Below are 121,896 nucleotides of genomic sequence, written 5' to 3' on the forward strand. Positions count from 1 at the left end.
CCAGCAAAGAAATTGAGTCAGTAAGGAAAAAAACTCCCAACAAACAAAACCAGATGGCACAGGGGAATTCTACCACCATTTAAAGAAGATTTAAACCTATTATTTTCAAACTATTCCAAAAAAATGGAAATGGAAGGAAACTTCCAAACTCATTCTATGAGCTCAGCATTACTGTGATTCCAAAACCAGATATACACCCCAAGAAAAAAGAGAACTACAGGCCAATACCCCTATTAACATAGATGCAGAAATCCTCAACAAAATATTTGCATATCAAATCCAACAATACATTAAAAAAATCATTCACCACACTAAAGTGGGATTTATTCTTGGGTTGCAAGAGTAGTTCAATATTTACGAATCAATCAACATGACATTACATTTATAAAAGAAAGGATAAGAACCATTGGATCATTGCAACAGATTCAGAAAAAGCATTAGATAAAGTATAACATGCATTCATGATAAAAACCCTCAACAAAGTAGGTTAAGAGGGAACACACCACAACATAATAAAGACCATAAATGAAAAACCCACAGCTAATATTATCCTTAATGGGGAAAAAAATAGAGCTTTCCTCCCTCCTATGGTCAGGAACAAGAGAGGGATGTCCACTCTCACCATTTTTATTCAACACTACTAGAAATCCTAGTCTCAGCATTCACATAACAAAAAGAAATGAAAGTCATCCAAATTAGTAAGGAAGAAGTCAAATTTTACTCTTTGCATATGACGTTATGCTCCATTTAGAAAACCCAAAATACTCCACCAAACCACTACTAGAACTAATACACAAATTCAATAAAATTGTAAGATACAAAAATCAACATACAGAAATCTGTCGCATTTCTATACACCAATCATGAAGCAGCAGAAAAATAATTTAAGGAATCAATCCCATTTACAACTGTACCAAAAATAATAAAATACCTAGGAATAAACCTAACCAAAGAAGTAAAAGACCTGTACTTTGAAAATTGTAAAACACTGATGAAAGAAATTGAAGATGAAGGACAGAAATGGAAAGACAATCCATGCTCATGGATTGGAAGAACAGATATTGTTAAAATGTCTATATTACCCAAAGCAATCTACACATTTAATGCAATCTTTATCAAAATACCAACAGCATTTTTCACAGAGCTAGAAGAAACCGTCCTAAAATTTGTATGGAATGAGAAAAATCCCTGAGTAGCCAAAGCAATCTTGATAAAGAAAAGCAAAACTGGGGGCACCTGGGTGGCTCAGTGGGTTAAAGCCTCTGCCTTCGGCTCAGGTCATGATCTCAAGGTCCTGGGATCGAGCCCCACATCGGGCTCTCTGCTCAGTGGAGAGCCTGCTTCCTCCTCTCTCTCTCTCTCTCTCTGCCGACCTCTGCCTACATGTGATCTCTGTCCTTCAAATAAATAAATAAAATCTTTATAAAAAAAAAAAGAAAAGAAAAGAAAAGCAAAACTGGAGGCATCACAGTTCTAGACTTCAAGTTTTATTGCAAAGCTATAGTGATCAAAAGAGTATAGTACTGGCACAAAAAATAGACACATAGATCAATAGAACAGAATAGAAAAACCAGAAATCAACCCACAACTATATGGTCAACTAATCTTTGACAAAGCAGGAAAGAACACCCAAAGGGGAAAAGATAGTCTTTTCAACATATGGTGTTGGGAAAACTGGACAGCTACATGCAAAAGAATGAAACTGGAACATTTTCCTATACTATACACAAAAATAAACTCAGAATGGATTAAACACCTAAATGTGAGACCTGAAACCAGAAAAATCCTAGAGGAAAACCTCTTTGACATTGGCCATAGCAACTTTTTTCTAGATATGTCTCTTGAGGCAAGGGAAACAAAAGCAAAAAAAAAAAAAAAAAAAAAAAAAAAAAAAAAAGAAAGAACGTATTGGGACTACATCAAAATAAATGGCTTTTGCACAGCAAAGGAAATAATCAATAAAACTAAAAGCCAGCCCACAGAATGGGAGAAGACATTTGCAAATGTTGTATCTGATAAAGTGCTTGTATCCAAAATATATAAAGAACATTTACAACTCGACACCCAAAAACCAAATAATCTAATTAAGAAATGTGAAGAAGATATGAATAAACATTTTTTCAAAGAAGAAATCCAGATGGCCAACAGACACATGAAAAGATGCTCAACATCACTCATCATCAGGAAAATACAAATCAAAACTACAATGAGATAGCGTCTCACACCCATCAGAATAACTAAATTAATAACACAGGAAACAGCAGGTGTTAGTGAGGATGCAGAGGAAGGGGAACCCTCTTGCAGTGCTGGTGGTAAGATAAACTGGCACAGCCACTCTGGAAAAAAAAAAAAACCAGTATGGACGGTCCTCACAAAGTTAAAAATAGAACCACCATATGATCCAGTAATCGCAATACTGTGTATTTACCCAAAAAATACAAAAACACTAATCTAAAGTGACACATGTACCCATGTTTATTACAGCATTATTTACAATAGACAAATTATGGAAGCAACCCAAGTGTCCATTGATTGATGAAAGGATAAAGAACGTGTGAGATACACACACACACTGGAATATTATTCAGTCAGAAAAAGAATGAAATCTTGCCATTTGCAATGACATGGATGGAGCTAGAAAGAATAATGTTAGATGAAATAAGTCATTCTGGGGCACCTGGGTGGCTCAGTTGGTTATGTGGCTGCCTTTGGCTCAGCTCATGATCCCAGGGTCCTGGGATCGAGCTCTGCATGGGGTTCCCTGTTTCCTGGAGAGCCTACTTCTCTCTCTCCCTCTGCCCGCCTCTCTGCCTACTTGTGCTCTTGATCTCTCTATCAAATAAATACAATCTTAAAAAAAAGAAATAACTCATTCAAAGAAAGACAAATATCATATGATTTCATTCATATGTGGAATTTAAGAAATGAAATGACTAAAGGAAAAAAGAGAGAGAGAGGCAAACCAAAAAACAGACTTTTATCCTTAGACAGCAAATAAAAGGCTATCGGGGGGGGGGGCTGAAATAGGTAAAGGGAATTAAAATTAAATTAATTAAAAAATTAAATTAAAATTAAAATTACCATGATGAGCAATGAGTAAAAAATTTTTAAAAGCAAAGAAAACTTAGAAAAAAACTTTGCAAAGAAAATAAGGAAAAATAAAACACATCGTAATAAATGAGATTATAGATTACAGGTTTCTCATCCACATTTAAATAAAATGTAGCCTAGACTGACATGACTTGCACTGTTTCCAAGGCATCACGATTTCCTATGCCTTTCCCTTGCCTCAAGAAGTATTAAAAACATCACCTAAAAGCCACTCTTTTTAGTTCTTTAACAGTATAGTTACTCCTCTCCAACTTTTGGTCCATTTTTTTTGCTCCAAGTGAAAGGGATGATATGGGAGCTTTGGCAAAGGAACACAGACTGTTAATTTGCTAAGTATTTGCTAAGGGATTTCTCTAGCCAGAAAAAAAAGGACATTAGAATTGGATACTTTATAGATTAACATAACAGAATCACAAATAGAAGGCCAGCATCTTACTCAGCATGGTTTTTCCTGTCCCTTCTGAAGGGTACTGGAGTCATTTATTGCAGTGATCAAAGTTTTTTTTCTTTCCTAAAATAAAATTATAGGAAATTTCTCCTAACTGTATTTTAAGAGGTTGGGTGGTAGAACGTTTTTTTCCTAAATTCAGAGCACAGACAAAGGTAAGGAAAGAGGATTTCTGTTATACTGGAAGATCTTTTAAAACAAGCCCATTCAGTCATAGTCCATTAGAGTCTCTAGGAAGCCTCACATTTCAGCTCAGGCCCTCATTCAATGTGACAGTGCTGAGATACCCCTGGAAATATTTCTTTGCTTTGTTAAAAAAAAAAAAAAGCCTACAAGCTTATGTGGAAGGTGCTAGTATAGCCTGGCACAAGTCTAAGGGTTTGTTGTTTGTTTGTTTGTTTATTGTTTCTTTTTTAAAAATTTTTTATTTCTATTCCGCGTAACAGTATTCATTGTTTTTGCACCACACCCAGTGCTCCATGCAATCCGTGCCCTTTGTTTGTTTTTTAAGAACCACACGTTGTGTGCTGTCTTTCTGGTGGGAGTTTTCCAAAGTTACTGGAGTGTCCAGTACCAAATTGTCCCTAGGTAGGCATTTTAGTATGTTAACGGAAGTATTGAAAGAATTTTACATCAGGAGATCCACAAAGTCTTGGCCAGGAAAATAGACAACATTTGTGTTCTGATAAGACATTCATTGGAATGACTCCCCAGATACATAATGGAGCATGACTGGGGTCCACAGAGTTTGCACTCACTTTCTATGGTTGTTGAAATTTTACTTTCTGATTATATGGATTTTAGAGGGCCACAATATAAACCCCCTCTTTCTTTTCCAGAGTTTGGAACTAATTGAAAGGTAGAGAAGTCATGCACATGGAGATCAAAACAACAGTTTTATTACTGATAAAACTAATATTGGAGAATGTGGGTTCCCTAACATCGATTGAATCAAAGAATCAGTCAGACTTACCCATTCATTTACAGGCACTACTATACAACCACAGGTATCCTTATGTGAAAGCCCGTCCCTGTAACACTTAAGGAAGAAGCAGACACAAATGTATGTGGGTAGTTGGCAGCCAAAGGAACAGAAGGAGGAGGAGGCTCAGTTGCACATGCTCATTTATGCTCCCAAATTCATCAGTCGGGAAAGTCATCAGAATAAGTAGGTGAGGTAACAGACAGGAGCCAGGAGAGAGCAGGGTAATTCTTTCCACATGGAAACCAGAGGAGAGTGGAAAAGTTGGTCTCTATTACCCAGAACATCTTTTTCACCTGTGACATTAAACATTCTAAAAGTCTATATCTATAGGTAGGGTAATTAGATATTTCCAAACTTTGCATCAGTATTTTTTATTAATGAGTATTTATTTTTAATTTGATGTTACTGGTAACACAATGGTATCTTTGCAAATGACTAATTTGTTGAGGTTCTTATTGTGAACATGCTATGAGAGATGAAACTATATATTTCTTTGATTCAATTAATATCTATAATCACTGATCTGAATTGGCTAAAATACTTCTAGAAATGGACAGGATTAAAAATAAAGCACGGGGGTAGGGAAAGGGTGGTTGGGTTATGGACATTGGAGAGGGTATGTGCTATGGTGAGTGCTGTGAAGTGTGTAAGACTGAGAATTCACAGACCTCTACCCCTGGGGCTATTAATACATTATATGTTAATAAAAATGTAAACAAACAAACAAACAAACAAAAAAGCATAGGAAGAACACAAAAGGTGTCCATGATGTCTTTAGGAGCAATGAATAACATAAGTGGTAAGTATCCATTTCTATGGAAGCTTCATATTCAAATACACCCTTAGAACCACAGAATCTATAAAAGATCTTAGGCATCATTTGCCCCAACTCATTTGATACTAAGGTCCATAGAGGGGAAGCAATTTGCCAAAAATCAAAACAGCAAATATGAGCACAGGGAAGGAAGTGGGATTAAAAATCAGGTATTCTGATTCTCATTACAAGATATATCACCAAGATTTATCCTTTGAGCACCACTCATAAATGCTGATTCACATGGGGAAAATGCTTGGCCTATATGCCAACATGTGATTTTTAAAAAGATCAGAATTACTTAGTTACCATTTTACCCCAATCTTCTCTGTCAAATATAATCATTTTTACACTAGACATATTACAATTTTGGAAAGACAGATTTTAAGCCTAATATAGGTGATGAAACAGAAGAAAGTATGTAGTTCACCCAATAGGCTCAAGTCTCCTGACCAGATGAATCATATTCATACTGAGAAGAGTTATGGTTGAATTCTTTTTGGTAATCTTTGAAGACTTGAATAGAGAACCCTCCATATGTTTTCCATAGTGGAAACTACAATATGATCTAGCAATACCGCTTTAGGTATATATCCAAGAGAACTGAAATCAGGATTTCAAAAATGTATCTGCACTTGCATCTTCAATGCAGCATTACTCACAAAAGCCCAGACATGTAAACAACCTAAATGTCCATTGACAGATGAATGAAAGAAGAAAATGTGCTAAATATGTACATTTGAATATTATTCAGCCTTATATAGATGGAAATCCTGCCACATGTGACAACATGGATGAACCCTGGAGGCATTATACTAAGTGAAATAAGCCAAATACAGAAGGATAAATACTACATGATTCCACATATATGAGGTATCTAAAATAGTCAAACTCATAGAAACAGAGAGTAGAACGGTGGTTTCCAGGGGCTGGAGGAAGGGGAAATGGGGAGCTGTTGTTCAACAGGTATAAAGTTTCAGTTATGCAAGATAAGTAAGTTTTAGAGATCTGTTGTACAACATAGTGCCTATAGTTAGAAACACTATATTGTATGTTTAAAATTTTGTTAAGAGGGAAGATTTCATGTTAAATGCTCTTACCACAATTTTTAAATGGGTGAAATATCTGAGTAGACAACTCACCAAAGATATACAGATAGCAAATAAGCATATGAAAAGATGCTCAACATCATAAGTCATTAGTAATTGCATATGAGAATTACAAAGAGATACTGCCACACACCTATAAGGATGATGAAAATCCAATAAGGGTGGTCCATTTAGCCAATAGAATGTTATTCAGCTCTCAAAAGAAATGAGCTATCAAGCGATGAAAAGACATGGAGGAAACTTCAAAGCATATTACTAAATAAAAGAAAGGCAATCTGAAAAGGCTACATACTCTATGATTCTAACTATATGACATTCTGGAAAAGGCAAAACTATGGAGACAGTAAAAAAGATCAGTGGTAGCCAGGGGTAAGACAGAAAGGCAGAGCACAGAGGATTTTTGGTTCAGTGAAACTTCTATATGATGTTAAAATGGTAGATAGATGTCATTATACATTTTCTAAACCCATAGAATGCACAGAACCAAGAGTGAGTATTAATGTGCATTGTGGACTTCTGATGATAACAATATGTCAGTGTAGGTTCATCAACTGTAACAAATGTACCACTTTAGTGTGGGATGTTATTGGGGGAAATCTGTGCATGTATGGAACAGATATTTTATGGAAATTCTCTGTACTTTCTGCTCATCTATGCTGAACATAAAACTCAAAAATATAAGGTCTATGAAATAGAGGCTGAATAACACAGTCCTTAGATTCAAAAGAATACAGGGAAATTTCAAAACTTATAAAATGTGAGCTCAATGTTAAGTTTAGTCAGGGCTTTAGAATGGATTACTAAAAAAGAATTATTGATGAGAAGAAAAAGAAAAGTGCTGATCTCCAAGAACTAACATGTGTGACCAACAGTTTTGACAGAATATTCTAATTTCCTACTGAAAACTCCATGCTAATTTTTCATAGAACAAAAGGCCCAAATTAAGTTACTATGAAAACTCTATTTTGGTATATGGTACAGCTAGAAATATCTGTTGTACTGAGGCAAGCAGTTTTCTTTTCCCCTAAGCATCATATTTTGCATATTGTATACCCTTGGCACAATGTTACATTAAGAAGCTCAATTAACAGAAAACAATATATAACAACATTGTCAGTAGCTGGCATATGTAGCTGGCCAGACACATCTCTCCCACATTGCTTAATTCATAGTCTTTTGGATGTCCTTTGTCTCACTTATAATGACCAAAGTTGTAGAAAATATTCCTGTTTAGGAACCACCATCTTTGTTTCTCCTAATACCTAAAATCTTGCCCCTCCCACTCTGGTGGGCCTCAACTGACTACTTTACTTCTTACTTTTGGAGTTACTATCATTTCTTTAAGCTATGTGGTCACTCTCAATTACTCTGACTTCTCCATTCCCATTGCATGATCCCCCCCAAAGTTCCTTTTCTCTTTCCATGCAGAGACATATTTCTGGTTTCCCTTGGAGCCCTTCTCAAACAAGCCAGGAACACATCCCCAAATTCTTCCTGTGTACTCATGGCAAATGACAGCTAATATTCAAACTTATAATTTCACACATATTCATAGACATGCTGCACTTCCTTCTTAAGGTTTACTATGTTAGTTGATAAGGTGAATGCTATATATATACTATAACTAGATTGAACACCCCAGGCATTTCACAAAGTTGCACTTGAGATGTTTATTAAAAAAAATGGGAAGGTGACAATACAGTTAAATAGGCTCACAACTAATTCAACAATTACACCAAAACAGTTCTGTTTACTGGATTAATCATAAGCTCCATGAGGAAAGGAAATGCAGGTATTTTGTTTATCACAGAAAAGGTGCTCAAGAAATATTAAATGAGGATATATAAAGTATCAAATACAGGAGACTGGTAGTCCTTGACCCGTTCAATATTTTTGCCAATAAATTGGATAGAGATAAAGAAAGATGAAACAGACCTAGTATTTTAAAAACTGAGATGTGGGGGCGCCTGGGTGGCTCAGTGGGTTAAAGCCTCTGCCTTCAGCTCAGGTCATGATCCCAGGGTCCTGGGATTGAGCCCCGCATCGGGCTCTCTGCTCAGCAGGGAGCCTGCTTCCTCCTCTCTCTCTCTGCCTACTTGTGATCTCTGTCAAATAAATAAATAAAATCTTAAAAAAAAACTGAGATGTGATAATTGGAAAAATCCTTCAAATACACAAGATAGAACAGACTTGGCTTAAGAGCTTCATATGTGAAAATAAAAAGCTTCATATGTGAAAAAAAGATGTAGAAGACTTAGTTGACAGTAAGCCTATGAATCAACAATGTATAATTACTAAAAATAAAAGGTAGTAAAATCTCAGTCTCCACTAGTAAAAGTACAGTATACAGAGGAAGGGTGGTGTAAAACTTCTACTTAGTTTTACTTCTTACTTAGTTTTACTTCTATTACTTTGCTCAGACCAAATCCAATCTGAAGGAATGTGTTCTGTTGTGAGAGGCAATTTTTAGTTTGATAACAAGAACTATATAACCATTAGATTTAGCCCACAATGGAACCAATTGCCTTCCTTGATATACAGTGAGTTTCCCAACACTGGACATAGTCAAAGAGAGAATGGAGATCTGCTTGGAAAGATTTTGTATAGAAAATTCATCTTCAGCCTAAGAGGATATTAGGAAAAAAAGAAATCTCAAAATTTTCCAATTGGTGTGTTGTTTTCAGCACAAATGTTTCTCCACAAATGTACTATAGGTATGCAATATATTATTGATTCCTTCAACCCTTGTGGTGAACAGACAGGTCTTTAGGTAACTGGAATCTCCAGGCCAGTTGCCTATGGCTGCAAGCAACCTTACCTGTTTGTCTCAGTAAGATATACAAATATTATTTTCTATTTGTACCATGATGTGAAAAAGATTTGGATCCAAACTGAACTCTGGTTTCCTTTCAAAATTTAGTTATCAAAAGTGATAACTAAATTGTACAATTTAGTGTTAGAGTTGTCATGTGAAATTAGTCCAGGTTTCTTTTTAAATTACAGTACCCATAATAGAGAGCAAAACATCAATAGAATCTTGAAGCAAAATAAGATAGCTACTATGAAATTTGACTTAGAGAAAGATGGTAAAGAAGACAAATGGCATAGGCTATAGTTCTAACAGTCTGGCATAGGGAGGAGAAATCTCATTCTTTATGCATTAATTACAGAATTGACCAGAGGTGAATATAACCGCCCTGTATTTAAGTGTATCCTGAATTGGTGCCTATCTCTGAAGGGTTAATCTTTCTAAGTCTATGACCTTGAGAAAAAGAATATAGCTACATTTTGACCAGTAAAAGACTAAATAGAAAACTCCAAGAAGGAACTGCTCAAGTAAGGCGGATCTGGGTGAGATGCAATAGGAAGAGGGCTTGGAAAGCTGGGGGAGAGTTTGAAGGCATTGGAGATTTGAGAGCCAGTAGTCAGGGAGGTTGGAAGGGCACCAAAGAAACATTGGCTGATTTCACACTTTGGCAGCTTTTCTGACAAACTTCCACACTTTGGCAGCATTTCTGACAAACTGGCCAGAAACATCTCCCACTGCATTGTTCCCTTTTGAGAATACCAGGCAGGATTTACTAAAACCAACAAATGTTTTTCACAGAAGCTATATCAACATCTTTTCAAACCTACTTCATATTTAGTGAACAAAGAAGAAAACAATGTTATATACATGTAGTAGTTTGAAAGCATACCATGCTCTTAGTCATGTATTGTGCCTATGACATGAGGTCATTGAAGGTAGAAACTATCTTGAGCTTTTCTATTTGCATTCTGGTGCCCAACAGACCACAGCATGATGAATAGAGGACAGATTAAAATGATAACTTAAATAAATAGATTATAGATAGATAGATGATAGATGATTGATAGATAATAGAAATAGATAATGGATAGATAGATGATAGATAATAGATGATAGAAAATGGAAGGAGGGAAGGAAGGAAGGAAGGAAGGAAGGCAGGCAGACAGACCATGGATATCTACTCAAAACCAATGTTTGAAATAGTTGGGTAATTGTTACGACTTGGAATGACACTCATAAGAAGACAGAATGATTTGTCCTAGCCCTTGGCACACCCTTCCTGCTTCCTCACTAAGCCCAAATACCAATCCTCAAAATATTCCCATCCCCCAGATATTAGGAGACGCAATAACCTTCCTGCAGAAGAAAACTGGCTCTTTGTCTCAGGGATCAGAATGACTCAGGAGATAGAGTGATTAACAAAAAAATGTTATCAGGCTAAAAGATTACTATTTAAATTGTGAGTATCTTAGAAGAAAAATGATTTAAAATAGATAACTGTCTTTCTCCTCTCAGGCCATCATTCCCCTATGTCTCCTACTTCTACATTCCCAAGCCCTCAGCTTCCTCATCACCTCTAAAATAAAGTATCATACCCCAGAAGATTGTGTTAGCACCTTCCAAAACCTCAAAAAGTGGGAGTACAGTGGTTCAGCAGGACATAGATAGAGGTAAATGACACAGAGTATGCCAAGTGTGTTATATAAAAGGAAAAGGCTGTCATGAGCTTACATCTGAGGACAAGGAAAAATCATAGACTAGTAACTGGTGTGGCTTTCCTCAGGGAACTCTGTTTGAGGATGATCAGTGAATCCAGCTACTAAAAGGCTTTAAAAGGCCAGTATGGTAGTATAGATAGGATATTGAAATACAAAGTTTCTAGGTCTGGTTGTGTCTTGTGTGACTTTGAACAAGTTCTTTTGCCAATCTAAGCCCAATTTTTTAAAAAGATTTATTTGGGGGGTGGGTGCAGATGGACAGGGAGAGAGAAACCCAAGCAGACTCTGCACTGAGCAGGGAGCCTGATGTGGGGCTAGATTTCAGGACCTGAGATCAGACCTGAGCCAAAACCAAGAGTTGGACGCTTAACCAACTATGCCACACAGGGCCCCTGGGTCTAATTTTTAATATAAAAAATATATATACTTCGCTTAACTCACAGGTTATTGTAAGGTCAGATAAGATAGTTCCTATAAAAGAATTTTTGAACTCTGAAGCAAAATACAAACAAAGGGAATTTGCTACTCTAACCTCTTCATTTTACAGAAGAGAAATCTGAAGCTAAGAGATATTATGGTACTTGCTCAAAACTACAGATAGTAGCACAGCCAAAATAGAACTCATTCTCCTGACCAAGTCAAGTGCTTTCTCCTCTACACCATTCTTACCATTGCCCACCTGTGCTCTCTGTCGCTCTCTTTATTTCTCTCTCTTAAATAAATAATTAAAAAAATTTTTAAAGATTAAAGAAAATTTTTTGTAATCATAAACATGTCTAGCCATTAGTTGAAACAGTACTGTGGTCTGTGTTGTGATTAGCAGATAATGTATCAGCATAGGGATTATAAAAATGCTTATGACTCATCTTTTTAGAAGCTGTGATATTTTCAGTTTAAGGTCAGTTTCTTAGAAATACAGGTAATAATGTGGGAGATTAATTTGACTTAAACATATTGTATACCTTAAACACTTTAATGCTTAGAATGTGGAAGGTGAGAGATCCAGGATAAATTTTAAAAGGCTTTATAGAGGGGCGCCTGGGTGGCTCAGTGGGTTAAAGCCTCTGCCTTTGGCTTGGGTCATGATCTCAGGATCCTGGGATCGAGCCCCGCATCGGACTCTCTGCTTAGTGGGGAGCCTGCTTCCCTCCTCTCTCTGCCTGCCTCTCTGCCTACTTGTGATTTCTCTCTGTCAAATAAATAAATAAATTCTTTTTAAAAAATAAATAAATAAAATAAAAGGCTTTATAGAAAATGAATGAGGAATGCCACAGTATAAATGGATAGCATGATGTGAAGGAACAGGACTAGAAGGATAGAGGAAGAATGAGAAAAGAGGGCAAGAGAGATAATCTTAAAGGTATAAAAGCCATTGATGATTATTTAGAGGCATATTAGAAATTATTCAGTGGGTACTTAAAGCCCAAAAATAATCCCTTTATTACTTGTCTAATCTAGGTTGTTTATCTCCTAAAGCAAATCATTGGAATGAAGCCATTATTGCATTAGGGTTACTAATAGCTCACTGTCTATGATGGCCTAATTTTTAAGACACTTAAGGAACATAAGTACCCCTGGGCCCTTGGACCTTTGTAACATAGACAATCCTAAATCATGAAATAGGGAAGAGGGCAGAAATAGAATATCCTAGAGCTGATAGTTATGGCTTAGAACATAGTGACTGGAGGGGCCTAAGCAAAGGAACAATATGGGGCCCATGGAGAGGTAGTTATTCTGGAAGCCCCAGGAAAGTGTTGTTTCATGATTTAAAAAAGAGGCTCAAAACAAATGAGTGAAGAGAGATTTAATATAAGAATTTCCTCAGAACCTTAAGATATAACATGCATAAAATGCATAAAGAACAATAACCTGGTCTTTTCTGATTCTATATTCCATTTGTCCCTTCCCAGGAGGTAACCCCTATTCTGACTTTCTGTTATCATAGATAACAGATATTGATATAAATGGAATAACATAAACTCTTCTGTGTCCAGTCTTTTTGTCCAGCAAACTGCTTAGAGTAACACTTTCTAGCTTCATCCATGTTGTTGCAAATGGCAAGATTTCATTCATTTTTATGGCTGAGTAATATTCTTTTTTCTTTGCTGCATGCCAGAAGTTTTGGACCATTGTGTTTTCATTTTCATTTGTTTCCATGTACTTTTTGTTTCTTTTTTTTAATTTCATGGCTGACCCATTCACTGTTTAGTAGCTTGTTATTTAACCTCCATGTATCTGTTGTCTTTCCAGATTTTTTTTATTATAGTTGACTTCTAGTTTCATAGTGTTGTGGTCAGAAAAGATGCTTAGTATGATTTTGATCTTCTTGATTTTGTTGAGGTTTGTCTAGTGGGATAATATGTGATTTATTATGGGGACTGTTCTGTGTGCACTTGAAAAGAATGTGTATCCTGTGGTTTTAGGGCAAAATGTTCTCAATATATCTGTTTAATCCATCTGGTCCAGTGTGTCACTCAAAGCTATTGTTCCCGTGATGATTTTCTGTTTAGATGACCTGTCCATTGATATAAGTGAAGTACTAATGTCCCTACTATTATTGTATTATTACCTGTTAGTTCCTTTATTATTATAAGGTATCCTACTTAGTTTCCTGTCATCATCTTTGTTTTAAATTCTACTTTGTCTGATGTAAGTATACCTACCATGGCTTTCTTTTGACACCCATTTGCATGACATATGTTTCTCCATCCTCTCACTTTCTATCTGCAGGTGTCTTTAGTTCTAAAATGGGTCTCTGGTAGGAAGCATATAGATAGGCCTTATTTTTTGTCCATTCTGTTACCTTATGTCTTCTGATTGGAGCATTTAGTCTAGTTACATTCAAATTAATTATTGATAGATATGTTTTTATTGTCATTTTATTATTTATTTTGTGGTTATTCCTATTCTTAGCTTTGTTATTTGTTTTTCTTAGCTTTTCTGCATACAGCAGTCCATATGAAGTTCACTGTAGTTATAGTTTGAATCTAGTCTTTTCTTCTCTCATCTCTATGTTTTAGGTATATGTTATTATTTATATCCTTTTTTGTGTGAATTCCTTGGCTGATTTTTTACAGAAATATTCATTTTTAATGTGTTTGTGTTTCCTACCACCATACTGTCCATTTGGTCTCTCCTTTCCCTTGTTGTTTTTCTGTTTGGATGATCTCTCCATTGATGTAATTGGGGTTCTAAAGTCTCCTACTATTTTGGATAGTACATAGATACTACTTTCTGTCTTTTTTTTTTTTTTTTTTTGAGAGAGAGAGATAGAGAGTTGGGGAGGAGAAGAGGGAGAGGGAGAGAGAATCTTAGGCAGGCTCCATACCCAATGTGGAGCACAAAATGAAGGCTCAATCTTACAACACTAAGATCATGACCTGAACTGAAATCAAGAGTTGGACATTTAACCAACTAAGACACTCAGGCACACCATACTTTGGCTTTCTTTGACATCCATTTGCATAGTGTTTCTCCATCCCCTCATTTTCAATCCCCAGGTGTCTGTAGGTCTAAAATGAGTCTTTTGTAGGCAGTATATAAATAGATCTTGTTTTTTATGCATTCTGACACCCTATGTCTTTTGATTGGAATATTTAGTCCATTTACAAGCAAAGTAATTATTTTTTTAAAGATTTTATTTATTTGACAGAGACTCAGTGAGAGAGGGAACACAAGCAGGGAGAGTGGGAGAGGAAGAAGCAGACTCCCCACTGAGCAGGGAGCCTGATGCAGGGCTTCATCCCAGGACCCTGGGATCATGACCTGAGCTGAAGGCAGACACTTAACAACTGAGCCACCCAGGTGCTCTACAATCAAAGTAATTATTGATAGATATGTATTTATTGTCATTTTGGTTTTTTAATCATTTTTAGAGAATTTCTCTGATCCTTTCTTGTTTTTATCATTTTGGGTCTCTCCTTCCCACTCAAAGGATCCCCTTTAATATTTTTTTACAGAGCTAGTTTAGTGATCATGATCTCCTTTAGCTTTTGTCTGTCTGGGAAAGTATCTCTCCTTCTATTCTGAATGATAGTCTTGCTGGATAGTTTCCTGGGTGCAGATTTTTCCCATTCAGCACGTTGAACATATCACGCCACTCTCTCTTGGCTTGCCAAGTTTCTGTTGAGAAATCTCTAGCTCGCCTTATGGCTTTTCCTTTGTAAGTTAAGGACTTCTTTTTTCTTGTTGCTTTTAATACTTTCTCTTTATCACTATATTTTGCAAATTTAATTACAATATGTCATGGTGTTGCCCTGCTTTTGATGGGAGTTCCCTGTGTCTTCTGGATTTGGACATCCATTTCCTTCCCCGGATTAGGAATGTTTTCAGTTATTATTTCCTCAAATAAGCCTTCTGCTCCTTTTTTTTCTCTTCTTCTTCTGGGACTCCTATAACACAAATGTTATTATGTTTGATAGAGTCACTGAGTTCCCTAAGTCTATTCTCATGTTCCATAATTCTTCCTATCTTTTGTTCAACTTCATTATTTTACATTATTTTGTCCTAAGTATCATGAGTTCGTTCCTCTGCTTCTTCCAGCCTGCTATTCATTGCATCAAACCTATTTCTAATCTCATTTATTTCATTTTTCATCTCTCATTGATTTTTTTAATTATTTATCTCTATGATAAGGGTCTCACTGATACCTTCTATTCTTTTCTCAAGCCCAGTGAGCATCCTTATAATTGTTGCTTTAAATTCTCCATTAGGTCATGTTTCCTATATTTGTCTCACTTACATCTCTGGTAGTGGCCTTATCTTTATCTTTTACTTGGGATAAATTCCTCCATCTTGGCATTTTTGTCTAAGTCTCTGCCTTCTTCTCTGTGTTAGAAAAGGCAGTTATGTCTCCTGCTTTTGAAAGTAATGGCGTTATGAAGAAGAGGTCGTGTACTGACCAGGCCCTGGAGCTCCAGGGATTGTCTCTGGTGTGTGTAGTATGTGCTCTGCTGTTGTGTTTTGGCTGTTCTATCCTTCAAGCCAGTCATGTACAAAGGCTCTCCTGGCCTGCAGTGGGCAGTATTTAGTCCCCCAGCCTGAATGTAGTGAATTTTAACTATGTCTGCTCTGGAGTTGGGAGATGTGGTGTGGGCAGTGGTTTGAGCTGGTCTTTTGGAGGAGGGGTCTGCCATGCTGGGACTTAAACAAGCTTGACTGAGAAGGGCAGTCCTGCCAGAGTGCAGGGGCATGGGGCTTGGTCTATGCAACTTAGGAGCCTGTGTCAGTGCTGCACTAGTTCTTGCCTGTGTTTATACTTTGTGTTTATACTGAGGGGCAGGGGGGACATGGCACCAGCCACCTCCTTTGTTTCCAGAGAGGTGCCCTGAGAGTTTCCCAGGAAGAGCAAATAATCTCCTTGTGCATCCCAGGTGTTTTTCAGATCATGTTTCTGTGCTGTCTGGCCCCAGGTTGTTTGCCAACATTCTCTCCAGGAGTAGAGCAATGCCCTCTAGGCTCTATCCCATCCAAGCCCTCTGACCTTTAAAACTCCAATTTTAAGCTCACTGGTTACAAGAACTCATGAAATTCAGCCCCTTTCGTTTTCTAAGCCAGTGTCTTTGGGGAAATGTTCTCCGTGTGTGTTCCCCTCTGTGCTTCTCTCTCTCTCTCACCTTTCTCCCCAACTATAGTTCCCTCCTCTCTAAAGGACCTGTGATCCATTTCTTCCCTAAACCAAATCTCCACACTTCCTACCTTCTTCGATGTGGCCTCTCTCCTCCCTTTAGTTGTGGAGTTGGTTCTGTGAGTCTTCAGGTTGATTTGTGGAGTATTTAGGATGATTAATAATTATCTATTTGTGTTCATAGGAGAAGAGAAACCCAGGGTTCTCCTACTCTGCCACCATCTTTCCAAATCCTCTCTACTTTTACATTTATTAGGAAATCATTTTTTTAATTGAAGTATAATTGACATACAATATCCTATTAGTTTCAAGTGTATATCATAGTGATGTAAATGTTCACATGTTATGAAATAACCCCCACAGTAAGTCCAGTTACTCTGTCACCACACAAAGTTATTATATTATTATTGACTATATTCTTTATGTTGTACATTATACATCCCCATGACTTATTTATTTTATAATTGGAAGCTGTACCCCTTAATCCATTTCACCTATTTTGCCCACCTCAATGCCTCCCCACTGTAATAACCAAAAATTTTTTCCCTATACCTTTGAGTTCTGCCTCTTTCTTGTTTTGTTTGTACATCTGTTTTGCTTTTTAGGTTTCACAAATAAGTGAGATCATAGGATAATTGTCTTCCTCACTTATCTCACTTACCATAATATCCTCTAGGTCAATCCATGTAGTCACACATGGTGAAATTTCATTCTTTTTGTGGCTGAGTAATATTGCATTGTCTATGTGGTGTGTGTGTACCCAATATTCTTTGTACATTCATTTATCAATGGATACATGTTGCCTCCATATATTGGTTATTGTAAATAATGCTGCAATGAACATAGATATGCAATACCTCTTCAGTTTGGAGTTTTCATTTTCTTTGGATAAATAACCAGAAGTAGAACTTCCCTGATGATTACTGGTGTTAAGCATCTTCATGTACCTGTTGGTCATCTGTATATCTTCTTTTGAAAAATGTCTCTTCAAGTCCTCTGCTTATTTTTTAATTAGGTTATTTGCTTTTTAATTAAGTTATATAAATTTCTTATATATTTTGAATATTAATCTCTTATCAGATGTATGATTTGCAAATATCTTTTCCCTTTCAGTAGGTTGCTTCCTCCTTTCATTGATCATTTCTTTCTTTCTGCAAAGCCTTTTTAGCTTGATGTAACCCATTTGTTTATTTTAGTTTTTATTGCCTTTGCCTGAGAAGACTGGTCCAAAAAAATACTGCTAAGGCCAATGTCAAAGAGCTTACTATCTATGGTCCCAGGAAGTTTTATGGTTTCAGGTCTTACATTCAAGTCTTTAATCCATTTTGAATTTATGTTTCTGTACGGTGTAAGATAGTGGTTCAGTTTCATCATTTTGCATGTAGCTGTTCAGTTTTCCCAACACCATTTATTAAGAAGACTATCTTTTCCCATTGTATATTTCTATCTCTTTTGTCCCAGATCAATTGAACATACATGCATGGGTTTTCTTTCTGGGCTCTCTATTTTATTCCATTAATCTTTATGTCTGTTTTTGTACCAGTACATACTCTTTCTATACTGTATCATACTGATTACTATAGCTTTGTCATATAGTTTGAAATTAATGTGATAGTTCCAGCTTTGTTCTTTCTCCAGACTGCTTTGACTCTGCAAAACAAGGAAATCAGTTAAGTGTTTGCCTTCAGCTCAGGTCATGATCCTGGGGTCCTGGAATAGAGCCCCACATCAGGCTCCCTGCCCAGCAGGGAGCTTACTTCTCCCTCTGCCTGTTGCTCCCCCTGCTTGTGCTCTTGCTATCTCTCTCTCTCTCTGAAAAATAAATAAATAAAATCTTTTAAAAAAAAAAATAAAGGAATCTTGCCATTTGTGAGAACATGGATGGACCTTGAGGGCATTGTGCTCAGTGAAATAAGTCAGACCAAGAAAGACAAATATCATATGATCTCACTTATATGTGGCATGTAAAAAAAAAGGAGCTCAAAGATACAGAGAACAAACTGGTGATTGCCAGAGGAAGGCTGTGGAGCTAGGTGAAATGGGTAAAGGGAATCGAAATGTACAATTTTCCAGTTATAAAATAAATTAGTCATGGGGATGTAATGTACCATATGGTGACTAGAGTTAATAATGTTATATTGCATATTTGAAAGTTGCTAAGATAGTAAATCTTAAAATCCCTCATCACAACAAAACATAATTTTGTAACTATGTATGGGCAATAGAGGTTAGCTAAACTTATCGTAGTGATCATTTTACTATATATACAAATATGGAATCATTATGTTGTACACTTGAAATGTAATGCAGTGTTGTATCAATTACACTTCAATAAAAAGTAAATCGTTTTGTAAAAGAAAGAATGAATAAAAAAGTTTTGTTTTTCTTAAAAAGACTTTATTATTTATTTGACAGAGAGAGAGAGAGAGAGAGAGCTAGCACAAGCAGGGGGAATGGTAGAGGGAGAGGGAGAAGCAGGCTGGGATCATGACCCAAGCCGAATCCCACATCAGGCTCCCTGCTTAGTGGGGAGCCTGCTTCTCCCCCTGCCTCTGCTTGCCTCTCTCTGTCTCTCATGACTAAATAAATAAAATCTTTTTTAAAAATAGGACATCAAAAACATCCCACAGTGCAAAAGAGTGAACTTGGACCCTAATATCACCTCATATACAAAAATTAATTCAAAATGGATAAAAGATTTAAATGTAAGTGCTTAAACTATAAAACTTTTAGAAGAAAACGTAAGTCTAAATTGCCACAACTTTGGTTATTAAGGCAATAACTTCTTAGATATGACACCAAAAGCACAAGCAACAAAAGGAAAAAACAGATAAAGTGTACATCATGAAAATTAAAATCTTTTGCACTTCAAAGGACACCATTAAAACTATGAAAAGACTATGCACAGAATGAAAGAGTATTTTGCAAATCATATATCTACTAAGGCCTTGTATCCACAATATATAAAGCATTCTTACAACTCAATAAAATAACAAATAACCAGATTTAAAAATGGACAAAAGATTTAGCAGAAATTTCCCCATAGAAAATATGCAAATGGCCAATATGCATGTAAAACACCTCAATGTCCATTCCTAGGCCTTAGGAAACTGCAAATCCAAAACATAATATAATAGCACATCACTCCCACTAGGACAGTAACAACTAAAAAAGAGAAGAAAATGACAAGTGTTGACAAAATGTGGAGAGATTGGGAGCCTCATAAATTGCTAGGGAAAATGTAAAAAGATGCAGGTGTTGTGGAAAGCAGTCTCACAGTTCTTCACATGGTTAAACAGTATTACCACAAGACCCAGAAATTCCACTATTAGAGAAAAGATAACACATCTCCACACAAAAACTTGTACCCACATGTTCATAGCACCATTATTCACAAAAGCCATAAAGTAGAAACAACCTAAATGTCCATCAACTGGAAAATGGATAAACAAAATGTGGCATATTCTTACAGTAGAACATTATTCAATCAGATAAAGAAATAAAGTATCGATACATGCTACCGCATGAATCAACCTTGAAAATATTAAGCTAAATCAAAGAATCTAGCCACAAATGACCACACATTGTATCATTTGATTTACATAAAATGATCAGAATAAGCAAATCTTTAGATACAGAAAATGAATTGGTTGCCAGTAGCAGGTTTGGGGGTTTGGAGATTATGCCTAAAGAATGCAGTTTCTTTTGGGGTAACAAAAGTGTTCTAAATGTTATTGTGATGATGGATGCATGCACAACTCTGACTATACTGAAAGTCATTGGACTATATACTTTAAATGTGTGAATTGTATGGTACATGAATTATATCTCAATAAATCTGTTTAGAAAACATGCTCACAAATAATCAAAATTGAAACTCTGAGCAACTACAGATAAACAATCCTCCAATACCAATAGACACATGAAAAGATGCTCAACATCACTCATCATCAGGGAAATATAAATCAAAACTTTGATGAGATATACCCTCACAGCTGTCAGAATGGTTAAAATCAACAACACATGAAACAAGTGTTGGAGAGGATGCAGAGAAAGGGGAACCATCCTACACTGTTGGTGGGAATGCAAGCTGGTGCAGCCACTCTGGAAAACAGTATGGAGATTCTTCAAAAAGTTAAAAAAAGAGCTACCCTATGACCCGGCAATTGCACTACTAGATATTTACGCATAGAACAAAAAATAGAGATTCAAAGGAATATATGCACTCCAATGTTTATAGCAACATTATCAACAATAGCTAAATTATAGAAAGTGTGCAAACATCCATCCTCTGATGAATCGATAAAGAAGTGGTAAAAATATACCATGGAATATTATGCAGCCATCAAAAATGAAATCTTGCCATTTGCAATGACATGGATGGAGCTAGAGGGTATTACACTGAGTGAAATAAGTCAGTCAGAGAAAGACAATTATAATGTGGTCTCACTGATGTGAGGAATTGGAGAAACAAGACAGAGGATCATGGGAGACTAGAGGGAAAAGTGAAACAAGGCAAAACCAGAGAGGGAGACAAACCATAAAAGACTTTTAATCTCAGGAAACAACCTGAGGGCTGCTGGAGTGGGGGTGGGGTGGGAGGGATGGGGCAGCTGGGGGATGGACACTGGGGAAGGTATGTGCTATGTGGAGTGTTGTGAATTGTGTAAGACTGATGAATCACAGACTTGTACCCGTTAAACAAACACATTATATGTTAATGAAAAAATAAAAAAAATAAAAATTTGATTGATCAAGGCAAAAAAAAAAAGTTATCTTGGGGCCCCTGGGTGGCACAGTTGGTGAAGTGTCCAACTCTTGGTTCCGGCTCAGGTAATGATCTCAGGATGATGAGATCAAGCCCTGTGACAGCCTCTAAGCTCAGCGAGGAGTCTGCTAAAGTTTCTCTCTCCCTCTTCCTCTGCCCTTCCCTGTGCTTGCTCTCTCTCTCTCTCTCTCTCTCTCTTTCCCTCTCTAAAATAAATAAATAAATCTTAAAAGAAAAAAGTAATCTTGTGGGGCTATGTAGAAGGAAGCTGAGGCCTGGCTTATATAATTTCTTCCTTAGGAAACCTCTGGATTAATTTCATATAGGCATACCTCATTTAATTGCATTTTGCACATATTACATTGTTGGTTTTTTTTTTAAATAAACCAAAGGTAAAAATAAATAAATAAATAAACCGAAGGTTTGTGGCAAAAAAAAAAAAAATACTGCCAATACAAAATATTGGAAAGGTTGCATACAAAATTGATATCTCATACATTGCTGGTGAGAATGTAAAATGTTTTAGCCACTCTGGAAAATACTTTGGTGATTTCTTAATATATTAAACATATAACTACTGTATAATCCAGCAATTATACTCCTAGGCATTTAGCCCAGAATTATTAAAACTTGTGTTTACCCAGAAAACTGTATATGAATGAACTTTATTCACAGTAGAAAAATCCTAGAGGGTTGTTTCAGCATCTGCCTTCGGCTCCGGTCATGATCCCAGGGTCCTGGGATGGAGCCCTGCATTGGGCTCCCTGCTCAGCCAGAAGCCTTCTTCTCCCTCTCCCACTCCGCCTGCTTTTGTTCCCTCTCTCGCTCTCTCTCTCTCTCTCTCTGTCAAATAAATAAATAAGATATTTTAAAAAAAGAAAAATATTGGAAACAGCCTGAATGTTCTTTGATGTGTTAATGGTTGAACAAACCAAAAATAATAATAATAATAATAAATGACCACATATGTGTAGGTGTACTACTTGATTCTAACCTGTTCCATTCACTTATTTGTTTCTTACTCCAGCATCACAGTTTTGATAAGTGTAGCTTTACAGTGTCTTGAAACCAAGAAGTCTAAGTTCTATGCCGTCTTCCCTATTTTTAAAGATTTGCTATAAACCCCAAGACATGTATTTACCCTTCCAACATATGCACAGTTTTGTCTTCCTTAATGACTGTTTCCACAGATTTCAGCTGCTTAGCTACTCCAAACTCTGATCTGTGCCTCCTGAGCTTAGTGAGACTGCCAAGCTCATCTCTATGTTGGGGTCAGAAAATTGACAACAGGCGAGGAATGGGGTGATTCTGGGGGCTTACATTGTGAGTTTCTCTTCTACTGTAGATCACAGTTGTGTGCTGACTATTGTTCAATACCTGTAAACAGTCTCCTTGCATATTTTATGAGATTTCATGATTTTTGTAATAGCACTGGTGCAAGTCTAGTGACATTAACAATATAGATTTATTTAACTTTTTTTTCTCACTTAAATCATGGAGATTCAGCTTCTGTTGCACACAACTAAGAGCCCTGACTAGTGCAAGCTCTTGCTTTATGTCAGGCTCATGATAGGAGCTTAGTTAGCATTTATTATATGACTTAATCTTCATTTACAGAACTCCTTCCTGTAGAAACCAAAGCAATGGGGAAGAGGCATTTCTCTCTAACAGTGGTAAGAATGATTAGCAGGTTTCAGTGAGAAAAGTAGTCTATATGGATGAAGCATGTATAAATGCACGAGAGAGTGAACATGACAAGAAATAAAGTTGAAATCTTTGGCATTGTCAAGGGAATAGTTCTGAGACCTTCATAAATTCTCCTAATGCAATAAAACCACTACACCTTTGAATTTCCTCCATAAATGAAGTAAAATATAATTGTTTATAGAGTACACAATCCTATAGGATTGTCTTAAATGCTTTTCCCATGACGATTAACATCGATACCACTAAGATAACAACCTTCCCAGCTTAACCTAGTGTATCCCAGTTTGAGCAAAGTCTCACATCCTAGGGAATCTCTCAGTCTCAGGCAAAATTGGATGGCTGGTCACCTTTTATTATAACGTGGCATCACTCACTTAGCTACAATTAATTGGCCTTGGATGGGCACCAGACAAACGTCAGTGATGAATCGCTCTCCCATATTTATGGATATGGGACCATAGTGTCTATGGCAGGTGCCTTTCAGATTTTCTTTCAAGAGAAAACCTGCGGGGCGTCTGGGTGGTTCAGTGGGTTAAGCCTCTGCCTTTGGCTGGGGTCATGATCTCGAGGTTCTGGGATGGAGCCCCACGTCTGCTCAGCGGGGATCCTGCTTCCCTCTCACTCTCTGACTGCCTCTCTGCCTACTTGTGATCTCTGTCTGTCAAATAAAGATATAAAAACTCTAAAAAAGAAAAACCTGCTGTGAGTAGTGAAGTCAGACAATAGCCTCCAGGTATGGCACTTTAGGGATATTTTTGTATCATTTGATGCAAGGCCATTCCCATCCTAGGCATTTACAGGCGATTTCTGAGAACAAAGGGGATACTAGGACCATTTAGGCCTAATGTGGGAGTCTTATAATTAGCGATTTTTGCTCTAGGTTCCCGGTTGGGCTGGCTGGGACTTCCGTAGAGTTGCACTGCAAGCTGAGGCACTTCCTACCCATTTCTCCTACATGTCTTCTCCTTTAACAAGCATCATACCTGTCATGTGGTCTGAATTCTATCCCCACCTACTCCTGCTCTTCCTCTTTATCTTTGTAATCATTACCCACAATAGATCTCTGGACTTGTAACTCCATCTTGGTATCTGCTTTTCAGAGGACCCAATGTGGCATAGTGTCTCTCTCCAGTGGCTGAAGCTGTAAGATGAAAATTTAGGAAGATGTCAATAACCATACTTCCTATTGTATGGATATGAGAAACAAAGGAGATTGTGGGGGGTGGGGGAGGAGAGAGAAAGAAAGGGAGAGAGAGAGAGAGGGAGAAAGAGCAAAAGCAAGCACAAATGTACAGATGTATAGGGAGAATACTGATAAAATAATGATAGAGCCATAATGGCATTTGAATACTTGGTTTTGGGCATTCTTGAGGGTTATCTGTACCTTGCCCTTTCCAAATTTTGATTGCTCCACTCCTTAAATTTTGTGAGACACACAATTATCTTTCCACAAACTTCTCTCTTTCACTTAAATTAGTTTCAGGTAGGTTTTTGTCCCTTTCAACTACCGAAATACCTCTTCACTGCAAAAATTAGCGTACAGGCTACTGAGTTAGTGCTGAGTCATATTTCTGTTTAGTCAGAAATGTTCATACCATGTTCATAGCCTCAGATGCAAAATAACATGCTTTTCAGTTTTTACCAAATTTTTGTCCTTTAGTAGATGCAGAGAATTTTGCATGGCCTAGATAATTTTTGAGTTTTAGCCTATATTTATTTCTGTATGGAATCTATAGAATTGTTGTGATAGACCAAAGCCTCAGCCAAATTCAATATTGCACCATGCCTGGAATATTTATTTTCTGATTAAAAGTCACTTTTAGTTATATAATGAAGGTTACTTTTAATACGAATCTTTTGTCATTTCTTAAGATACTGATAAAACCAAGATATAGATGTTGGCCAAAGATGACAGCTCCCACACATCAGTCTTATATAATAGTCCATACAGGAATGGTGTTAATTTGGTCTAGGGCAGGGTTGGCAACTTACAGTCTGCAGGCCAAATTCTACCTCTTCTTGCCTGTTTTTGTAAGTAAAGAGTAATGGAGTACACTCCCACTCATAATTACAGTGCTGTCTGTGGCCGCTTTTGCTCAATGAACACAGAATCAAGTAGTGACAGGCAGAGACTATATGCCTAAAATATTTACTATCTAACCCTTTACAGAAAAAAATTGCCAACCCTTGGACTCAAGTGGTATCAGCTCAAGTGGAGACAAATATGTGAGCAGATTATATTTTTGGAAGTAGAGCAGGAACAAGCTTGGTATATTCGAGGATCATAAGGCCTATGTGGCTAAAATATAAAAGGACCCAGATACTACCCAGTCTTTCTTTTTTTAGCACATTAGTGCCTATTGATTTTTATTCAGACATTAATTCACTCATTCAACAAATGTTTTTCAAGTTCCCACTCTGCGCTAGACAGTGTTAGCTACTTCACACACACAAGCACATACGAACTGTAATAAGGGGAATCAACAAGTAGACAGTTTAACACAGAATAATAAGTGCCTGATGCCATGTGGAGGAAATTAACTTTTGTTTTACCACCCATTCAATATTTATCTGCTATTTCCTGGTACCTTCCTCCAGCTGCACCTGAACCACATCTTGTCTGGTCGGTCATGCTTCACTTCCTTCAGTCACTAAAATGCATCATCATGGTGTTTATCATTGTAATCACAGCCGCCAGTATTTGTTGAGCATTTACAGACATGGCTAAGTACTTTTTTTTCAAAGATTTTATTTATTTATTCGACAGAGAGAGAGCACAAGTAGGCAGAGAGGCAGGCAGAGAGAGAGGAGGAAGCAGGCTCCCCGCTGAGCAGAGAGCCCAATTCGGGGCTCGTTCCCAGGACCCTGGGACCATGACCCAAGCCCAAGGCAGAGGCTTTAACCCACTGAGCCACCCACTCTGGCTAGGTACATTATACACATCTTTCTCAATGAGATTTACCCTTACCAGTATATTTAAAATTCCTACTACCTCCAGCATGCCCTTTTTCTGCTGGATTTTTTTAATGGCTCCTATCATCTTATAATGTTTAATATATACTTTATACTAGCTACTTTGTACACATTGTCTCACTTAACCATCACAACCTATAATATAGATACTATCATTATGTCCATTTGTGAAATCAGAAATTAAGGGTCAGAGAGGTAAAGTCCTTTGCCCAGAGTCTCCTGTGTGTCTCACAAAGTCGCATTGAAGACATTTCTCTTCTTCCTCATCTACTCTGGCTGCTGATCCCCCCATGTTACACTCATCACTGCTTGATGGTATCACCTACCAAAGGCACCACTATTGCTGCCAATACCAACAGAAGTCTTCCGTCTAGGGCATTACAGTTTGACTCCAGGGTGTTCTTTCTTGAAGCTCTTAGTGTTGTTTCTCATAGATACCAAATGTCTGCGAACAATGAACGTATTTTGTGAAAAACTTCTTTGTAGTTTTTGGTTGTGCTTCCATTATAGTTTGTGTCAGGTTTGGAGCGAGATTACCTAGGTTTGAATCTCTGAAACTTAACTGCTCTGGGATCCTGGTAAAATTGCTCAACTTATCTGTGCCCCAGTTTCCTTATCCTTAAAGGAAGGATAATAATATCAGGTACCTTGAGTGTTTGATATAAAGCCCTTATGCCAGCATTTGGCCTATAAGGTAGGTTTAATAAATGTTAGTTACTATTACTGAAGCAACTGGCTTCTTTTTCCAACCCTTCACAAGTTTTATCTATTAATCTCTTGCCTCTTTCTGGATACTTTCTATCTGTTGATTTCACTTTATCTTTATTGATCTTATTCACTCTAATTGCTACTGTCATGGTCCTTCCTATTACAGGACTGTTGGTCATGCCTTTTGATTATGGTCCTTGTGTGTGGAATGTCCCTTTTCCTGTTTGCGTGGCCAATTCCTATCAGTTCTTTAAGTTCCCTAAGGGCGTTGACTCTGTCTCCTTTTTGTTTACCATTTTATACTCGGAGTTGAATCCAGCACCTGGCGTCCATAGGCACCAGCCTGAGTCTAGAATCTCACCCGCTTTTTAGGCTCTGTGCTAGGGTCTTGGAAAAGAAATTTGAAAAATGCTTTTTTTTTTTTTTTTCTGGTCTCAAGAGACCACTTGTTCATTGAAGGACACAGGCATGCAAAGGGAGAAGTCATAACCCCGAATGATAATTGCTACACCGGAGGCCAGTACTAGATCCACTGGGCATATTGAACCCATGGAAAAGAACAGAAACTAATTCTGGAAAATAGAGAATAGCAGGTAGTATCTAAATAAGGAGTAGCCGTTTCGCGAAAGAACAAGTAGAGGTAGAGCGTCTGACAGAAAGCATTCCAAGGCAAAAGTATGAAGGCATTTGCTTCTTTTGTTGATCCTGACTTCCACACACGGTTTCCTTTATCATCACCGTCTGACATTACACTAATTACTTTTCATCTCTAATAACTGCAATAGTACGGTTTCCCATTTTTCAATGTCTGTGCAGTGTATTCGTTTGTTATTGCTCTAGATCTTTTCCCCTCTGCCTTGGATTTCCATCGTACATACTGTTTCATTGTGGTTTTGTATTATGTGTCGTTCTTGAATTTGTACGAGCATTAGGATGTGCATTCTAATGACTCGTTCCCTGTTAGCGTGTACGGGTTTAAGCACGGTATGTGGACCCTGGATCGAAGGACCTGGAACGAATTGGTGGCAGTCCAGCCCTGAGCAGTATGTGACTTAAGTTCAAGAAAGTGGTGCAAAGAAGTGGAAGAATTATTGTTCCAGAAAACCTCAATAAGCAACCTCGTGAGGGGGAGCCTCGGGAGGGGCACTGAACAGGCAAACAAGGAGAGCCGGGTGTCACACGCAGTGTGTTTTTGTGGGTCCGTCCATTTTCCTCTCTGCGCCCCCGGCTCCACAGCTGGTAAACAAAGGCGACTGGAGCACCCAACCGCGACCCTCCCGAATCTAGCTCCCAGCGCGCCCCCGCAGAGGCCGCGGTCCCACGCGCACGCGGCGCCCCCGGCACTCGGCCGGAAGGAGCGGGGCGGGGCCTCTCGGCGGCGGGGCCCCGGCGGCCTGGGGGAGGGGAGCGCGGGAGCGATAGTCTCCAGGAAAAAGCCAAAGGCGGGTGCGAGGCTGCCTCCTGAGGCTCTCTCTGCTTGCAGTTCCTCCCGTTTGGCTGACTTGGGAGTCGCGACCTCCGGCACAGGTGGGTTCTGTTCCACCGATCGGGAAGGGGGTGTCTTTGGCGGCTGCGGTGGTTGGGTTTGCCCGGACACTCGCTGTAAGGCCTGGCGCGCGGGGCGCGGGGGACGGCTCCCACCCCGTCTGCTCGGCCCCAGGACGGTGGTACTTACCTTAACCCCCGTGGAGGAGAAGGCCGCTCGCGCCTTGCCGCAGGGCTGTCGTCACGGTTTCCATGCCCGGTGCGCGGCGAGAGCGGCCCGCGGGTGAGCGCAGGACCAGACGGGCCTAGCTCTCGGCCGGGGCGGCAGGCGCCCGAGCAAGCCCGCGGCGGGGCCGATGCCCAGCCTGCCTCGTTCCGAGCTCCACGGACCTCCCCGCCCGGGCTCCGGCACCGACTGGGAGGCTCCAGCTGGCGAAGGGTGCCTGACCTACTCGAGCTTCCCGGCTTGGCGGTGGAGTGGAAGGTGGCACTCGGCAGTCTGCAGCGCTGACTTTCTCTCGTTCTAAGATCCACTAGTGTTCTCTGCCCGGATTTTACCCTTTGTCTGCCCCTCCCGAGCGACAGTGCCTAGCAAGAGTCGGGAGCGACCCGGCAGCGCACTGCGAAACTTAGTCGAGGAAGTGCTCTCCATGACTAAAGCCCCTCCGAAAACCCGTGTGAACAGTTTTAACAACTGACTGACCCGAAAGCTGGGAAAAAAGCGTTCATTACCGTGCCTTGGTTGAATGTCAGCTCCAACGACTGCTTGATGAATTCTTTACTATTAAAGATTTTAACCAGATGATTAATGAAAACATTGTGTTGAATGAATACAGTACACTGTCCAGCAAAAGTCTCATCATAAAAGACTTGTGTGATTTAACTATTAACAAATGGCTGAAGGAAAAACGAGCTTTCATATGTAGGAACACTTGCATAATCCATTCCCATATAGCATTCTTTTAGAGTTTCTTCTTAGCTGCCTTGTCTTCTCAGGAATCTCTATAGTAAAAACTATGGTTTATTTTACAGTAACTATAAAGACAAAGAATTATAAACACTGTGAACCAACATTTTGTCATTGCAGTTTCACCTCAAGGAACTGCTTAAAATGGTAATGACAACCCTATCTTATGCAAAACACTGTCATCTTTACAGCCAGGAGAGGTCAATGTGTTTGTCATCATACTTAAAGAAGTCATACTCTACCTGGTAACTAGTATGATGAAGGTAATCTTTCCTGGGTTGCTTTCAATCCAGAACTGATGGGGTGGGAAATGGCATCCTTTGCATGCCCCATCCCATTCTCATTTCTGGGAAATCTACACTGGAACAGAGCACTTCCTGGTTTGGGTATCTGTACCAGAAGCCAGAAGCTGTTCTGGATCTCTGCTTGTCGCCCCTGGGAGAAGCAGTAAAATACCCAGACTGACCCCTGGAGTCCGTAGTGCTGCTGGCAGTGGTACTTTTTGCCTGCGGGCATGAGGGTGGGGGCAGGGGCCATATCGACAGGCCTCTTTGGTGCGAAAAGTCTCTCTGGGGTGGAAGCCAAAGTGAGCAGAGACCCACCAGCTGGGTGCCACCGTGACCCTGTTTGGACGACACCAAACGGCCCCTGCGCTCGTAGGGGCCGTACAGTCTGCCACTGTGCTCCCCTAAAGGACTCGCAGGATGACAGGCTCTTGGCCAAACCTGGCCTGCATGACACTGCAGGTTCCAGGCAAGGGGTGCCTGATAAGGAGGTGGGGGTCCTTCTGGGCACGGGACCTGGTGATTTTCCAAACTGTTGACAAACTGAGAGGGAAATGGTGATAGACTTCTGCTGAGCCAACCTCGAGGGTGACTTTAGGACCGGCTGTTTGGCAGGCACCGATGAATGCTCAGTTTGGCCGCATTTCTACTCTATTCATTTATTCTCTCACTCCAAAGACAATCAATGAATGCTTGCCCTGTGCCAGCATGCTGATCCACTCACGGAGATTAGTGGCGAGGGAAGACAGTAAGTTTGGGAGGAGAACAGGGACTCCACTTTAAGCACGCTGACTCGGGGGCATCTTCTCTCTTCCTGATTCCCACTAGAGAGTCCATTCAAAATCTTGCCACTTCTGCTTCCCGAATATTGTTAAACCCGTCCGCTTCTCTTGGCCCCCACTGCCACTCCAGACTTTGAGCCAGCAACATGGTTTTGTATGCATCTACTTAAAAAGATTTTTTATGTATCATCGAGGGGTAATTGATATACAGCATTACCTTCTTTTCAGGCGTACGACATACTGATTGGACAATTCTGTACTTAGTACTCACCAGGGTAAGTGGAGTCACCATCCGTCAACGCGCAGTGTTATTACAATATTATGGACTCTGTTCCCTGTGCTGTACTTTTCATCTCCGTGGCTTACTTGTTTAGTGATTTTAAAGAATTTTTTTTTCCCAAAGATCCAAACCATTGCTTGACCCTCGGCCCTCATGGGAAAACCACCACTCCTTATCAACACCACAGCAACAAGAACACTGCACAACAGCCCAGGGAGCTCTGTACGATCCCTAACAAGTTGTGGAAGAGATGAGCTTCCTTTTCTTTTCTCTACTGCCCAGAGGGTCTTTAAAATTTCTTGTATTGGGACAACCTGGATGCACCTAGAGGGTATGGTGTTAACTGAAACAAGTCAGACAGAGAAAAACAAGGACCATACAAATTCCACTTATATGTGGAATCTAAATTAAAAAAAAAAGAATTTGAGTGGAAACAGATTCCACTTATATGTGGAATCTAAATTTTAAAAAAAAAGACAAACACAAAAACAGACTATTAGGGGGCACGTGGGTGGCTCAGTGGGTTAAAGCCTCTGCCTTTGGCTCAGGTCATGATCTCAGGGTCCTGGGATCAAGCCCCGCATTAGGTTCTCTGCTCAGCGGGGAGCCTGCTTCCCCCTCTCTCTCTGCCTGCCTCTCTGCCTACTTGTGATCTCTGTCAAATGAATAAACAAAATCTTTAAAAAAAAACAGACTATTAAATGCTGGACAAACTGGTGGTCGCCAGAGGAGAAGTGGAGGGGTGGGGTATTGGCAAAATAGGAAGAAATTGTATTGAGGTATAATTTACATACCATAAAATTGACCCATTTTAAGTGTAAACTTCAAGGATTTTTAGATTTATTCAGTGTCACAAACATCACTGTAACCCTGGTTTTGACATTTCCATCACCTCAATAACATGTCCATTGCACATTTGCAGTTAATCCTTGTTACTGCCCCTTGCATTGGGCAATATAATCCTTTTGTGTGCATGTGAATTTGCCTATTCTCAGACATTTCATATAAATGGAATCATACACTCTCTGTGGTTTTTTGCAACTTGATTCTGAGCATGATGTTTTCAAGGTTCATTCATATTGTGGCATGAATCACTACATTACTTTTGATGGGTGGACAATTTGCTACTGTATGTATATACTATATTTTATGTATTCATTTATCAGTTTATATACATTTGGTTTATTCCCACCTTTTGGCAGTCATGAAGAAGGCTGCTCTGGGCATTGATGCACAAGTTTTGTACATGTTTTCAGTCGACTTAGGTGGATACGTAGGAATGGACTTGCTCTCCATCTATACTGAAATTTGTTGTTCAGTGTAACCACCTTTATTAATGATCTGAGCTTGAGCCTCAGGATCCCTTGCTGTTTCACTTTGCACTTGTATGTTAGGGACATGCTTCTTTCCTTATACCTCATGAACGAAGCTCTGCTAACTTCACATTTTCTTCTGCAGCCTTCTCACCTTCCTCAGCCTTTACAGAACTGAAGAGAGTTAAGGCCTTGCTCTGGGTTAGGCTTTGGCTGAAGGAAATGTTGTGGCTGGTTTGATCATCTTTGAAGATGACTAAAACTTTCTCCATATCAGCAATAAGACTCTTTTGCTTTCTTATCATTTTTGTGTTCACTCGAGTGGCACTTGCAGGGTCCTCCAAGAACTGTTTATTTGCCTTTACTACTTGATATCTGACACAAGAGGCCCAACTTTCTACCTGTCTCAGCTTTCAACATGCCTCACTAAGCTCAGTCATTTTTGGCTCTTGATTTAAAGTGAGAGAAATGAAACTCTTCCTTTCACTTGAGTGCTCAGAAGCGATTATAGGGTTATTCATAGGCCTGATTTCAGTATTATTGTGTCTCAGTGAATGGGGAGGCCCAAGGTGAGAGAGAGAGATGGGGCAATGCTTGGTCAGTGGAGCAGTCAGAACACACATTTATTAAATTCACTGTCTTCTGTAGGTACAGCTCATGGTGCGCCAAAGCAGTTAACAGTAGTAACATCAAATATCATTGATCACAAATCATAACAAATATAATAATAATGAGAAAGTTTGAACTATTGTGAGTGACACAGACATGAAGTGAACGCTGCTGTTGGAAAAATAGCTTAATGCAGGGTTTGCCACAAACCTTCAATTTAAAAAAAATGCAGTATCTGTGAAGCACAATCAAGAGAAATGGAATAAAATGCCTGTATTGGTGGGTTTGGTTGGCCAACATTTTGTTGGGGAATTTTGCATCAATATTCATTCGAGATGTTGCACTGTAGTGCACTTTCTTTCCTTAGGATGTATTTGTCTTGTTTGATGTAAGATACCAGTCTCATAGAATGAGTTGAGAAGAGTTTCTTGTGTTAATGTGTATTTTACACGTTTCTACTTATTATCTCTTCCTGATGAATTGACCCTTCTATCATTATGAAATGTCTTTTTTCTAAGCATAGCTACTTCAACTCTTTCATGGTTACCATTTGCACTGTATACATCTTTTTCACCCTCTTATTCCTTCAACCTATTTATTTCTTCACATCTAAACGGGGTACAGTGTGGAGGGCATATACTTGGATTCTGTTCTTTTATCAAGTCTCACAGTCATTGTCTTTTGATTGGACTGTTTGATCTGTTTACATTTATCATAATTAAAATTACTGTAATTAAGTTAACTTACTGTGATTGAACTTTTGATGTTTTTTATAGTAATTTCTGGAGTTATTTTATATTAACTACCCTGGGAATTATAATATGTAATCAATGTAATATAATCTATTTTAGATTAATAATTTAATTCTAGTAACACAGGGAAGCTTTGCTCCTCCATCCTTTGTCCTATTAATATAATAGGATTTACATCTTAATAAATTGCAAGCCCAACAATATAGTTTTTATTTTTAATTTTTTTTCTTTTTTTAATTATGTTAGTCACCATACAGTACATCATTACTTTTTTTTTTTAAGATTTTTATTTATTTGAAAGACAGAGATCACAAGTAGGCAGAGAGGCAGGCAGAGAGAGGGAGGAGGAAGCAGGGTCCCCGCTTAGCAGAGAGCCCAATGCGGGGCTCGATCCCAGGACCCTGGGATCATGGCCTGAGCCAAAGGCAGAGGCTTTAACCCACTGAGCCACCCAGGCACCCCACATCATTAGTTTTTGATGCAGTGTTCCATGATTTGTTGTTTACATATGACATCCAGTGCTCTATGCTATACGTTTCCTCCTTAATACCCACCACCAGTCTCACCCATTCCCCCTACACCCCACTTTCTCAGAGAAAACATAAAGAGGATCTTCATTTTTTAAGTTCACACTGACAATCTTTTTTTGTAATTGGTATATTAAGACCATTTATATATAAAGTGACTCTTGATATTTTTAGATTTATATTTACCATTTTGTTAATATGTCCATATGTCACATTTCTTCGTTGTTTCTTTTTGCCCTCTTTTTCTGCCTTCTCCTTTTCTTTTAAGATTATTTATTTATGTATTTGACAGGCAGAGATCACAAGTAGGCATAGAGGCAAGCAGAAAGAGAGGGGGAAGCAGGCTCCCCACTGAGCAGAGAGCCCGATGCAGGGCTCGATCTCAGGACCCTGGGATCATGACCTGAGCTGAAGGCAGAGGCTTAACCCACTGAGCTACCCAGGTGCCCCTTTTCCGCCTTCTCTTGTTTTACGTGTACATTTTATGTGATTCCATTTTTATCTCCTTTCTCAAAATTTCAGTTACACTTTTTCAAGTTTTCTTTAGTGCTTGCCCAGAATTTATGATATATGTATTTTTTACTAATCTGAGTCCACTTCCAAATAAGACTATTCTGCTTCACATGTGGTGCATAAACCTTATAACAGAATACTCCTAATTCTTTCCTCTAATCTGCTATGATTTTTCTTCTAAGCATTAAATTTTTATATGCTGTAATTACCCATCATGTTGTTACTTTTATTACTTAAAACTATTATTTTTTAGAACAATTAGGAATAAGAACACCTAAAATATTTTTACCTTTATTTATTCCTTTCCTGATGCCCTTTGCCTCTGAATGGAGACACAAGTTTCTGATACATATCACTTTCCTCTCCCTGAAAAACTTCTTTTAATATTTATTGCAGGACATAAACTGCTGGTGATTGAATTCTCTCAGTTTTTGTTTGTCTGAGAAAATCTTTCATTCTCCTACACTTTTTTTTTAAAGATTTTATTTATCTATTTGACAGAGATTAAAGTAGGCAGAGAGGCAGGCAGAGAGAGAGGGGGAAGCAGGCTCCCCACTGAGCAGAGAGCCCGCTGTGGGGCTCAATCCCAGGACCCCGAGACCACGACCTGAGCCGAAGGCAGAGACTTAACCCACTGAGCCACCCAGGCGCCCCTCTCCTACACTTTTTAAAATTTCTTTTTATTTTTTTGTAGTTTCAGAGGTAGAATTTAGTGATTCATCCATTGCATAGAACACCCAGTGCTCATTACATCAAGTGCCCTCCTTAATGCCCATCACCCAATTATCCCTCCCCGTGCAACCTCCCTTCCAGCAACCCTCAATTTGCTTCCTAGAGTTCAGTGTCTCTTACGGTTAGCCTCCCTGTCAATTTTCATCTTATTGTATTTTTCCTTCCCTTTGCCTGTGTTCATTTGTTTTGTTTCTTAAACTCCACAAATGCGTAAAATCATATGGCATTTGTCTTTTAACGACCGACTTATTTCGCTTAGCATAATACTCTCCACTTCCATCCATGTCATTGCAAATGACAAGATTTCAATTTTTTGATGGCTGAGTAATATTCTATTATATAGATAGATAGATAGATAGATCTATAGATAGATAGATCTCACTTCTTTATCCCTTCAGCAGTCAATGGACATCTGGGCTTTTTCCATGGTTTGGCTGTTGTGGATAATGCTGCTATAAACATTGGGGTGCATGTATCCGTTTGTATCCTTTGGGTAAATACCCAGTAGTGTAATTGCTGGGTCATGTGGGTAGCTCTATTTTCAACTTTTTCAGGAACCTCCATACTGTTTTCCAGAGTGGCTGCACCAGCTTGCATTCCCACCAAAAGTGTAAGAGGGTTACCCTTTCTCCACATCCTCTCCAACATTTGTTGTTTCCTGACTTGTTAATTTTAGCCATTCCGACTGGTGAGAGGTGGTACCTCATTGTGGTTTTGATTTGTGTTTCCCTGATGCCCTGCAATGTTGAGCACTTCTTCCTGTGTTTGTTGGCCATTTGGATGTCTTTGGAGAAATGTTTGTTCATGTCTTCTGCCCATTTTTTGACTGGATTTTTTTTGGGGGGTGTGTTGAATTTGATAAGTTCTTTATAGATTTTGGATACTAGCCGTTTATCTAATACATCATTTGCAGATATATTCTCCCATTCTTTCAGTTGTCTTTTGGTTTTGTTGACTGTTTCCTTTTCTGTGCAGAAGCTTTTGATCTTGATGAAGTCCCAACAGTTCATTTTGCCCTTGCTTCCCTTGCCTTTGGCGATGTTCCTAGGAAGAAGTTGATGTGGCTGAGGTCGAAGAGGTTGCTGCCTGTGTTCTCCTCAAGGATTTTGATGGATTCCTGTCTCACATTGAGGTCTTTCATCCATTTTGTGTCTATTTTTGTGTGTGGTGTAAGGAAATGATCCAGTTTCATTCTTCTGCATTTGGCTGTCCAGTTTTCTCAACACCATTTGTTGAAGAGACTGTCTTTTTTCAAGTGGTTGTTCTTTCCCATTTTGACAAAGATTATTTGACCATAGAGTTGAGGGTCCATATCTGGGCTCTCTACTCTGTTCCACTGGTCTATGTGTCTGTTTTTGTGCCAGTACCATGCTGTCTTGGTGATCACAGCTTTGTTGTAAAGCTTGAAATCAGGCAACATGATGCCCCCGGTTTTGTTTTTCTTTTTCAACATTTCCTTAGCAATTCGGGGTCTCTTCTGATTCCATACAAATTTTAGGATTGTTTGCTCCAGCTCTTTGAAAAATGCCGGTGGAATTTTGATCAGGATGGCATTGAAAGTACAGATTGCTCTGGGCAGTACAGACATTTTAACAATGTTTATTCCTCTGATCCATGAGCATGGAATGGTCTTCCATCTTTTTGTGTCTTCTTCAATTTCTTTCATGAGTGTTCTGTAGTTCCTTGAGTACAGATCCTTTACCTCTTTAGTTGGGTTTATTCCCAGGTATCTGATGGTTCTTGGTGCTATAGTAAATGGAATTGATTCTCTAATTTTCCTTTCTGTATTTTCATTGTTAGTGTATAAGAAAGCAACTGATTTCTGTACATTGACTTTGTATCCTGCCACATTACTGAATTGCTGTATGAGTTCTAGTAGTTTGGGGGGTGGAGTCTTGGCTTTTCCATATAAAATATCATGTCATCTGTGAAGAGAGAGAGTTTGACTTCATTGCGAATTTGAATACCTTTTATTTCCTTTTGTTGTCTGATTGCTGTTGCTAGGAATTCTAGTACTATGTTGAATAAGAGTGGCGAGAGTGGGCATCCTTGTCATGTTCCTGATCTCAAAGGGAAGGCTGTCAGCTTTTCCCCATTGAGGATGATATTTGCTGTGGGTTTTTCATAGATAGATTTTATAAAGTTGAGGAATGTACCCTCTATCCCTATACTTTGAAGCGTTTTAATCAGGAACAGATGCTGGATCTTGTCAAATGCTTTTTCTGCATCAACTGAGAGGACCATGTGGTTCTTTTCTCTTATTGATTTGTTCTGTCACATTGATTGATTTGCCAATGTTGAACCACACTTGCAACCCAGGGATAAATCCCACCTGGTCATGGAGGATAATGTTCTGTTGGATCCTATTAGCGAGGATCTTGTTGAGAATCTTAGCATCTATATTCATCAGGGATATTGGTCCAAAATTCTCCTTTTTGGGGGGTCTTTGCCTGGTTTGGGGATCAAGGTAATGCTACCAGAAAACTACTTGTTATAAATGAGATGGGCTCAACAACAGGAAGATGCATAAATTCAAGCCTTAGTGAATATGTAAGACTCAGGAAATATTATTCCCATGATGCCTCACTAAAGAATTTAATGAAAATAAAAAAGCTTCAGATCACCAAGAAATCATAGGAGACATTTGGCGCACATTTGATGGTGATCTGTAACTATATTTACCTGTAAAGCTAAGAATAAATGATGGTGATGAAATAACAGAAGAGAGGCAAATATTTTATACTCTGAAATGTAGATATTACATAAGCAACAAAAGTGGGTGTAGAAGGAAGATAACATCATAGATATTAACTAGGAGTAAGAAGATAGAAGTTTAGGGCGCCTGGGTGGCTCAGTTGGTTGTGCCAGCCTTCAGCTCAGATTATGATCCCAGGGTTCTGGGATCAAGTCATACATTGGGCTCCCTGCTCAGTGGGTAGTGCTTCTCCCTCTCTCTATGCCCCTCCCCCCAACTCATGTGCTCGCTTGCTCTCTGTCTCAAATAAATAAATAATTTTTTTTAAAAAAAGAAAATACAGGTTTAAATTAGAGGCTGGGTCAGAAGGAAGGAGAGGCAAAAAGAGAATACTAGCAAATTTCATTATGGCTCATAAAGGACAGCAATAGCAAGTTACCTTTAAAAGGAGGATAAAAGTATATCTGATACAGTCCCAGCTTAGAATCTTTGCACTGACCTACTTTACCCCAGGTATCTTCATGACTAACTCCCTCATTGGTCAAAAGTCATCTTTCTCAAAGAGATTTACCCTTACCAGTATATTTAAAACTCCTACTACTTCCAGCATACCCCCTTTTTCCTGCTGGATTTTTTTTAATAGCTCCTATCATCTTATAATATATTATGTAATTTACTTATGTATTATTTTTATCTTTAATCATATGCCTCCTCTCAGTAGAAGATATACTCCATGAAAGCAGGATTTTTTGTCTCTTTTGTTCACTTATATATCCCAAGTACCTAAAATACTGCCTGGCAGAAAGTTGGCACCCAATAAAGATTTTTTAAATGAGTTGATTAACTAATTAGTTAAGAGTGTCGGGGAAGTTTTCTCCAGTGATTTGATTTTTAATCTTAGACCTGAAGAATGAGTAGAAAGAATAAGAGGGAAAACATGGTAGGCAGAGGAAACAACACATGTAAAGATCCTGAGGTCGTGGGGCAAGATGGAGCCAATTATGTAAAGCCTTTGTAAAGAGATGACTCAGTCCTTTTGCCTGCCCTCAAGGGGCTCTCAGCAAATAGGGAGAAAAAAATGACTAAACAGGTGATTATTACACATGTTGTAAATGCACGAATAAGGGTATGCACAAAGAATGGTGAAAACATTGACTAGGCAGCTATTAACTTTTCTGAGGGCATTCAGGAAGATATTACAAAAAAAAGGTGACATTCGAGCTAGGTCTCAGGCCAGAGAGTGACATGATGAAAGAGTTTTAAGAAGATTAATCTGGCAATAGTATGGAAAATAGATTGGAATATGGATGGACTAGAGGCAAGGAAACCATCTAGTCTATGGCAGTAGTCCAGGTATGAGGTGATGAAGGCATCTATAGGAATGGAAAAAGAAGGACAAATCTGAGACACATTTGGAAGGAAAAATTGATGGGAGCTAAATGGATTCTTGGCTTTAAGCCTTTCAGGAGGTAATGCTTCTTCCTTAGTAATAACCATGAAAAGATTCAAATTGACCTATTATGTAATTGCCTTCCCTGACTAGAATTTCTAGCTATGGCTATTCTCCAAAAGTTTCTGTTATTGTGATTGATACTTGTTGGACCTTAATTTACATTAAGATGATTTTAGACTCTAAAGGTTGGGAAGCTCTCAAAAACACAATTTTGACTATGAAACAGCAAATTGTTCTGTTAAAGGAGAAATGAGGGAAACCATGGGACTACATAGGAAGTTTTACAATGAGCTCATAGTTCCTATTTTAAAAGAATACTAATACAAAAGATGGAAAAGAAGGAGGAATATAACAAGTGACATGTGCCTAAAGGATTAGTATTTGCAAGCATAAGGCCCAAAATTACCTCAGGCTTATAGAAACACATATTTTCAAAGACAACAAGAACAACATTCTGCCTATGTTCTCAGAAAGAAAAAGTATATGTGTCCTGACGTAGGTAAGCTATAACTCAGATGATATCATTAGACTACTCTTCAATGATCAAAAGAATTAAGGAGAATAAGAGAAGTGCTTTATGACTGGATTTATGTAAAACTTCTAAGGGAAAATTTTCAGTCTACTAATCCATAAACTAAATATCTCCGGGCTTAGATCCTAGAACAGATTTCAAGAAAGTGTGTACTTAGATAATTACAAAGTGTTATCAGCAAAGACATTCCACAAAAATGTAATTCTATTTTTAAAAATATTATTAGAGGTAATTTATGGAAATATGGCAGACATGATGTCATTCAAGGAATGAATGAAATTTCATCAAGACTTTAACAAGCCTTTTTTTTTATTAATATATAATGTATTATTTGCCCCAGGGGTGCAGGTCTGTGAGTCATCAGTCTTACACACTTCACAGCACTCACCTTAGCACATACCCTCCCCAATGTCCATAACCCAACCACCCTCTCCCTCCCCGTCACCCCGCAGCAACTCTCAGTTTGTTTCCTGAGATTAAGAGTCTCTTATGGTTTGTCTCCCTCCCGATCCCATCTTGTTTCATTTTTTCCTCCCCTACCCCGCAAACCGCCCACATTGCCTCTCTAATTCTTCATATCAGGGAGATCGTATGATAACTGTCTTTCTCTGATTGACTTATTTCGCTAAGTGTAATACCCTCTAGTCCCATCCACGTCATTGCAAATGGCAAGAGTTTGGGTTTTTTTGTGGCTATTTAAAAAAAAATTATTGATTGATTTGACAGAGAGAGCGCACAAGTAGGCAGAGAGGTGGGCAGAGAGAGAGGGGGAAGCAGGCTTCCCACTGAGCAGAGAGCCCGATGCGGGGCTCGATCCCAGGACCCTGGGATCATGACCTGAGCCGAAGGCAGAGGCTTAACCCACTGAGCCGCTCAGGCGCCCCGAGTTGGGGATTTTTGATGGCTGCATGGTATTCCATTGTATATATGAACCGCATCTTCTTTATCCATTCATCTGTTGATGGACATCTAGGTTCTTTCCATAGTTTGGCTATTGTGGACATTGCTGCTATAAACATTCGGGTGCACATGCCCCTTCGGATCACTACATTTGTATCTTTAGGGTAAATACCCAATAGTGCGATTGCCGGGTCATAGGGTAGCTCTATTTTCAACTGTCTGAGGAACCTCCGTGCTGTTTTGCAGAGTGTCTGTACCAGCTTGCATTCCCGCCAACAGCATAGGGGGTTCCCCTTTCTCCGCATCCTCGCCAGCATCTGTCATTTCCTGACTGGTTAATTTTAGCCATTCTGACAGGTGTGAGGTGGTATCTCATCATGGCTTTGATTTGTATTTCCCTGATGCCCAGTGATGTGGAGTCTTTTTTCAAGTGTGTGTTGGCCATTTGTGTGTCTCGTTTGGGTAAGTGTCTGTTCCCGTCTTCTGCCCATTTCTTGCCTTCCTTTCTTGCTAAGAATCCACACATTTAGCTTCTTTCACATTGTTGGCCGGATTCAGTTCCATATGGCTGTGGGACTGAGGCTGCTGTTTCCTTCTCGCACATCATCTGGTCGTCACTCTCATCTTCTTGAGACTGCGTGCATTACTTGTCTTGTAGTTCCCTCCACTTTCAAAGCCAATGGAGAATCTCCTTCATAGCAAATCCCTCTCTGGCTTCAAATCTCTTTCACCAGAAAGGGCCTGTCCATTTCAAGGGATTGCTGGTGTAGGTCAGCCTAGCTAAGGATCTTTCTTAAAGTCCTCTGTGTCATATACATTGCCTAATCACTCAAGTGAAATCCCATCATATTCATACTCTAGGGGAAGGGATTATAATTTGGCAAGGGTCACCAGATGTCATTTTAGAATTATGCTTATCATAATCATCAAGTCATAGATTCAAAGCATCCTGTAATTCAAAGAATAATAATACAAAGAATACCTAATCTAGCTGTATTTTGTAAAAACTGCTAAAAAAATAAAAAGAAGAAAACAGAAAAGCAGTTGGAGAAAAAAGATATATTACTTTACAAGGAGCAGCAATTAGATTGGCATTGATTTCCCAAATAAAACAACATGAACATACTAGAATGATATTTTCAAAATGCTGGTTGGGGTAACTGCCAATCTAAATATCTATATCCAGTGAAAATATCTTTGAAAAACAAACACAGTCTGTGTGAGAGAGACTGTGGACTCTGAGAAACAAACTGAGGGTTTTGGAAGAGGGGTGGGAAGTTGGGTGAGCCTGGTGGTGGGTATTAAGGAGGGGACGGATTGCATGGAGCAGTGGGTGTGGTGATAAACAATGAATTTTGGAACACCAGGAAAAAAAAGGTAACGCGGTGTTTTTACATGGTCCAAAACTTAGGGAATCTGCCACTAAACTCCAAAGGACATATTAATGATCTTCAAGCAGGAGCAAAATGATCCCAAATAAAAGGTTGGAGCTATATGATGGAAGGCAGTACAATGGTAAGGTTAAATATGTGGGTAGATCTGAATGTCCATTGATTATATAAAACAAAGATAATAATGTCATGTTGTGTGGGATATGTGTATGTTAATTAAAATACACAACAGACTATAGTTGTGGAAAGAGCAGAAATGGAGCCAATATAAATTTTCTAATTTTCATTATAATTTAATAAATCAGAGATACATGTTGTAAGCTGTAGAATAAGTCCTTTTTAAAAGCCAGTAGAAGAATGTATAATTAACAACTAAACAAAGGAGGAAATGATAATACAAATTACATAATCAGTGCAGAACAAAGCAAGATGGGAAAGGTAACAAGACAGGCAAGATAAACGGAAAGAAAACATTGATATAAGAGAGTTAAACTCAAATATATCAATAATTATGTTAAGGGCTTCCTGGGTGGCTCAGTCAGTGAAGCACCTGTGTTTCGTTAGTTAAGTCTTGGGTCCTGGGATCCATCCTGGCATTGGGCTCCCTGCTCAGTGGGGTTAGGGTTAGAGCTTTTGCTTCTCCCTGTGCCAGCTGCTCTCTCTGCTTGTTCACCCTGTCTCTATCAAATAAATTAATAAAGTCCTTTTTAAAAAAAAAAAAAAGCTGTTTGAAACAAAGTGCATGAAGTATGTTATACAGTTTAAGGGTTAGGGTTCATTCATTCCGAATCCACATTGCCCTTCCTCAGCTGTCAGCTGTGACTCCTGACTTAGCTGTTATCGTCATTTCCTCATTTTTCTTTAGAATTTTAGCACCTAGAGGTGCCTCTGTGGCTACGTTGTTGAAGCATCTGCCTTCAGCTCATGCCATGTTCCCGCGGTCTTGGGATCAAGTCTCTCTTTAGGCTCCCTGCTCAAGGGACCCTCTTCTCCCTCTCCTGGCTCTTGCTGTCTGTTGCTGTGTCTATTTTTCTCTCTCAAATAAATAATTAAAACCTTAAAAAATAATGATTCTGTTCAATGTAAATGAACTGAACAGATTAATGAAATGACAATGATTATTAAACCGTTTAAAAAAAGAAAATATACTCTTCTTTAATGAAACAAGATGGGATTGGGAGGGAGAGAAACCATAAGTGACTCTTAATCACACAAAACAAACTGAGGGTTGCTGGGGGGAAGGGGGTTGGGAGAGGAGGGTGGGGTTATGAACGTTGGGGAGGGTATGTGCTATGGTGAGTGCTGTGAAGTGTGTAAACCTGGCGATTCACAGACCTGTACCCCTGGGGCTAAAAATACATTATATGTTTATTAAAATAAATAAATTTATTTATTTAAAAAAAAAGAAAGAAAATATAACCGTGCTATTTATAAAAAAAAAAATGGAAGTTACATGTAAAAATATAGGAAGATCGAAAGTAAAAGGGTGTAAGAAGTATACTATGCGAACGGTATCCAAGAATCAACAGAAGTAGATACAGTAATGACGGGGAAAAAGGGGGTACCGCTACCCATTCCCCTTTCTGGGGTCTTTCCTGTGCCACCTGGCACTGTGTAGCGTGCTTGTCAAGAGACGAAATGATGACAGTCCAGTAATTTGGAACAAAGGGAGGCCCGAAGGGGCTGCACCCCGTAGCACTAGCAAGAAGGGCAGGCGCCAGGGCGAAGGTCCGGTCATGGGGGCGGGGGGCTCTCGGCTGTATTATCGTGGAATGTAAAGTATGCGGAGGGAAAAACAGCTCCAGAGCGTGATCACGTGAGGGGCAGCCGGGAGCTGTGTACGTGACTGATACTGTGGACCCTAGTGGGCCATTAACCAGAGGGCGACAGGGCACGGGAGAACTGGCCTCAGCAGGCCTAGCTCTCGTACTGGCCCCCGGTCGTCACTGTTTGCAGCACGGGATATGCCTAAATTCAAAGATCGAACCACTGTGGAAATCTCAGGCTAAAGTGTAGGAATCTTTACTAGACAGAGGTGTGTTGTGTAATACCCATTTTGTGGACACAGAAAACTAGGTGATATCCTGGGCCATAAAGCAAGTCCCAGAAACCTTAAACAATTACAGCTACACTGGTTTTTTGTTTGTTTTTCTTTGGCCACAGTGAAATGAAGTTAGAAAATAGTAATGAGGAAACTGGAAAATCTCCCTAAAATGTGTAGTACACTTTTAAATGACCTACAGGTCACACTATAAAAATCACAATGTAAATTAGAAAATATTTTAAAACTGACTGAAGAATGGCAATATTACATATCAAAATTCATGGCCAGAAGAATTTTTATGGCAGTCAAAAAGTGAGAATAGGCTGTATGAACCTGTGACGATGGCTGTTTGTCCAAAGCCATAGAATGTAGAGTGAACCGTAATGTAAACTGTGGTCGTTGGGTGACAAAGATGTGTCAGCACAGGTTCATCAGTTGTGACAAATGTAACAAATGTGGTGAGGCATGCTGTTAGGGTTAGGGTTGGGAGAAAGGGATTATATGAGAAATCTCTTATCTCACCCTCAATTTTGCTGTGAAAAAGACTTCTCTGAAGAAATAAAATCTTAATTAAAGAAATGTTTAGTGGGCAAAAGAGCTGAACAGATACTTGGCCAAAGAAAAGGTACAGATGGTAATTAAGACTATGAAAAGATGTACAACATAATATATAACTAGGGAAATGCAAATTAAAATACTGAAGTATCATGCACAACCTTTAGAATGCCTAAATTTTAAAAAACTGACTATACCAATGTAGAGCAACGATGCACAGAACAGGACTTCTGGTTCATAGCTGATGGAATACAGAATCGTCCGGCTACTGTGGATGACAGTTTCAGACTTTCTTATAATGTTACATATAGATTTAGCATGTGACCCATCAGTAATGCTCTTAAATATGTATACCCACGTGATCTAAAATCTACTAAATGGAAAAATGTATTCTTTTAAAAGATTTTATTTATTTATTTGACAGAGAGGGAGATCACAAGCCCGCAGAGAGGCAGGCAGAGAGAGAGGAGGAAGCAGGCTCCCTGCTGAGCAGAGAGCCCGATGCGGGGCTCGATCCCAGGACTCTGAGATCATGACCTGAGCCGAAGGCAGCGGCTTAACCCACTGAGCCACCCAGGCGCCCCCAAAAATGTATTTTTGTATGTGCATATGGAAGGTTGGAGATTTCAACTGTGTGTGATCTGGAAGTTGGTCCTCCAAACTGTTTATTGTTGACGAGCTTTCTTGAAAGAATGGGAATTACAAATATAGAGGAAAGGAGGCTTTCACTTTTCATGTTATATATTTCTGTGTTGACTTTATTTTTCTTTCCTTTTTTTCTTTATACACATGAACAAATACTATTTAGTAAATGAATACAAAACAATGAAACACTTCTACAAATAACAAACATTATGTGGAGTCTGCTCAGTTTTACCAAGCATAGTTAACTGCTTTCTTCTTTGCACTCTGTGTTTGAAAATATCATAAGTAGTGGTAGCTTCTTAAATGGTGGCTGGGATTGCAGAATTATTTACGTTTGTTTTCCTGGTACTTAAGAAAGTACCTGTTATACACATGCTCAGTAATATTTGTTGAGTGAAATAATGAAGGAATGAATAAATATACTTGCTTCAGAGTGCTTTTTGTGGGGAGTAATCCAACGTAAGGGAGAAGAGTGAGAAGAGTATTTGATTAAGAATTGAGCTTTAGGGGCGCCTGGGTGGCTCAGTGGGTTAAGCTGCTGCCTTCGGCTCAGGTCATGATCCCAGGTCCTGGGTTCGAGCCCCACATTGGGCTTTCTGCTCAGCAGGGAGCCTGCTTCCTCCTCTCTCTCTGCCTGCCTCTCTGCCTACTTGTGATTTCTCTCTGTCAAATAAATAAATAAAATCTTTAAAAAAAAAAAAAAGAATTGAGCTTTAGGGGCACCTGGGTGGCTCAGTGGGTTAAGCCTCTGCCTTCGGCTCAGGTCATGATCCCAGGGTCCTGGGATAGAGCCCCGCATTGGTCTCTCTGCTCAGCGGGGAGCCTGCTTCCTCCTCTCTCTCTGCCTGCCTCTTTACCTACTTGTGATTTCTATCTGTCAAATAAATAAATAAAATCTTTTTAAAAAAAAGAATTGAGCTTTAGACCAGGGGTTGGAAAGATTATACTTTAAAGGACCAAATTGCAAATATTGTAGACTTTGCAGGCCACATATGGTCTTGGCTTCATATTCCTTTTTGGTTTTGTTTACAACCCTTTAAAAATATAAAATCTGTTCTTAGCTTGTGGACTATATAAAAAGTGGCATGGGCCATAATTTTCCAGCCTCTGTCTTAGATGATAACTGTACGTAGGAAGTTTGGAAACAGGACACAGTAGAACACATATATGTAACCCAGATATCAGCAGAGCCCGCTTATGCTCTGCTCCTTTCTTGTACCCATAAAATTTCAATAAATTTGACTTTAGCTCTGTTATTTGGAACTCTCCCCAGATCATCAGTGTACTCTGTTACATCTCTAGCTATGGCCTTTGTGTATATGATTGGTATCATCCCACATCAACATGAAATTCAGTCATTTCATCAGCTTACACACATACACACACGCACACACACTCGTACATATGCACTGAAAATAAGCCTTTTATGGGTTTAGTGACCTTACGGGGTTATTCACATCAAGCATCATACAGCTTCTATACAGTTGCATGCCTTTCTCCGTCTTTTCCCACCCAACAAATTAATTATTTTAAAGGTATTATGCAAATGAAGTTTTTAAATTAATTTTCCTGAAGCCATAACACTGAGGGAGTCACCAACTCTAAGCAGGTTTATTAAGGTACTTTTACCAACAGATATATTTTATCCCTAGCATTAAGTATTATAATAATTAGAATAATAGCAGCTGACAACTATAGGACTTACTATAGGACAGACACAGTTTAAGTACTTTAGTCTTCATACTAAACCCATGAAATAAGTATTATTATTATTCTCATTTTACAAAACAGGAAACCAGAGTCACTGAGAATTTAAGTGACTTGTTCACAATTACACTTCGTCAGTGGAAAAAGGTTTCAAGAAGTCATATGAGGGTGTCACAAGTGGAGAGGCCCAGAAGGATGAGTTCTGAAAAGCAATTCTTATATGTGGTTGGAAGGTTAAAATTAGTGAATTTTGAAAGAACCACCAGTTAAATAGTATGATAGAAGCAAGATTATAAGGCATAAATAAAAGTAGCTGGTGAGAAAATGGAAGTAATGGTTATAGACAACTTATGCTCAACTTTTCAGAATTTTTCTTTTGTTTAATCCTCTGTAGTTGAGGTAATTAATTATATTCTTTTATATAGTTACATCTGTAGTGTTATTCCTGCAACCTCATAAAAGTTCTTAAATGTTACTAACTCTCTCTCCTTATTGTCAAATTTTCTAGGATGTGGTGCCACAGGTTGTCCCACCTACAAAGGAGTCTCCAGAACCTGCTGAGGAGAGGAGTCACATGTTGGGCCTTCCAACAGCCCAGCTTCAAAAGCTTATTTCCATTAGCCATCCATTGGCACCATACAGCCTCCGAGTCTCTAAATTGTGCTTGGCAGCAACATGAAGATCATTTTGGTAAGATATGTGGAGATAGATACTTTATTTTTTTAACTTTGTTTTAATTTAAGTTAACAGATAGTGTAGTATTAGATTCTGGTGGACAGTATAGTGATTCAGCAGTTCCATGCAACACCTGGTGCTCATCACAAGTGCGCTGTTTAATCCCCGTCCCCTATTTCCCCCATCCCCCCAGCACCTCCCCTCTGGTGACCATCAGTGTCTTCTCTATAGTTAAGAGTCTATTTCTTGGTTTGCCTCTCTGTTTTTCTCGCCATTTGCTCATTTGTTTTGTTCCTTAAATTCCACATATGACTGAAATCATAAGGTATTTGTCTTTCTCTGACTTACTTCGCTTAGCATAATACTCTATAGCTCCATCCATGTCATTGCAAATAGCAAGATTTCATTATTTTTCATGGCTGAGTAATATTCCATTATGTATATGCCACATAAATGAAATTTAACATCTTACCCATTTACCCTTTAAAAGATTTATTTAGTTGAAAGAGAGAGAGTAAGGGGAGGGGAGGGGGGGCTGGAGAGAGAATCCTCAAGCAGATTCCCTGCTGTGCACAGAGCCTGAGATGGAGCTGTATGCCAGGACTCTGAGTTCATGACCTGCGCTAAAAGCAAGAGTCGGCTGCTTAACCGACTGAGCCACCCAGGTGCCCCATCTTACTTATTTCCTAAGTATACAGTTCAGGTGGTAATTATGTTTACATTGTTGTGCAATATCAGTTACTGATTATGTGGACTGAACATACTTTCTCTGAAGTCTACAGGACCTCTAACTGTTTATCTCCAAGATTATCCTACAGGTTGCAAGAAAGACAAAAATAATATTAAGGCAACAGTATAATCTCATCTCAGCAAGGGGAAGGGAGCATTGCTCTACTCCAGTTCCACTCTGTCTCTCTATCTCATATAAGGGGAAAAAAAGAAATAAAAGAAAGCCTCAGTATATAGGGAGGTGGGTTTCAAAGGCATAGACTGTGAATGATACAGCCAGGTAAAGTATTAGGTAGCAGAAGGGGCAGAAAAAAGCTTTATGCCTGTGTATAAGTTTCCTAAAACTGCTATAACCAATTACCATAAACTAGTTGGCTTAAAACAACAGAAATTTATTTTTTCACAGTTCTGGAAACTAGAAGTCTGAAGTAAAGGCATTGCCAGGGATATACTCCCTCCAAAGGCTCTTTTTGTCCCCTTCTAGATTCTGACAGTTGCTAACAATCCTTCACTTGTGGCAACATCATTCACTCTCTGCTCGTTGTCACATGGCTTCTTCCCTGTGTCTTCTCACATATCTTTCTTTGTAAGGACACCAGTTGTCAGGTTTAGGGCCCACTCTAGGCCAGTAGGACTTCATCTGATCTTGATTATCTTCAAAGACCCTCTTTCCAAATAAAGTCTCATTCACAGATACTAGAGATCAGGACTTCAACATCTTTTGGGGGAATACAATTCAACCCATAAACCTGGAAAGGGACAGAAACAATTGTGAAGGTTACAATCCAAAGACAGACATAGTCCCACTGTTCACTCCAAAGACTGAGATTTAATCCAAATATTAGATAATGCCCTAACCAGCTAATACACCTCCAGTTAAAATAACAGCACATTGCAGCTGGGAGAGCTGCAAGAGACAGACTGTTTCTGCGATCTATCACAAAGAGAAGGGCCAAGGCCAAGAGGGGAGATAAAAACAAGGTCACTAGAGGAATTGATGCCTTTGGTATCCATAGAGAGAAGAAACATTAGACGTAACCCATCTCTTGGCCAGATTGGTATAAATACTCACCCTGAAGTCCTGTTTACCTCAGTGTCTACTGCTTTATACAACATGGTTGCCTTTTAACAACAACAAAATTACAAAGCGTGCTAAAAAGCAACAAATAACAATTTGAAGAAGCAAAGCACCATCAGAACTAGACTCATATGTGACACAGTTGTGGAAAATATTGGTCAGAAAATTAAAATTGCTGTGATTAATATGTTAAGGACTCTAATGGAGAAGGTAGACAAAATGAAAGACCAGATGGATAATGTCAGCAGAGTGATGAAACACTAAGAATTTTCTAAAATCAAAATCACAGTAACAGATTTAAAGAATGACTTGGTGGGCTTATCAGAAGACTTGACACATTTAAGGATAGAATAAGTAAATGTAAAGGATAGGTCAATAGGAATTACCTAAACTGAAATGCAAGAGAGAGAGATAGAAAATAAAAAATATATACAATATTCGGAAACTGTGGGACAATACCAAGGGATAGAGAAAGAAACACCATGCAAATAATCAAATCAGTCGTAGCTATATTTCAGACAAAGCAGTCTTCAGAACAAGGTAGAGTATTAGGGATAAAGAGGCATATGAACAGAGTGATAAAGGAATCAGTTATTTAATGGAACATGTAACAATCCTAAAAATGTAGCACCTAAGAACAGACCATCAAATTACATAAAGCACAAACCGATAGAGATAAAAGTGGAAATAAAAAATCCACAATTGTCCTTGGAGACTTTAAAACCTCTCAGTCATTGATAAATTAAGAAGGCAGAAAATCAGTAAGGACATAAATAACCTGAACAGCACTATCAACCAACTTGACCTAATTGACATTTATAGAACAATCCATCCAGCAGAAGTAAAGTACACATTGTTCTGAAATATAAATGAACATCCACCAAGATAGACCACATTTGGGGCCATTAAAAAAAGGCTCAACAAACTTAAAAGAATCTAAAACATAGAATATGTACTCTGACCACAAGGGAATCAACTAGAAATCAATAATAGGAAAATAGTTACAAAAGTCTCCAATATTTGGAGATTAAACTATACAGTTCCAAAAAATATATAGGTATAAAGTCTCAAAGTTAAAAATATTTTGAACTAAATGAAAATGAATATGCGGCTTATCAAAATTTATGGTAAGCAGCTAAAGCAGCAGTTGGAGGGAAATATGTGGCAATAAATGCATTTATTAGAAAAGAATAAAGGTCTAAAGTCAATAACCTATACTTCTCCATTGGGAAATTAGATAAAGAAGAGCAAGCGAAAAGAAGGAAATAGTAGATATTAGAGCAGAAATCCATGATATTAAAAATGGGGAAGAAAAAAACAAGAATATCAATAAACTCAAAGCTGTTTATTTAAAAATATCAATAAAATTGATAAGCCTCCAGCCAGACTAACCAAGGAAAGAAGGGAAAAGAGACAAATTACCAGTGTTAAGAATTTTTACCACTGATTTTACAGATACTAAAAGGACAATAAGAGGAATACCAGAAATAACTTTATGCCCATAAATTTGATAATTTAGATGAAATGGACCAATTCCTACAAATATGCTACTGTAGACTGAATTGTTCCCCCCAAATTCATACTGAAGCCCTAACCCCCCCCCCATATTACTGTATTGCAGATAGGGTCTGTAAGGAGGTGATTAAATGAGGTCATAGGGATAGAGCCCCGGCCCAAATGAACTGGTGTCCTTATAAAAGAGGAAGAGTAGTGATAATTTCCAGCGATAGCTCCCAACCCCCAGCCCTCTTTCTCTCATGAGGACATAGTAAGAAGGTGGCCTTCTACAAACCAAGAAAAGAGCTCTCAGCAGGAACCGAATTGGTTGCTGCCATGCTCTTGGACTTCTAGCCCCCAGAACTGTGAGAAAATAGATTTCCATTGTTTAAGCCACCCTGTCTATGGCATTTTTTTTTTAAGATTTTATTTATTTGACAGAGAGAAATCAGAAGTAGGCAGAGAGGCAGGCAGAGAGAGAGGAGGAAGCAGGCTCCCTGCTGAGCAGAGAGCCCGATGCGGGGCTCGATCCCAGGACCCTGGGATCATGACCTGAGCCGAAGGCAGAGGCTTAAACCACTGAGCCACCCAGGCGCCCCTGTCTATGGCATTTTGTAATGGCGGGCTGAGCAGAATAAGACAGACACAAACTACCAAAACTTATTCAAGAAAAAGTAAATAATGTGAATAGTCCCAAATCTTTTAAAGAAATAGTAGTAAAAAACATTTTAAAAAAAGAAAACACCTAGCCAAGATGGTTTCGCTCATGAATTCTACCAAACATTTAAGAAAGAAATATCATCAATTCTATACATTCTGTTCCATAAAATCAAATAATGAGGGACACTTCCCAACTTATTTTTTTTAAAGATTTTATTTATTTATTTCACAGAGAGAGAGATCACAAGTAGGCAGAGAGGCAGGCAGAGAGAGAGAGATAGAGGAGGAAGCAGGTTCTCCGCTGAGCAGAGAGCCCGATGCGGGACTTGATCCCAGGACCCTGAGATCCATGGCATGAGCCGAAGGCAGAGGCTTAACCCACTGAGCCATCCAGGCTCCCCCCAACTTATTTTTTGACATCATCATTACCTAATGCCAAATTTAGACAAAAACAATAAAAGAAAGGAAAACTATAGAGCAGTATTTCATGAACATAAACACAAAAATCCTTGCCAGAATATTAAGAAATGGAATCCAACAATATTTAAAAAGGATAATACATCCAGACCCAATAGGGTTAATCCCAGGAATACAAGGCTTTTTCAACATCAAAAAAAAAAAAAAAATCAGTGTGGCCCACCATATGAATAGACTAAGAAATGCCATATGATCATCTCATTAGGTTCAGAAAAACAATTTAGCAAAATTCAGTACCCATTTATTACAAAAGCTAAAAAAAATTGGGAATAGAAAGGGACTTTCTTAACCTAATAAAGGACATATATGAAAATTATACAATAAGCATCATACTTAATATCGGGAGACCAAATGCTTTCTCCCTAAGGTCAGGAATAAAACAAGGATCTCCCTCTCTCACCACTTGTGTTCAGCATTGTTTTGGAAATCCTAACTAGGGCAGTAAAGCAAGAAAAATAAAGACATGCAGATTAGAAAGGAAGAAATATAACTTTTTCATAAATGGTAAGATTATCTATTAGATCTCCCCAAAGATCTACAAAAACACATGAAAGTTGCATTTTACAAGGTTAATAAACAGAAGTCATTTGCTTTCCTATATAGTAACAACTAACAACTGGAATTTGAAATTAAGAAAGCAGTTACATCAAAAAATAAGTACTTAGCTTAAGTAGTTAAATACTTTAGAATCTGTATATAGAAAACTACAAAACACTGATGGAAGAAATGAAAGAACTAAATAATTGGAAAGACATTTCATGATCATGGATCAGAAGACTCGGTATTGTTAAAATGTGAATTCTTGGGGTGCCTGAGTGGTTCAGTGGATTAAGCCGCTGCCTTCGGCTCAGGTCATGATCTCAGGGTCCTGGGATCGAGCCCCACATCTGCCTCAGCGTCCCTGCTGAGCAGAGAGCCTGCTTCCCCCTCTCTCTCTGCCTGACTGTCTGCCTACTTGTGATCTCTCTCTCTGTCAAATAAATGGATGAAATCTTTAAAAAAAAATGTGAATTCTCAATATGATCTGTAGATTCAGTGCAATCCCACTCAAAATCCCAGGAAGCTTTTTTGTAGGTATCAACAAACTGATTCTAAAATGTAAGTTGTTGGCATTGGTTGAGTGTCTGCCTTCAGCTCAGGTCATGGTCTCGGTCCTGGAATTGAGCCCCACATTGAGATCCCTGCTCAGCGGGGAGCTTGCTTCTCCCTCTCCCTCTGCACCACCCCCCAGTCATGCATGCTCTTGCTCTCTCTCTCTCCTAAATAAATAAATAAAATCTTTTTAAAAAGTAAAAATAAAATAAAGTTTACATGAAAAGGGGGAGGTTCTTGACTAGCCAATACAATTCTGAAAAAAGTCAGAGGACTCAAACTACCTGATTTTAGGACTTACTGTAAAGTTACAGTAATCAAAACAGTGTGGTGCTGGCAAAAGGATAGACACATAGAACAGTGGAACAAAATTGAGAGGCCAAAAATAGACTTTTACAAATATAGTCAACTGACTTTCGGCAAAAATTCCAAGTCAAGGGGCTCCTGGGTGGCTCAGTTGTTAAACGCATCTGCCTTTGGCTCAGGTCATGATCCCAGGAACCTGGGATCAACCCTACTCAGTGGGAAGCCTGCTTCTCCCTTTCCCACTGCCCCTACTTCTGTTCCCTCTCTCACGGTCTCTCTTTCTGTGTCAAATAAATAAATCTTCAAAAAAAATTCAAAGTAAATTCTTCTGAAGATTTTGTTTTCAAAAAGTGATAACAGAACAATTGGCTATATGCAAAAACAAAACAACAAAAAACATTGACACCTCATACTCTGTGTAATTATTAACTCAGAGTTGATTATATTCCTATGAAGATGCAAAACTACGTAAGTTGTGTAAGAATACAGGACAGTGTTTGTTACCTTTGATTAAGCAAAAAATTATTAGATACAACTTTAAAAGCATAATCCATAAAGGAAAAAGGATAAATTGAACTATCAAAATTCAGAAGATTTTCTGCATGACAGGTACTGTTAAGAGAATGAAAAGAAAAGCCACAGACTTGGAGAAAATTTTTGCAAACTACATATCTGAGTAAAGACTTGTATGCAGAATATATAAAGACCTCATAAAACTTAAGAAAACAAGGGGTGCCTGGGTGGTTCAGTGGATTGAAAGTCTGGCTCTTTATCTCGGCTTTGGTTGTGATCTCAGGGTCATGAGATTGAGCCCCACGTTGGGCTCCATGCTCAGCATGGAGCCTGCTTGGGGTTCTTTCCCGCTCCCTCTGCCCCTCCCCCCATCCTCTCTCTTTCTCTCCCTCTGTCTCTTTTTCTCTCTCTCCCTTCCTCCCTCCCTCTCTCTAAAAATAAGAAAACTACCCAGTTTTTAAGAGTGGAAAGATCTGAACAGACACTTCATTAAAGAGGATAGAAGTATGGCAAATACGCATATGAAAAGATGCTCAACATCATCTTCCTTAGGGAAATGCAAAATTAATGCCAAAATGAGATATCATACACACCTATTAGAATGACTAAAATCCTCCCCAGAACTGACAATACTGAATTCCTGCAAGGATGCAGAGCACCAGAAATTCCTTTGTGTTGCTGGTGATAATGCAAAAATAGTACAACTGTGCTAGGTATTTACCTAACTGATTTATAAACTTATGTCCACAGCAAAAACCCACACATGAATAACAGCTTTTTTTATACTTGTCAAAAATGGGAAACTGCCAAGATATCCTTCAAAAGGTTAATTAATAAACTAGTATAACCATACAATGGAACACTATTCATCGATAAGAAGGAATGAACTATTAACTCACACAACGGCAACGAATCTTAAATGCATTTTGCTAAATGAAAGAAGCCTAACCATCAAAAGCTATAACCATCAAAAACTATATGATTTCATTAGTATAACATTCCGTTAAAGGCAAAACTGTAGGGACAGAAAACAAATCAGTGGTTGCCAGGGGTTTGGGAGGAGGTAGTATAACATGGGTTTTTATAGGATGGTAGAAGCAGTCTCTAACAGGGTGTTTTAAAGGATGGTAGATGCAATCTGTATGGCAATGTAGTAACTAATAACTGCATTTGGGGAAAAAAAACTATAGAACTTGATAGCAAAAAGTGAAAGTATATAGATTTAAATATATACAGATATTTAAAAATCAACCAGGAAGTCAGATCTGAGGATGGAATGCAACCTGTGATACATGAATCCAGCTGAAGGGAATGGAGGGAAAAGTGCTGGCATACATAGCTTTGGAAAACAATGTTTTTACTGGAAACCATAAGGCTGAAGACAAAAGAAACCATACGTAAATACTATACTCTAGTTTTTAAAGTTGTTTCTTACATGAACACAGATTTAGAATTGTAAAACTGCTGTATACAGCAGGTAGTGGGAGCCAGGTTTCTTTACCATCAGAGACTGTGGTTACAGATAAGCATGGGGGAAGGCTAGAATGCATCATGTTCTTCTGGAATAGAGTTGGAGACATCAATATGAATTCATGTTTAGCTTAATATAGATACAGATGGATGCATACAGAAATAATTGTAGATATGTTTTTTCACGTGGATTAGTATATTTCCTAGCTCTGTCTACTGCAAAAGCCTAGAAGCAGTAACACCTGGAAAACTCTACCTTGGCTAGAAAGGTTAATACATCAGTAATAAGCCCTATTAATAGCATGTGCCATTGATATGATGTGCTAAGAAGGGCACTTTACTTCTGTAGCCAGTCTCCCAAAAATCTACCCAATAGGTTATACTATAATCCCACATTAACCCTGAGAAAATCAACATGCAAACCCAAATTGAGTAACACTCGTACAAAATGCCTGACCAGTACCTCTCAAAACTATCAAGGTCATCAAAAACAAGGAAAGTCACAGCTCAGAGAAGCCTAAGGAGACATGATGTCTAAATGTAATGTGAGTCCTAGATGGGATTCTGGAATAGAAAAAGGACATTAGGGAAAAACTAATAAAATTCAAATAAAGCATGAGATTTTGTTAATAAAGTATGTGTTGATATTAATTCATTAGTTGGGACAACTTTCCCATACTAATATAAAATAATAATAGGGGAAACTGGGTGAGGGCCATGTGGGAACTCTTTGTATTTGCAACTTTCCTATAAATCTAAAACCATTCTGAAACTTATAACAAGTTTATTAAGAGGAAATTGGAGAAGGTAGTGGAAACAAAGCCATAAGTTTCACTGTGAAAGGGAATATAAATGAAGTTGGGTGGTAATGGAAGAGATACATACAGTGAAGGAGAACATTGTTTTAAGATGGGGGTAACTTACAACATGTTTGCTGATGCAGGTGATCCAGTGGGGAGGGAAATTTTGATAAACGAAAAGAAGATGGAGCAATTTCAGAAGTATAGTACCTATGTAGGAGAGAAGAGATAGGATCTAATTCATAAATGGAAGTGTTGGCATTGGTTAAGTGCACCGGTATTTCAACCATAGTAACAGGAAGGAAGGTAGAATATATGGACACAGATGCAAATAAGTGGGTAGATGTGGAGATTCTTTTTTTTTTGAGATTTTATTTATTTATCTGAGAGAGAGAGAGCGGGAGAGAGAGCATGAGCAGGGGGAGGGGCAGAGGAAGAAGCAGACTCCCTGCTGAGCAGAAAGCCCAACGCTGGGCTCAGTCCCAGAATCCTGAGATCGTGACCTGAGCTGAAGACAGATGCTTCACCGACCAAGCCCCCCAGGTGCTCCTGGAGATTCTCCTCTAATTGCTTTCATATTCTCTTTGAAGGAGCAAGAAAGGTCACCAGTTGAAAATGGGAAGGGAGAAGCTGTACTAGCAGTTTGAGGAGATAGATAGGAGACAGTGTGAAATAGTCTTCTTGGAAAGTGAGTGAGTGATTTTACCAGGAAATTATGCAGAATGTTTGGCAGTGGTGAGTACTCATTTGAGATTTTTGGTGATGATTTTAAAATGAGAATGGCCACTGCAGTTTAAAAGATTTTCTCTAGCAATATTCAGCTGCTTAGCTGCTTGGCTGCAGGCACAGATGAAGTGGGGACTTGAGTTTATTAGGAGTGGGGTTTTTTCAGGGAAGTATGGCAGGAGGAGAGAGAGGAACAAGGGAGTTAAGGGTGTTTTCAAGGAATGGATTAAAATGATGGACCATACAAGCTGGGCCCCATAAGGAGAAAAATGAAGACATTAAAGGAGACAAGATGATGGGATTAGAGCTCTTTGTGCGGGTGAAGGATTATTGGAGTGAGGAGTGCACAAATAATTGAACTGAAAAGGAAACAAGGAGTAGTATAGGATGTTTGAAATGAAAATTATAAAGGTATTGCAATTAATGTTGATGACATTGCTAAATATGCTGACAGGGATGACAGTAAATTGATCTTTATTAATTTATTTAAAAATAGAGTGGCACACCAGATATTTGTTTAGAGTAATGAAGAGGGGTAGAGTTATAGGACAGCATAAGCTTTAGAGGAGCAAGGAGACAACTATCCTACCAGTATATTGTAGCATTGTCTTGCCCTGCTGATGGTCCAAAATCTAGAATACTCTTTCTAAAATACAATCTGGGGGCACCTGGGTGGCTCAGTGGGTTAAAGCCTCTGCCTTCAGCTCAGGTCATGATCCCAGGGTCCTGGGATCAAGCCCCACATCGGGCTCTCTTCTCGGCAGGGAGCCTGCTTCCTCCTCTCTCTCTCTCTCTGCCTGCCTCTCTGCCTCCTTGTGATCTCTCTCTCTCTCTGCCAAATAAATAAATAAAAATAAAAATAAAAATAAATAAATAAATAAATAAATAAAATACAATCTGAATCATGGATCTGATTTTTAAAATCTCCTTATATATTTTGGTTAGTATCCAAAATCTATAAAGAACTAATACAGCTCAACACTCAAAAACCAATTGATCCAGTTAAGAAAGGGGCAGAATAGACATTTTTCCAAAGAAGACATCCAGATACATGAAAAAGTGCTCCACATCACTCGGCATCAAGGAGATACAGATCAAAAACACAATGAGCTACCACCTCACACCAGTCAGGATGGCTAAAATTAACAAGTCAGGAAATGACAGATGTTGGTGAGGTTGCAAAGAAAGGGGCACCCTCCTGCACTGTTGGTGGGGATGCAAGCTGGTGCAGCCACTCTGGAGAACAGCATGGAAGTTCCTCAAAATGTTGAAAATAGAGCTACCCTATGACCCAGCAATCGCACTACTGGGTATTTACCCTAAAGATATAAATGTCATTAAAAAAAAAAGATACAAATGTCATGATCCGAAGGGGCGCGTGCACCCCAGTCTTGCTAGCAGTGATGTCCACAATAGCCAAACTATGGAAAGAGCCCAGATGCCCTTCAACAGATGAATGGATAAAGAAGATGTGGTACACACACATACACACACACACACACTGGAATATTACTCAGTCATTGAAAAGAATGAAATCTTGCCATTTGCAACCGTGTGGATGGAGCTAGATTGGATTATGCTAAGTGAAGGAAGTCTGTCAGAGAAGGACAAATACCATATGATTTCACTCATCTGTGGAATTTAAGAAACAAAACAGATGAGCAAAGGGGAAAGGGAAAAAAAGAGAGGAGCACAATGCATAAGAGACTCTTAACTATAGAGAACAAACTGAGAGTTGGCAGAGGGACGTGGGTGGGGGGCTAAATGGGTGATGGGTACTAGGGAGGGCACTTGTGATGAGCACTGGGTGTTTTATGCAGGTGATGGAGCACTAAATTCTACTCCTGAAACCAATGTTAGATTATATGTTAACTGACTAGAATTTTTTGAAAGATTATTTATTTATTTATTTATTTATCAGAGAGACAGAGAGAGCAAGCAAAAGAGGGAGCACAGCAGGGGGAGTGGCAGGCAGAGGGAGAAGCAGGTTTCCCGCTGAGCAAGGAGGCTGATGCAGGACTTATCCCAGGACCCTGAGATCATGACCTGAGCCGAAGGCAGACACTTAACTGACTGAGCCACCCAGATACCCCAATGTGTAATAGTTTTATTTTTTATATTTCATTTATTTTAATATTTCAAGTTTTTACTTAAATTTTTGTTAACATACAGTCTAATGTTAGTTTCAAGAGTAGAATTTAATGATTCATCACTTATATAGAACACCCAATAATGATTCATCACTTACATAGAACACCCAGTGCTCATCACAACAAGATCCCTCCTTAATACCCATCACCCATCTATCCCATCCCCAACCACCTCCCTCCTCAACCCTCAATTTGTTCTCTATCATTAAGAGTCTTTTATGTGTTGCCCCCCTCTCTTTTTTCCCTTTCTGCTATGTTCATCTGTTTTGTTTCTTAAAGTCTACATACGAGTGAAATCAAATGGTATTTGTCTTTCTCTGACTGACTTATTTCACTTAGCTTAGCACCCTCTACCTCCAACCATGTGGTTGAATTGTTGAACACTACATCAAAAACTAATGATGTACAAAAGTTGGGGAGGAGATTGTGCCGAGTGAAATAAGTCAAGCAGAGAAAGTCAATTATATGGCTTCACTTACTTGTGGAGCATAAGGAATAGCATGGAAGAGATTGGGAGAATGAGAGGAGAGGGGTGTTGGGGGAAATTGGAGGGGGAGATCAAGCATGAGAGACTGTGGACTCTGAGACACAAATTGAGGGCTTTGGCGGGGGGGTGAGCCTGGTAGTGGGTATTAAGGAGGGCACGTATTGCATGAAGCATGGGGTGTGGTGCATAAACAATGAATCTTGGAACATTGAAAAAATAAAATTAAGATGTTAAAAAAAAACAAATGATGTGCTATTACAGTGGCTAACTGAACATAGTAAATAAATTTTTTTTAATTTAAAAAATAGAATTGTTAATGTATTTTAAAAAATAAAATAAAATAAAATAAAATACTTCAGTGGTTTCATTTTCCAAATTTAGAACTGTGTTCTGTTTTGAGTTTATCTTGGATACCTGGTAACAATATGAGGTATGAACCCAATTTTATCTTTTTTTTCAAATGGCTGTCTAGTTGTCCCAACACCATTTATTTTAAAATTCATATTTTTCCTAGTGATTATAGCTGTAAGTTTATTAGAAACCAAATTTCTATACACGTTTAGGTGTATTTTTGGACATTTTATATACTTTTGTGGTTTTATCTGCTATTCCTATCCCAGCATCGTAGAAATTCTACGTATGTATTGTATTTGATAAGGTTAGTGCTCTTGCTTGTTCCTTGGTAGAAGAGTTTTTGAAGGAAATTTTCTGATTAGTGATTGTTTTTAAGTTTTCCTAAATAAATATTTATTTACTTCTATCAAATTAATCGTGTAAAATAATATCATAAATAATATGAAAGAATGCTTTTCCCTAGAATTGCAATATGCTAACACCGTGATGCGCTTTGATTATGTCTGGCTTCGAGACCACTGCCGCTCAGCATCTTGCTACAACTCTAAGACTCACCAGCGCAGCCTGGATACTGCCAGTGTGGATTTATGCATCAAGCCAAAGACCATTCGTCTGGATGAGACCACACTCTTTTTCACTTGTGAGTAGACAAGGGACTTGGTCTTGGTTGGGTTACTCTTCTAAAGAACAATCATTTTGCAAAAACTGCTTTGCCCCGTTCCAGAATAGGGGATTCTGGTTTCTTTATTGAGGTATAATTAACGTACAATATTTTATTAGTTTTAGGTGTATAACATTGATTTGACAATTCTATACATTACTCAGTGCTCACAATGGTAAGTGTAGTCACCATCTATTACCATACAGTGTTATTACAATATTACTAACTATGTATTCCCTATTCGACACCTTTTATCTCTGTGACTTAATTTTATAACTGGAAACTTATACCTCTTATCCCCTTCACCTGTTATGTCCCTCCTCCCCCACCACAGAAGCCACCAGTTTGCTCTCTTATTTTAGATTCTGGTTTTTTGTTTGTTCATTTGTTGTTTTTTTTTTTTTGTTTTGGTTTGTTTTTTTTTAGATTCCACATATAAGTGAAATCACATGGTACTTGTTTTTCTCTCTGACTCATTACACTTAACAGATACCTTCTAGGCCTGTCCATATTGTAGCACATGGCAAGATCTCAGTCTTTTTTATGGATGCGTAATATTCCATTGTGTATACATACCATATCTTGTTTATCTATCTATGGGTCACTTGGGTTGCTTCCATATCTTGGCTGCTGTAAAGCTGCAGTAAACATAGGGGTGCGTATATCTTTTCAAATAAGTATTTCCTTTGGGTAAATACCCAATAGTGGAATTTGGGGATTTTATATTATTTCTATTTTTTGGTTTTTTTTTAGGAACCTTCATACTGTTTTGGCTGCACAAATTAATATTCCCATCCACAGTACATAAGTGATCCCTTTTCTCCACATCCTCAGCAACTTGTTATTTCTTGTCTTTCTGATACTAGCCATTCTCACATGTAAGGTGATATCTCATTGTGGTTTTGATCTGCATTTCCCTAATAATGATTGATGATGAGCATCTTTTCATGTGTCTGTTGGCCATCTCAATGTCTTCTTTGGAAAAATGTTTATTTGGGTTCTCTGCCCATTTCTAATCAGCTTATTTGGTTTTTTTCCATGTTGAGTTGTGCAAGTTGTTAATATATTTTTAATATTAGCTCTTTATTGGATATATCATTTGCAAATATCTTCTCCTATTCACTGGATTGCCTTTTTGCTTTATTGATGTTTTCATTTGCTGTGCAGAAGTGTTTTATTTTGATGTACTTCCAATAGTTTATGTTTTTGTTTCCCTCACCTCAGGGACATATCTAGAAAGAACTTGCTAGGATTTTTATGTTTCTCTTCTAGGATTTTTATGGTTTAAGGTCTCACATTTAGGCCTTTAATCCATTGTGAGTTTATTTGTGTAGCATGTAAGAAAGTGGTTCAGTTTCATTCTTTTGCATGTGTCTGTCCAGTTTTCCCAACACCATTTGTTGAAGAGACTCTTTCCCACTGGACAGTCTTTCCTGATTTGTCAAAGATTAGTTGACTATAGAGTTGAGGGTCCACATCTTGGTTCTCTGTTCTCTTCCATTGATCTATGTATCTGTTTTTTTTACCAATACCACATCATTTTCATTATTGCAACACTGTAGTATATCTTGAAATCTGGAATGGTGATACCTCCAGGTTTCCTCTTCTTTCTCAGGATTGCTATGGCTATTCAGAGTCTTTTGAGGTTTCATATAGATTTTAGGATTAATTGTTTTAGTTCTGTGAAAAATGCTATTGGTGTTTTGGTAGAGTTTGCATTGAATTTATAGATTGGTTTGGGTAGAATGAACGTTTTAACAATATTAATTCTTCTAATCCATGAGTATTAAATTTCTTTCCAGTTTTTTGTGTTGTCTTCAATTTCTTTCATGAATGTCTTATAATTTTCAGGGTATACATCTTTAATCTTCTTGGTTAAATTTATTTAAGCAAGGTATTTCATTCTTTTTGGTTCAGTTATAAATGGGGTTGTTTTCTTCATTTCTCTTTCTGCTACTTCATTATTAGTGTATAGATACACAATAGATTTCTGTATATTAATTTTGTATCCTGCAACTGCTGGCTTTATTTATTGAATAAATCCATTTCTTTGCAACTTCCTGTGTATGTACAATTATTTCAAAATAAAAGTTTAAAGAAAAATCATTGGAAGAAAAAATATTTGCAATTGAAACATTTGATTACTGATTTCTCTACAGTAAAAAAACATACGCCATAGAACAGTTTATTTAAAAAATAACCAATTTGGCAAAATATTTGAAAAATGTATGACAAAGACTAAAAACCATTAATATATAAGGTATTATTGCCAGTTTATTTTTTAAAAAAGCACAGTTTTGGGGGGTTTTTTATTTTTATTTTTTTTAATTTCTTTTCAGTGTTCCAGAATTCATTGTTTATGCACCACACCGAGTGCTCCATGCAATACGTGCCTTCCACAATACCCACCACCAGACTCACCCAACCTCCCACCTCCCACCCCTCCAAAACCCTCAGTTTGTTTCTCAGAGTCCACAGTCTTGCATGGTTCGTCTCCCTTCCAAAAACCACTAGTTTTTCAGTAGAAAAATATGAAAAAGTAGTGAACAAGCAGATCATTAAAGCATGAGTTAGCAAATATTCTGTAGAGAGCCAGATAGTAAAGATTTTCAGGTTTTGTTGGCTGTACAGTCCCTGTCACAACTGTTCAACTGTTCAGGTCTTCAGTGGTAGGGTGAAAACAGACATAAACAATAAGTAACCAAGTGGGTATCATGTGTTCCAAAACAGGTGTCACAAAGAAAACTGCCAGGCAGATTTGGCACATGGGCCATAGTTTGGTAATCCTTGAATTTAAAAAACATATGTCTATACAGTGGCTAAGAGACACATGAAAAATGCTCAACATCACTGATCATCAGGGAAATACAAATCAAAACCATAAGGAGATACTACCTCACACCAGTCAGAATAGCTAAAATCAACAACACAGGAAACAACATGTGTTGGTAAGGATGTGGAGAAAAGGGAACCCTCTTGCACTGTTGGTGGGAATGCAAGCTGGTGCAGTTACTCTGGAAAACAGTATGGAGGTTCCTCAAGATGTTAAAAATAGAAGTACCCTATGACCCAGCAATCACACTACTAGGTATTTACCCCAAAGGATACAAACATAGTCATCCGAAGGGACATGTGCACCCCAATGTTTATAACAGCATTATCAACAATAGCCAAACTATGGAAAGAACCAGATGTCCATGGATACATGAATGAAAAGATGTATATATATAATGAAATACTATGCAGCCATCAAAAAATGAAATCTTGCCATTTGCAACGATGTGGATGGCACTAGTGGGTATTATGCTAAGTGAAATAAGTCTGTCAGAAAAAGACAAATACCATATGATTTCACTGATATGTGGAATTTAAGAAATAAAACAAATGAACATAGGGGAAGGGAAAAAACAGAGATAAACCATAAAACAGACTCTTAACTATAGAGTACAAACAGGATTGCTGGAGTAGAAGTGATAGGGAGATGGGTTAAATGGGTGATGGGTATTAAGGAGGACACTTGTGATGAGCACTGGGTGTTATATATGAGTGATGAATCACTAAATCCTCCACCTGAACCTACTATTACATTATATGTTAACTAACTGGAATATAAATAAAAACTTGAAACAAAAAATAGTAAAAATAAAAAACATGTCTAACAAATATAAATGTCTAACAAATGTTATTAGCTTATTAGTAAGTGACTAAATTAAAATTATTACAATAAGAGAAGTTTTACTTACCAAATTGGAAAACACATATTTAAAAAATAAGAATACTCAGTTTTGATCAGCACACATACATTGTTGGAGAGAATGAAAATTGATAGACTTTCTAAAAAAGTAATTGAGCTAAATGCATCAAGACTCTTAAAATTTTATGTCTCTGACATGGGGGGTTTGGGGGTAGGAAAAGAATAAATGAAACAAGATGGGATTGGGAGGGAGACAAACCATAAGAGACTCTTAATCTCACAAACTGAGGTTTGCCAGGGGGAGGGGGTAGGGAGAGAGTGTTTGGTTATGGACATTGGGGAGGGTATGTGCTATGGTGAGTGCTGTGAACTGTGTAAACCTGGCAATTCACAAACGTGTACCCCTGGGGCTGATAATACATTATATGTTAATAAAAAATTTTTTTTTTAATTTTTTAAGTTAAAAAAAAAGTTTATGTCTCTGGGTTTAACAATCCCACTTTCTATGCTTCTATTTTAAGAAAGTTATCAGAAATATAGAAAAGTGGAGTACATGGGTGACTCAGTCAGTTGAGTGTCTGGCTTTTGGTTTGGGCTCAGGTCATGATCTCAGGGTCATGAGATTGAGCCCCACATCTGGCTCTATGCTAAATACAGAGTGTACTTTGGACTCTCTTTCCCTTTCCCTCTGCCCCTCCCTGTTGGGGTCTACCTTTCTTTAAAAAATCTTAAAGGGGCGCCTGGGTGGCTCAGTGGGTTAAAGCCTCTGCCCTTGGCTCGGGTCATGATACCAGGGTCCTGGGATCGAGCCCCACATCGGGCTCTCTGCTCAGCAAGGAGCCTGCTTCCCCCCCCCCCTTTCTCTCTGCCTGCCTCTCTGCCTTCTTGTGATCTCTCTCTGTCAAATAAATAAATAAATAAATAATCTTAAAAAAATCTTAAAGAAAAAAAAAGAAAAGAGGGGCACCTGAGTAGCTCAGTCCATTAAGCATCCAACTTTTGATTTTGGCTCAGGTTGTGAGATCAAGCCCCACATGGGGCTCTGTGCTCACCACAGAATCTGCTTGAGATTCTCTCCCTCTGTCCCTATCCCACTTGCATGTTCTCTCTCTCTAAAATAAATAAGTAAATAAATAAATCTTTTAAAAAGAAAAGAAATATAGACAAGTATGATCACTATTAAACAATAAGGAAATTTTAAAAAATAACACTACTTGCCCCAGAACAGACTGGTTAGATAAATCTTGGTAGTCCATATTCTATAAATTATAAGAATTCATGTTTATGAAGATTTAATTTTTTTAAGCTTTAAATTCCAGTTGGTTAACATATAGTGTAACATTAGATGCTGGTGTAGAATTTAGTGATTTAAAGTTGCATACAATAGCTGGTGCTCATCACAAGTGCCCTCCTTAATACCCATCCCCTATTTCCCACACCCACCACTCACCTCTGTACTGGTAACCATCAGTATAGTATGTTCTCTGTAGTTAAAAGTCTGTGAATTTAGGAAACAAAACAAGTGATCATAGGTGAAGATTTAATTTTTTTAATGATATAATGACTCTTAAAATGTTAAGTGAAAAAGGCAGGATACAAACTTCTACAGTAAAAGAATGCATGGAAACAAGTGGAGGGAATGATGCCAAACTATTTTTTTTAATTTAACTTTTTTTTTATTTAACATTTTTTAAATTATAAACATATAATGTATTTTATCCCCAGGGGTACAGGTCTGTGAATTGCCAGGTTTACACACTTCACAGCACTCACCATAGCACATACCCTCCCCAATGTCCATAACACCACCCCTCTCTCCCAGCAACCCTCAGTTTGTTTTGTGAGATTAAGAGTCACTTATGGTTTGTCTCCCTCCCGATCCCATCTTGTTTCATTTATTCTTCTCCTACCCTCCTAACCTCCCACGTTGCATCTCCACTTCCTCATATCAGGGAGATCATATGATAGTTGTCTTTCTCCGATTGACTTATTTCACTAAGCATGATACCCCCTAGTTCCATCCACGTCATCGCAAATGGCAAGATTTCATTTCTTTTGATGGCTGCATAGTATTCTATTGTGTGTGTGTGTGTGTGTGTGTGTGTGTGTGTGTGTGTGTATACCACATCTTCTTTATCCATTCATCTGTTGATAGACATCTAGGTTCTTTCCATAGTTTGATGCCAAACTATTAATAAGGGTTTCATCTGTGTGATAGAATGGTAAATATATGTGATTTTTAAAAACTTCCTCATACTAGGGTGCCTGGGTGGCTCATTTGGTTAAGCATCTGGTTCTTGATTTCGACTCAGGTCATGATCTCATGGTGGTGAGATCAAGCCCCACATCAGGCTCCATGCTTGGCCCCTCCCCCCACTTGTGCACTCACTCTCTCTTTCTCTAAAATAAATCTTACTAAGGAGGGCACGTGTTGTGATGAGCACTGGGAGATATACTTAATTAATGAATCATTGAAAACTACATCAAAAACTAATGATACAGTGGCTAACTGAACATAATAAAAAATAATTTTAAAAATTTCCTCATACTTTTTTATGCTTTACAAATTACTTATGATAACTTTCATTGTCAAGGAGTAGGAAGCCAAAACAGAGACAGAAAAGTAAAAAGTGAAAGAAGAGATGAGATGTCAGCAAAGCTTTTCACTCCCCTTGCTATATCCTTTGCTTATCCTGAAGATTTTCTAATGTTATTTTTGAGGGGGGATTTTTTTTTTTTACTTTTTTTTTTTTTGGCACTGTGAGCAGTCACTTATGAAATCACTTCATCATGTTTATTGATGTCATTTCATTAGGTCAAACTGCCCCAGTTCATTTAGTCCCTTCTAGTTGGTGAGATTTGTTCATTGATTCATTTATTAATACATACTACTCAACTTACAAATATTTCTGTTTCAGGAATATTATAGGCATTCATTTTAATTTCATTTCATAAACAATATAGCACTGAATAATTGGTTGCTAAAAATGACTTCCTTAATTGTAAAATTATTGGCAGTAATTATAACTATTATTTTAATGCCTTTTATTTTCCCTTTAAAGGGCCAGATGGTCATGTGACTAAATATGATTTGGATTGGCTGGTGAGAAACAGCTATGAAGGGCAAAAACAAAAGGTCATCCAACCTAGAATCTTATGGAATGCTGAAATCTATCAGCGAGCCCAAGTTCCATCTGTAGATTTCCAAAGCTTCTTAGAAACCAATGAGGGATTGAAGAACTTTCTGCAAAACTTTCTGCTGTATGGAATTGCATTCGTAGAAAATGTCCCTCCCACTCAAGAACACACAGAGAAGTTGGCAGAAAGGATCAGCTTGATCAGGTAATTTATTAGTTTCTAATATCTATGGTAATTGATTTGTAGAGCATCAACACCAGTAAAATAAGTTAACAGGGTATGGCCACCCTGTTTTTAATCCAGAATATTTTGTGTCCTGAATAAGGGGATTCCCACTTATAGTGCTTTATTTGAGGCCCAAATTTCTAATCTCTAAAGACACTTACATGTTAAATATGATGACTTCAAAGTCATTGGTATATTTTTTGTGCCTAGTGGTCCTCAAAGTACCAGGTATCATTGTACACTCATGACTAGCACTGACTTTGAGTAAACAGAACCAGGTAGTAGTCTAAGTTCTACCCTCAAGCAATTGTGTGAACATAGACAACTCCATTACATACATACCTGTACCCTTCACCTGCAGCCCTGGCCTCAATTTTCCCATCTGATCAGTAAGAGGGTTGAATAAGATGGTGTCTAAAGATCATCCGGTTTTGACCTATTATGATTCCCAAGGCTTGATTCAGACACTAGTTATTAATAATATTGCCTTACACTATATAGCGTTTAACCAACATATTCACACCCGTATTTTATTCCCTGTTCTGCTGATGAGCCACTTGAGACACATATAATAAGTAAGTGGCTTGCCCAGGATTGCTCTGCTAGTAAGAAGTAGAACTGGGATTCACCAGGGACCTAAGATAGTGGCATAGTAGGAGGATCCTAAGCTTGCCTCATCCCTCAAACACAGCTAATTAACTATCAATTCATTCTGAATACCCAAGAAATTGACCTGAGGACTGATAGAACAAACTGCACAAGTAGAGGGAGAGAAGAGGCCACATCGAGGAAGATAGGAAGTAAAAAGACATGATTTGGGGGAGAAATAAATAGTGAGTGCTATGGAGGGGCAGGAGCCCTGGTTGTAGAGAAAAGCAAGGGAAGTGGAGTGCACAAGGATAAGCATAAGGAGAATAGTTGCCCAAAGCCATTGGCTGGGAAAACAAGAGGGGCCAATTTTCATGAGTTTCTGCAACCAGCTGGTCTCAAAGACTTGTTTTAGAGGTCCACAGGCTTGACTGGGCTACAGACCCAAAGGCACTGCTCCTGTAGAGAAGGCAGGCAAACACCAGAGCAGACAGGGCAATCTGATGATTGCCTAAGGCACACAGGGAGAGATTGTTTGCTCTTCTTGGAGCATATCTGGGAGAGGTGGCTTTGCTACTCTGGGGACAAAAGAGCCACAGGCATCATTTCTCTCCCCCATACCTCAGCATAGGTCCAGAGACACCTGCTGAAAGCAGCTAATCCAGACATTGGCTGTTTAATCAGCTTTAGTCCAAATTCCATGCCTCTGTGCTCTGGCATGACTGCCCTTCTGGGTCAAACCTGCATCAGTCCCAGTATGGCGAGACCATCCCCCAAAAGACCAGCTCAGATCCCCACCACACCTGGTCCCTAAAGATTGGAGTTTTAACTAGTCAGTAGGCTTGGCTGATATAAAGCCCAAAGTGCACTATGCTGTTCTAGGCAGGCAAAGAACCCAGGGACAGTGTAAAAACACCAATCTGAAAAATACCTAGAACACGTGAGGGTAAATTATTCACTCTTCTAGTAGTGCTTCCGGGAGAGCATGGATTCCTGTCACCGAGGACAAAGGAGCTGGCTGGCACCATTTCCCTCTCCCATCCCTCTGTGTAAACCAACTTCAGTAAACAGCCCAGTGCCCACACACTGGCTGCCTGACCTGCTTACCCTACATCCCACACCCCCACCCCTGCACTCTGCTGGTATTGCTTTTCTCCTGCAAGCATGCCTAAAGACCAGTACAGCAGGCCCCTTCCCCAGACCAGCAGAAACCCCTGCATGCACCATGTCTACCAGCCAGAGAGTTCTGCAGGGCTTCAGTTCTAGTGGAAGTGGTATCAGGTCTCTAACAAACAGACCAGAACACACCTAGTTAAAACTCACACATTCTGGTCAAGGTCCAAACACTGCCAACTACAGACAAGGAGAAACTCTGCAGAAGACTGACTTGAGGGATAGAGCAGCCAAAACACAGTAGCAGAGTGCATACAGCACAAACCAGAGATACTCCCTAAAACACCCAGCCCTGGACAATATATGACCTCTTCTTCATAAAGCCATTACTCTCAAGAGCAGGAAATATAATAGGCCTTCCTGGCAGAGAAGAAGACAAAGACCTAGACAAAATGATAAGACAGAGGAATTCATCCCAAAAAAAGAACAAGAAAATGTCACAGCCAGACATCCAAGTGAGATACATATCAATAACATGCCTGATGGAGAATTTAAAACAAAAATCATAAGGATACTCACTGGGCTTGAGAAAAGAATGAAAGACTTCAGGGAGGCCCTTACCACAGAGATAAAAGAGTTAAAAAGCAACCAGTGAGGAATGAAAAACACAATAACTGAGGTTCAAAACTGGATGTAATGACCACAAGGATGGAAGAAGCAGAGGAATAAATAATGATATAGAAGACAAAATAATGGGGCACCTGGATGGCTCCAGTGGTTAAACATTCAACTCTTGTTTTCAGCTCAGGTCATGATCTCAGGGTCATGAGATTGAGCCCTGCATCGGGCTCCTTGCTGGGAGTAGAGCCTGCTTAAGATTCTCCTTCTTCCTCTGCCTCTCCCCCATATCTATGTATCTATATGTCTCTCTCTCTCTCTCTCTCTCTCTCTCTCTCTGTGTATCTCTTTCTCTCCCCTCTAGAAATGTTTTTAAAGAACACAAAATAATGAAAAATAATGGAGCTGAACAAAAGAGAGAAAGAAGAATTATGGAATAGGAGAATAGATTTAGGGAACTCAGTGATTCCATCATGTAATAATATTTGTATCATAGGAGGCCCAGAAGAAGAAGAGAGAAAAAAGGGGGCAGAAAAGGAAATAATAGCTGAAATTTTCCCCAATCTGGGGAAGGAAACAGACATCCAAATCCAGGAGGCACAGAGAATTCCAATCAAAATCAACAAAAGCACCCCAATACCAAGGCATACTGTAGTTACATTTGGAAAATGTGGTGATAAAAAAATCCTAAAAGCAGCAAAACAAAAGAAGTCCTTAACTTACAAAGGAAGACCCATAAGGTTAGCTGGCGATCTCTCCACAGAAGTTTAGCAAGCCAGAAGAGAGCGGTGTGATGTATTCAGTATGTTGAATGGGAAAAATCAACAACCGAGAATACTCTATCCAGCAAGGCTATCATTCAGAATAGGAGAGATGGTTTCCCAAACAAATGAAAACCAAAAGAGTTAGTGGCCACTAAACCAGCCCTGCAAGAAATATCAGAGGAGACTCCAAAAGTGACAAAGACAGGAAAGGATCAGAGAAAATCTCCAGAAACAATGATAAAACAAGTAATAAAATGGCAATAAATACCTATCTATTGATAATTACCTTGGATGTAAGATAACTAAATAAATGCTCCAGTCAAAAGACATAGAGTGTCAGAATGGATTAAAAAAAAAAAAGCAAGACCCATCTATATGCTGCCAATAAGACTCATTTTAGACTTAAAGACACCTGCAGATTGAAAGTGGGGGGATGGAGAACAATTTATCATGCTAACAGACATGAAAAGAAAGGTAGACTAGCAGTACTTATATCACAAAAACTACACTTTATTTTTTTTTAAAGATTTTATTTATTTATTTGACAGACAGAGATCACAAGTAGGCAGAGAGGCAGGCAGAGAGAGAGGAGGAAGCAGGCTCCCCGCCGAGCAGAGAGCCCGATGTGGGGATCGATCCCAGGACCCTGGGATCATGACCTGAGCCGAAGGCAGAGGCTTTAACCCACTGAGCCACGCAGGCGCCCCAAAAACTACACTTTAAACCAGACTGTAACAAGAGATGAAGAAGGACACTCTATCATAATAAAGGGGACTACCCAACAAGAAGATCTAACAATTGTAAATATTTATTTGCCTAACTTGAGAGCATCCAAATATAGAAAACAATTAATAACAAACATGAAGGAACTTATTGATAATAATGCAGTAATAGTAGGGGACTTGAACACCCACTTACAGTAATGACCAAATCATCTAAACAGAAAATCAACAAGGAAACCAGGGCTTTGAATGACACGCTGGACCAGATGGACTTAACAGATGTATTAGGAACATTCTATCCTAAAGCAGCAGAATACATATTCTTTTCATATGCACGTGGGACCTTCTCCAGAATAGATCACATACTAGGTCAGAAATCAGGCCTCAACAAATACAAAAAGATTGAGATCATACCATGCATGTTTTCTGACAACAACACTATGAAACTTTAAGTCAATCACAAGAAAAAATTTGGAAAGACCACAAATACATGCAGGTTAAACAACATGCTACTAAATAATGAGTCAACCAGAACATCAAAGAAGAAATTTTTAAAAATAACTGCACAAATGAAAATGAAAACATGGTAGTCCAAAACCATTCAGATACAGCAAAAGTGGTCATAAGGGGGAAATACATAGCAATATAGGCCTACCTTAACAAGCAAGAAAAATATCAAACAACCTTATACCTAAAGGAGTTAGAAAAAGAGAAACAAATGAAGCCTAACACCAGCAGAATGAGGGAAATAAGAACAGAAATAAATGATATAGAAACTAAAACAATAGAAGAGATCAATGATAATGGATCTGGTTCTTCAAAAAATTAATACATGAAAATGAGGGCCATATGCTCCCCAATGTTCATAGCAACAATGTCCACAATAGCCAAACTGGAAGGAGCTGAGATGTCCTTCAACAGATGAATGGATAAAGAAGATGTGGTTCATATATACAATGGAATATTACTCAGCCATCAGAAAGGATGAATACCCACCATTTGCATTGACGTGGGACTGGAGGAGATTATGCTGAGTGAACTAAGCAGAGAAAGTCAATTATCATACGGTTTCACTTACTTGTGGGACATAAGGAATAGCATGGAGGACATTAGGAGAAGGAAGGGGAAAATGAAGGGCGGTAATCAGAGGGGGAGAAAAACCATGAGAGACTGTGGACTCTGGGAATCAACCTGAGGGTTTTAGAGGGGAGGGGGTGGGGGGATGGGTGAGCCCAGTGACGGGTATTAAGGAGGGCACAGATTGCATGGAGTTATCCACAAACAATCATAGAACACTACACTACATCAAAAACTAATGATGTACTGTATGGTGACTAACATAACATAATTAAAAAATTATAAAAAGAAAAAGAAAAATTAATACAGTTGATAAATCCCTAACCAAACTTAACAAAAAGAAAAGAGAAATGACCCAAATAAATAAAATCACAAATGAGAGAGGAGAAATCACAACCAACACCACAGATATATAAACAATTATAAGAGAATATTATGAAAAATTATATACCAACAAATTGGACAACCTCAAGGAAATGGATAAATTCCTAGAAACATATAAACTACCAAAACTGAAACAGGAAGAAATAGAAAATTTAAACAGACTGATAATGAGCAAAGAAACTGAAACTGAATCAGTAATCAAAATCTCCAAACAAACAAAAGTCCAGGACCAGACGGCTTCCCAGGGAAATTCTACCAAACATTTAAAGAAGAGTTAATACCTATTCTTCTCAAACTATTCCAAAAAATAGAAATGGAAGGGAAACTTCCAAACTCATTCTATGAGACCAACATTACCCTGAATTCAAAACCAGACACACTCCACTGAAAACAGAATTATAGACCAATATCCCTGATGAACATGGATGCAAATATCTCAATGCAATACTAGCAAACTGAATCCAACAGTACATTAAAAGAATCATTTACCATAATCAAGTGGCATTTATTCCTGGGTTGCAAGTGTGGTTCAGTATTCACAAATCAACCAATGTCATATACCACATTAATAAAAGAAAGGATTAGGACCATATGATCCACTCACTAGATGTAGAAAAAGTGGAAAAAGCATCTGACAAAGTACAGCATCCATTCTTGAGTAAAAACTCTTAACAAAGTAAGGAGAGAGGGAACATACCTCATCATAATAAAGCCCATATATGAAAAAGCCACAGAAAATATCCTCAAAAGGAGCAAAACTGAGAGCTTTTCCTCTACAGTCAGGAAGAAGACAGAGATGGTCACTCTGACCACTGTTATTTAACATAATACTGGAAGTAAGTCCTAACCACAGCAATCAAACAACAAAAAGAAATAAAAGGCATCAAATCAGAAAGGAAGAAGTCTTACTTTCACTATTTGTAGATGATGTGATGTGCTATGTAGAAAACCCAAAAGATTCCACCAAAAAATTGCTAGAACTGATACACGAATTATAAAATTGCAGGGTACAAAAGCAACATACAGAATTCTGTTGCGTTTCTATACCCTAATAATGAAGCAGCAGAAAGAGAAATCAGGGGATTAATTCCATTTATAATTGTACCAAAAACAGTAATGTACCTAATAATAAACCTAACCAATGAGGTAAAAGATCTGTATTCTGAAAATGATAAAACACTGATGAAAGAAGTTGAAGATGACACAAAGAAATGGAAAAACATTCCAGGCTCATGGATTGGAAAACATTGTTAAAATGTCTATATTATCTCAAAGCAGTGTACACATTTAATGCAATCCCTATCAAAATACCACCCGCAATTTTCACAAAATTTGTATGGAACCATGAAAGACCCTGAATAGCCAAAGCATTCTTGAAAAAGAAAAGCTGGAAGCATCATAATTCTGGACTTAAGTTGTATTACAAAGCCATAGTGATCAACATGGTATGGTACTGGCACAAAGTAGACACAGAGATAAATGGAACAAAATAGAAAACCCAGAAATGATTCATCATTTTCACAATCAGGTGTCTCGAGGTCTTTCTAGATGCTATGATCTTGGAGGGAGACCTTTCTGCCTCTAGGACTCGAATGCTGGTTCCATTCGCCAGATTGGGAAAATTTTCATGGAGAATTTGTTCAACTATATCTTCTAGTCTTTCTTTCTTCCTCCTCCCCCTCAGGGATTCCAATAATTCTGGCATTGGAACGTTTCCTGGTGTCATTTATTTCCCTAATTCTCTTTTCATGGCTTCTAAGCTGTTTGTTCCAGGCCAACTCCTAATCCTTTTTCTCTATCAGTTTGTCCTCTAGATCACTAATTCTATCTTCTGCCTCAGTTACCCTAACTGTTAGAGAATTTAGATTAGATTGGAACTCATTGAGAGCATTGTGAACATCATCCCTGATGGCTTTCACTTCTGCCCTAATCAATTCCATGTTGTCATTAATGGTTTTCTCCAACCTAGCCATGGCCTGGATAATTGTTACCCCGAATTCCCTTTCTGACTTACTGTTTAAAAAAAAAAAAAAAAAAACAGAAATGAACCCACAACTCTATCAGTTGTCAAGTAATTTTCAACAAAGCAGGAAAGAATATCTGATGGAGAAAAGACAGTCTCCTCAACAGGTGGTGTTGGGAAAACTGGACAGATCCATGCAAAAGAATGAAACTGGACCACTTTTTTACACCATACACAAAAATAAATTGAAAATGGATGAAAGTTCTAAATGTGAGACAAGAAACCGTTAAAATCTTAGAGACAACACAGGCAGTAACCACTTTGACATTGACCATAGCAACTTCTTACTAGACAAATCGCCAGAGGCAAGGGAAACAAAAGCAAAAATGAACTATTGGGACTTCACCAGGATAAAACCTTCTGCAGAGCAAAGGAAACAATCAACAAAACTAAAAGTCAGCATTCAGAATGGGAGAAGATATTTGCAAATGACGTCCGTGATAGAGGATTAGTATCCAAAATCTACAAAGAATTGTCAAACTCCACACTGAAAAACCAAATAATCCATTTAAGAAATGGGCAGAAGACATGAATAGACATTTTTCCAAAGACGTACAGATGGCCAGCAGACATATGAAAAGATGCTCAACATCACTTATCATCAGGGAAATACAAATCAAAACTACAGTGAATTATCACCTCACACCTGTCAGAATAGCTAAAAGCAACACAGGAAAGAACAGGTGTTAGTGAGGATGTGGAAAAGGCAAACTGTCTTGCACTGTTGGTGGGAATGCAAGCTGGTGCAACCACTCTGGAAAACAGTATGGAGGTTCCTCAAAAAGTTAAAATAGAGCGAAATAAGTCAATCGGAGAAAGACAACTATCATATGATCTCCCTGATATGAGGGAGAGGAGATGCAACATGGGGGGTTGAGGGGGTAGGAGAAGAGTAAATGAAACAAGATGGGATTGGGAGGGAGACAAACCATAAGTGACTCTTAATCTCACAAAACAAACTGAGGGTTGATGGGGGGAGGGGGTTGGGGGGGGTGGGGTTATGGACATTGGGGAGGGTATGTGCTATGGTGAGTGCTGTGAAGTGTGTAAACCTGGCATTCGCAGACCTGTACCCCTGGGGATAAAAATATATGTTTATAAAAAATAAAAAAAAATTATTAAAAAAAAAAAAAGTTAAAATAGAACTACCGGGGCGCCCGGGTGGCTCAGTGGGTTAAAGCCTCTGCCTTCGGCTCAGGTCATGATCTCAGAGTCCTGGGATGGAGCCCCACATCGGGCTCTCTGCTCAGCAGGGAGCTGCTTCCTCCTCTCTCTCTGCCTGCCTCTCTGCCTACTTGTGATCTCTGTCTGTCACATAAATAAGTAAAATCGTTTTTAAAAAAGTGTAAAATAGAACTGCCCAGCAATTTGCACTACTAAGTACTTACACATAGAATACAAAAGTACTAATTCAAAAGAATACATGCACCTCAATATTTACAGCAGCATTATCAACAATAGCCAAATTATGGAAAGAGCCCAGATGTCCATTGATGAATGAATGAAAATATGTATATATACACAGTGGAATTTTACTCAGCTATAACAAAGAATGAAATATTGCCATTTGCAATGATGTGGATGGAGCTAGAAAGTAGTATGCTAAGCAAAATCAGTCAGAGAAATAAAAGTACCATATGATTTCAATCAGTTGTGGAATTTAAGAAACAAAACAAATGAGCAAAGTGGGGGAAAGGGAGACAAACCAAGAAACAGACTCAACTATAGAGAAGGCACTGATGGTTACCAGAAGGGAGGTGGATGGGGGGATGGGTGAAATAGGTGATGGATGTTAAGGAGGGCACTTGTGATGAGCACTGGGTGTTGTATGGAAGTGTTGATTCACTATACTGTACACCTGAAACTAATATTAAAATGTATGTTATCTAACTGGAATTTAAATAAATATAGTTTGACAGAGAGAGAAATCACAAGTAGGCAGAGAGGCAGGGAGTGAGAGAGGAAGGCAGGCTCCCGCTGAGCAGAAAGCCCAATGCGGGGCTCAAACCCAGGACCCTGAGATCATGACCTGAGCCAAAGGCAGAGACTTAACCCACTGAGCCACTCAGGTGCCCCTTAAATAAATACTTTAAAATTTTTTAACAAATTTTTAACAAATAGTGTGGTGTAGGGGCACCTGAGTGGCTTAGTCAGTTAAGCGTCTGACTCTTGGTTTTGGTTCAGGTCACCATCTCAGGGTCCTGGGATCAAGTTCCCCCGTGGTGTGCTTCCTCCTCATCAGGGAGTCTGCTTCCCCCTCTGCCCCTTCCGCTGCTCATGCTGTCTCTCTGTCTCTCAAATAAATAGATAAAAAAAATTTTAGTGGTGTGGTACGTATAACAGCACTAATGGAAGATGTTCACTAATAAAATGTTGTTAGGGAAAAGGAGGAATGCCTGGGTGGCTCAGTCAGTTAAAGCATTTAACTCTTGGTTTCATCCCTGGTCATGATCAGGGCCGTGAGACTGAGTCCTGTGTCAGGCTGTGCACTAGGCATAGAGTCGGCTTCAGATTCTCTTTCCCTCTCCCTTTCCCCCTCCACCCTCCATATCTCTCTCTCTCTCTAAAATAAATAAATAAATCTTTTTTAAAAATTTTTTTAAAAAAAGAACTAGGATTCAGATAGCTCAGGTTTCAGTACTTTCCTTTTACTTAATAAGGGCCAGATATAGCTCATTGTATAGCAAATAGAATGCTGGGTCATTTGCCTTATCCTGGTACAGCATAATCAACATTTTGTACCATTCAGTCTCAAACAGGTTTTAAGAACTTTCAAGTGCTGGTAAGCAAACAATTGAGAGGGCTTTAGAGATTATAGTTCATGAGGAAAACCATTTCCTGTTTGGACTTTGAGGGTTTGAAAATAAGATGAACTCTGAAAGCTAAAGAATTAAAGTGACCCTTGGTCAGATCTGAGCCACCAGGAAAATAAGTATAAAATAAAAATCTATGATGTATACCTTAAAGAGAGATACGACAGTGATACAGCATCTCATTAAATACTTGCTAACATAAACTATCCTTTTCTCTTTTTCTTATTCTTCCATGTCTAAAAGATGGGTGAGGATCTATATTAATCACTTCTAAAAGCATCTGCATAAAGGCATCTTTTTCTATGCAAGGAAGGTGAGCACAGGAAAAAACCATGAATGTGAAAGCTATTAAAAGTAGGCACATAGGGGTGCCTGGGTGGCTCAGTGGGTTAAAGCCTCTGCCTTCAGCTCAGGTCATGATCTCAGGGTCCTGGGATCGAGCCCCACGTTGCGCTCTCTGCTCAGTGGGGAGCCTGCTTCGTCCTCTCTCTCTGTCTACTTGTGGTCTCTGTCTCTCAAATAAATAAATAAAAATCTTTAAAAAAAAAAAAAAAGTAGGCACATAAAAAGAGGGGGATAATTCCCTAAGCTTTCAGACTACATTATACAGTTGACCTTTGAACAATGGGGGCACTAGGGGAACTGACCTCTCCCACCCCCACACAGTTGAAAATTCATGTATAACTTTTGACTCCCCAGAACTTAATTAGTAATAGCCTACTGTTGACTACCAATAAGTCAACTAGCACGTATTCTATATGTTGTATGTATTCTATACTGTATTCTTACCATAAAGTAAGCTAGAGAAAAAAAATGTTATTAAGAAAATCATAAGGAAGAAAAAAAATCATAAGGAAGAGAAAATATATTTATAATTGTATTTATTGAGAAAAGAATCCATGTATGAGTGGATCCATGCAGTTCAAACCTGTGTTGTTCAGGAGTCAACTCTACTTGCACAGTTTTCCCCAACTTCCTAAGATATTAATCAGTGACAGAATCGTTAAGACTGGTGGGATGTTCAACTATCATCTACAACTTATAGATGGAAATCTGGAGCCAAAAAAATCTATTGTGACTTGTGAATAGTTAAAGAAGTTATTCAAGTTGTGAAAGACAAGAATAAAACTTTCAATTAGCTAAGTCTTCCTTCATTTGACTTGACAGAGAAACCATCTATGGGAGGATGTGGTATTTTACTTCAGACTTTTCCAGGGGCGACACTGCATACACCAAGCTGGCTTTGGACCGGCACACTGACACGACCTATTTCCAAGAGCCCTGTGGGTAAGTGAAGTAGAATTTTCCATATTAGGGTCTTTACATGTGATGGCCTTGAATAATTTCTTTATTTTCTTAAATTCCATTAGCCAACATATGGGACATCATTAGTTTCAGATGTAGTATTCAATAATTTATCAGTTGCATATAATACCCAGTGCTCATCATATCATGTGCCCTCCTTAATGAATAATTTTTCTGTTTTCTATTTGAACCAAGATAATATCTGCTGCTACTGATATGTGTGACTATTTCTTTTTCTTCTCTTAGAAAGATGATCATTTTGAAAAATCTTTAGCTCAGTCTTCTTTGGACTTAAAAGAATAAATTTTTTTGAAATGATTGAGAATACACCTTACTATATAAATGGATCTTAACTTTGTTTAATTTGCATTTTTGTCAAAGTAATTACCAACAACTTACAAAAAAAGTGTAATCATTAATTTTGGAATTGTACAATTTTCTTATATTTAGTTATATTGCAAAGGGGTCAGTCTTTTAAACACAGCTTCTTTGGGTCAGTATTAACAGGAATTTGAATCCAAATTGTAAGAAGTTGGAGAGGAGGAATTAGTGAAAAAAACCTTTTTTCACATGGAATCAGAAGCTGCTGAGCCAAAGTTATACCATATTTTTCCCCAGCTTTATTAATATGTAATTGACATATAACATTGTTTAAAGTTAAGGTGTACAATGGTTATATATTATTATTACCACCATAGCAAACAGAAAATAGATCTTAAATGACTCCCCACGAAAATGAACTGATAATTATGAGACACAACAGATAAATACCATACTCACCTACTGTTTACCACTTACTAGAGATACCTGTAGTTATTTTGTTACTGATCTTGCTTCTGCCTTTAGACGATGAGCCTGAGGCACAAAGATATTATTAAAGTGAGTGTACGTATGGATTTGTAAAGACAGTATGAGAGGGTGATAATATGCAATTGATTGTGCTTACATTGATTTTCTTTAAAGGTTTGGAACAGGGAGCGGTGGGTTAGGGGATAGGAAAAGAATAAATGAAACAAGATGACATCAGGAGGGAGACAAACCAAAAGAGACTCTTAATGTCACAAAACAAACTGAGGCTGGCCCAGGGGAGGGGTGTAGGGAGAGGGTGTTGGGTTATGGACATTGGGGAGGGCATGTGCTATGGTGAGTGCTGTGAAGTGTGTAAACCTGGTGATTCACAGACCTGTACCCCTGGGGCTAATCATACATTATATGTTTATAAAAAAAATAAAAAATTAAGGGTTTGGAACTTAAGAATATTTGGTTCATGAGAGGAAGAATAAAGCAAGGTTTAGAGATCCTTGTCAATGTTACCAGTATATGAAGCTCCCAACAGCCCTCCATCCTCATTCTAGGGAGTGCAGAAGGAAGAAAGAGGAAATGGGATGGGAAGCATCCGGACAGAGGTTGACATTCAAATATTGAGTATTCTTTCCTCTTTGACCATTACCAAAGACAAGCAGTTAAGTTGTCTTTGCCTTTAATTTAAACCTTTCTAATCAATGACAAGGACCAAGTAAGTACATGAGCAATATAGCAAGAGTGGTTAAGAGCTCAGGCCATGTCATTAAGAGATCTGGATCTGTATCCCAGCTGTAACATATATTAGCTTTGTGATCTTGGACAAGTAACTTAATTTCTCTATGCCTCAGTTTCTTCATTTGTGAAATGGGACTAGTAATAAGACCTATTCATTAGTATTGCTTAGGGATTACATTACATGATGTATTTAAAGCATATTTAAAGCATACTGCCTGACACATAATAAGTGCTCAAAAAATGCTATTATTATTACTATTATTATCATCACTTTAGCCATTATCATCATCATCATCAACATTGTTATATGCCTTGTCCTTTCAAAAGTTACCTTTGCCTTTACCTTTTGGATATCATCTTCTCCAGCATTGTTGGAGATTGCTCTCTCCTACATCTTCACCCTTTCATACCTATTGACTCCTTCCTATCAGCTTCTCATATCTTCTTTGGACTCTTTCTCCCTCTAGCTATAGCCTTGCTTTATTCTTTCCCTTCTCAGCTAAACTTATTAAAAGAATCATCTACACTCAGTGTCTTCATTATCACTTCCCATTCACACCACAATCCATAGTCAGCTAGTTTATCCAACCCCTTCCAATTAAAATTACTTTCTTTAAGGTCATCTGGGAGGCTCGGTGGGTCAAATATCCAACTCTTGATTTTGATCAAGCCCCACATGGGCTCTGTACTTAGCGGGGAGTCTGCTTGAGATTCTCTCTACCCTCTCCCTCTGCCCTTCTCCTACCATATGCTCACTCTTAAATAAGTAAATAGATAGATAGATAGATAGATAGATAGATAAAATCATTCTCTCTAAAGTCACCAGCAACTAACTTACTGCCATACTCAGTGTGTACCTTTCAATCTTCCTCTTACTTGACCCCAGGGCATGCTGTTAACCACTAGCTGTTTTTAAATACCCTTTCTTTTTTAGTTTTCCTCCTAGATCTCCGACCACTTTTCTTAAGCATCCAGTGATGGCTTATTTTCTTCTGTCCATGTCCTAGATTTCCTGTTTGTCATCCTTTTCTTACTTGAAATGATCTCTCCAAATGACTTTTTCCATGCTCTTGGCTTTAGCTACCACCTACAAACTACAAAATCCACCTGTCTTCTGGGTTAAAAAGTCTTGACCTAGAAGTTTCACAGAAAACTCAACAGTCCAGAACTGATGTTTCTCATTTTAACTGTATGTATATTAGGTTCTCCTTTATTTTATTCCTTCTCTCTGCATTCCTTTTTTTTAACTTTTTTTACTTTGTTATTTACTTCTATTTTTTCTAAATTACTATTAATTTTATTTTCCCCTTATTAATTTGAAACTTCTGCTGTAATTTTCCAGCCCTTTAAATCCCCTTTCCTTTCTCTGTTAACATTTTCAGCCACATATGACTCAACTATTTCAACAGGGCCCCTAAACTGAAGTTCTTCCTCAAACCCTCACACCCCCTCATTAAGATCAATTACACTTTTGTCTGCATTCTCCATCCCAGCAAATGACAAGTTGTCCAAGTGAAAAACGCGAAATCATTCTAGATTTGCTCCTTCTTCCTCTGCTACATTTAATCAGTTATCAAATCTTGTCAGTTCTACTCCTATGGTATCTCTTTGGTGTGTCTTTTTTAATAACACCCTTCTCTAAGCTCAAACCCTCAGTACTTTCGTCTACTTTGGCTACCACGTTGTCTTCTACATTTTTTATCATCTTCATTCCCACCAGTCCATCTCCCATACTATCATCGTAATCTAGTCTTAAAAAATGTTAATGTGACCATAGAGTTTCCCAGTTTAAAATCCTTTCATGATTCTCTGTGCTATGCTGACAGGCACTTCTTTCTCTCTTCCTTAAATATATTTTGTAAATTGTGGCCTCTCTATATCTTCTATACAACTTTATTATAGTGCCTATCATATGTTAGTGGTAATTATTTCCTTCATGTTTACCTACTAGACTGTGGGCTTTTTTAAAACAGAGAGTATATCTTATTCATGCCTTTATTCCCAGGGTCTGCTTGTTCATATTTTAATTCATATTGAATATGTTTAGAAGAAACCTGTAGTGGAATTAATATTTCAAAGCACAAAAGTATAACTGAGTATAAGGAAAAACAATTAACTTGGAAATGAAAATGATATAAGTAGATTCAATTATTATTTCATATATAATTTTCTAATTTGATATATTCTCTTTTCTGCACTAAACAGAAGAATTTAATTTTTTCCCTGTTTAGCATTCAAGTGTTTCACTGTCTTAAGCATGAAGGAACAGGTGGCAGGACACTGCTGGTAGATGGATTCTATGCAGCAGAACAGGTACTTCAAAAGGCACCTGAGGAATTTGAACTCCTCACCGAAGTGCCACTGAAGCATGAGTATATTGAAAATGTTGGAGAATGTCACAACCACATGATTGGGGTTGGGCCAGTCTTAAATATCTACCCTTGGAATAAAGAGCTGTATTTGATCAGGTGAGTACCGAAGAACTATCTGCCACTATAATGTATTTACCAATTATTAGCCTTCAAATGATTAGCTTAATGAAAATACCTAAAATCCTTGTATTGCCCACATTTTAATCTTGCTATTTTATAGCCTTTATTAGTATAATTTCTGTTCTATTATACTTCCCATGGAAAAATAAATAGGCCAACAGGTAAATAATATTAGATTTGGAGGGAACAGATGTTTGAGATAGTATTTTAAAATGAAAGCACCATTGAAATCACAGTTATTAAACTGTGCTTACTGACCAAACAGGTAGAGTACCCAAAGGCATGAAAACCACAACATTTGTAGCCCAGATCTATGCAAATCTCCTGGCTTGTATATCTAATAGTCTACTAGATGTTGCACTTAAATATCTTGTAAGATCATAAAGCACATCATATTCAGAATTGAACTCATCATCTTCACTTATTTCAAGCCTGCTTCTGCCCACCCAGTTGCGAGGATAAAAATAAATTGTTGCCCCTGCCTATGCCCCAGGATTGTAATAAGAACTACGCAAATACTAATTCCCTTCCACTGGATAACCTTCTCTAAAAAACTCTACCTTAGTCATCTCTTGTATCTCCATTGCCTAGAACAGTGAGTAGATATTCAGTACTTTTTCCAACATTTGATTATAAACATTTTAAACATATCAAAAAGTTTAAAGCATTTACAGTAAAACCCATAGACCTACCACCTAGATTCTACCAGGAAGTTATTACTATGCTTGTTTTATTACCTGTCTATCTACTTATCTATCTGTCTATCTAGTTAATCTTATTTTTGATGCATTTCAAAATTGTACATTGTACGATTATACAAAATACATTGTAGCTATGACTACATGTCCCCCTAAATACTTCAACATTTATATCTTTAAGTAGAGTTCAGTATGTTTACAAATGTTTAAGTTTGAAATTAAATTTACATGTAATTACTTTTTAAAATATCAAATATATACTAGTTGAGTTTTGATAAATGCATAGACCTATGTAAGCTAAACCCCTGTCAAGATATAGACTATTACCATCACTGCAGAAAGTCCCCTTATACCCTTTCCCAGTCCAACCTGTACACTCACCCCAGAGGAGATCACTGTTTGATTTTTGCCACCATAAATTAGTTTTTCCTGTTCTAGAAATTCATACCGTAGAATAAATCCATTTTTTATGACTAAACACCTGAGCTGTTTCTAATTTGGGATTATTATGAATAAAACTGCCGTGAGCATTCATAGAGAAAAGTATTTTTGTAGATACGTGTTTTCATTTCACTCAGGTAAATAGCTAGGAGTGGAACTTCTGAGTCATGAAATGGGTGAGTATTTGTCATAAAACAGCTGCTGGAACTTTTACTAAAGTAGATGTTTCATTTTACATTGTCATAAACAGTGTATAAAAGTTATAGCTGCTCCATATTGTTGCTAATACTTGGTGCTGTCAGTCTTATTAGTTTTAGCCATTATAGTAGTTGTCTCTTTGGGGGTTAATTTGCATTTTTTTTTGGTGACCAATGATGTTGAGCATCTTTCTGTATGCTTACTGGCTATTTATGTATCTTCTTTTCTGAAGTGTCTGGTTTAATCTTTTGCCCATTTTTTATTGGGTTGTTATTATTGAGTTCTAGGAGTTCTTTATATACCCTGGTCACTATTTCTTACCTGATATATATCTTAGGACTATTATTTTCTAATCTGTAGCTTACCTATTTCTTTTAAACAGTATGTTTTTATGAGCAGAAATTTTTAATTTTAATGCAATTTAATTGAGTAGTTTTTTTCTTTAATGATTATTGTTTCTATGACCTGTAAAAGGAATCTTTGCCCCCATGACATGATGACATTCTGTGTTTTCCAAAGGTGTTATAGTTCTATTTTTTACATCTAAATCTGTGATCTATATCAAGTTAATTTTTTCTGTGTTATGAGGTATGTGTAGAAGTTCATATTTTTTATATGTGAATATCCCGATATTATAGCCTCATTTGTTGAAACGACCTTCCTTTCCCCCATTGAATTGCCTTTGCAACTCTGTCAAAAATGAAATGACCAGGGGCACCCGGGTGGCTCATCAGTTGAGCATCTGACTGACTCTTGATTTTAGCTTAGGTCATGAGCTCAGAGTCACAGGATCAAGCCCACATCAGGCTCTGCACTCATCAGGGAGTCTGCTTGTGGATTCTCTCTCCCTCCCCCTCTCCCCTTCCCCCTGCTTTTGCTAGCTCACTCTCTCGCTCTCACTCTCTCTCTCTTTTAAATAAATACATAAATACATAAATAAACCTTTTTAAAAAATCAAATGACCATATAAACGTGGGTTTGTCTCTGGGAGCTCTATTTGATTCCATTATCTATTTGTGGTTCCTTATCGCAGTTCCATACTCTCTTGGCTACTGCAGGTTTACAGTAATTTTTGAAGTCAGATAATATGTTTGTCAGCTTCGTTCTTTTTCAAGATTATTGTAGATATTCTAGATTAGGGGTCTACAGATTTTTTTATAAAGGGCTAGATAGTAAATATTTTAGGCTTGTGAGTCACATGGTCTTTTTTAAAGATTTTATTTATTTGTTTGACACAGAGAGAGAGAGAGCACAAGTAGGCAGAGCAACAGGCAGAGGGAGAAGCAGAAGCTCTGCAGGGAGCCCGATGCAGGACTCCATCACCCTGGGATCATGACCTGAGCCAAAGGCAGACGCTTAACTCACTGAGCCACCCAGGCACCCTAGTCATATGGTCTTTATCACATCTACTCGGTACTGTTGTGGAAGCACAACAGCAGCCCTAAACAATATCTAAATGAATGAGTGGGCCTGCATTCTGATAAATATTATTTACAAAAATGGGCAGTGGGCTGGATTTGGTCTACAGACCATAGTGTGCCAGTCCTGGTTCTAGATTCTTTATGTTTTTATATAGATTTTAAAATCAACTTGTCAGTTTTTAGAAAAAAAAAAGCCTGCAGGGTTATGATTGGTATTGCTTTGAATCTGGAGATCATTTTGGTGATAACTAACAAACTAAGAGTTTTTAGTCTTCCAACCCATGAACCTAATCTATCTTTCTATTTATTTAAGTCTTTAATTTCTCTTAGCAGTGTTTTGTAGTATTGAAGATACAGATCTTATATATCTTTTGTTACTTTTATTCCTAAGTATTTTTATATTTTGATGGTATTATAAAATAAAATTTTATTACTATTTTCAAATTATTTGCTGCCATTATATTAAAAAAATCAATTCCTTTTTAAATTTAGCATTGTATCCTATAACCTTGCTAAAGTAATTCATTAGTTCCAAGTTTTGTTTTTTGGATTTCTTAGGATTTTCTATATAGAAAATCATGTTGTAAGGATAGTTTTCTTTTTTCCTTTCCAATCTGTATATTTATTCATTTGTTTTTCTTACCTTACTACACTGGCTAACGCCTCCAATATGATCTTAAATAAGAGTGGTAAGAGCAGACATCCTTAGGATGAAAGTGTTCAGTATTTTGCCAGGTAGCATATTAGCTATGAGTGTTGGTGGCACTTAGGTGGCTCAGTTGGTTAAGCAGCCAACTCTTGATTTTAGCTCAGATCATGTCTCTGGGTCCTAAGATCTGTCCCCATGTCAGGCTCCACATTGAGCATGGCATCTGCTTGAGATTCTCTCTCTCTCTTTGTCTCTCCCCCTGCTTATGTGCCCTCTCTCTCTAAAATAAAATGAATCTTTTTTTAAAGGTGATGTCTTTATCTGCTGGATGAATTTCCCTTCCAGGTTCCCTGAGATTTTTTTTTTGAATCACAAATGGGTACTGAATTTTGATAATGTCAATTATCAGTAGAAACAATTATGTCATTTATCTTCTTTATTCTGTTAATACATTAATTACATTAATTTCAAATGTTAAGCCAACCTTATACTCTGAGAATAAACTGTACTTGATCATGATTTATTACTATACACACACAGTGTATGTGTGTGTGTATGTGTCTGTATGTGTATGTGTGTGTTAATAGTGTGGGTCCAATCAAGAGATAAATATCACACAGTAGTTTCTTATTGTTGCTAATTTTTAAATTTTAACTGCAGAATAACATATTGTGTTATATTAGTTTTAGGTTTACAATATAGAGCTTCAACAATTCTATAAATTACTCAGTGCTCATCATCAGGGAAATACAACTCAAAACTATGAGGACATATCGCCTCATACCAGTCAGAATGGCTAAAATTAACAACACAGGAGACAAGCCTTGGTGAGGATGTGGAGAAAAGGGAACCCTCACGCTGTTGGTGGGAATGTAAACTGGTGCAGCCACTCTGAAAAACAGTATGGAGGTTCCTCAAAAAATAAAAATAGATCTATTGTATGATGCAGCAATTACACTAGTAGGTATTTACCCAAAGAATACAAAAATACTACTTCAAAGGGATACATGCACACCAATGTTTACATACACACCAATGTTTATAGCAACATTATTTACAATAGCCAGATTATGGAGAGCCCAAATGTCCATCCATCAACTGATGAATAGATAAAGAAAGTGTGGTATGTGTATGCAATAGAATACAATAGAATATTACTCAGCCATTAAAAAAATGAAATCTTGCCATTTGCAATGATGTAGATGGTGCTAGGGAGTATTATTCTAAGTGAAACAAATAAGACATGAAAGAGAAATAGCATATGGTTTCACCTCTATGTGATTTAAAGAAACAAAACAAATGATCATGGGGGAAAAAGAGAGAGGAAGACCAAGAAACAGACTCTTAATTATAGAGAACAAACTGATGATTACCAGAGGGGTGGTGGGTGGAGGGATGGGTGAAATAGGTAATTAGGATTAAGGAGTGCACTTGTTATGATGAGAACATGTTGTATGGAAGTGTTGAATCACTATATTGTATACCTGAAGCTGATATTATACTGTATAACTTAACTGGAATTTAAATAAAAACTTTTAAAAGGGGGGGAAAATGTTCCTACCACTGATGCCATAGAAATTACTACCTGTGCTCTGTGCTAGGATTTATATGGTCTCAGGTCTCACATTAGGTCTTTAAACCATTTTGCATTTATTTTTGTGTATACTGTAAGAAAGTTCTCCAGTTTCATTCTTCTGCATGTGGCTGTCCAGTTTTCTTAACACCATTTGTTGAAGAGACTGTCTTTTTTAAACTGGATGTTCTCTCCCGTTTTGTCAAAGATTAGTTGACCATAGAGTTGAGGGTCCATTTCTGTGCTCTCTATTCTGTTCCACTGGTCTATGTGTCTGTTTTTGGGCCAGTACCATACTGTCTTGATGATTACAACTTTGTGATACAGCTTGAAGTCCGGAATTGTGATGCCTCCCACTTTGCTTTTCTTTTTAACATTCCTTTGGCTATTCAGGGTCTTTTCTGGTTCCATACAAATTTTAGGATTATTTGTTCCAGCTCTGTGAAAAAAGCTGATGGTATTTTATTAGGGATTTCATTGAATATATAGATTGCTCTAGGTAGCATAAACATTTTAACATTTGTTCTTCCAATCCATGAACATGGAATGTCTTTCCATTTCTTTGTATGTTCCTCAATTTCTTTCATGAGTGTTCTATAGTTTACTGAGTACAGATCCTTTCCCCCTTTGGTTAGGTTTATTCTTAAGTGTCTTACCGTTTGGGAGCAATTGTAATGGAACTGATTCCTTGATTTCTCTTTCTGCTGCTTCATTATTGGTGTGTAGAAATGCAACAGACTTCTGTGTGTTGATTTTATACCCTGCCACTTTGCTTAATTCCTCTATCAGTTCTAGCAATTTTTGGTTGGAGTATTTTGGGTTTTCCACATAAGAGTATCATGTTATCTGCAAAGAGTGAGAGTTTGACTTCCTCTTTGCTGATTCGGATGCCTTTTATTTCTTTTTTTGTCTGATTGCTGAGGTTAAGACTTCTAGTACTGTGTTGAATAGCAGTGATGATAGTGGACATCCCTGCTGTGTTCCTGACCTTAGGGGAAAAGCCCTCAGTGTTTCCCCCATTGAGAATGATATTCACTGTGGCCTTTTCATAGATGGCTTTTATGATACTGAGGTATGTTCCTTTATCCCTGCACTGTAAAGAGTTTTAGTCAAAAAAGGATGCTGTACTTTGTTAAATGCTTTTTTTGCAACTATTGAGAGAATCATATGGTTCTTATCCTTTCTTTTCTTAAGTTAGTGTATCACATTGATTGATTTGCAGATATTGGACCAGATATTGCAACCCAGGAATAAATCCCACTTGGTCGTGGTGAATAATCCTTTTTTTTTCTGTTTTATAATCAATTGTATTTTTGTTGGTTTGCTAGTGACATTAGAAATATTATAGCATGATGTTTAATTTCTAATTAACAGGATTTCTTTTTTTTTCACTTTCAGTTAATCTTTTTTTTTTTAGCATAACAGTATTCATTGTTTTTGCACCACACCCAGTGCTCCATGCAATCCGTGCCCTCTCTAATACCCACCAACTGGTTCCCCCAACCTCCCACCCCCCGCCACTTCAAACCCCTCAGATTGTTTTAGAGTCCATAGTCTCTCATGGTTCACTTCCCCTTCCAATTTCCCCCAACTCCCTTCTCCTCTCTAACTCCCCTTGTCCTCCATGTTATTTGTTATGCTCCACAAATAAGTGAAACCATATGATAATTGACTCTCTCTGCTTGACTTATTTCACTCAGCATAATCTCTTCCAGTCCCTCCATGTTGCTACAAGAACCAAGATGCCCTTCAACGGACGAATGTATAAGGAAGATGTGGTCCATATACACTATGGAGTATTATGCCTCCATCAGAAAGGATGAATACCCAACTTCTGTAGCAACATGGATGGGACTGGAAGAGATTATGCTGGGTGAATAATCCTTTTAATGTACAGTTGGATCCTGTTAGTCAGTATCTTGGTGAGCATTTTTGCCTACATGTTGATCAGGGATATTGGTCTGTAATTCTCCTTTTTGGTGGGGCCTTTGTCTGTTTTGGGGATCAAGGTAATGCTGGCCTCATAGAAAGTCTTGGGAAGTTTTCCTTCCATTTCTATTTTTGAAACAGCTTCAGAAGAATAGGTATTAATTCTTCTTTAAATGTTTGGTAAAATTCCCCTGGGAAGCCATCTGGCCCTGAGTCTTGTTTGGTGGGAGATTTTTATTATTACTTCAGTTTCTTTGCTGTTATGGGTCTGTTTATGGTTTTCTATTTCTTCCTGTTTCAGTTCGGTAGTTTATACATCTCTAGGAATACATCCATTTCTTCCACATTGCCTAATTTATTGGCATATAGTTCCTCATAATATGTTCCTAAAATTATTCGTATTTTTTCAGTGTTGTTTGGGACCTCTCCCCTTTCATTCATGATTTATTAATTTAGGTCCTTTCTCTTTTCTTTTTGATAAGTCTGGCGAGGGGTTTATCAATTCTTTCCAAAAACCAGCTCCTAATTTTACTGTTCTTTTGGTTTCTATTTCATTATTATCTGCTCTGATCTTTATTATTTCTCTTCTCCTGCTGGGTTTAGGATTTATTTGCTGCTCTTTCTCCAGCTCTTTTAGATGTAAGGTTAGTTTGTGTATTTGAGACCTTTTTTGTTTCTTGAGAAAAACTTGTATTGCTATGTACTCCCTCTAAGGATCACTTTTGCTGCATCCCAAAGGTTTTGAACAGTTGTGTTTTCATTTTCATTTGTTCTCATGAATTTCTTTAAATTCTTTAATTTCCTGGTTGACCCATTCATTCTTTAGTAAGATGCTCTTTAGTCTCCCTGTATTTGAGTTCCTTCCAAATGTCCTCTTGTGATTGAGTTCTAGCTTCAGAGCAGAAAATATGCAGGGAATGATCCCAGTCTTTTGGTACCAGTTGTGACCTGATTTGTGACCCAGTATGTGATCTATTCTAGAGAATGTTCCACATGCACTCAAGAAGAATGTGTATCCTGTTGCTTTAGGATGGAATGCTCTGAATGTATCTGTGAAGTCCATCTGGTCCAGTGTGTCATTCAAAGCCCTTGTTTCTTTGTTGATCTTCTGCTTAGATGATCTGCCCATTGCAATGAATGGGGTGTTAAAGTTCCCTACTATTACTGTATTATTATCAATGAGTTTCTTTAATTTTGTTATTAATTGGTTTATATAATCGGCTGCTCCCATGTTAGGGGCAGAAATAGTTCCAATTTTTAGATCTTCTTGTTGGATAGACTCTTTAATTATGATATTGTATCCTTCCTCATCTTTTACTACAGTCTTTGGTTTAAGATATAATTTCTCTCTTCATATCTATTAGCATGATAAATGGCTTTCCACCCCCTTACTTTCAGTCTGGAGGTGTCTTTGGATCTAAAATGAGTCTCTTGCAGACAGCATATCAATGGGTCTTGGGTTTTTTTTAAATCAAATCTGATACCCTATGTCTTTTGATTGGGGCATTTAGCCCATTTACTTTCAGAATAACTATGGAAAGGTATGAATTTAGTGCCATTGTATTACTTGTAAAGTCACTGTTTCTGTATATTGTCTCTGTTCCTTTCTGTTATATGTTACTTTTGGGCTCCCTCTTTGCTTATAGGATCCGTTTTATTATTTCTTGCAGGGCTGGTTTAGTGATCACAAATTCTTTTAGTTTCTGTTTGTCCTGGAAGCCTATTTTGAAGCTTTTTATTTTTCCTTCTATTTATCTTTCCTTCTATCGCTTTCCTTCTATTCTAGCTGGATAAAGTATTCTTGGTTGAATATTTTTCTCATTTAGCACACTGAATATATCATGCCAGTCCTTTCTGGCCTTGCCAGGTCTCTGTGGATAGGTCTGCTGCCAGTCTAATGTTTCTACCCTTATAGGTTAAGGATCTCTTGTCTTGAGCTACTTTTAAGATTTTCTCTTTGTCTCTGAGATTTGCAAGTTTCACTATTACATGTCAGCTTGTTGACCTGGTTTTATTGATTTTGAAGGGGGTTCTCTGTGCCTCCTGGACTTGAATCCTATACCTTCTGCCTCTCTCTCTCTCTCTCTCTCCCCCTCTCCTTCTGGGATCCCAATTTTTCTAATATTGTTTTGCTTTATGGTATCACTTATATCTCAGATTCTCCCCTCCTGATCCAGTAATTGTTTATCTCTCTTTTTCTCAGTTTCTTTATTCTCCATCATTTGGTCTTCTATTTCATGAATTCTCTCTTCTGCCTCCTTTATCCTAGCAGTTAGAGCCTCCATTTTTTATTGCATCTCATAATAGCCTTTTTTAAATTTTGATTTGACCAGATTTCCATTCTTTTCTTTCTCCAGGGAGGGACTCTCTAATGTCTTTTATGCTTTTTTCAAGCCCAGCTTGTATCTTTATAATGATTATTCTGAACTCTAGTTCTGACATCTTATTTATGTCCATACTGATTAGGGCCCTGGCAGTCAGTACTGCCTCTTGTTCTCTTTTTTGAGGTGAATTTTTCCATCGTGTCATTCTGTCCAGAGAAGAATAGATGAATGAGAGAACAAAGTACTAAAATGGTAACAATGACTCCAGAGAAATATACACTAAAAAAAAAAAAAAAAAACAGTAAAGCCTCCAAATGGAAAAAAAATTAATTAAAAAAAAGAGAGAATGTAATCAGAGAGGTGAATAGAACAGAGCAGTACACTGGATCCTATGTGTATCTTGGTCTGTTTGTTAGAAAACTAGATCCCAAAATTGTAAAGAAAGAAAAACTGATGTATGTACAAAAATAAAATTAAATACAATGAAAAGATAGACTGTAACTCTAAAAATGAAAATTAAAAGATAAAAAAGAAAAAAAAGAAGGAATATGTACAGGTGAACAGAACACAGCAATAAACTATATCCTGGGTGTATTTTGGTCTTTGTTAGAAGAAACTACATCCCAAGATTGTAAAGAAAGAAAAACTTACATATATACAAAAATAACATTGAATATCCTTTCAATACATTGAAAGGATAGAATGTAGCTATAAAGATGAAAATTTTAAAAGACTTTAACAAAAAATAAGAAGAAGAAAAAAGAGAGACAATATGATTAGACAAGTGAAGAGAACAGAGCCATACACTAGATTCTGGGTGTATTTTTGGTCTCTTTGTTAGAAGAAACTAATCTTAAAATTTTAAAGAAAGAAAATATTTTTTTAATATTTAATTAAGTACAATGAAAGGATAGGATGTAATTATAAAAATGAAAATTTAAAAATATTAAAAAAAAAAGAGATGATAAGAAATTGAAAAAGGAAAGAGAAAAAAATTAAAATTGAAAGACTAAAGAATCATGGGGGGAAAAACGTGAATTCTGTATATTGTTTTCCCCTAGTGCTAGAGTTCTGTAGTTCTCTATGATCAGTAAACTGGTCTTAGCTGGATGTTCTTGCTGCTCTGGGCAAGGGGCCTGTTAGACTGATTTTTAGGTGTCTTTGCCCTGGGCGGGATTGCACCACCCTTGCCAGGGGCCAGGCTAAGTAAGCAGCTCAGGATTGCTGTCTGTGGCTTTTGTTCCCTGAAGGCTTTCCACACTGCTTTAGAGGATGAAAATGAAAATGGCGATCTCCCAATCTCCAGCCCCTGAGCCAAAAGCTCTGGCCCCACTCCTCAGTGCACCCTCAGGGAAAAGCAGGTAATCACTCCTCTCTCCCTGGTCTCTGCACTCCTTGCTCACCCAGCCTGTGATAGAGTCTTTCTATCTCAGGCATATGACCCCCTTTCAAGTCTACAAACTGCAAGCTCCTATGGCAGGCACCCGAGGCACTCCTCCTTGATGAGGAAGGGGGTGTCTTGCCACGGTTCTACCACTTGCTATGCCCCTATGCAGGGAACAGTCACCTGACTGCTGTGGTTCCCAGTTTATGGCAACCCTGAGCTGAGAGCTCACTCTTGGGGTCACTCTGCAGCCAGCTTCCCTGCTCTGATGCCTGCATTCAGGCACCCTAGTCTTCCTGTGACCCCAGGGATCCTGAAACCACACTGTCCCACCTAGGATTCCACTTCACCACCTGAGCACCTTTCAGGCAGGGTTGTCCCTCACTGGGGCAGACTTCTAAAAGTTCTGATTTTGCACTCCACTGCTATATCACTTTCTGGTCGGTGGGCGATGGAGGCTCCCTCCCCCTGCAGTTTATCTTCCCATATATCACCTTGGATTCATTTCTCCACACCACCTACCTTGCAGAATGTGATCACTTCTCTATTTGTAGAGTTGCAGCTGTTCTTTTCTTACCTCTCCGGTTGAGTTTGCAGGTGTTCAGAATGATTTTACAGCTGTCTAGCTGAATTCCTGGGACCAGATGAAACTAGGGTCTCCTGCTCCTCTGCCATCTTGGACTATCTCTGGGATTGTTTTCTTCATTTCACTTTCTGCTGCTTCATTAATAGTGTATAGGAATGCAACAGATATTTATACATTGATTTTGTATCCTGCAACTTTACTGAATTCCTCTTTCATTTCTAGTAGTTTTTTAGTGGAGTCTTTAGGGATTGGGGGGGGCATTGTTTGGTTTTATTTTTCTTAAATTTTTTTTAACCTCTTATTGTATTTTTGCAGTGTTCCAAGATTCATTGTTTATGCACCACACCCAGTGCTCCATGCAATACGTGCCCTCCTTAATACCCACCACCAGGCTCACCCATTCCCCCCAGCCCCCATCCTCTCCATAATCCCAGTTTGTTAGAGTGCTATGTTATATAAAAGTGGTAAAAATGGACATCCTTGTCCTATTCCTGAGCTTAGGAGAAAAGCTCTTAAGTTTTTCACCATTGTGTATGATGTTAGCTGTGGGTTTTTCAAATGTGACCTTTGTTATTTTGAGGTGTGTTCCTTCTAGACCTATTTTGTTGAGAGTTTTTATCATGGATGAATATTGTACTTTGTCAGACACTCTTTCTGCATCTATTGAAATGATCATATGGTTCTTATCCTTTCTCTTACTGATGTGATGTGTCACACTGATTGATTTGCAAATATTGAACCACCACTGCATCCTGGGAATAAATCCCACTTGTGTGTAGTGAGTGATTTTTTAAATGTACTGTCGGATTTGGTTTGCTAGTGTTTAGTTGAGGATTTTTGCATCTATGTTCGTCAGAGATATTGGCCAGTATTTTTTGTGGTGTCTTTATCTGGCTTTGGTGTCAGGGTGATATTCACCTCATAGAATGAATTTGCAAGTTTGCCTTCCATTTCTATTTTTTTGAAAAATTTGAGAAGAACGGGTATTAACTCTTTTTTAAATGTTTGGTAGAAGTCCCCTAGGAAACCACCTGCCCTGGAGTTTTGTTTGTTAGTTTTTGATTACTGACTCAATTTTTTTTTGCGGCTTATCAGTCTGTTCAAGTTTGCTATGTCTTTGTTTCAGTTTTGGTAGTTTATATGTTTCTAGGAATTTATCCATTTCTTCGATGTTATACAATTTGTATGGCATACATACAAGAGAATAACATTCTTTCTCTCTTTTTTTAAGATTTTATTTATTTATTTGACAGAGATCACAAGTAGGCAGAGAGGCAGGCAGAGAGAGGGTGGGGGAAGCAGGCTCCCTGCCAAGCAGAGAGCCCAATGTGGGGCTCGATCCCAGGACCCCGAGATCATGACCTGAGCCGAAGGCAGAGGCTTTAACCCACTGAGCCACCCAGGCGCCCTAAGAATAGCATTCTCCTATAATTGTATTTCTGTGATGTTGGTTTTTATTTCTCCTCTTTGTGATTTATTTGGATCCTCTCCCTTTTTTTGATGAGTCTAGCTAGAGGTTTATCAATTTTGTTGATCTTTTCAAAGAAGAGCTCTGGGTTCATTGATTTATTCTATTTGTTTTTAAGTTTCCATATAATTTATTTCTGCTGTAATTTTTATTGTTTCCTTCCTTCTGCTGGTTTTGAGTTTTGTTTGTTCTTGTATTTCTAGCTCCTTTTAGTGTAAAGTTAATTGTTTACACCGTCTGGGCTTTCCAGTTTTTAAAATTCCACACTTTAAGTCCCGCTGGTTATACGAACTCATGAAATTGAGCCCTTCTCATTTCCAAAGCCAAATGTTATGGAGATTCATCTTCCTTGTGTGGGCTTTCCAGTGTGAAGTCTGTTTTTTTGCCCTTCTGCCAGCCAGTGGCTCCCTTCCCACCACAGATGACTGTGGCCTGTTTTGCTCCCTTATGTATCTCCACCCTTCCTACCCTCTTCAGTGTGGACTCCTCTCTATCTTTAATTATGGATGGGACGCCTGGGTGGTTCTGTCATTGAGTGTCTGCCTTCGCCTCAGGTCATGATCCCAGGGTCCTGGGCTCAAGCCCCACGTCGGGCTCCCTGCTCAGCACAAAGCCTGCTCACCCTCTCCCATCCCCCCTGTTCGTGTTCCCTCTCTAGCTGTGTCTCTCTCTGTCAAATAATTAAATAAAATCTTTAATTATGGAGTTTGTTATGCCAGTCTTCAGATCCGTTTTCTGGGTTATTTACACTGATGTGATTGTTATCTAGTTGTATCCATGGGAGGAGAAAATCTTAGGCTCTTCCTACTCCTACATCTTCCCAGCTGACCGCCACACAGTAGCTTAATATAAGGAATTATAGGGTTATAATAAAAGAATAATTATAAGATATAAGGAAATTCAGTATAGTACCCTAGGTCTGAGGTAGAATATCTAAGGATAAATAAACCTAGTAGGGGCTCAGACCTCAAAGAAAGCATGGTTCAGCCTCCTGATATCAGAGAAGTTTGCTGATTTGGTTAGGTGGGAACTGGACTAGAGTTGCTGAGCAAACAATAGGCCACCTTTCAGAGCGCAAGCAGGGGAGCAGACAGTCAGTAAGGTGTTGTGAATATCCGAAAGAACTCTGGGTGCCAGTGAAAGGAGGAAGAACTAAGAGCACATACAAGATGAAAGTGAGGGATGGGAGCTTTTGCAGGATGACTATTTAGTGTGTGTCTCTATGAAACACATGTGGCTGGCTACCTGCAGGTCATTTGGGAGCCCCATGTTGTAAGGGTTGTGGAAGGGTTATCACCCGGCTGAGGCTGCAAGGCCACAGAGGTACCAAATCCTGGGCTCCAAGGCGCTGACACTACCTGATATCTTCACATCTATGCAGTAGACTCCTGGCCAGGTCCAGAGAGACTAGCAAGAGAACCTCTTTCTCCTGTCCCTCTAGCGACCTCTACTGAGAATGTTTAAATATTGTGCTCACTCTAAAGAAGAAACTTAAAAGGATCCTTATACATATACTATATATGGAAAGATGCTTTTGGAACTAAGAAGCAGTAAATAGGTAGTTAACACATACACGGCTGGTTTGGGCTTAATAATATCAGGTTGAAAAGTATTTCATCTAGGTTCAAGAGGGACATTGTACTGCAATTTTCTTTTTTGGTAACTTATTGAATATTTTGGTATTATACTGTCTTCATAAAACTCTGGTTTAGCAATGAATCTGTATAATATTAGTGTTATTTCCATCTTAAATGTTTGCTAGAATTTACTAGGAAACCTGTCTGGGGATGGAGTTTATTTTATGGGATGGTTTTGAATATTCAGTGTTTGTTGTAGATATAGAGCTAAGTAAGATTCTGTTTCCTCTTTAGTTTTTCTTTCAAGAAATTTGTACATTTTACCTAAGTTGTCAAATTTGTAGTCATAAAGTCATTCCTAACTTTCTTCAATTCTTCTATTCTTCTAAAGTCTGTAGGCTCTAGTGATATCAGATGCTTGGCATTGGTAATAATTGCTCTCTTTTTTTCTTGTTGAGTCCAGGAGTTTAACAATTTTATTGGTCCTTTCAATAAGCCATCTTAATGGTTTGTTCATTTTCTCCATTGTTTTCAACCTTATTGATTTATGTTCTTACCTTCATTTTTCTCTTATTTTTATGTACTTTTGGATTAATTCTTGTTTTTCTAGTTGCCTAAGCTAAAACCTAAGGTCATTGATTTTATACATTTAGTCTTTTAAAATTATTTTTCCCTTTTAATTGTTTTATCCGAGTATAGTTGGCCCAGTGTCCCATTAGTTTCGGGTATATAACATAGTGATGGACAAGTCTTTGGGTTATGCCGTGCTCAGCACAGGCATAGCGGCCATCTGTCACCATACCGTGCTATTACAGTACCACGGACTTTGTTCCCCTATGCTGTGCCTTCCATCCATGGGACTTAAATTCATCCCATAACTGGGAACCAGTATGTCCCACTCTCCTTCACCCATTTTGCCCATCCCCAAACCCCTGCCCATCTGGCAACCAGCAGTTTTACATTTAGTCTTTTATAATCATTTAAAGCTATAGTTTTGCCTCTAAGCCTTTTTTGCTATATCACACAAATATTGATATTTTGTTTTCATGATCATGAAGTGCAACATATTTTCTAACTTCCCCTGTTTTCTTTTTTTAACCATGTGTTAACTAGAATTATGTCCTTTAATTTTTAAGTATCTGGGGTTTTTGTAGGTATATTATTAATTCTAATTCAATTCTATCATCTCCAGAAAACATTCTATAGACTTGAACTTTCAGAATTTTATTGTGACTTAGCTTTTGGCCCAGCAGATGGTCTTTCTTGGTGAACATACCACATACACTTGAAGAGCATGTGTGTATGTTCTGCATTTCTTGGTGTACTATAACTATCAATTAAGTCAAGGTATTTGATAGTATTATTTGATATTCTGTGTCCTTTCTAATTTTTTGTCTAATTGTTCTGTCAAGTGCTAAGAGAACAACATTAAAATACACAAATAATAACTGGAATTTTTTTCTGTTTCTCCCTTTAATTCCATCAGTTCTTGCTTCATATAATTTGAATACCTGTTATCAAACACATACTTATTTATTATTTTTATACCTGATGAAATGACATTTTGTCATCATGAAATGTCCCTTTTTAACTTTGTTTTGCAGTCTATTTTATCTGAAATTAATGTATCCACTTTAACCTTCTTAGGCTTACTTTTTGCATTCTATTTAATGTTCCATTCTTTTTTTCTAACTTATCTGTAGTTTTATATTTAAAGCATGGCTTTGTAAATATCATATACTTTAGTCTTACTTTTTTATCCTGTCTTTAAAATCCTTGTCTGATAATTCCAACATATGAGACATATGAGACATCTCAGGATTGATCTTTGTTGTCTCTTTGATATGAGATATTTAGTGCATTAGCATTTTTAAAACTTTAAAACATTTTTAAAGTTTTTATTTCTTTACCATAAAATAATGATTTAAGTGGACAATTCAATAATTATTAGTATACCTACAAAGTCATGGAACCATCATCACAATCCAGTTTTTGGCCATTTCTGTCACCTTAGAAATTTCCTCATGCCCTTTAAGCAGTCACTCCCCATTCCTGAGCCCCACCACATACAAAGCCTTTGATAGTTACTAATTTAAATTCTAAATTTTAATTTACATTTTAGACTTTTTATATAAATAGAATCATACAATATATGGCCTTTCTTGCCAGCTTTCTTTTACTTAGCATCCATGTTGTAATATGTATCAGTTTAGTTGCTGAGTAGAATTTCATTATAAATATATCACATTTTGTTTATACATTCCACAATAATTAATATTTAGGTTATTTCTGGTTTGAGATATCCCTAATAATGCTACCATGAAGATTTGTGTACATCTTTATATAGACATGTTTTCATTTCTCTTTGGTAGATTTCTAGGAATGTAATTGCTAATTCATATATTAAATCTATGTTTATACCTTTGAGGAACTGCCAGACTTTTCTACAATGGATACACCAGTTTACATTCCTACTGGTAATGTATGAGGACTTCAGTTTCTATACATACTCACCAACACTTGTCATTATCTGTCTTTTTCATTATAGCCATCCTAGTGCATATGAGGTAGTATCTTGTTGTGGTTTTGATTTGCAGTTCCCTGATGACTAATGATGTTGAGCATCTTTTCATACGCTCTTTACCACTTGTCAAATCTTTTGCCTATTTTTAAATGATATCCTTTGTCTTGTTGGTTCTGAGTTTTTTAAATATTCTGAATACAAGTTCCTAATTGGATGTATTATTTGCAAGTATTTTTCTCCCTTTCTATGGCTTGTCTTTTTACTTTCTTGAGTGTGTCCTTTGATATGCTAAACGTTTTAAATTTTGATGAAACCCAAATTATCTGTATTTTTTTGTTGCTTGTGCTTTTTATTTTGTATCTAAGAAGGCTTTGCCTAATCAAAGATCATGAAGATTTACTCCTATGATCTATACTAAGAGTTTTATAGTTTTAGCTCTTACATTTATTTCTCTAAATGTTTAGTTAATTTTTGTTTGTTTATGGTGTAAGGTAAGACCCAGCCTCATTTTTTGGTATATGGATGTTCATTTGTCCTGGCAGTATTATTGAAGAGATTATTCTTTCCTTTGTTGAGCAGTCTTGGCACTCTTATTAAACAACAGTACGTTGATATATGGGCTTATTTCTGATTCTCAATACTATAATATTGACATAATGTCTCTCCTTACTCCTGCTCCACTAACATTTAATATAAATATATTTTTATTTGTAATGTTTTCTCTTTGCCTGATCCATTTATTTTCTCTGTTCCTCCTTTCATATCTTCTTTTTTTAAAGATTTTATTTATTTATTTGACAAAGATCACAAGTAGGCAGAGAGGCAGGCAGAAAGAAAGAGGAAGGGAAGCAGGCTCCCTGCTGAGCAGAGAGCCCAATGCGGGGCTCAATCCCAGGACCCCAGGATCATGACCTGAGCCAAAGGCAGAGGCTTTAACCCACTGAGCCACCCAGGCACCCCCCTTTCCTATCTTCTTGGATTGCTTTAATGTATTTTTGTTTATGTACCACATACCTTTTTTTCTGGCAGCTTTCAAGATTTTCTCTTTATGTTTGGTTTGCAACAATTTGACTGTAATATTCCTAGGTATGGTTCTTTTTGTATTCATCCTAATAGGAATTTTCTCTGAGCTTCTTGAATCTGTAAGTTTATGTCTTTCACCAAATTTTGGTCTTTATAATTTCAAAAATTTTTTCTGCCCCATTTTTTTCTCTTCTATTTCCAGAACTCCAGTTATATACATGTCAGACCTTTTAATATTGTCCTAAAGGTCCCTGCTGTTCTGTTCAGTTTCTTTTCAAATGTTTTTCTATCTTTAGATAGATTAGAGGAAATTACTATTTCCAAATTAACATATCTTTAACTGTTAACATTAATCTGTTATTGTTAAGCCCATCTAGTAAATGTTTTAATTCAGATACTGTATTTTTCATTTCTAAAATTTACAATTCATTTTTTTATACTTTTTATTTCATTGTTAAAAGTTTCTATCCTTTCATTACAAGCATATTTTTCTTTACCTCATTGATTTAGTAAAAATACCTGCTTTAAAATCCTTGTCTGATAATTCCAACATATGAGACATCTCAGGATTGATCTTTGTTGTCTTTTCCCTTCATAAGAGGTCACATTTTTCTGGTTCTTGTTACACTGAAAAATTTTGAATTGTTATTTGGAGAATGTGAATATTATGTTGAGACTCTAGATTCTGTTCTATTTTTCCAAAGAATGTTGGCTTTTGTATTTTTTTTTTTTTTAAATACTGGGTATTTACCTCAAAGATACAGATGTAGTGAAAAGAAGGGCCATCTGTACCCCAATGTTCATAGAATCAATGGCCACAGTCGCCAAACTGTGGAAAGAACCAAGATGCCCTTCAACAGACAAATGGATAAAGAAGATGTGGTCCATATACACTATGGAGTATTATGCCTACATCAGAAAGGATGAATACCCAATTTTTGTAGCAACATGGATGGAACTGGAAGAGATTATGCAGAGTGAAATAAGTCAAGCAGAGAGAGTCAATTATCAATAGGGTTTCACTTACTTGTGGAGCATAAGGAATATCATGGAGGACATGGGGAGATGGAGAGGAGAAGTGAGTTGGGGGAAATCAGAGGAAGAGACGAACCATGAGAGACTGTGGACTCTGAGGAGCAATCTGGGGGTTTGGAGGGGCAGGGGGTGGGAGATTAGGTGAGCCTGGTGGTGGGATTAAGGAGGGCACATATTACATGGAGCACTGGGTGTTATAGGTAAACAATGAATCTCGGAACACCACATCAAAAACTGAACTACTATATGGTGACTAACTAAACAAAATTTTAAAAATTAGGCAATTAATTTAGTTGTACTCAAAATTCAAACTCTGTTTTTGATAGCTCAAATTCTGGAATTTAGGGGGTCATCCATTCAGGTATTTGAGCAGAGTTTATTTAAACATAGAGTTTGGTACTCTCCTTCTCTGATTCCTTTACAGGATTTTCTCTTCACTTTTTGGTGGCTGTGGTTGCACCAAACGTATCCTCTGGTTTTTCAGGCCAGAAAAACTGAGCATTCTTTTGGGGTTTCAGCTGCCCAGTATGGTGCAGGTTGTGGCATGCCCTCAGGCTAGATGTCATGAAAATGGGAAACTTACCCAGTATAGTTCCTTCCTTCTAAGTGTCAACTCCAGAGTCTACTTCTACAGTACCTTCAGGTAGATATTTTTTGTATTTAATCCAGAGTTTTTAATTGTCACCTGTGAAAGGAAGGGGCTGATCCAATAGGAGTTTACTAGTTTACTTAGCCATTACCAGCAGAACACAGTGCTCAGTATTGTTTAACAAAATAAAAATATAGCATGCTTTGTATATAAGTAAGCTTTTTCTATAAATGGGGTATTGTAACAGATGCAATGACTATTCAAATTTTAAAATTTATTAAACTTTAGAACAAAGGATATTAAAATACACATATTTAGATAGAACTATTTGCCTGTCCTTCAGCCATTATTATTTAAAGCTTAGTCTAACCCTTTCCTCCAAGTCTGAATATAGCTAACTCACTGTGAAGACTTTTATGGTTTCTAGGGCTTGTTTTTATAGTTTGAGAGAGCTAAATAAGCTTTGCGCAGTGGCAGTATCGTAGCCAATGAGGTTTATCCGAGGCGCGATTATTGCTAATTGAGAGAGCTAAATAGTGTTTATTTTAGCTAACATTATAGATCTTCTGTGTGTCAGGCACAGTGTTAATGGTGTGTTATATAATCCTGATAACTACATAAGATTGTTGTTGTTATTCTCAGTTTTCAGATGAGGAAACTGAGGATCAAAGAGAACAAATAACTTCTTTAAGTCACACATTTGAACTGGGATTGTAACAGTGATCTGACTACAGTGCCCATCATCTTTCACTTATATCACAGTACTGAAATACATCAAATACATTTTCCATTCAATCACTGAGCTCTATTTACTTGCAAAATATTTGTCAAGTCATAATAGGAATAGCATCATTAACCCTTCCTAGCTTATTTTATCAAAAAAGTATCAGCTTTATTTGCTCTTCTGTACTTCCAGGTCTTTCTTGCATCATATGAAAGAAGAAAAAAATTTAAAATTGCACAATAATATAATAATGTCATCTTGTGCAGAAATCATTTTATTCTAATCAGAAAAGCATCACAAATCCATTTTACTAATCTGTAATAAACTTTTTCTGCTGCTTTCTGCTATTGTAATGCCTTAGAAAACAACATCATCTAATATAGTGGATACCATATCCCGTGTGACCATGGACAAATCACAATGCCTTATTGTTTTATGTTTATTATCTATAAAGTAAGATAATAATTGATAGCTGTGTAATACTTACCTCATAGGATAATCAGATTTCAAAATCACTCTGCTGCTTATAAACTGTGTGGCAGGTTTAATCTCTGTTTTACTTGCCTTACATGTAAAAGGAGGCTAAATGACTTTCCCTTCTAGAGTGACGAAAAGGATTAAGGATTAAGTAAAATAGCTTTGTGTGAGTGCGAGTAACATACCATTGAGGGTTTCTAGAAGTGACAATGTCAAGACCCTGGTAAATATGCTTCCTAACCCCATTTCCCTATCATGTCTCCTTAAAGCCTGGGATAATGGACTGTTATATGCATGCTTTGATTTGATTCTTAAAATAGCTCTGTGAGATAAGGTAAACAGATATTATGCTCATTTTACATATGAGAAAACTAAGAACATTGGCTGTAATTGTGTCATGTACTAACAGTAATGAATACTATCTGATGTCCAAAAAGGATACCATTAAATATTTATTTCTCTTTAAAAGAATACCTTTGGCAGTATCTATTAAAGCAGAGCATACACATACCTTATGACCCAGAAATTCCATCCTTAAGTTTATATTATAAATGACTATATATGTTCACCAAAAGACAAGTAATAGTATGTCCCTAGCAGCTCTATTTTTTTTCCAGTTTGATTGGCATATAATTGACCTAAAACATTGTATTAGATTAAGTTGTACTACATAATGCTTTTGTATATGTATATATTGTGAAATGATTACCACAGTAAGTTTAGTTAATATCCATCACCACATAGTTATAATTTTTTATTTTTTATCATGACAACTTTTACAATCTACTCTATTATCAACTTTCAAATATGCAATGTAGTATTGTTAACTATATTCACAATGCTGTACATTATATCCCCAGAAATTACTTATTTTATAACTGGAAGTTTGTGCCTCTTGACCATCACCTATTTCTTACATGCCCCCATCCCCACCTCTGGGAACCACCAGTCTGTTCTGTTTTAATGAGTTCAGGTTTGGGGGGTTTTTTAGTTTGTTTGTTTGTTTAGATCCCACATATAAGTGGAATCATACAGTCTTTCTCTGTCTGACTTATTTCACTACCGTAGTGCCCTCAAGGTCCATCCATGTTGCCACAAATTACAAGATTTTCTTTCTTTTTATGGCTGAATAGTGTTCCATTTTCTTTATCCATTCATCCATTGATGGATAAATAGGTTTTTATGTCTTGGCTCATCATAAATAATGTGGCAGTGAATACATGTATCTCTGAGATAGTGATTTGATTTCTTTCAGACATATGGTCAGAAGTGGAATTTCTGGATCATATGGTAGTTTTAGTTTTTAAGAATTTTATTTTGAGGGGTGCCTGGGTGGCTCAGTGGGTTAAGCCTCTGCCTTTGCCTCAGGTCATGATCTCAGGGTCCTGGGATCGAGCCCCACATCAGGCTCCCTGCTCAGCGGGGAGCCTGCTTCCCCCCCACTCCTCTCTCTCTGCCTGCCTCTCTGCCTGCTTGTGATCTCTCTCTCTCTCAAATAAATAAATAAATAAAATCTTAAAAAATAAAGAATTTTATTTTGGGAGAAGGAGAGAGAGAAAGAGAGAACATGCATGCACTTACAAGTGGCAGGGACAAGAAACAGGGAGAGGGAGAAAGAGAATCTTAAGCAGGCTCCATGATCAACATAGAGCCTCACACCGGGCTCAATCTCATGACTCTGAGATCATGGCCTGAGCCAAAAATCAAGAGTTGGTGGCTTAACTGACTGAACCACCCAGGCACCCTGGTAGTTTTATTTTTTAATTTTTTTGAGGAACATTCACACTGCTTCTCATAATAGCTGGGCAAATTTACATTCCCACCAATAGTGAACAAGGATTCCCTTTTCTTCATATCTTCATAACACTTGTTATCTCTCATCTTGTTGATGACAGCGATTCTAGCAGGTGTGAGGTGATATCTCATTGTGGTTTTAATTTGCATTTCCCTGATGGTTAGTGATGCTAAGTACCTATTCATCTTGGCTATTTATATGTCTTCTTTGGAAAAATGTTTATTCAGTTCCTCTGCCCATTTTTTGTCAGACTATTTGTGTTTTTTGCTATTGAGTTGTACAAGTTCTGTATATATTTCAAATATTACCTCCCTATCAGATATATAACCTTTTTTTATTTAGATTCAATTAGCCAACATATAGTACATCATTGGTTTCAGATATAGAGTTCAATAATTCATCAGTTGCATATAACACCCAGTGCTCATCACATCCCGTGCCCTCCTTAATGCCCATCACCCAATTACCCCATCTCCCCCACCTCCCCTCCAGCAACCCTCAGTTTGTTTCCTAGAGTTAAGAGTCTCTCATGGTTTGTCTCCATCTCTGATTTCTTTCCATTCTGTTTTTTCCTCCCCTCCCCTATGATCCTCTGCACTTTCTTATAGTACACATATGAGTGTAACCATATGATGATTGTCCTTCTCTGACTGACTCATTTCACTCAATATAATATGCTCCAGTTCCAACCACGTTGATGGCCCCTCCACCAGAAGACAGACTGGAAGGAAAGGTGAATGATAAGCTTATTTCCCATAGGGCTGTAAAACTCCAGCGCCAGGAGAAAATAATATAGGGAGCTCCAGGTGTTCCCTCACAACTTGCTTACACTTCAAGCTAAATTTTTGTATTTCTTTTTTAGTTTCTTATTCTTTCTTTTTTTTTGAACCTGCTCCCATTTCAAGTAGATTAGTATTTCCCAACCTATGTTTTGAAGTTTCTTAACTTTTATTCTTTTTCACATGTATGTTTTATAGATTTATGTCCCATAGTAACCCATTTTCCACTCAATTCAGTTTTATCTTGATATATACATAAGTTCTGATTTCTTTGCAATTTTGGGATTTGTGTCTTCTAACACAGAGACCAAAAATCAAGCAGGAACAGACAGATCACCCTGCTGTGTCCACCCTGAGAGATTATACTCTCTCCTCCCATCCCTCTCCCTTTTTTCTCTCTTTTCTTTTTTCTTTCTTTTTTATTGTTTTGGATCATCCTGGCTTTGATGGCATATATGTGGTAGATTTTGACCACTTTAGATTTTTTCTCCCATTCTTTAAGTTGTCTTTTCATTTTATTGATGTTTTGTTATGCAGAAGCTTTTAGTTTGATATAGTCCTGCTTGTTTTGCTTTTGTTGTCTTTCCTTTACTCATCAAATCCAAAAAAGATCATTGTGAGGGTGTGTGCCCACTATGTTTTCTTCTAGAAGTTTTATAGTGTCAGATCTTATATTCAAGTTTTTAATCAGTTACATACAAAGAAAACCCCATAATAAAAATAAAATAAATTTTTAAAAAGACATAAGGTGACAGAGTGGATAAAAACACAAGACCTATCTATATGCTACCTACCGGAGACTCGTTTTAGACCTAAGGACATGTACGGATTGAAAGTGAGGGCATGGAGAGATATTTATCATGCAGGTGGATGTCAAAAGAATGCCACAGTAATAAAACTTATATTGGACAAAATAGATTTTAAAACAAAGACTATGACAAGACACGAAGAAGGTCCCTATATAATAATAAAGGGGACAATGCAACATGAGGACATAATAATAGTAACTATACATGCACCCAATATGGGAGCATCCATATATATAAAATACTTAATAACAAATATAAGGAAACTAATCAATAGTAATACAATAATAGGAAGGACACTTAACACCCTGTGTATATTAATGGACAGATCATGCAATCTGAAAATCAACAAGAAAACAATGGCTTTGAATGAGCCACTGGAACAGATTAATTTAACATAAATATATCCAGAACATTCCATCCTAAAAGGGCAGAATACACATTCTTTTCAGTACACATGGAACATTCTTCAGAATAGATCATGTATAAGGCCACAAAGCTAGTTTCCACAAATTCATAAATATCAAAGTCACATTATGCATCTTTTCTGGCCACAATGCTATGAAACTAGAAATCAACTACAAGAAAAATTCTGGAAAGTGCATAAATACATGTAGGTTAAATTAAATGCTACTAAACAATAAATGGATCAACCAAGGAATCAAAGAAGAAATCCAAAAGTACATGGAAACAAATTAAAATGAAAGCATGACACTTCAGAACCTTTGGGATGCAAGAGGAATGTTTATAGCACTACAGGCCTACCTACAGAAGCAAGAAAAATCTCAATTAAACACTAAAGGAAATAGAAAAAAAGACAAGCTAAGTGCAAAACTAGAAGAAGGAAGGAAATAATAAAGTTTAGGGCAGAAATAAATGATATAGAAACTAAAAAAAATAATAGAACAGATCAACGAAACCAGGAGCTGGTTCTTTGAAAAGATCAACACAATTCATAAAACTCTAGGCACAGTCATCAAAAAACAAAGAGAAAGGACTCAAGTAAATACAATTACAAATGAAAGAGGAGAAATAACAACAACATCACAGAAATACAAATAATTGTAAGAGAACATTATGAAAAACTGTATACCAATAAATTGGACAACCTAGAAAAAAATGGATAAATTCCTAGAAACATATAGCCTACCAAAGCTGAAGTAGGAAGAAGTAGAAAATTTGAATAGACTGATTACCAGCAAGGATATTGAATCAGTAATCAAAAAAACTCCCAATGAACAAAAGTTGAGGACCAGTTTCACAGGCAAATTCTACCAAACATTTAAAGAAGAGTTAATACCTATTCTAGTTGAACTATTCCCAAAAAATAGAAGACCAAGTAAAACTTCCAAATTTCATTCTATGAGGCCAGCATTACTGTGATACCAAAACCAGATAAAGACGCCACTAAAAAACAGAACTACAGGTGAATATCCCTGCTGAACATAGATGCAAAAATCCTCGACAAAATACTAGCAAACATAATCCAACAATACATTCAAAAAATCGCTCACCACAGTCAAGTGGGATTTAGTCCTGGGATGCAAGAGTGGTTCCATATTCACAAATCAAAGTGATACATCATATCAATGAAAAAAAGGATTAAAACCATACGGTCATTTCAATAGACACAGGAAAAGCATTTGACAAAGTACAGTATCCATTCATGATAAAACCCTCAACAAAGTGGTTTTAGAGGGAATATTACCTCAACATAATAAAGGTCACATATGAAAAACACACAATGAACATCATACTCAATGGGGAAAAACAGATTTTCTCTTAAGGTCAGGAACAAGAAAGGGATGCCTACTCTCACCACTTTTAGTCAGCATAGTACTGGAAGTCCTAGCCACAGCAATTAAACAACAAAAGGAAATTAAAGGCATCCAAATTGGTAAGGAAAAAGCTGAACTTTCACTCTTTGCAGATGACAGAATACTCCATATTAGAAAACCCAAAAGACTCCACCAAAAAACAAACAAACAAAAACTAGTATTGATAAAGGAATTCAGTAAACTCACAGGATACAAAATGAATGTACAGAAATCTGTTGCATTCCTATACACTAGTAATGGAGCCGCAGAGAGAGAAATTAAGAGAACAATCCCATTTACAAGTGCACCAAAAATAATAAGGTACCTAGGAATAAACCTAGTCAAGAGGTGAAAGACCTGTATTCTGAGAACTATAAAGCATTGAGAAATTGAGAACATAAAGAAATTGAAAGACATTCCATGTTCATGGATTAGAACAGATACTGTTAAAATGAATATACTACAAAAAGCAATCTGCACATTTAATAGAATCCCTTTCAAAATACTAACAGCATTTCTCACAGAGCTAGTACAAACCAATCCTAAAATTTGTATAGAACTACAAAAGACCCCAAACAATACAACATTTTAAAGGAAAAGAAAAGCTAGAGGCATCACAATTCCAGACTTCAGGTTATATTACAAAGTTATAGTGATCGAAACAGTATGGTACTGGCACACAATAGACACTAGATCATAATAGTGATCACTACAACATAATGGAAAACCATGAGATAAACCCTAAATTATATAGTCACTTAATCTTTGACAAGACAGAAAAGAATATCCAATGGGAAGAAGACAGTCTCTTCAACAAATGGTGCTGGGAAAACTGGACAGCAAAATGCAAAAAAAAAAAAAAAACCAATAACTCAGCCACTTTCTTTCACTGTACACAAAAATAAATTCAAAATGGATTAAAGACTTAAATGTGAGACCTGAAACCATAAAATCCTAGAAGAGAGCACAGGCAGTAATGTCTATGACACTGGCCATAGCAAAATTTTTCTCGGTATGTCTCCTGAGGCAAGGCAATTAAAAGCAAAAATAAACTATTGGGAATACATCAAAATAAAAAGCTTCTGCACATCAAAGGAAACAGTCAACAAAACTAAAGGCAACCTACAGAATGGGAGAAGATATCGCAAATGACATATGCAGTAAGGTTTAGTATCCAAAATATATAAATAACATATAAATCAACACCCAAAAAAAATCCAATTTTTAAATGGACAGGAGAAATGAGCAAACATTTTTCCAAAGACATACAGATGGCTAACAGACAAATAAAAAGATGCTCAACATCACTCATCATCAGAGAAATGCAAATCAAAACTACAATGAAGTATCACACCTCACACAAGTCAGAATGGCTAAAATCAAAAACACTAGAAACAAGTGTTAGTGAGGATTTGGAGAAAAAAGATTGCTCTTGCACCATTGGTGGGAATGCAAACTGCTATAGCCACTGTGGAAAAAATAGAACTACCCTACAATTCAGCAGCTATAACTACTGGGTATTTACTCCCCCCCCAAAAAAAAACCTAATAATTAAGAGGGATGCTTACATCCCAGTGTTTATTGCAACATTATTCACAATAGCCAAATTATGGAAGCAACCCAAGTATCTATTGATAGATGAATGGATAAAGAAGATGTGGTATATATATATATATGTATATATATATATATATATATATATATATATATATATATATACACACACACACACACACACAATGGAATATGATTCAGCCACAAAAAGAATAAAATCTTGCCTTTTACAACAACGTGGACAGAACTAGAGAATATAATGCTAAGCAAAGTAAGTCAGAGAAAGGCAAATGCCACATGATTTCACTCATACGTGGAATTTAAGAAACAAAGCTAACAAGCAAAGGAAAGAGAGACAAACCAAGAAAAAAGACTCTTAACTATAGAGGACAAACTGTTGGTTACTAGAGTGGATGTCAGTGGCAGGATTAATGAAGTAGGGGATGGGGATTAAGGAGTGCACTTGTCAAGATGAGCACTAGATAATGTATGGAATTGTTGAATCACTGTATTGTACACCTGAAACTAATATAACACTGTATGTTAACTATATTAGAATTAGAAAATAAATGAATGAATGACACTCTCAATAAACAACATCCAGGACCAGACAGCTTCGCTGGTTAATTCTACCAAACTTTCAAAGAAGATTTTAATATTTATCCTCAAACTCCTCTAAGAAATTGAAGAAGGAATGTTCCCAAACTCATTTTATGAGGCCAACATTACCCTGACACAAAGAATAAACAAAGACATCAGAAAAAGGAAAGGAAGTTAGTTAGTTAGTTAGTTAGTTACAGGTCAGTATCCCTATGAACATAGACCCAAAAATGCTCAACAAAATATTAGCAAATTAAATTCAACAGTATTTTAATAGAATCATACACCATGATCAAGTGGAATTTATCCCAATGATCCAAGGATGGTTCAATATCTGCAAGTCAATCAGCTATTGGTGGGTGACACGATTTAATATATGGAAACCCCTAAAGACGCCACCAAAAAAACTGTTAGAACTCATAAACAAATTCAAGGTGCATGGTTCAAGAGTAATATAAAAAATTTGGTTGCATTTATATACACTAACAATGAACTATCAGGAAGAGAAATTAAGAAAACCCCATTTAAAATTGTATCAAAGCCAATAAAATTCTTAGAAGTAAATTTAACCAAGAAAGTAAAAGATTTATACACTGAAAACTATAAAAATTGATGAGAGAAATAGAAAAAAGCACTAATAATGGAAATGCATTCCATTCTTGTGGATTGGAAGAATGAATAGTTTAAATTTCCATATTAGCCATAGCAATTTACAGACTCAGTGTAATCCCTATCAAAATTCCAATGGTATTTTTCACAGAAAACAATCTAAAGAAACAATTCTAAAATTTGTAATGAGGTCCAAAAGACCCAAATAACCAAAGCAATCTTAAGAAGAACAGATCTAGGAAGGAGAAGAAGATGGTGGCAGACTAGGAGGTCCCTAACCTTGTCTCATCCCACAAACACAACTATATAACTATCAAATCATCCTAAATCCCCATGAATTGACCTGAAGATTGACAGAACAAACTACACAACCAAAGGGAGAGCAGAGGCCACACTGAAGAAGGTAGAAGTGTGGACATGTGGTTTAGAGAAGAAACGGATTACTGGTGCTGTGGAGGAGAAGGAGCTGTGGTCATGGAGAAAGATGAGAGAGAGGAGCACACAGGGGAAGGCACAAGGAGAATGTTTCCCCAAAGCCATTGGCTTGGAAAATGAAAGGGGCTTAATTTCATGATTCTTGCAACCAGCAAGGCTTAAAGACTAGAGTTTTAAAGTTCAGGAAGCCTGACTACAGTAGAGCCCAGAGGGCACAGCCCTGCTCTTAAAGAAAAGGCAGGCAGACAACCCGGGACAGATAGCATGGAAACAGCAATTTGAAGAGTGCCTGGGACACACAGGTGGGGGGAAGATTATTTTCTCTTCTCAGAGCCCATCCCTGATGGGCAGCATTTGGGGAGATGCCTCTCTCGGAACAAAAGGGCTGGCTGGCACCATTGCCCAACCCCATCACTCAGCATAAACACAGAGTCACCAGTGGGAAACAGTGCAGTGCTGACACAGGCTCCTAAGTTGCATAGACCAAGCCCCATGTCCCCGCACTCTGGCAGGACTGCCCTTCTCAGTCAAGCTTGTTTAAGTCCCAGCATGGCAGACCCCTCCTCCAAAAGACCAGCTCAAACCACTGCCCACACCACATTTCCCAACTCCAGAACAGACATAGTTAAAATTCACTACATTCAGGCCAGGGACTAAATACTGCCCACTGCAGGCCAGGAGAGCCTTTGTACATGACTGGCTTGAAGGATAGAGCAGCCAAAACACAACAGCAGAGCACACACTACACACACCAGAGACAATCCCTAAAGCTCCAGGGCCTGGGCAGTACATGACCTCTTCTTCATAACGCCATTACTTTCAAGAGCAGGAGACATAACTGCCTTCTCTAAAACAGAGAAGAAGGCAGAGACTTAAGCAAAATGCCAAGTTGGAGGAATTTATCCCAGATGAAAGGACAAGATAAGGCCACAGCCAGAGACATAAGTAAAACAGATATAAGTACCATATCTGATGGAGAATTTAAGCAAGAGTCATAAGGATACTCACTAGGCTTGAGAAAAGACTAGAAGATTTCACTGATACCCTTACCACAGAGATAAAAGAATTTTTAAAAAATGAATCAGAGATGAAGAATGCAATAAAAGAGACTGGAAACAGGCTTGATGCAATGAACAGCAGGCTGGAAGAAGCAGAGGAATGAATTAGAAGAAAATTTTTAATTTTCTAACCCTAGAAGAAAAAATAATGGAAAATAATGAAGCTGAACAAAAGAGAGAATGAAGAATAAGGCAACACAAGAATAAACTTAGAGAACTCAGTGACTCCATCAAACATGTAACATTCATATTTATAGGAGTCCCAGAATAAGAGAAAGAAAAGGGGGGATAATTTTTATCTCAGAAATAATAGCTGAAAACTTGCCTTCCTTTTCTGGGGAAGGAAAAAGATATCCAGATCCAGGGGCTACAGAGAACTCACATTAAAATCAACAAAAGCAGACCAACACCAAGGCATATTGTAATTTGGCAAATCTAGTAATAAAGAAAAAAAATTTTAAAGCAGCAACACAAAAGTCCTTAATTTACAAGGGAAGACCCATAAGGTTAGCTGTAGACCTCTCCAGAAACTTGGCAAGCCAGAAAGGAGTAATATGATATATCCAACATGCTGATTGGGAAAAATCTGCAGCCAAGAATACTCTCTAGCAAGGCTATCATTTAGAATAGGAGAGAGAGTTTCCCAGACAAACAAAAACTAAAGGAGTTAGTGACTCTATAAACCAGTCCTGCAAGAAATATTAAAGGGGACTCCGAGTGGAAAGAAGAGACCAAAAATGACAAAGACAAGATAGGATCAGAGAAATTCTCCAGAAACAATGACAAAACAAGTAATAAAATGGCAATAAATACACAGCTATCAATAATTACTTTGAATGTAAACGGACTAAGCACTCCAATCAAAAGGCATAGGCTGTCAAGAAACAAATAATCTGGTTTTTTAAAAAACGGGGGGGGGGGCAGAAGACATGAATAGACATTTTTCCAAAGAAGATATACAGATGACCAACAGAGACATGAAAAGAAGCTGCTCAACCTCACTCAGCATCAGGAAAATACAAATCAAAGCCACAATGAGACACCACCTCACACCAGTCAGAATGGCTAAAATTAATAAGTGAGGAAATGACAGATGCTTGTGAGGATGCGGAGAAAGGGGAACCCTCCTGCACTGTCAGTGAGAATGCAAGCTGGTACAGCCACTCTGCAAAACAGTATGGAGGTTCCTCAAAAGTTAAAAATAGAGCTACCTTATGATCCAACAATTGCACTATAGTTTACTTTTTACCTTGTGTATCCACTAACAAATCATTATAGTTATGTGACTTTACTATTTTTGTCTTTTAACCTTCATTTATAGATTTATAAGTGATTACCCACCACTATTACATTAGAATATTATAAACTTAATTATATATTTACCACTACCAGTGCGATTTGTACTTCTCATGTTTTGTTGTTCCTAGTAAGTGCCTAGTTTAGCTTATAGCAGTCACTTTAACATTTCTTATAAGGCCAGTCTAGTGGTGATGATCTTTAGCTTTTGCTTTTCTGAAAAACTCTTTATCTCTTCTTCAATTCTGAATAACAACTTTGCTTATGGTATTCTGGGTTGGAAGGTTTTTTTTTTCTTTCATCTCTTTGAATCATACCACTCCCTTCTGACCTGCAAAGTTTTTGCTGAAACATGTGCTGTAGTCTTATGGGGGTTCCCTTGTATATAATAAGTTGTTTTTCTCTTCTTTTAAGATTATCTCCTTGTCTTTAACTTTTGAGAGTTTAATTATATTGTGTCTCAGGGTAGGTCTCCTTGGAGTCCTCTTTTGGAGATTCCATGGGCTCTCTGGATGTAGCTGTCTCTTCCTCTAGTTTAGGGTAGTTTTCTGTTATTTTTTCAAATAAGTTTTCTGCCCCTTTCTCTCTTCTCCTGGAACCCCTATAATGTGAATATTGGTCTGCTTGATGGAGTCTTATAATTCCCTTAAGCTATCTTCACTCTTTTTCATCATTTTTTTTTCTTTTTGCTTCTCTGATTGAATTCTTGCTTTGTGTCTTTGAGTTTGCCGATGTTTTCTTCCACTTTATGTGGTCTGCTCTATTGACTTTTTCAACTCAGTTATTGTCTTTTTCAGCTCTGATTCCTGCTTGGTACTTTTTACTATTTTCTATATCATTGTTGAAAGTCTCACTTTGTCATGCATTGGTCTCCTTTGTTTCTTCATTTTTCTTTCTCTCTGTGTGGTTTCTGCATAGTAGATACAACAGCCACCTCTCCCAGTCTTGATATAGTGGGTCTTGTGTAGGAGATGAACCTTATCATTCAGCTCAGCCTTAGCTCTTGGCTGTCTTGCAAACCTTTGTGATTTTCTAAGCACTTTCTGTGGTTTTAGTGGCTCTCGATAGTTGAAGGTGTGTCAAGACCTGTCAGTCTCTCAAGGGGGAGGATCTTAGTTAGCACCTAGATGCAGGGTGATTGGAAGCGAGACCCTTGGTTAACAGCTTTTAAAGTATGCAAGCAGACTTCTTTCCAGAAAAGACTGGGAGCTGGGCATTTCTGTATGCTCCCTTTGCAATGAGCCTTCGGTAGATAGCCACTTAAGAAACATTTCTTTGTTTGTTACTGTCCTATAGAATCATCACTAAAGCCCCACTGGCTGCTGAAGCCAGGTGATCAAGGGGTGTATCCCCTGGACAGCAGCCACAAAAGCCAGAGGGAAATGTGGGAATGGTACCCACTGGCTTTCTTCATCTCCAGGGAGGAGTGCAGTCTATCCCTAGATGTGTGCCAAAATAAATACAAGCCTGACCTTCAGGAAGCAGCTTTTAAAGTATGCAAATAGGCTTCTATAGAGAAAGACTAAGATATGGGTGTTTCTGTCTGCTGTCTCTATACTAAGCCTGAGGAGTTTTCCACAGTGAGTCTTCATAAGCCCATTAAGAACTGTTTTCTTTGTGTTCTATAACCAGGTAGGTCTCATGGATGAAAGCCTCATTGTCTTCTAAAGCTAGGTATTTGGGGGGCCCATCCCTCATGCAGATCTTTTTTTAATATTTTATTTATTTGCTTGCCAGAGAGAGACACAGTGAGAGAAGGAACACAAGCAGGGGTAATGGGAGAGGGAGAAGCAGGCTTCCCGCCAAGCAGGGAGCCCAATGCAGGGCTTGATCCCAGGACCCTGGGACTATGACCCAAGCTGAAGGCAGAGGCTTAATGACTGAGCCACCCAGGTGCCCCTCATGCAGACATCTTAAAAGTTTGGGCACTGAGTGTTGAATCCAAACTTCACTCCTCAGGGAGAAGCTTGGAGTTGTGAACTTCCTTCTGATTGGTGCACCAGGGGTGGGTATATGATAAGATTATGTTTCAACATTTTCTACCCATTTGATATGGGGTTTTTTTCTTATCTATCCAATGTGTAGGAGTCACTCCACTAGTTTCTGGATTTCTTTCAGAGGGAATTGTCCTACGTGTAGCTGTAGATTTGGTATATGCATGGGGAGAGGTGAGTTTGGGAGATTCCTATGTTGCCATCATGGACCAGAATCACCAGCATTATTTGTAATAGTCCTAAACTGGAAACTACTCAAATATCTATCAAAAGTAGAATGGATGAATAAATCTATCTATATAACACAACAATGATGAATCTCCTAAATATAATATTAAATGAAATAATCCAAACACAAACAAGTATATACTGTGGTATAATATTTGTAAAATGTTTATAAACAAGCAAAACTAATCTTTGGTGACAGAAGTCATGATGGTAGTTATCCTTGGGTTAGGGGAAAGACAAAATGGAAAAGGGGACAAGGGAGTGTTCTAGGGTGTGGGTAATGATCTATTTATGGGCCTGGATGCTAATGATATGGATGTGTTTACATCATGAAAATACATCAAGCTTATGATTTACGTACTTTTCTGTATATGTACTAAACTTTAATAAAAGTTTAATTTACCTTAAGTAAAAAAGAAAGCCTTTAGCGAAGACTTTTCAATGATTTTCCATAGTACTCAGCATAAAACACAGAATCCTTACTATGGCCTACAAGGCTATGCATGATCTGGCCCATGGCTACTTCCTCCACATTATTCCTTATCGTTATTCCCCTTGTTTACTCAGCTCCAGCCACATGGTCTTCTTGCTGTTCTGCAAACATAATAAAACACCTTTCCATCCTAATGCTTTTACTTACTGTTCCCTTTTCCTGGAATACTCCTCTTAACTTGTCACATTCTTGGTTTCTCATCATATAGGTAGCAGCTCAAATGTCACTTCTTCAAAAGAGTCCTCACTCAACATACTCCATCTGAAATAGACTACCCAGTTACTTTTTATCACACTACAGTATTTTTTTATAACATCTGTAACTAGATATGTATTTATTACTTGTTCATCATTTGTCTTTCTTAATAGAACATAAACTCCCAAGAGGCCGGGATCGTGTCTGCTATGTTCATCACTGTATCTTTAACACCTGACACCATCTAGCACATAGCAGCTGCTCATGTAAATGTAAGATTTGAATGAATGAGTGATGATCACTGGGTAAACTGTCAGGTATGGCTATAGCTTGGATTTTCCCCACAAAGGGAAACACCTGAGAAGTTTTAAATCATTCTGCTAAAAAGAAAACCTTGTTAGTATAACCTCTCTTGCCCACCTCAGCTTAGTGAATAGAAAGAAAGCTCAGATCTTTCCCCATTGCTTTTGTAAAATATGGCAAAGAGAATGTACTTTAGATAAAACATCATATCCTAAAATGGAAGAGACCAGCTGGAACTTAACTTCTATCTCCTACCTCTAGATTCTCCAAAGGAAAAAATATATATATGGTCAACAGGCAATAGTGCTCCTTTCTGCAATCCTATAATTCCCAAGAGAACATTAACTTATTCTCACCTTATCTCTAGGACAAGTAATGAATACAGACAAAGCCTTATATAAAATTGCCCAATAAGCAACAGGTGTCTTTAACATGTGTTTGAGGATATCTTTTCTTCTCATGATTTCATCTTAGATACAACAACTATGACAGAGCTGTCATCAATACTGTACCTTATGATGTTGTCCATCGTTGGTATGCAGCACACCGGACTCTGACAGTAGAGTTGAGGAGACCTGAGAATGAGTTTTGGGTCAAACTAAAGCCTGGCCGGGTGGGTGCCCAGTGCTAAAGATGTCAAGTAAGCTTGTTATACTGAAGCAGTGAATAATGGGTAATTCTTTAATATGTGAATCCCAGTCTTGCAAAGGTAAAAGTGAAAAGAGTCCTGGGTATTGGATCTGGTCCTGCCATTCACTGAATTATGTGGAAGCAGGTCCCACAACATATGTAGGCATCAGTGACTCAGTGGCTCTATATGTATAATGAGGGGGTTGAACTTATTTTTTGCTCTTGTTATAGCCTCTGAATGAAGAATATCTTCAGCTTTGCATAAAACATAATGAAATAATTTAACTCTTTGAGAAAGTATATATTAAAAATTAAGCAGAAAGGAAAATGAAGCCAGTTATCTGATTTGCTTTGATAAGAGAATAATTACTCAAGAAACATAAGCTCCTCACGTGCAGGGCCTAATTACCTGCTATTGCCTTTGTAACTTCCATGCAGCCTACTACAGGGCTGTGTACATCCTAATTTCCAAATGTTTGATCTCAAAAAGAAAGATACCTCATTGAATGTAACTAGAGAACAACCTAAAGGTTTTCTTTTAAGTGATCTTTTCTGATTTAGAGTTCCTTTGGTCTGCTTTTGTTCTGATGGTGTTTTTTTCTCTCTTTTTGCCCATTCACAGGTCCTATTTATAGACAACTGGCGTGTCCTACATGGCAGGGAATCCTTCACTGGCTACCGCCAACTTTGTGGGTGCTATTTATCAAGGGATGATGTATTAAACACTGCTCGTCTCTTGGGGCTTCAGGCTTAAAATTGACAGCATTAAGATTATGAACACACCTGGTACCCTGGCTACCAGAATTTCATATCAGCAAAATAATACTGTGTCAAAATCTACCTCAAATTGTCACCTTATCTCATCACACAAAACAGAAGTTGCAACTAGAACTAGTTAGAAGGAAATGCATTCTAGGAACAAAAGTCTTTATAAAGTAGCAGTTTGCAAGATGCTTAAAACACCTTAACACACTTAAAAGTCATTGAGGACCCCAAAGTGTTCTTGGATTTGTGTTATATCTATTGATACTAACTGTAATAAATATTAAGACTGAAAAATGTTTAAAATTCGCACATCCCTCCGTATCAGAGAGATGGCATCATCACATGCCATATAGCCTTTGGAAAAACCCTCTGTACATTTGTGAGATAATAAGAGTGAAAAAGGAAAATATCATCTTAGTGTTATTATAAAAAATATTTTTAACCCACAGGCCCACTGAAAAGGGCTCAAGGATCCCTCCAGGTGTTTTCAGACCACGCTTTAAGAACCATTGGGCTGGAGGGTAACTTAGGACAGTCTTGTACATAGATTATGGATTAAAGAGTTTAGCTGAAATCCTAGATTTATATCTACAGTGTCCTAGAACTACAGATACAATAGAAATTGCTTGATAGCACAAGCTTAGTGATAAGATAGTAACTGAATATAAACTGTTTTATCTTACAAGAAGGATTATCTCCATCCAAGACATCTCTTGAAGAGTTAAACTAGGAAGCCACAATAGCGCCTGTGGAATAAGTCCATCAGTTCAGTAATTATGTGAAGGATCATTGCAGAAAATTTTTAGAGACTTCTGAGGTTCCATATGATAATGCATATATACACACATACACCACAAGATAATACAGAGGGTTAGTCTATAAGACTGTTCAGTGAACTCATCATGACAAATGATGTGCCTATAAAGAACTGGAAATTAATATGCAACCTTGCATTTTTGCTTTTGATGAAATTTAAGATGCAGTCTATTTCCTCCATTTCTGCTAATCTTTTTTTTTTCTTATCTTAAAATATTATACATTTTCGGGGCGCCTTGGTGGCTCAGTGGGTTAAAGACTCTGCCTTCAGTTCAGGTCATGATCCTAGGGTCCTAGGATCCAGCCCCGCATCAGGCTCCCTGTTCAGCAGGGAGCCTGCTTCTCCCTCTCCTCCTGCCTGCCGCTCTGCCTACTTGTACTCTCTATCTTTATGTCAGATGAATAAATAAAATCTTTAAAAAATATATTATACATGTTAATTGCTAAGATTTGACTGGGTTAAGTATAATACCTTATTTCTTTTATTTTTAATGGCTCCCTTCATATATGGATGCAGGGACAGAGAGATGTGTATGAGGCGTATTGTCCCCTAGCTTTCATTTAAAGTGAAGCTGTACAATAACTGCATTGAGCACTATAGAATGATGAAAGCCAATCTAGGCCAGGATGTGCAGAAGAGGGGAAAAAGCATCATTAGTGAGGCTGGAAGTCATAAAGCAAAGTCAGTACTCTGACAGAGAATAAAGTCTAATCTGATATTCACAGAGAGTCCCTAGTACACATTTAGTAGTTTATGCATCATCTTATTGACTCAAAATATTTCTGCATTTTGTTTGTACTATATAGGAATCTTTAGGAGTCTTCATGAAATTTGTTGTCCTTGGTCAAAGGATTGATAATTAAGCCTAGGTCTTAAAGAATATACCCATTAGCAGTCAGAACAGAAGTAATATTTTAACATGCAATCTATTCTCCCTATTGTTATGTACTCCTAAAATATGTCACTATTAGTCTTCCTCTGGATATTTGCCCTTCTTGAAATTTTCCTAATTTAGCCTTGAAAATTATATTTTAACTGTGGTCAGCATTGATTTATTTCAAGGAAAGGACATATCCAGTTTCCTAGAGGGATAAGGATACAGATCAATCTTCTTCCTCACCATTACCTTTTGTTTCCCCTGGGACCTTGATTCATTAATTATTTCACCCTCAGTTTCCTAAATTTTCAATCCATACTTTTCTATAGTGTACTCCCTTCATAGGAATAAAGAAGGAAGGGAATAATTTGAGAGCTGATCATGGAGCATTGACAACTTTCTTTGTAAAAATTTTTTTTACATCTCTTTCTGGTGTCCCTGAATATGTAAGCATGGGTCTAGGTCTACCAAACTCAGTGTTGTAGAGTTACTTTTACCTTTTGCTAAGGTGGGATAGGATCAGTAGGGTCAGGAGCACAGCACCTAACATAGTCATGTAATTACACATTTGTTGGAATAAGAATAAAATAATGAATCCTTTTCAAACAAATTTACCAGATATTACCATGTTCTCTGTAAGGATGTCCTTTTGTGTTTAGCAGTTAACCAGAACTGAATTTTGTCTACCTTCATCTAGAATGACAAACCATTCAAGTGTGTTCAGGACTGAGGGGTTTTCTGGGCTGCAGAACTTAGTGTTAAAACTGGGAAAGTCCCACATAAACCAGGACTACTGGTCTCCCTATTTTCTTGCTGCTAGCAATGTCTTTTTCTTTAGTGTTCATCAGTGATGCCTACTTTTGTCCAAATGCTTGTGAATCACAACCTCACAACCTGTGTAGCCTATGATGAAAAGGAAAAAATATATATGAACTGTGATGTGTTGTGGTGGTTCCCAAAGTAGTCCAGCAGCAGCAGCAGCAGCATTTGAGCACTTGTTAGAAATGAAAATTCTCAGGCCCCAAGCCAGACATACTTAATCAGAAACTAAAGTATTTGAAGCCAGCAGTTTGTGTTTTTAGCATGCCCTCTGGGGATTATGTTGCCTTCCAA

At 37.8% G+C, this 121,896-nt stretch overlaps 1 protein-coding gene, 1 long non-coding RNA gene and 1 other non-coding gene across 10 annotated transcripts; 2 read left to right on the forward strand and 1 right to left on the reverse strand.

Annotated features, from left to right (window-relative positions):
* Positions 1–25,955: 25,955 nt before the first annotated feature.
* LOC125091764 (uncharacterized) lies at positions 25,956–28,783 on the reverse strand. Its single transcript, XR_007124751.1, has 3 exons — positions 28,452–28,783; positions 27,655–27,785; positions 25,956–26,513 (listed from the first exon to the last, which is right to left on the reverse strand). It is a non-coding gene; the product is annotated as an uncharacterized LOC125091764 (long non-coding RNA).
* Positions 28,134–120,211, forward strand: TMLHE (trimethyllysine hydroxylase, epsilon). 8 transcript variants are annotated; one of them, XM_047715719.1, is made up of 9 exons: positions 28,142–28,303; positions 30,523–30,569; positions 47,451–47,632; positions 60,405–60,596; positions 67,374–67,653; positions 78,944–79,063; positions 82,852–83,088; positions 118,169–118,307; positions 118,947–120,211. In XM_047715719.1, exons 3-9 carry the CDS (start codon positions 47,452–47,454, stop codon positions 119,076–119,078), a joined length of 1,281 nt encoding a protein of 426 aa, XP_047571675.1. In that variant the 5' UTR covers positions 28,142–28,303; positions 30,523–30,569; position 47,451; the 3' UTR covers positions 119,079–120,211. The 8 variants fall into 8 exon arrangements, with proteins under 8 accessions (XP_047571677.1, XP_047571678.1, XP_047571679.1 ...); XM_047715722.1 differs by lacking the exon at positions 30,523–30,569 and having other exon boundaries at positions 28,139–28,303; positions 118,169–118,334; positions 118,947–119,080; XM_047715718.1 differs by lacking the exon at positions 30,523–30,569 and having other exon boundaries at positions 28,141–28,303.
* On the forward strand, positions 102,991–103,136 carry LOC125092587 (U4 spliceosomal RNA). The gene has a single exon (XR_007125019.1). It is a non-coding gene; the product is annotated as a U4 spliceosomal RNA (small nuclear RNA).
* Positions 120,212–121,896: the final 1,685 nt, after the last annotated feature.

The sequence above is a fragment of the Lutra lutra genome, chromosome X (genome assembly GCF_902655055.1).
Source record: "Lutra lutra chromosome X, mLutLut1.2, whole genome shotgun sequence".
Lineage (NCBI taxonomy): Eukaryota > Metazoa > Chordata > Mammalia > Carnivora > Mustelidae > Lutra > Lutra lutra.

Excerpts from the sequence above, each read along its gene's own strand:
- TMLHE (XM_047715718.1), top strand. The coding sequence starts at position 47,452 with ATGTGGTGCCACAGGTTGTCCCACCTACAAAGGAGTCTCCAGAACCTG. Across the intron at positions 47,633-60,404 it reads GCAACATGAAGATCATTTTG|AATGCTTTTCCCTAGAATTG; the intron begins GTAAGATATGTG and ends ATAATATGAAAG. Across the intron at positions 83,089-118,168 it reads AAAGAGCTGTATTTGATCAG|ATACAACAACTATGACAGAG; the intron begins GTGAGTACCGAA and ends ATTTCATCTTAG.